The sequence below is a fragment of the Ornithorhynchus anatinus genome, chromosome 3, assembly GCF_004115215.2.
Source record: "Ornithorhynchus anatinus isolate Pmale09 chromosome 3, mOrnAna1.pri.v4, whole genome shotgun sequence".
Lineage (NCBI taxonomy): Eukaryota > Metazoa > Chordata > Mammalia > Monotremata > Ornithorhynchidae > Ornithorhynchus > Ornithorhynchus anatinus.
The window spans coordinates 96,345,158-96,489,336 of NC_041730.1; the positions used below are offsets into that span (position 1 = coordinate 96,345,158).

The 144,179-nt window shown below is 45.0% G+C and overlaps 1 protein-coding gene and 3 non-coding genes across 7 annotated transcripts; 1 reads left to right on the top strand and 3 right to left on the bottom strand.

The window, feature by feature from the left end:
- Positions 1-25,811: 25,811 nt before the first annotated feature.
- Positions 25,812-25,949, bottom strand: LOC114810561. Its single transcript, XR_003758257.1, has one exon. It is a non-coding gene; the product is annotated as a small nucleolar RNA SNORA7 (small nucleolar RNA).
- An 8,830-nt stretch (positions 25,950-34,779) lies between these two features.
- Positions 34,780-93,361, bottom strand: SLC16A9 (solute carrier family 16 member 9). Of its 4 annotated transcripts, none has more exons than XM_029060239.2 (7): positions 93,238-93,361; positions 84,663-84,773; positions 76,991-77,221; positions 54,858-55,001; positions 51,799-51,894; positions 39,586-40,500; positions 34,780-37,584 (listed from the first exon to the last, which is right to left on the bottom strand). In XM_029060239.2, exons 3-7 carry the CDS (start codon positions 77,184-77,186, stop codon positions 37,406-37,408), a joined length of 1,530 nt encoding a protein of 509 aa, XP_028916072.1. In that variant the 5' UTR covers positions 77,187-77,221; positions 84,663-84,773; positions 93,238-93,361; the 3' UTR covers positions 34,780-37,405. The 4 variants fall into 4 exon arrangements, with proteins under 4 accessions (XP_028916072.1, XP_001509038.1, XP_028916074.1 ...); XM_001508988.4 differs by lacking the exon at positions 93,238-93,361 and adding an exon at positions 90,719-90,947; XM_029060241.1 differs by lacking the exons at positions 84,663-84,773; positions 93,238-93,361 and adding an exon at positions 65,280-65,477 and having other exon boundaries at positions 76,991-77,075.
- LOC114810458 lies at positions 81,937-82,072 on the bottom strand. Its single transcript, XR_003758157.1, has one exon. It is a non-coding gene; the product is annotated as a small nucleolar RNA SNORA7 (small nucleolar RNA).
- Positions 93,362-142,927: 49,566 nt separating the features above from the next.
- On the top strand, positions 142,928-143,065 carry LOC114810631. The gene has a single exon (XR_003758326.1). It is a non-coding gene; the product is annotated as a small nucleolar RNA SNORA7 (small nucleolar RNA).
- Positions 143,066-144,179: the final 1,114 nt, after the last annotated feature.

Sequence of the window (144,179 nt, forward strand, 5' to 3'; positions counted from 1 at the left end):
ATGCACTATGAGTTCACCAATCCTCCTGAATTTTGAAGTTTAAATATCATTTGAAGGATGTCGCAGGAAATATTTGATTCAAATAGCGGCCCTGTCAGAAAAGTTATGGAGCAGGAGGTTGGGCGTGAAATATATTAATACTAAGTCATTACTGTCAGATTACAAGACTTTCTGTCCCACACCTCTGACAGGAACCCTAGAGTTTCATGTGTCATTTGTAACTGGGAGTGTAGGACACTTGCAGGGTGGTAGACTATTTCTACGATGACTCCAGTTAAAGCAGCGGAAAGACCGTCAGCTTCATCTCATCTGAGAATTGACACATAGTGAATGACTCACGCTAAAAGTGCTGGAAAATTACAACCTTTCAGAACCACATTAAGTCTTTGTTTCCAAGTTATTGGCAGCATTTTAAAGCCTCAGGACATTTTGCAGTACAAATAGATTACTGGAGTTATAGAAAAGTCATAGAAACAGAAGATGGATTCCTGCAAAATAAGGCTCGCAAACATAATTTATAATAGAAATTAGATGTTAGGGGATACCTACCTTATCTCATCTACTACAACTCAACCTGCATCTGCTTCAACATTGAAGTAGTGTGACCTAATGGAAAAAGCATGGAACCGAGAGTCAGGGGACCTGGGTTCTAATACTAATATTACCACTTGCCTGCTGGGTCACCTTGGCAAGTCACTTAACTTCTCTTGCCTCAGTTTCTGCATCTGTAAAGTGGGGATTCAATACCTCCTCTCTCTCCTGTTTAGATGGTGCGGCTCATATGGGACAAGCACTGTGTCCAGACCACTTACCTTGAATCTACCCTAGCACTAAGTATAATGCTTAGTACAGAGTAATTGCTTAACAAATATCACAATTAATGTGATTATTATTGCTTTGTGCTTTTTAATCAAGCTCTACTCTTCAGAAATAATGAGATAAAACAGCCATTCTTTTTCCCAGCTAAAAGTTGAAGAACCAATAGTACAGGCATTCTAGACAGGTAAAACACACCCAGAAAAACTTACCAAGTCACTTGATTTGCATCCAAATGAACCAGCTAAGGAGGAGAATTTTAAAATTACTTCATTAGCATATCTAATAGATCGTGTTTGATTGCAACAGGTGCATGATCAGGGTTAATTTCTAGGAGCCTCCCCAAATTTCTAAGAAAGATCTTAGGTTCAAAATATGCTGGGAGAGATCCCAGGTTGCAGGGTTTAAACTCCATTCTTTCCTTTCTAATACGATTTCTTACCCATTCCCTGTAAGACAGCTTGGTCTCAGCAGCCTCTCTCCCTCTCTCTCAACAAGAACCTTTAACGGACTTCCTGGCTCAGCTCAACATCCAGCTGGGCATAGGGCAAACAATTAGCCCACTGCTCTTGATCATGACCCCCAGCCTCTCTCATGAGGGTTGCCTTAAGGGCACAGTTCCCTTCACTTGAGGCTGAGCTGAACCCCGAGATGACATCTGGCTATGCCTTAGTCACAGGATCAACGTGGCATCTTTAAACATTTGTAATTTACCCCTTGGCATTTTCAAATATTTCCTGCTTAGGCATCCAGCTCTGGTCTGGTCAGCCTCTAAAGGCATCTTTGTCACATTGTTGACACCACTAACACAAACAGGTTGGAGGGGTGCTCTTTTTCAGTTACCTCTCCCACGCAAACACCCTATGCAAACATCCTAGCAAGACACTCAGCCTTGCAATTACAGAAAACCTTGATTAACATGGAAGTTGTCTGTTTATTGTTACATTGTCCTCTCCCAAGGACTTAGTACAGTGCTTTGCACATAGTAAGTGGTCAATAAATATGATTGAGTGAATGAAGGAATGAATGAGTTAGCACGCTTCCTTGCAAATTTTTTTAAATGGGATTTAATGACGATAATGATGGTATTTGTTAAGCGCTTACTATGTGCCAAGCACTGATTTAAGTGATTATTATATGTCAGGCACTGTACTATGTGCATTTACTGTTTGCAGAGCACTAAACTAAACACTTAGGAGAGTGTGATATAACAGTTTGTAGATATGTTCCATAACCACATTGAAGCACCCAGATCTTGGAATCAAATGACCTGGGTTTCTAATCCAGGCTCTTCCCGTTGTCTGCTGGGTGAACTGCTCTGTGCCTCAGTTTCCTCATCTGTAAAATGGAGATTAAATGCCTGTTCTGCCTCCTACTTAGACTGTGATCCCCAAGTGGGACAGGCACTGTGTCGGATCTGAGTAACTTGTATCTACCCCAGCGCTTAGAACAATGCCTGACACATAGTAAGTGCTTAACAAAAACCACAATAATAACAATAATGCTAATAACATAGTCCTTAATATAGTGCTTAGCAGTGAGAAGCAGCATGGGCAAATGGAAAGAGCCCAGGCTTGGTAATCAGGGGACCTGGGTTTTAATCTCAGTTCCACCAGTTCCCCGTTGGGTGACCTTGGGCAAGTCACTTAATTTAGCTATATTTCATTTTCCACATTTGTAAAATAAGGATTAAAAACCTGTCCTCCCTACCCCTTAGACTGTGAACCCCACATAGGACAGCAACTTTATTCCACCTGATTATCTTCTGTACGCTTAGTACAGTGCTTGGCCCGTATGGTCTAGTGGATAGAGCATGGGTCTGAGGGTCATGGGTTCTCTTCCCGGCACTGCCTCTTGTCAGCTGTGTGACTTCAGGCAAGTCACTTAACTTCTCTGTGCCTCAGTTCTCTCATCTGTAAAATGGGGTTTCAGATTATGTGCCCTATGTGGGGCGGGGACTACATCCAAACCAAATAACTTGTATCTACCCCAGAGCTTAGAACGGTGCCTGGCACAAAGTAAGCACTTAACGAATACCATCATCATCACACAGTAAGTGTTTAACAAATACTATTATTAATTAATACGTAGTGTAGTATTCTGCACTCAGTAAACAATTAATAAAAGCAAAAGGTCAGTACATAAAAATAAATGCTGCACAACTAAGTCTACCATATAATGTGATTCTATTTGCCAAAGCATTTCATTGAATAAAATGCATTTGGTAAAGGGGACTCCAAGGGTAATTAAAAGAGCAAAGTTTCGTTCAAGCTACAAGAATGATAATCTTCCTATCTGGGATGAATTTGCTTTGAATCTAAACAAACTCTACTAGGAAATGGTAATGCTTATGGAGAAGAGATGCACAAAGACGATGTTAGGAAAATGCTGCTTTATTCTAATGCGTTGCTGTAGTATTTGGAAAAACTGTCTCTGTGGACTATTGTAAACAGTCAAAAGGATCTAACAAGAACAACGCAGAATACTAAAAGAAATTTCCCACCTTCCTGGCAGACCACATATTGATGGCAGAGCTGAGAAGACTTTAAAGCAGACGCTAGTCCACGGTAGGGGAAATGAGTTTCAAATCCATAACCAGAGATAGTGAAGTGTTAGTGAGAAGACGATGAAGGAGGAAATTTTGCCAGCTGATAGCTCTGGGGACCCTCTGGAGAAATAGCTGAAGAAGTGAGGGAAGGAAATAATGTTTGCTATCCAGGACTTAAAGCCATAGCAATAAATTAGCTAATCAGTGTCAAATAAAGTACTCAGCAACTGACTTAAGGATCAGCAGGTGGAACCTGATGGTTAAAGAACAAAAACATCAGATGGAAGATTGATTGGGCTTTACTTTCACTTTTTTTTAATTGGGGTAAATGAGTTTAAATAAAAACCACAATTTCACGGAATTAACTTTGGGTTTGCCTAGATAGATGCTTTTATTTTATATTTGAATGATTTACCAGCTCAGGGGGCACTGAGAAGCAGTGTGGCTTAGTGGAAAGAGCACACGGCTGGGAGGCAGGAGACCTGGATTCTAAAGCTGGTTCTATCACTTGCCTGCTGGGTGACCTTGAACAATTCCCTTAACTTCTCTGGTTTCCTCATCTGTAAAAAGGAAGTTAAATACCTGTTCTTCCTTCCCCTTAGGCTGTGAGCCCTATGTCAGATAGGTAACTATGTCTGTCCTGAGTATCTTGCATCTACCCCAGCACTTAGTACAATGTTTGGCATGTAAAAAGCGCTTAAATATTATAATTAACATTATTATAATTATTAAGAAGGAGGCAGATAGAATGAAAACACTTTGAGGGCCCAGATTGTGTCTACCAACTTAATTTTTTTATGGTATTTGTTAAGCGCTTATTATGTGCCAGCCACTGTACTATGTGCTGGAGCAGATGTAAGGTAAAGATGTAATATATAGATATAAGATATAATCTTAGTCCCCATTGGTTGGAGAAACAGCGCGGGCCTGGGAGCTAGAGGGACTTGGGTTCTAATCCTGGTTCCACCACTTTCTGCTGCGTGACAAGTTACCTCAGTTGCCTCATCTGTAAAATGGGGATTAAGACTGGGAGTCCCATGTAGGAGTGGGACTGTGTCCGACGTGATTACCTTATATCTACCCCAGCGTTTAAAACAGTGTTTGACACATAGTAAGTGCATAACAAATACCACAAATATTTGACAGTTGAGGAAATTAGGCACAGAGTAATTAAGTGACTTGTCTAAGGTCACCCAGCGGTCAAGTGGCATAGCTGGGATTAGAACACAGGTGCTCTGGGTTCTGTGCTCTGTATTCTTGCAAGCACTTAGTACAGTGCTCTACACACAGTAAGTGCTCAATAAATACCACTGATTGATACTACTTACCTGAAATAAGGGTTAGGGGAAAGAAGTTGGAGAGAACCAATGGAAGGGATTCTTAGTTAGCTGTAAATCCTTTTTTTTTAATGGTATTTGTTACACTCTTACTATGCGCCAGGCCCTGTACTAAGCACCAAGGTAGATATAAATTAATCGGGTTGGACACAGTCCACGTCTCATATGAGGCTCACAGTCTTAACCCCCATTTTATAGATGAGGCTCAGAGAATAATAATAATAGTGGCATTTGTTAAATGCTTACTGTGTGCCAGGCACCGTTCTAAACCCTAGGTTAGATGCAAGATAATCGGATTGGACACAGTCCCTGTCCCACAGAGGGCTCACAATCCTAATCCCCATTTTACAGATGAGGCAACTGAAGTCCAGTGAAGTGAAGTGGCTTGCCCAAGGTCACACAGCAGACAAGTGATGGAGCCAAAATTAGAACCCAGGTCCTTCCGACTCTCAGGATCGTGTTCCATCTACTAGGCCACGCTGCTTCTGGAAGAGTTCCTCTCCCCTCCACCTCGCCCCCGCGTCTTCCTGGCTTCCCTGGCCCAGTAAGACCTACTCAATCTCCCAGGTGAAAGCAAAGGAAGGGTCTGGACGGTACATATGGCAGGAAGCGAGCAAAGCTCTCCGTCTAGACTGTAAGCTCCTCGTGAGCAAGGAACACGTCTACCAACTCAGTTATATTGTAGTCTCCCAAGAGCTTAATACAGTACTCTGCACACAGCAAGCACTCAATAAATGCGATTGAATGAATGGATTAGGGAGTGAGGTGTGAAAGCAAGCAGCAGAGATGCCAGAGTTTGACAGGCAGATCGATTCATCGGTCGATAGCATTAGAGTAGTGGCATGGCTTAGTGGAAAGAGAACGGGCTTGGGAGTCAGAGGCCGTGGGTTCTAATCCCAGCTCTGCCACTTGTCAGCTGTGTGACTTTGGGCAAGTCACTAAACATCTCTGTGCTTCAGTTACCTCATCTGTAAAATGGGGATGAAGACTGTGAGCCCCACGTGGGACAACCTGATCACCTTGTATCCCCCCGGTGCTTAGAACAGTGCTTTGCACATAGTAAGCGCTTAACAAATACTATTATTAACCGAACACTAACTCTATGCAGAGCACTGTACACTACAGTGCTTAGGAGAGTACAAAGAGTTCATAGATACTCCTTCCGCTCAAGCTCCCCAGGTTCTCAAGCCCCTTTCCACACCACTGTGAGGAGTGAGAGCAGCTGAAATATTTTCCTGTCCATCCTCAACAGCAGGGGACCCGGTTGTTGAATTACTACTCCCCAGGGCAGCAGGGAAGCCACTTCTTCAGCTTTTACTCCATTTTGTCCTCATTTCTCCTCCCAGTCCTTTAATACAACTTCAGATCAAAGCCCTGTGTTAAGTGCTTACTATGTGCCAAGCATTGTTCTAAATGCTGGGGTAGATATAAGATAATCAAGTTGTCCCATGTGGGGCTCACAGTCTTAATCCCCACTTTTCAGATGAGATAACTGAGACACAGAGAAGTTAAGTGACTTGTCCAAAGTCACGCAGCTGATAGGTGGCAGAGCCGGGATTAGAACCCACAACCTTTGACACCCACACCCTTGCTCTTTTCCTAAGCCATGTCGCTTCTCTAATACCATCGACTGATGAAATGATCTGCCTGTCGAACTCTTTCCACTAAGCCCTGCTGCTTCTGTATAATCACGTCTCTCTGCAAGTGTCCACCAACTCTGTTCTATTGTACTCTACCGAGCACGTATTGCAGTGCCCTGCACACAGTAATGCTCAATAAATAATAATGATGGCCGTTATTAAGTGTTTACTATGGACCAAGTTGTCCTAAGCCTAGGGTAGATACAAGGTAATCAGGTTGTCCCACGTGGAGTTCACAGTCTTTCATCCCCATTCCCCATTTTACAGATGAGGTAACTGAGGCACAGAAAAGTCAAGCATCTTGCCCAAAGTCATACAGCTGATCAGTGGCGGAGGCGGGATTAGAACCCACGGCCTCTGACTCCCAAGCCCGTGCTCTTTCCACTAAGCCATGCCACTTCTCTATTGCCATCGACCGATGAATCGATCTGCCTGTCGAACTCTGGCATCTCTGTTGCTTGCTTTCACACCTCACTCCCTAACTCATTCATTCAATCGTATTTATCGAGTGTTTACTGTCTGCAGAGCACTGTATTAAGCTCTTGGGAGAGTACAGTATTACTGAGTTGGTAGACACATTTCCTGCCCACAGTGAGTTTACAGTCTGGAGTGTAATCCTGGCAAAGGACCTGGGATATTGAAATAAATAGGATTGAATGAATTGAATGAGTGAATTTTACAGATGAGAAAACTGAGGCATTAGCAGTTCATACAGCATATAAGTGTCAGCAAAGACAGAGAGCTGGGGAGGAAAGGGCACACAGCAGTCACTGAAACTGGAAGTTGTCTTTTGTCCTTCATCCCATCCCAGAGACAAGAGGTAAATCTCTTTTAGATAGTGGTGTGAACCCAGGGGTTTTGTGGCTGACACACGTTGCAAACCTCTCACCATTGGACCCCTCTCTGAGATTGCCTTGGGCATAATCAGTTCAAAGAACAGACTGTGAGCTACCCTGTTCAGTTTGCCAAATGCCCCGTTGGACTGGATGGTCAGCCCAAGAGCTTGGGGGAGGCCAGGGCTGACAAAACATGATCTGTGAATCACATATCCATTGGGCCATGATGAGAGAAGCCCAAGAGCTTGGGGGAGGCCAGGGCTGACAAAACATGATCTGTGAATCACATATCCATTGGGCCATGATGAGAGAAACACCACACTGCTCCTTCCAAGAAGCTGAGCTCTTTTATCCGACAATAAATAGTTTTCGTGATTGTGGAGGGAGTGGCACCAGAGCACATTCACATTATAAAAAATTCTCCAAAAAGCGAAAACCATCCTGGCCGTTTCTATAGAAATGAATGGAATGGAAAGCAGTGGAAAGAGCACGGGCCTGGGAGTCAAGGATCTGGGTTCTAATCCTGGCTCTGACACATATGCTGTATGAACTGCTAATGCCTCGGTTTCCTCATCTGTAAAATTCATTCACTCAATTCATTCAATCCTATTTATTGAGCACTTACTGGGTGTAGAGCACTGTACTAAGCACTTAGAAAGTACAATTCAGCAACAGAGACAATCCCTACCCAACAACAGGCTCACAGTCTAGAAGGGGGAGACAGACAACAAAACGAAACAAGTAGACAAGCATCAGTAACATCAAATTTGATAAATAGAATTATAGATATATACTTCAGGGAGGGAGCCAATTCGCAAAGGAGCAGAGCTTTAATTGCTAAAATGAAAGACAATGCTGAGGCCTGGGCCATATTTTTGGTCATTCTACATTTTATGTGCTCACTTAATGCGTTGTTTTAGTTGTTTTAGCTCTACCCCAATCACTCTTGGGCAACTTTTTATGGCTTCTTGTTGAATTTTGCATCTCTCTCTGAAAACTTCCCAGCTTTCCTCCTCTCTCTTAGATTGTAGCACCTAGATGTTCTAGTAAATATCTAGTATTCTAGTAAAGTGTTCTAGTAAAGCCTTAACCTGGGCTGAGGAAATTCTTCCTTCCAAAGTTTCCTCCCTTGCCCTGACGTTTTCTGAACCTTCTTCTATTTGTATCCTGTCATGATTATATTAGCCATCAATTGATTCAGTAGCAGTTGCAGGCTTTCTTGGATTCTGTCACTGTCTCCTTTAGCCTGGCCTCTCAAACCTCCTGCCTGTCTCTCTCTGTCTCTAGCTCTTCTGTTTCCATCTTTGTCTCTCAATCACCATATTGAGTCCTCCAACCTTGGTTCCTGGGAAAATGGCTAGAGCAACTGGGGAAGAAGTCTCTAGACTACAGCTCGTTGTGGGCAGGAACTATGTCTATTGTTCATTCATTCGATCATATTTGTTGAGAGCTTACTGTGTGCAGAGCACTATAATAAATGTTTGGGAGAGTACAATACAACAATGAACAGTTTGATTCCCTGCCCACAATGAGTTTACAGTCTAGGGGGCTGGGGGGGGAGACAGACATTAATATAAATCAAATGACAGATATGTCCATAAGTGCTGTGGGGCTAGGAGGGAGCAAGAGCAAAGGGAGCAAGACAGGGTGATACAGAAGGGTGTTATATTGTTATAACCTACAATGTTTTTATACTGTTCTCTCCCAAGGGATTAGTACAGAGCTTTGCACACAGTAAACACTCAATAAATACTATTAAATGAATTCATGAAGGGAGGCCAGAGGGAGCAGGAAAGGTTAGGCACAGGAGGAAACTCCTCCCCCGACCCCATGCTCAGCAGGGACCCTCACTGTCTGAGTCGCCTGAAACAAAAAGAGAGCTGCCTGTGGCCATCCTCCCCCTAAGCCTCTGTCCCGTCGCTGAGTCCAGGGACTTCTCGCCCTTGAATCTAGAGTTCCTGGCAGGAAATGCTACTCTTGACTGGGGAAGCTGGGCAGCTGAGGCCAAAGCCCCTGCCTGCAGCCGAGGATCATTGAAGTTGGGTGACAGCATGGCACAGTGGCTAGAGTCAGGAGTCAGGAGGTCATGAGTTCTAATGACTTCAAATCCCAGCTCCACCACTTGTCTGCTGTGTTGTCCAGGGCAAATCACTTCACTTCTCTGGGCCTCAGTTACCTCAACTGTAAGATCTGGATTGAGACCGTGAGTCCCAAGTGGGACAGGGATTATGTCCAACCCAACTTGCTTGTATCTACCCTAGAACTTAGTAGAGTGCCTGGCACGTGGTAAATGCTTTTAAATACCATTATTATTATTAGTGCAAGGCTTCGCACATAGTAAGAACTCAATAAATACTATGGATTGATTGACTGATTGATAATGATAATGATGATATTTGTTAAGCACCTACTATGTGTCAAGCACTATTCTGAACACTGGATAATAATCCAGTCTACACTCGCTACACGCTACTCACTATTCGCTACTCGTCTACACTCGCTGCTTAGAATTGCTTAACTCCCATTCTCTCCTGGACCCCTTCCAATCTGGCTTCCGTCCCCTCCACTCTACCGAGACTGCTCTCTCTAAGGTTACCCGTGACCTCCTTCTTGCCAAATCCAATGGCTCCTACTCCATTCTAATCCTCCTTGACTTCTCAGCTACCTTTGACACTGTCGACCATCCCCTCCTCCTCCACACCTTATCTCACCTTGGCTTCACGGACTCCGTCCTCTCCTGGTTCTCCTCTTATCTGTCTGGCCGGTCATTCTTGGTCTCCTTTGCAGGCTCCTCCTCCCCCTCCCATCCTCTAACTGTTGGAGTTCCTCAAGGGTCAGTTCTTGGCCTTCTTCTGTACTCCATTTACACTCACTCCCTCGGTGAACTCATCCACTCTCACGGCTTCAACTATCATCTCTATGCAGATGACACTCAGATCTACATCTCCGCCCTGTCCTCTCCCCCTCCCTTCAGGCTCGCATCTCCTCCTGCCTCCAGGACGTCTCTATCTGGATGTCTGCCCGCCACTAGAACTCAACATGAGCAAGACTGAACTCCTCATCTTCCCTCCCAAGCCCGGTCCTCTCCCTGACTTCCCTATCACCGTGGATGGTACGACCATCCTTCCCGTCTCTCAGGCCCGCAACCTCGGTGTCATCTTTGACTCGGCTCTCTCGTTCACCCCACACATCCGATCCGTCACCGAAACCTGCCGGTCTCACCTTTATAATATCGCCAAGATCCGCCCTTTCCTCTCCACCCAAATGGCTACCTTACTGCTACGGGCTCTCGTAATATCCCGGCTAGATTACTGTGTCAGCCTGCTCTCTGATCTCCCTTCCTCCTCTCTCACCCCACTCCAGTCTATTCTTCACTCTGCTGCCCAGCTCATCTTCCTGCAGAAACGCTCTGGGCATGTCACTCCCCTTCTTAAACACCTCCAGTGGTTGCCTATCAACCTCCGCTCCAAACAAAAACTTCTCACTCTAGGCTTCAAGGCTCTCCATCACCTTGCCCCCTCCTACCTTTCCTCCCTTCTCTCTTTCTACTGCCCACCCCGCACACTCTGCTCCTCTGCCGCCCACCTCCTCACCATGCCCCGTTCTCGCCTATCCCGCTGACGACCCCTGCCTTGGCCACGTCCTCCTGTGGTCCTGGAACGCCCTCCCACCTCACCTCCTCCAAACTGATTCTTTTCCCCTCTTCAAAACCCTACTTAAAGCTCACCTCCTCCAAGAGGCCTTCCCACACTGAGCTCCCCTTTTCCCTCTGCTCCCTCTACCCCCCCTTCACCTCTCCAAAGCTAAATCCTCTTCTCCTCCTTTTCCCTCTGCTCCTCCCCCCTCCCGTCCCATCCCCTCAGCACTGTACTCTGCCGCTCAACTTTATATATCTTCATTACCTTATTTATTTTGTTAATGAGATGTACATCACCTTGATTCTATTTATTGCCATTGTTTTTGTCTGTCTGTCCCCCCCATTAGACTGTAAGCCCATCAGTGGGCAAGGACTGTCTCTATCTGTTGCCGATTTGTACATTCCAAGCGCTTAGTACAGTGCTCTGCACATAGTAAGTGCTCAATAAATACTATTGAATGAATAAGTAATAATGGTATTTGTTAAACGCTTACTATGTGCCGAGCACTGTTCTAAGCGCTGGGGTAGATACAACATAATCAGGTTGTCCCACGTGGGGCTCACAGTCTTCATCCCCATTTTACAGATGAGGTAACTGAGGTGCTGAGACGTGAAGTGACTTGCCTATAGTCACTCAGCTGACCGTGGTGGAGCCGGGATTAGAACCCATGACCTCTGACTCACAAACCTATGCTCTTTCCACTAAGCCATGCCCACCCCTTAATCCATAGCCCTGAGGCATTGTCCTGCCATTACCCCTTGATCTAGTGGATCAAGGCTCCTATGTGAACAGTTTCTGAAAAGCAAAAAACTGGGAGCTACAAGCCATTAGCTGGGAAAGAATTCAATATTCATGTCCCTGCTGATTGCAATCATTCTTCCTGCCAACCTTTCCAGTAGAATTCTGCCGCTCTGAAATGAATCATTACAATGTCGAAGGCTGACTTAAGAAAAGAACACGTTCGGAAGCATGAAAGTTCCCTGCAAGATTTTGGAACACCCGGAGGTCAGGGACCAAGGATTTATGGGGCAAAAAGGTTTAATGACAAGGGCCTTCGGCACTCAACTGCTTTTCAGACCGTTGGACTCTCTGTCAAGGAGATGATTTCTTTCGAACAGACTGTGCTTCTCTCTTACCATTTCTCAGTCTTCACCACGTCCCTGGAATGAAGCCAGGATTCTGAATGAGATTTTTTAAAAAATGGGGCCAAGGCTTGTCGTGGTACCCTTTTCAGTGTTGGACACCCCAATCTGAAATTGTTTCCATATCAACCTCCTCAATTCCTAATTTTTTTAATGGTATTTGTTCCGAGTGCTTACTAGGTGCCAAACATTGTTCTAAGTGCTAGGGTAGATACAGAGGCAGCATGGCTTAGTGGAAAGAGCTCAGGCTTGAGAATGAGTGGTCTTGGATTCTAACCCTGACTCTGCCACTTGTCTGCCGTGTGACCTTGGGTAAGTCACTTAACTTCTCTGCCTCAGTTACCTCATCTGTAAAAATGGGGATTAAGACTGTGAGCCCCATGTGGGACAACCTTGTATCTACCCCAGCGCTTAAAACAGTGCTTGGCAAGTAGTAAGCGCTTAACAAATACCATCATTATTAAGTAAGCTAAGTCAGACACAGTTCTTGTCCCCCAGTGGGCTCACAGTCTAAGTAGGAGGGAGAAAAGGTATTTAATCCCCATTTTGCAGTTGAGGAAACTGAGGCACAGAGAAGTTAAGTGACTTGCCTAAGAGAAGCAGTGTAGCTCAGTGGAAAGAATGCGGGCCTGAGAGTCAGGGGTCATGGGTTCGAATCCCAGCTCTGCCACTTGGCAGCTGTGCGACTTTGGGCAAGTCACTTAACTTCTCTGTACCTCAGTTACCTCAACTGTAAAATGGGGATTAAGACTGTGAGTCTCATGTGGGACAACCTGATTACCCTGAATCTACCCCAGCACTTAGAATAGTGCTCTGCACATAGTAAGCATTTAACAAATACCAACATTATTATTATTATTATTATCACACAGCACACAATGGGCAGAGCCTGGATTAGTGCGTAGGTCCTCTGACTCCCAGGCCTGTACTCTTTCCACTATTCATTCATTCATTCATTCATTCATATTTATTGAGTGCTCACCATGTGCAGAACACTGTACTAAATGCTCGGGAGAGTACGATATAACAATAAACAGACACATTCCCTACCCTTAATAAGGTTACAGTCTAGGTCGAGTTGCTTCCTAAATTGCAGGGATGGCAGCCAAGCCCCTCTCCATCTTCATAGATCTCTCTTCCTTTTCTTCCTTTGTCCTTCTTCCCCATTAGACTGTAAGCTGCTAACCTTCTCACTGTGCCTTGATCTCACCTATCTTGTCACCGACCCTTAGCCCCCCTCCTGCCTCTGGCCTGGATGGCCCTCCTTCCTCAAATCTGACAGATAATTACTCTCCTGTCCCTTCAAATCCTTATTGAAGGCACATCTCTTCCAAGAGACCTTCCCAGACTAAGGCCCCCTTTTTCCTCTTCTCCCACTCCCTTCTGCACCACCCTGCCTTTCTCCCTTTGCTCTCCCCTTCTCATCCCCACAGCACTTATGTACATATCTGTAATTTTATTTTTTTGTATTGATGTCTAACTCACCTCCCTCTAGACTGTAAGCTCACTGTGGGCAGGGAATGTGTCCATTTATCATTACACTGTACTCTACCAAGCGTTTCGTACAGTGCTTGGCATGCAGTAAGTGCTCAATAAATATGATTGAATGAAAGAATGAATGAATGTCAGGGATCTTGTCTACCAACTCTATATGTATTGTGCTCTCCCAAAAACTTAATATATTCTCTGCACATAGTAAGGGCTCAATAAATACCATCGATTGATTTGATTGAATGATATCGGGTTTTAGGAGCTTGGGGGCTCCCGGCCACAGGGGCTCTCTCATGTGGTGTCAAGAACTTGTTGATGATCGAAGTCAGGGAGTCCAGAAATGTCAAGGCAGAGAGAGTTGCTGTGATGGGCCAGAGGCCACACAGGGGCAGTGGTCAGAAATAAAAACCAGATTTCCAGAGGTTTAGCGTTCTGTCTAGTATTTATTCAATCATATTTATCGAGCTCTTGGAAAGTACAATTCAGCAGTAAAGAGAGACGATCCCTGCCCACACCAGGCTTACAGTTTAGTACGGAGCCACGATCTCTTCTAATAAGTTCCTCAGCCAAAGAAGGAGCAGTAACGCAGGCCACTCTTCTGGGCTTCCTAGATCTGCTTCACGGTGAGCCTAATTGGCCTCATTAATACATGTAGTTTAATTTGCACTCTGAGCTATCACTAAAAGAAATTTATCCCTTCAACCTTCTGAAAATGTTGCACAGTTTACTGTAACTCCTACAAAAGATGCCAAGTTTTTGAGCACAGCTGAGTCATCTGTGGAAATGTGGATTGAATTCCATTCGCAGATTAAAGAGGCATCAGCTAATTTTTGAACGTTTCGGCCTGGCCATCTACTTTGTACCAATTTGGCATAGCTAAATCTTCTAATCTTCACAGCATGTAATCTAACTCGGGGAAAGGCCACATATAAAGTGTTTTAGCTTTGGAACGGAGAAAAAACAGACAGTGCTTGCAGCCACAGACCGACAGGCCGGATTTATTTTGGTATCTCTGTATCGTCAACCACTGGATGGTGCTGCAATCCTAGAAATGCCTTTTAAAGGTTGGTTTTTAGTGACTGTAGGTAATCTACTCCGTGTGGAAGCTCTCAAATGTCTGGGGACACTGCCTAGAAAACGGCAGAAATGGAAAACAAGGCTACAAGTCTGTGTTGCAAGTAATGTTTCAGTTACTCTCCTGGTAAACACAAGGGATTGCAGCATCACAAATAGAGAAGCAGCGTGGCTCAGTGGAAAGAGCACGGGCTTTGGAGTCAGAGGTCATGGGTTCTAATCCCACTCTGCCACTTGTCAGCTGCGTGACTTTGGGCAAGTCACTTAACTTCTCTGTGCCTCAGTTACCTCATCTGTAAAATGGGGATGAAGACTGTGAGCCCCACGTGGGACAACCTGATTCCCCTGTGTCTACCCCAGCGCTTAGAACAGTGCTCTGCACATAGTAAGCGCTTAACAAATACCAATATTATTATTATGAATGGAAAAATGAATAAATCAGTATCTTCAAACTAGTGAGGTATAAAGTAATCCCTGGCATTTTTTATGGGATTTGTTACTCTCTCCCCAAGCACTTGGGAAAGTTCAATACAACAGAGTTGGAAGAAATGTTCCTTCCCCATAAGGAGCTTAGAGGCTAGAGGGGGAGACAGGTAATAATATATATAAATGGCAGGTATCAATCAATCAGTAATATTTATTGAGTGCTTAATATGTGCAGAGCACTCCACTAAGCATTTGAAGAGTACAATATGACAGAGTTGGTAGACATACCATAAATGATGGTATTTGTTAAGCGCTTACTATGTGCCAAGCACTGTTCAAGGTAATCAGGTTATCCCAAGTGGGGCTTACAGTCTTAACCCCCATTTTAAAGATGAAGTAACTGAGGCATGAAGAAGTTAAATGTCTTTGCCCAAGGTCACACAGCTGACAAGTGGCAGAACTGGGATTAGAACCCATGTTCCCTGCCCACAAGCAGCTAAGAGTCTAAAGGGGGAAACAGACATTCATATAAATAAAGGTTTGTACTGAAATGCATAGGTAACCTAGAAGGGAGAGAAAGTAGGGGAAAAGAGGGCTTATTCAGAGAAGACCTCTTGGAGGAGATGTGATTGAGGAGATGTGATTTTAATAAGGCTTTGAAGGTGGGAAGAGTGGTGGTTTCATGGTCAGATGGATGGAGCACGGGCCTGGGAGTCGGAAGGACCTGAGTTCTAAACGAGCCTAGGCCACTTGTCTGCTATGTGACCTTGAAATTCTCTGTGCCTCAGTTACCTCATCTGTAAAATGGGGATTAAGACTGTAAACTCCAGGTGGGACGCTGTCCGTGTTCAAACTTATTAGCTTGTATCTACGCCAGCACTTAGTTAAGCACTTAACAAATACCATTTTAAAAAAAAGTAGGAAGGGGGAAGGAGTTACAGGCCAGAGGGAGGAAACGGGCAAGGCATCAACAGCGAGATGGACAAGACTGAGTTACAGTGAGCAAGTTGGTGTTAGAGGAGTGAGGTGGGAAGGCTGAGTCCAAGTAAGAAATCAGTGAGGTGAGGCAGGAGAGGGTGAGCTGATTTTGAGTGCTTTAAAGCCAACGGGAAGGAGTTTCTGTTTGAAGTGGAGGTGGATGGGCAACCAGGATTCTTGAGGAGTGGGGAGAAATGAACTGAAAGTTTTTTAGAAATATGATCCAAGCCATAGAGTGAAACAAGAACTGGAGTGGGGAGAGTCAGGAAGCAGGGTGGTACATGAAGAGGCTGATGTAGAAACCAAGGCTGGATAAGATAAGGGTTTGGATTAACATAGTAGCTGTACGCCTTGATTGCTGAACTCCTCGAAGACCTCCTCTCCCCACTCCAGTCCATAATGCACACTGCTGCCCACATCATTCTTCTAAAAGGTGGCGCTTTTAGACCGTGAGCCCATTATTGGGCAGAGATTGTCTCTATCTGTTGCCGAACTGTACATTCCAAGCGCTTAGTACAGTACTCTGTACACAGTAAGCGCTCAATAAATACGATCGAATGAATGAATAAAAGAAGTTCAGTCCGTGTTTCCCAACTTTGCAAAAGAACCTCCAGTTTTTCTCCTCCACCTATGCATCTAGCAGAACACTCTTACCATTGGTTTTAAAGTATTCCATCACCTTGCCCTCTCCTCTCTTACCTACTAAAACCCAACATCCTCACTAAAGCTTATCAGCAGTATTCTGAAAATAGATACAGATTTTACAGGCTTCCTGGTCTTCCACTCATCTCTCACCTCAGAAGCACTTCGTGAGAGCACAGAGAGAAGTTTTTCCTAAAGATTTTACTGCTATAATAATAATAATTATGGTATTTGTCCACCACTGAGTGTGTGCCAAGCGCTGTTCTAAGCACTGGGGTAGATACAAGGTAATCAGGTTGGACACAGTCCCTGTCCCACATGGGGCTCGCAGTCTAAATACCCATTTTACAGATGAGGGAACTGAAGTACAAAGAATTTAAGAGATTTGCCCAAGGTCACACAGCAGTCAAAATGACAAAGCCGAGATTAGAATCCACATCCTCTGAGTCCCAAGCCTATGCTCTTGCCACTGGACCACACAGCCTATATCATTTCCCCTCTCCTTTCTTTCACAGTTTAAGGGTCCTTGAAATGTTGCAGAAATATTTCAGGCTGCTGTGCTCCTTTGAGCTTCCTGTATGTTCCGTTGGTGAATGCTTCTTAAGATGTTTTGATCTTTTCAAATGTCATTAGCTATGCCCTGATCGTCACGGCACAGCCAAATGGATAGAAGTCCAGACCTATCGTGCCTAATAATAATCGTGGGAGGAGGGTGGCTGAATGTCTCCTGTCCAAAAGAGGCAGAGACTTCAACATATAGGGAGAAGGTGAAAAAAATAAACCGGTCCACATCTTCCTTTTCTGTATCACCTCTTCTTGTAGCACTAGAGGGACCTGGGTTCTAAACCCAACTCTTTCTGCTGTATCACCTTGGGCAAGTCACTTATCTTCTCTGGGCCTCAGTTACCTCATCTGTAAAAAACAGGGATTCAATACCTCTTCTCCCTCCTGCTCAGTTTGTGACTGCATCCAACCTGATTATCTTGAATCTACCTCAGAGCTTATCACAGAGCAAGCACTCTTAAATGTAATAAAATCCTGGCTATTGGTAAGGCTTCTCTATGCCTCAGTTCCCTCATCTGCAAAATGGGGAGTCAATCTGTGAGCCCCATGTGGCAGCTGATTATCTTGTAACTACCCCAGTGCTTAATGCAGTGCTAGGCACATAGTAAGTGCTTAACAAATACCACAATTATTAATTGTTGTTTTAAAATGAGACTGGTTTTTTTGGTTCTAAAATTTATTCCTGGCATGCCCTAGCCTTGGTTTTGAAGGAAAAAAGGCTTTAAGAAAAAGGTAAATGTTCATCAAGGACATTTGTTCACTTTACCCTCACACCTTACCTGATGCTTCCCCTGTCCTACCTCTCAATAAACAGTCACCAAAGTACTGCACTTGTAATAATAATGGTATTTGTTAAATGTCTACTATGTGCCAAGCACTGTACTAAGCACTGGAGTGGATACAAGCATAATGTGTTGGATGCAATCCCTAACCCACATCAGGCTCACAGCCATAAAAGCAGTGTGGCTCAATGGAAAGAGCCCGGGCTTGGGAGTCAGAGGTCCTGGGTTCGAATCCCAGCTCTGCCACTTGTCAGCGGTGTGACTGTGGGCAAGTCACTTCACCTCTCTGTGCCTGTTACCTCACCTGTAAAATGGGGATTAACTGTGAGCCTCACATGGGACAACCTGACTGCCCTGTAACTACCCCAGTGCTTAGAACAGTGATCTGCACATAGTAAGCACTTAACAAGTACCAACATTATTATCCCCATTTTACAGATGAGGTAACTGAGGCATAGAGAAGTGAAATGACTTGCCCAAGGTCACCCAGCAGACAAATGGTGGAATAAGGATTGGAACCTTCTTACTCCCAGGCCCGAGCTCCTATATTGTAAGGCAAAATTGATCAATCACACTTATTGAGCACTGTTTGCAGAGCACTCTACTAAGCACTTAGGAGAGTACAATACAACATTCATTCATTCATTCAATAGTATTTATTGAGCGCTTACTATGTGCAGAGCACTGTACTAAGCGCTTGGGATGAACAAGTCGGCAACAGATAGAGACAGTCCGTGCCATTTGACGGGCTTACGGTCTAGAGAAGCAGCGTGGCTCAGTGGAAAGAGCATGGGCTTTGGAGTCAAGGCTCATGAGTTCGAATCCCAGCTCTGCCACTTGTCGGCTGTGTGACTGTGGGCAAGTCACTTAACTTCTCTGTGCCTCAGTTCCCTCATCTGTAAAATGGGGATGAAGACTGTGAGCCCCACGTGGGACAACCTGATTCCCCTATGTCTACCCCAGCGCTTAGAACAGTGCTCGGCATTGGAGAAACAGCGTGGCTCAGTGGAAAGAGCATGGGCTTTGGAGTCAGGGCTCCCATGAGTTCGAATCCCAGCTCTGCCACTTGTCGGCTGTGTGACTGTGGGCAAGTCACTTAACTTCTCTGTGCCTCAGTTACCTCATCTGTAAAATGGGGATTAAGACTGTGAGCCCCACGTGGGACGTCCTGATTCCCCTGTGTCTACCCCAGCGCTTAGAACAGTGCTCGGCACATAGTAAGCGCTTAGCAAATACCAACATTATTATTATATAGTAAGCGCTTAACAAATACCAACATTATTATTATTATTAATCGGGGGAGACGGACAGACGAGAACAATGGCGATAAATAGAGTCAAGGGGAAGAACATCTCGTAAAAACAATGGCAACTAAATAGAATCGAGGCGATGTACAAATCATTAACAAAATAAATAGGGTAACGAAAATATATACAGTCGAGCGGACGAGTACAGTGCTGTGGGGATGGGAAGGGAGAGGTGGAGGAGCAGAGGGAAAAGGGGAAAATGAGGCTTTAGCTGCGGAGAGGTAAAGGGGGGATGGCAGAGGGAGTAGAGGGAGAAGAGGAGCTCAGTCTGGGAACGCCTCTTGGAGGAGGTGAGTTTTAAGTAGGGTTTTGAAGAGGGAAAGAGAATGAGTTTGGCGGAGGTGAGGAGGGAGGGCGTTCCGGGACCGCGGGAGGACGTGACCCAGGGGTCGACGGCGGGATAGGCGAGACCGAGGGACGGTGAGGAGGTGGGCGGCGGAGGAGCGGAGCGTGCGGGGTGGGCGGTAGAAAGAGAGAAGGGAGGAGAGGTAGGAAGGGGCAAGGTGATGGAGAGCCTTGAAGCCTAGAGTGAGGAGTTTTTACTGATCACTGACTGTGCGCAAAGCACTGTACTAAGTGCTCAAGAGAATACAACAGAGTTGGTAGACACGCTCCCTGCCCTCAAAGAGCAGTCTGGGAGATGCTGCTACAAAAGTCAATGGTTTTCTATGACAGAAAAACAAAAAGCTGTACAATGGGGATTAAGGCTGTGAGCCCCGTGTAGGACATGGACTTTGTCCAACTTGATAGTTGTTGGATACATTCCCTACCCACAACGAGCTAACCTCCTTTCATGTCTTCCTCAAAGCTTTTAAATCCATATGCCCAGGATTACTGGATCTATTCTTGGGCCTCTAAAATATGTGGTCTTCCGTTTGCAGCTGTGTCTACTTGAATTATCACTCTCTTATTGTTATCGTCCTTCATAAGTGACAGATGATCACTCTCCCCTCTTTCAAAGTCTTATTATTAATAATAATAATAATAATAATAATAATGGCATTTGTTAAGCTATGTGCTGAGCACTGTTCTAAGCACTGGGGGAGTTACAAGGTAATTGGGTTGTCCCGGGGGCGGGGGGGAGGCTCACAGTCTTAATCCCCATTTTACAGATGAGGTCACTGAGGCACAGAAGAAGTTAAGTGACTTGACCAAAGCCACACAGCTGACAAGTGATGGAGCGGGAATTAGAACCCACGACCTCTGACTCCCAAGCCCGGGCTCTTTCCACTGAGACACGCTGCTTCTACACATCTCAACAAAATCCCATTTCCTTCAAGAGATCTTCCCCAACTAAGCCCTCATTTCCCACACTCTATCTCCCTTCTGTAATGCTCTTGTATTTAGATTTGTACACTTTATTTATCCTCTACTCAGCCCCAGAGTACTTAGGCACCTTGTGGGCAGGGAACATGTCTACAAACTCTGTTATGTTGTACTCTCCCAAGTTATTAATATGGTATTCTGCACCCAGTAAGTGCTCAATAAAAATGATTGATTGATACCTCTCTTCTTCTGAAATTGAGTTTTGTTGCAGAGTTGCCTTAACCCACAACATGTATTTTTAATTACAGCCACGTTAGCATTAACTGGCTGAAAGTTATGTTTTCAGACTCCTCAAGTGGCAACAGAGCCATGATGAAAATATGCTAGATTTCTAGAAATTGGCCTTCTGAGAATGTGAGACCTGGGTGATGTGATACTAAATAGATGAAAAACCCGTGTGGGGGATAATGGCTCTTTAGGGTTAAGTCATCAATCTCTTTCAGTTTGCTCGCCAAATGCCAAGTGCTTAAATCCAAGTGAGAAGCAATATATGGCATAGCGCATAGAGCACGGGCCTCGGAGTCAGAAGGCCGTGGGTTCTAATCCGGGCTCGGCCACGTGTCTTCTGTGTGACCTTGGGCAAGTCATTTCACTTCTCTGGACCTCAGTTACCTCATCTGTAAAATGGAGATTGAGACTGTGATCCCCATGTGGGACAGGGACTGAGTCCATCCCGATTTGCTTGTAACCACCCTAGCGCTTACTACAGTTCTTGGTGCATAATAAGTGCTTAGCAAATACCATAATGATTATCCACATTTCTACACAAAGTAATACTTTGAAGTCTGTGTTTCAGCCCTTGTGGACACACAAATAGAGTGTAGGGTTGGCATGAGGTCTGTGAAGAAGGGACACATACCAGGTATTGTTTCAACAGAAATGTTTGCTGAAGGGAGTTGGGAAGGACTGCCCCTAGCAACCATGTTGGGTTTTCCCTCAGGTGAATTCTCTTGGGGCCAAGCCAACCGAGTCAGCCCATTCCACAGGCCCCTTCTCGTTAGCTTCACGAGACGCTCGCTCTGCCGACAGGGAAGTTGCATAGACAGAAGAGAAAGGATTCAGGAAAGTTTGTATCGGATTGGATAACAGGCAGACCAGCTAGCCGACACCCTCGACATCCACTTGAAGATCTCTCTACTGTGGCCCATCTCCTCCTCCGATGGGAAGAGGAAGGAAGCAGAAGGAACCAGAGGTGAGCGATACTGAGCTTGTTTTATCAGAGACTGCTGATGCTTGACTTAAGTGATGCATAATCTGTTAATTCATTCATTCAATAGTATTTATTGAGCGCTTACTATGTGCGGAGCACTGAAGTGTTCATTGAGTGGATCTTCAATGCTTTCCCATTACTTGTTAATTGGTGATGCAATTTATGGGCCATTTGAGATAGTGGCAGAAAGGTAGCAGTTGGCAGGAGAAGAGAGAGCTCCAGGTGGAGCAGTTGCTGCCTTTAATATCTAACAATAAGAAGAAGACGAACTGTGTTATTTCTTAAGTGCTTACTATGTGCCAAGCACTTTTCTAAGCGCTGTGATGGATGCAAGCAAATCAGGTTGGACCATGTGGTACTCACAGTTTCAATCCTCATTTTGCAGATGAGGTAACTGAGGCACAGAGGAAGTGAAATGACTTGCCCAAGGTCACACTGCCATGTTCCCAGGCGTGTTCTATACCCATTTTCCCTGAATCCCAGGCCTGTGCTCTTTCCACGAGGCCACGTTGCCTATCGGCAGTCATTGCTGATCAGCGTGGCTCAGTAGAAAGAGCCCGGGCTTTGGAGTCAGAGGTCATGAGTTCGAATTCCGGCTCTGCCACTTGTCAGCTGTGTGACTACGGGCCAGTCACTTAACTTCTCTGTGCCTCAGTTACCTCATCTGTAAAATGGGGATTAAGACTGTGAGCCCCACCTGGGACAACCTGATTCCCCTGTGTCTACCCCAGCGCTTAGAACAGTGCTCTGCACATAGTAAGCGCTTAACAAATCCCAACATTATTATTACTTTGGGATTGTGAGGAACCTGAAATTCTGCTCCTTCAGCCAAGCTCTCAACTGACATGGGTTTTCATTTTGTACTGTGTATTTGTCCTGGCCTCCCGTGCTATTTTATTGTTTCTATTGCTCCGTGTGTGTCGGCGTCAAGTCCTCTTCCCCACTTTTATTCATTGACTGTGAGCCCCTCAAAGTACAGGGTCCATGGCTAATTACCATTGGTATTCTCTTTCTCAGCACTTAACATAATGCTCTGCACACTGTAAGCACTTAATACCACCCAGCCTGCCCACTTCAGCGTGGCTCAGCATGGGCTTGGGAGTCAGAGGTCATGGGTTCAAATCCCGGCTCCGCCGCTTGTCAGCTGTGTGACTTTGGGCAAGTCACTTCATTCATTCATTCAATAGTATTTATTGAGCACTTACTATGTGCAGAGCACTTTACTAAGCGCGTGGAATGAACAAGTCGGCAACAGATAGAGACAGTCCAAGGCCATTTGGCGGGCTTACAGTCTAATCGGGGGAGACGGACAGACAAGAACAATGGCAATAAATAGAATCAAGGGGAAGAACATCTCGTAAAAACAATGGCAACTAAATAGAATCAAGGCGATGTACATTTCATTAACAAAATAAATAGGGTAATGAAAACATATACAGTTGAGCAGACGAGTACAGTGCTGAGGGGATGGAAAGGGAGAGGGGGAGGAGCAGAGGGAAATGGGGGGAAAAGAGGGAAACTTCACTTCTCTGTGCCTCAGTTACCTCATCTGGAAAATGGGGATTAAGACAGTGAGCCCCACGTGGGACAACATGAGCACCTTGTATCCTCCTCAGCGCTTTGAACAGTGCTTTGCACATAGTAAGCACTTACCAAATGCCATCACTATTAATACCAGCCTTTGTACTGTACCTTAATTCATTCATTTAATCGTATTTATTGAGCACTTTCTGTGAGCTGAACAATGTTGTCTATTTTGTCACTGACCTCTCACCCACGTCCTGTCTCTGGCCTGGAACGCCCTCCCTCCTCTTATCCAACGGATCCTCCTCCCTCCACCCCACCTTCAAAGCCTTATTAAAGGCACATCTCCTCTAAAAGACCTTCTCTGACTAAGCCCTCCTGTCCTATTCTCCCACACCCTTCGTTGTGCTGATTTGCCCCCTTTATTCATCCCTCTCCTTATCCCCATAGGACTTATAATAATAATAATGATAATGATGGTATTTGTTAAGCACTTACTATGTGCTAAGCACCATTCTAAGTCCTGGGGTTGATGAGATTGTCCCACGTGGGGCTCACAGTCTTAATCTCCATTTTCAGATGAGGTAATTGAGACACAGAGAAGTTAAGTGACTTGCCCAAAGTGATACAGCTGATAAATGGTGGAAGTAGGATTAGAACCCGCGACCTCTGACTCCCAAGCCCATGCTCTTTCTGCTAAGCCAACTGCTTCTCTAAGCCACACTGTTTCTCTTATTCATTCATTCATTCATTCAATCATATTTATTGAACACTTACTATGTGCAGAATACTGTACTAAGCACTTGGAATGTACAATTTGGCAACAGAGACAATCCCTGCCCCACAACGGGCTCATGATCTAAGTAAGCCTAAGTCTAAGTTATGTACATAACTGTCATTTATTTATTCCTATTAATATCAGTGTCCCCCACTCTAGAGCTCACTGTAGGCAGGGAATGTGTCTGTTTATTGTTATATTGCACTCTCCCAAACCCTTAGTCCAGTTCTCTGCCCACAGTAAGTACTCAATAAATACGACTGACTGGCTACTACTATTACAAATGAGCTTGCTGGAAATATGACTCGATTTCACATTAGGAGTTTGAGGTTGGAGGATAAATGAGGGCCAAAATATGCCAGGTTTTGTGTTCACTGTTTCTGGGTGGTAGTGAAAGAAAGGTGTTGGAAAGGGACTCCAAATCAGGGGCAGAATGTGATCTCCTTGCTTTCACTGCCGATGGGGTTGGCATCTCACTGGGTCACCCCCCAGGGTGTTAGTTCTGTCGACCCATTAAAAAGAAGCAAAGCATATGATGTGGACCCCTTTCGCTCTTGACACTGCAACTGTAGTCACCGTTTCTGGGCTCTCTCACAGTGAGTCTGGCAGCCACAGGACTGTTGTCCATCTCCTGGACAGGTGTCAGCAAAGGATAAATCAACAAATGACCTAAGGGGAGAGGTACCCTGAGGCAAAGAGAGATGAGCTGGAAATAAAACCAGGGTGACAGTCCTGAGGGACTCCGGTCACATGACTTCTGGCTTATGTGGATGTGAAAACAAGATGTGTATGCTTAGAAGCTATATGACTGCTCAGTGCTAGTGGGCAGGGGTGAGTCCAGAGGGTGTCTTACAATACTATGGTGAGCTAGAGTCTTGGAGAAATCCCCATGACAGGAACCTGCTACAGTCGGACTGGCCCCTGTCTGACCTGAGCTGATAAATTATACTGGTGGTGTGGAGCACAAAGATGGAGTGGCTCAGGGTGAAAATAATCCCAGTACACCAATATTTTCTGCAATCTGTGCATGCCCATCAGCTCCCAGAGGATAATTGCATATATATCTCTAGTCTATTACTTCCTCCTACCTGGACTTTATTTATTTTAGTGTCTGTCTCCCCTGCTAGATTGTAAATTCCTTGAGGGCAAAGGTTGTGGCCTAGTGGACAGGGCACAGGCCTGGAAGTCAGAGGACCCGGGCTATAAGTTCAACTCCACCACTTGGGGAAGTTATTTAACTTCTTCGTGCCTTTGTTCCCTCATCTCTAAAATAGGGATTAAGACTATGAGCCCTCTGTGGGTCAGGTCAATTAGCTCATCTCTATCCCAGCTTTCAGTAAAATCCCTGGCACATTGTAAGTGCTTAACAAATACCATTAAAAAACTCCATTGTATTCAGCTGTGCACTTTAAAACAGTGCAGGGCACAGAGTAGAGGCACAGTAAAATCTACTGATTGATAAATGAAGTTCCAGAGGATTGGAGTAGGGGAGGAGGAGAGCAGGGAGGGGAGAAAAATACGAAATTGTCTATTGTCTTATGCTGTCGAGTTGCCTCTGACCCATAGAGACTCCGTGAACACATCTCTTCCAGAATACCCCACCTCCATCTACAATGGTTCTAGTAATGTACCCAGAGTTTTCTTGGTAAAAATTCGGAAGTAGTTTACCATTGCCTCCTTCCGCGAAGTAAACCTGAGTCTCTGCCCTCTATTTTCTCCCATGCCTCTGCTGCTCAGCGGAAGTGAGTTTTGACTTGTAGCAGATTACCTTCCACTCGCTAGACACTGCCCAAGCTAGGAATGGAATGGATATGCCTCTGCCTGACTCTCCCTCCTGTAGCCGAGACTGGTAGAGTACTGGAAACTCTCCAGATGTGATCCTGAGAAGGGAAGGTCTGAATATCACTCAGTAAATTGGAAATTAGACCAGGGAGTTGGTAAATGACTGCAATAAGTTATTGAAGTTGGTGGTATCAATCAATCAATAATTGGTATCTATTGAGCACTTGCCATATGCAGAGCATGGTACTGTGTACTTTGAGAAACAGCGTGGCTCAGTGGAAAGAGCCCGGGCTTGGGAGTCAGAGGTCATGGGTTCGAATCCAGGATCTGCCACTTGGCAGCTGTGTGACTGTGGGCAAGTCACTTAACTTCTCTGTGTCTCAGTTACCTCATCTGTAAAATGGGGATTAAGACTGTGAGCCTCACGTGGGACAACCTGATTACCCTGTATCTACCCTAGGGCTTAGAACAGTGCTCTGCACAGAGTAAGTGCTTAACAAATACCAAAATTATTATTATTATTACTAAGCACTGTACCCAAAGACACTCTTCCTGCCCACAAGGGACTTACAGTCTAGAGGATAGAGCAGATGATGTTGGCTTCAAAGAAAAGTAGGTGATGGATGGAGGTGGTGGGAGAGTGACATTTGGGGAGGGAGAAGCAAATGAATTCCTTCTCCATTCCCCATAAATGAAGCGTAATACTGCTAGTGACACCAAAAATTTTGGATGGCAAAAACAAGTTCAGCCTCTACATTTATCCAAGACCACAAGGCTCCTCAGCCAAGGGAAGAATCTTTGAACAGTGAACCATTCATTCATTCATTCATTCATTCATTCAATCATATTTTTTGAGCACTTACTGTGTGGAGCACACTGTACTAAGCATTTGGGAGAGTACAATACAACAGTAGTTACATTCCCTGCCCACAACGAGCTTAGTCTTGAGGAGGGGAGAAAGACATCAATACAAATAAATAAAATTACAGATATGTGCATAAGTGTTGGGGGTCTGGGAGTGGGGAAGAGCAAAAGAAGCAGTTGGGGGTCTGGGAGTGGGAGATGAGGAAAAGTGGGGCTTCAACATGGTCCCTGTCCCACAAGAGATTCAGTCTAATCGGGGACAAAACAGAGAAAGGAGGAAAGAACAGCAATAGAGTCAAATGAATTCCAAAGAGGAACAGAAAGACAGTGGTTCATTGCTGTCTGGAAGGTAGCGTTCTGAGTCTACTCTGTGTACTCTTGTTCCAGGCTCAGGCCTGGTCTCTTCTGAGCTTCACCGGGTGTTAATAGGGCCTTTATTGGGTATCTTGTGCTGATTTCATTTGCCAAAGGAAACCGGCTGCCAAGTGTCTTATCCTCTGACACAAAGGATAATTCAGTTCATTTCAATCATATTTATTGAGCAGTCACCATTTGCACAGCACTGTACTAAATTCTCAGTAGAGTCCAGTATAACAGTAAGCAGACACATTCCCTGCCATAGAGAGTTTACAGTCTAGAGGGCTGTTTTCTCGCCCCTTCTACCTCCCACCCCCCAGCCCAAACACACACACACTCTCTCTCTCTCACCCAATCCCCAGTTGGAGCCACACCACAAAGCCATTTATACCCCTTTTTCACTGTATCTATCTGTCAGTCAATTGCATTTATTGAGCACTTACTGTGTGAAGAGTACTGTACTAAGCACTTGGGAGAGTACAATATAACAATAAACAGACGCATTCTCTGCCTACAATGAGCCAAAACTGAACTGGCTCTGCACACAGTAAGTGCTCAATAAATACAATTGAATGAATGAACTGGCTGTAATAAAGACTATCTTTATTGAAGTTAATGGCATATAATGATAATAATACTAATAATATTATTTAGTAAGCACTTACTGTGTGCCAAGCACTGTTCTAAGCACTGGGATAGAGACAAGATAATCAGGTTGGACAGTCTCTGTCCCTGTTAGGGCTTACAGTCTCAGTCCCCATTTTACAGATGAGGTAATTGAGGCACAGAGAAGTGAAGAGACATACCCAAGGTCACACAGCAGACAAGTGGCAGAGCTGGGATTAGAATCCAGGGCCTTCTGACTCCCAGGCCGGTGCTTTATCCACTATGCCAAGCTGTTTCCCATATCTACACTTGTATCTACACTCATGTTTGGCTTTTATCCTTTACTTTATCCTTTACTGTGCCTCAAGCCATTATCTTGATTATATCTCATCCTGGGTCTGTCACTTGTATGCTGTGAGGCCTCGGGCAAGTCACTTCACTTCTCTGTGCCTCAGTTACCTCATTTGTAAAATGGGGATTGAGACTGTGAGCCCCACGTGGGTCAGGGACTGTGTCCAACCCAATTTGCATGTAACCACCCGAGAGCTTACAGCTTAGTGCCTGGCACATAGTAAGCACTTAACTAATACCACAATTATTATTATTATTGTTATATTTTGAAAACACACCCGTGGCCCCTAAAGGACAACAAGATACAGCTGGTCTTTCAAGCTGTGGTGTGTCAGCAGGCTTGGGCCTAAATAGTCCCACTTAGAGATCGGGTAAGGAGCTAGGAAGAGGCCTAAAGGCCTTTTCTCTACTTTCACAGGTCCAGGGTGGAAAATACTCCCTCTCAATAGCAAATATATGGATGGATTCTCCCAAGAGAACCAGCATCTTTGAATAGCCCCACGTGAAATAGGGACTGTGTTCAAGTTGATTATCTTACCTCTACTCCAGTGCTTGGTATATAATAAGCTATTAATAAATCCTATAATTAATCAATAAAAATGAAGAAAACAGCTACGCTTATATAAGCACATAAAGGTCATTATATCTAAGGAGAGAATGAGCCTGAGGATGTGCAGTTATTTAAAAATATACTTATAATGAGTTAAACCAAACCCATCAGGTGAAAGCTAAAATTCCTCCTCAGAAAGAAACGTGCAAGTTAAAGACTCTTCTGGGGAGGGAATACTAAGTAGGCTTTGAATTGTGCCCTGAAAAGCAACAAATCAGAGCCTTGCAAGGCTACCAAGTGAATCTCTAAGGGCTCCAAGCCTTCATGAGAATGCTGTCTGGCTTCTTGAAAGGAAAATCTCCACGAAGCGTTGCCCAAAGCAATCAGAGCTTTTCAAAGACACCCAGCACTTTGAATTCTGCTAAAATACGGCACGTATTCATTCCCTAAAACGGAGCCCAGGGAAATTTTCCTGCAGGAAGGAATCTAACTAGCTGGAGCTGCAACCAGGGCTTGTGGAGGCAGGGGCTCTGTAGAGGCAGGAACATTGTCATTACAGAGTGGGGAAGATGTGCTGAGTCACTGATCCAGAAATACTCCAAAAAGATGCCTGTTCCAATGTGTGAAGCTCACAGGGACCTGAGGGAGACACTGAAGGACTAACAATAATAATGTTGGTATTTGTTAAGCGCTTACTATGTGCAGAGCACTGTTCTAAGCGCTGGGGTAGATACAGGGTAATCAGGTTGTCCCACGTGAGACTCACAGTTGATCCCCATTTTACAGATGAGGGAACTGAGGCACAGAGAAGTTAAGTGACTTGCCCACAGTCACACAGCTGACAAGTGGCAGACCTGGGATTCGAACCCATGAACTCTGACTCCCAAGCCCGGGCTCTTTCCACTGAGCCACGCTGCTTCTCTACGAGTGATTTCATAGCTAAAGAAAACTATCTACCCACCAGATATCCACAAACCTGATCGGTCAACAAGAGGCAAAACACCGACAGGCACTGACACTCTTGCCGAATTGCAATGAAGGGAATCCCGCTTCTGGTCCTTGTCGTTTATAGGACTGTGGTCAGACACTGTGGATTTCCCTTCTGCACAGCTTCTGTTCTAAGAAAGATTGCAGTAGACATTGACGGATTTGACCTTGAAGGCAAAGACTGTGCCTTCTTATGAGCTTGAGAGACAGAACGATGAGAAGCCGCAGTTCAATCGATCAGTCAATCGTATTTATTGAGTGCTTATGGTGTTCAGTGTAGTATACACTGCTTGGGAGAGTACAAATTAAAAGAGTTGTTGGACGTGTTCCCTGCCCACCACAAGCCTACAGTCTAGTGGGGGCTAGAGACATTAATAGAAATAAATTATGGATATATATGTAAGTGCTTTGGGGCTGAGGGAGGGGTGAATAAAGGGAGCAAATCAGGGTGATGCAGAAGGGAGTGGAAGAAAAGGAAAGGAGGGCTTAATCAGGGAAGGCCACTTGGAGGAGATTTGTCTTAAAGGTGGGAAAAGTGATCGTCAGTCAGATGTGACGAGGCAGGGCGTTCCAGGACGTGAGGGAGAGATTGGTGGCTTTCAATATCAACTGTGTTTATTGAGCTACTTCCAGGTGCCAAATCCTGTACTAAGCACTTGCATCCCTGCCCTCCAAGAGTTTCCCATCTAATAGCAAAACAAGGAAAAGCTAAAGTGCCACCTAAGAGAAACCGGATAATAATTACTAAAATGGAGGCAATTCAACAGCTTGGGGAAGAAAGATAAGATCTGTAATGAAAAGCTCATTTTGACACCAAATGGCTCATAATTTTTTTTTAATGCACAGTACTATCAAAGATTAGGGGATCGTATACTCTCATCCAGACCATAAATTCAGACTGAAAATGGATGACATAAGCTTTATTCAGTGCAGTCATAGTTCACCCACAGATATTGGCCCAACTTTCTCCATTCTGTTGGCATTTCATTCAGAGGAGTTGGCACACATCTCTCCCCCAAGATCACTTAACAGAGACACTTATTAAGGGCTTACAATGTATGAAACGCTGTAATGAGTCTTGGGAAGAAGTACAAGGGCACTGATTCAGACAGGGCCCATAGCCTACGTGGGCTCAATATGTAAAAAGGAGAACAGACACACAAGAGGAGAAAAGAAAAAAGAAAAATGGTGGCTAAGAGGAGCAAATCAATAACAAAAGTAACAGTTCATTAGAGGTTAAAGGAGGTAGTCTTCGGTGTCTTTGGGCTCCTTGCCATTTCGGTTGTAGCTTCCCTGGTTTAAATGGCCACAAACTTCCACGTGGGTTGGTAACTTTGGTCCCCAATGGCAATCCCGAATACACCCCACAGCTCTAAGTATTAGGGAGGTCTACCTCTTTGGATACCAGATTCACCTTCTTGCTATACCTGCAGGATTTCACGTGCGTAATAAGCTGCCTAAGAGCAGAAGCAAGTGTGAGAAGTAGCTTGGCTTAGTGGATCGAGCATGAGCCTGGGTTCTAATCCTGGCTCTGCTACTTGCTTGCTTTGTGACCTTGGGCAAATCACTTCACTTCCTCTGGACCTCAATTTCTTCATCTGTAAAATGGGGACTAAGCACCTGTCCTCCCTCTTACACTGTGAGTCCTATGTGGGAGAGGGACTGTGTTTAATCTGCTATTACATCTACCTTAGTGCTTTGCACATAGTAATGATACTAATAATTATGGTACTTGTTAAGCACTATGTGCCAAGAACTGTTCTAAGCGCTGGGGTAGATACAAGTTAATCAAATTGGACACAGTCCTTGTCCCGCATGGGACTCACACTTTTAATCCTCATTTTACAGTTGAGGTAACTGAGGCCCAGAGAAGTTAAGTGATTTGCCCAAGGTCACACAGCAGACATGTGGCAAAGCCAGGTTTACCACCCAGGTCCTTTTGACTCCCAGGCCCGGGCTCTATCCACTAAGCCATGCTGCTTCTCTAAACCCCAGTGCTTCGATTAACAAATACCCCAATAATTATTATCATGTCTACCTACTTTAGTGAATCTCCTAAGCGCATAGTAGAGTGCTCAATAAATTCCAGTGATTGATCTACTGAACTTCTGAGAGAGATTATGGAGCCTCCATCCTTGGCAATCTTTCACGACAGAACAATAATACACAAGGCTTGGACGGTTCAAGGGGCCCACCAAGAAAACACCTGATGAAAACACCAGGTTCAGTCTCCATTCATTCTCTTCAGCCAAGAATGATGGCTGCCATCCTCATTGTTTTATCCAACGGACTTGCTTCAGGAAATACCCAAAACCCAACAAGAGTCTGAAACTCCTAATGGATTCTAACATGAGACTATAAAGGAAAATCTCTTTGATCTTCTGCTGTTTATTATTTGGGCTACTTAGAAAAATGCCATTAAATGTAATACTTGTAGGAATCCCACATGCAAGAATGAGAGATTGGAGCCTCCCTGGGGTTTTTGTTGACTCAGGTGGTAAGGGGAATGTTTTTGTTTAGCTATTAGTCATGAAATGCCTCCAGACAGAATTATGCTTTTGGACAGGGTTTGGAGCAGGGTAGTGGATTGCCTTTCCACACCCATTCTCCCTGCTGTCCTCCTCCAGGGAGAAGTAGGATCCAGAAGGACACAGAGCCCTCAGCTGATTCTGAGAGCCCTCTGTGGATTGGTGGCATGTCAGTCTTGAAGAAGGAAGGATTGTAATGGGGAACCACTCGGTGATTTCCAGATATCCCCTCTCCATTAGGACATAAACTCCTTGATGTGAACCAGCGGTTTTACTTTTATTGTGCTCTCCCAAGTGCTTAGTACTTTACAGCACTCAATCACCTTGTCCCCTCCTACCTCACCTCACTACTCTCTTACTGCAACCCAATCTGCAGATTTCGCTCCTCTAGTGCTAATCTTCTCACTATACTTCCATCTCATCTATCTCGCCACTGAACCCTCAACCACATCCTGACTCTGGCCTGCAATGTCCTCCCTTCTTAAATCTGACAGACAATTACTCTCCCCTCCTTCAAAGCCTTATTGAGGGCACATCTCTTTCAAGAAGCCTTCTCTAAGCACCCCCTCACTGCTTTCTCCTTCCCCCACTCCCTTTTGTGTCACGCTGACTTTATTCCTTTATCACCCCTCCCAACCCCACAGCACTTGTGCACATATCTGTAATTTACTTAATTTATTTATATTAATGTCTCTCCTCCCCCCCGCATCCAGACCGTAAGCCCATTTGGGGCAGGGAATGTGTCTATCGTTGTATTGTACTCTCCCAAGCACCTCTTAGGGTCACACCTGGAGAGTTTCCAGTCCTCTACCAATCTCGGCTACGTGAGGGAGAGTCAAGCAGAGGCCTATCCATTCCATTCCTAGCTATCCATTCCATTCCTAGCTTGGGCAGTGGCTAGCCAGTGGAAAGCAATCTGCTACAAGTCAAAACTCACCCATGGTGGGCTGCAGTGGCACGGGAGAGAGTCGAGGGTGGAGATCCCAGCTCGGCCGCTTGTCAGCTGTGTGACTTTGGGCAAGTCATTTAACTTCTCGGTGCCTCAGTTACCTCAATTGTAAAATGAGGATTAAGACTGTGAGCCCCTCGTGGGACAACCTGATTCCCCTGTGTCTACCCCAGCACTTAGAACAGTGCTCGGCACATAGTAAGCGCTTAACAAATACCAACATTAACATTATTATTGACTCAGGTTTACTGCACGGAAGGAGGCAGTGATAAACCGCTTCCATATTTTTACTGAGAAAACTCTATGGGTCCACTACCAGAACGATTGCAGATGGAGGTGGGGCGTTCTGGGAGAGATCTGTCCATGGCGTCGCTATGGGTCAGACATGACTCGACAGCATAAGTCAACAACTCTCCCAAGCGCTTAGTAGGGTGCTCTGCATACAGTAAGTGCTCAGTAAATATGATTGAATGAATGCTCGATAAATAGTAGTGAATGAGTGAAAAAGCACCACCTGTTCTTTGAGCTCCTTAGCTTTTGAGGGAGAGATGCTACTGACATTGGTTATGAAACTAAGTCCTCTGCTCCCCATTACTTCTCGCCTATCCCTTGAGCTGATATAACCCACTCGACTCTGCATGTATCTCCTTCTAAATTAGCCTGCCCCACAACTCTGAGCTCCATAGGAACTGCTTCGATTGCAGGACTAACTTCCTTTTTCTTTAATGGTATTTTAAAAAGAGCTTACTTTGGGCCAAGCGCTGCACTAAGCCCTGGGGTAGGTGCAAGTTAATCGGATTGGACACAGTCCATGTCCCACATGGAGCTCGCAGCTTAACCCCCAGTTTACAGATGAGGTAACCGAGTCACGGAGAAGTGAAGTGACTTAACCAAGGTCACCCTGCAGACACGTAGCAGAGCCGGGATTAGAACCCAGGTCCTTCTGACTCCCAGGGCTGTGCTCTATCCACTAGGCCATGATCTTCCTCTCATCACATTAAACGAAGTTGGCGCTCACATTAAACGAGGTTGGCGTGTTGGTTGGCCACAGGTACTCTGAATACTGAAGGGAGATAATAAAACATATAGGGAATTCAAATTAACTGGTAAATTACATTTTTCTTGGACTGTCAGTTATCAGACTGTCACATCACTTTGACATCAATATTCCCTATCACCATGGTGATCCCAAAATTATTTCTCAAGAATTCTTTATCATCCCATAGAGTTGTCATAGACTCAGAAACAGTAATTTCATAATTGTCAGGGGACTCAAAGGTGTGCACATGAATAATGTAGAGGCAGCGAGCCTAGTGGATAGAGTATGGTCCTGGGAGTCAGAATCAGCTCTGCCACTTGTCTTCTGTGTGACCTTGGGCAAGTCACTTAACTTCACTGTGATTCACTTACTTCAGCTGTAAAAATGGGGATTAAAACTGTGAGTGCAATCTGGAAGGCCAATCTGATTACCTTGAAACACCCCAGGGCTTACAACAGTGTCTGGAACATAGTAGCACTTTACAAATATCATAAAAAAATAAAAAATGAATAAAAAGAGAAAGAGAAATTCTGGCATGATACTGGGAGGGGATTGGTGATGAGGTGTGAATAGGGCCTTCAGAGAGAGAATGGGGAGACTAAATTCTGCTACAGGTGCAAATTAAGCACCAAGAAAGACATTAGTTCTTATGTGTTTTTACCTAGCATTTCAAATACTATATTTCTGGATATACAAAGCAAGCTTCATAAAATACTGCACAATCTTTATTATGACAAAGTCAAATCTGGTAAGAAAATCCCCATCCAATTTCCTTTATTAAGATGCTGCAAGAACACAAATATAGCCATACATTACGAGCATATGGGGCATACTCTCCGGTACACCCTGGCCTCAATATAGAATTCTATTTAGTTGAATGCTTGAGAGAAGATGAGGGCAATTTACATTTTCATATTTGGACACTGCCCTCCCCATCCTCTAAACAAAGTTACATGGAAGACTGTTAATAGAACACTACTCCAAAAGAGAAACCTAGGCTGAGGCAGTATATATTTTACTGTAACTTAAAATGCTTTTCCCAAATAGTAGATAATATATAAACATAATGAAATAAAGTAAGTCACATAAGATGAATATACATTCTGATATCTAGGGTGCTGAGAGTGGTCATATTGTAAGAATTAAGTATGGATGTGCCATGAATAGTCAATGCATACCAGAGGTGGATATTTTTGCTGCACTGTCATTGGCTACAGAAGGCTTTCATTAAACACACAAAACCTTCAACATTTGGTTCTCCTAAAATGTAGGGATTGCATCCTTGCAGAATCCCGCATTAAGGAAAACACGAGGGCGAACTCACCCCATGTCTGACACTATATCGCACTGTATCCAGACAGACACGTGTTGTCAGAAGAACACTCCCTGATTTTTCAATCAGTCGATCAGTCATACTTTTGAGTGCTTTCTCTATGTAGAACACTGCACTAAGTACTTAGGACAGTACAATAAAGCAGAGTGTGTACACACATTCCCTGTCCACAGTGAGCTTACAGTCTAGAGTGGGAATTTTGCCATCATATTCTATCCAAAGTGCATTGTGAAAAAACCATGCTCTGTTAGAACAGAATATCAGTTCATTTTTAAGCCACTGTCCTTATTAACTACCACATAGGAGAACAAAAAGGAGTGCGTTATGGAAGAAATTCCAGTAGCAGCAGAAAGAATAACGAGCAGGTGATCAAGATCTTTCCTAGCTCCATTACTTCTTTGCTGAGTGTCCTTAGGCTAGTCACTTAAACCACTCTGTGCCTCAGTTTCCCCACCTATCGGAACTGCCAACTACGTACCTCACAGAGGTGTTGTGAGGATTAATGGTTGTAAAGTGCTTGAGGAGCCTCAGAAGAAAGGCAACTTATAAAGTACAAAATATTGATTTATATATTTCAAAAGAAATGAAGAGGCCATTTTGGCACAATGGGAAGGGAGTTCTCTGTTGAGAAAACCATTTTCTATTACTTGCGGCTTTCTTCTTCAGTGGCTTATCACTTCAGCTTTCCAAAATTAAGAAAACCATTTAGTCTTTAAGGATCTTGAAAGAGTGAGCTTCAACTCACTCAACATCTCTTTTTCAAAAAGGTTCTTCCCAAAGGAAGCTGGTGGAGAAAGCTACTGGGTTGGAGTAATGGGATTTCCATTTTGTTTTCCATTTCTATTTTTGCCTTGTGAATTTGAGGATTTCCAGCACACCTTAATCCATCAATGGTATTTACTGAGCATTTATTAACTTTAATGGGCAGCTCCCCCTGTGAGCACGGCACCCTCTCTGAATCATTCTTGAACCTTTCCCTAAATACCTAGTCCAGTGTTTTAGACACACTAGGGGCTCAATAAGGGCTCAATAAGTACCACTGAGGAAATGAATCAGAATTCTCGGCCCTGCAGGAGTTCACCAATACAGGCCGTCTGTTCCCACGGTGCCGAAAACAAACCATGTTTCCCATTTGTGCTACGTGGAATGGTTGAAAGAAAAAAAAACAGCGTATTTCCAATTTGGAAACAAACAAATGAAACCAACCCTTCCTGATAAAACATCTATGGAGTGGAGGCTGCCAGAAGAAAGTGGATTACATCTTATTTGGCAAATGGTGTGGACGGGGCCATGGTAGCAATAACACTGCTGAGCCTGCGTGCTCATCGTGAAGCTCCTCGAGAACAGAGATGGGGATGTTTGTATGCTCAGTGTAATACCAAGTAAACCGCTGGCATCTGGTCAATGAAATACAAGAAGATAATAACTGTCCCCTTGTTCTAGCACGAGGTGAAGTAGTGAGGATATGCACTATCGTGCCGACATTTTTGAATGCCATTTCAACCATCTTATATATTCCCTGGCTTGTTGGGTTTTTTTCGTTTACTGGCTTTTAGAACAATATTTCAAATGGTCCATAATTGAGATTTGGGATGAGCAGTGTAGTTCCCAGTGGTGTCCCCGCACTGCTTGCTTCAGAGCTTTAGAATCGACGGTTTTCTCCCTGGGAATCTTGATCCGGGGACGGATGAGAGGATCACAGCGTTTGCTGCGACTGTCCGCACAGAAGCCTCCGGATGCTATCGAGAGTTTCCACGCTTCCGATGATGACAAAACAGCAGAACCCCTCCTCTTACTGGGCCAAAAGAAAATACAGTAGGTGAAAGTTACTATACAGTACAGGATAGATAAAAGAGGATATTGCTAAGGAAATCTGCATCCTGCAAGAGTCAACAATAATGACATTTTTCAATTACGAAATAGTCTTTGCTGCTCATAAATCACGTGTCAAACCACTAAAATATGTCGCTTGCCGGTAGAAAATGCATTCCAGTGGTCATCTAAGCATTAGATGCAGCTTTGTACAGGTAAGTGTTTGGAGGCGGCTTGGAGCTCTGACTGTAACACGTGTCCAGGGAGGGCAAGGCCACCACCAGCAGAATAAGCCCACCCAGAAGAACACAAAGTCCACTGAAGTAGAATGCAATGTCATAGGTGTGTGTCCAGTCATAAAACCAGCCTGAAAAGAGAACAAGACAGGGGTGAGTACCAATGACCAAATGCACAGATCTACATTTCTACATTTCCAACTGATTCCACATGTGCGATTTAGGTTTCTAGGATTTAAAGTGATTATTTGCGTAGGTGGACCATTACTCTCCAATGCTAAGGAAAACGATATGAGATCGCTGTTTCTTCCCAGCCTAGATAGTGTGCGTTCTTGGACTGATTTGTTAGATGGGAGGGTTACTACAAAGTAAGGGGAGAATAAGGAGAAGAGGGGTTAGGCCAAAGCTATGCCATTCCATCCAGAGATAGTATATTTAAATAAGAATACAGAAAAGAGATGCAGCATGGCCTTGTGGAAAGACCACCGGCCTGGGAGTCTGAGTACCTGGGTTTTAATCCTGTCTCTGCCTCTTGTCTGCTGTGTGACCTTGGGTAAGTCATTTAACTACTCTGTGCCCTCAGTTACCTCATCTGTAAAAGGGGGATTAAGACTGGGAGCCCTATGCGGGACAGGGACTGTGTCCATCCCGATTACCTTGTATCTACCCCAGTGCTTAGAACAGTCCTGGGCACATAGTAAGCTCTAAACAAATATGATTAAAAAAATACCATTTCAACAATCATATTTTTTTTTAGCACTTACTGTGTGCAGGAATGTACTAAGCACTTGGCAGTGTATGGTATAACAAAGTTGGTAGACAAGTTCCCTTCCCCTACGACCTTAGAGTCTAGAAGGGTAGATAGACATAAAAATAAATTATGGATATGTATATAATAATAATAATAATAATAATGATGTTGGTATTTGTTAAGCGCTTACTATGTGCAGAGCACTGTTCTAAGCGCTGGGGCAGATACAAGGTAGTCAGGTTGTCCCATGTGGGGCTCACAGTCTTCATCCCCATTTTACAGATGAGGTAACTGAGGCATAGAGAAGTTAAGTGACTTATCCCACAGTCACACAGCTGACAAGTGGCAGAGAAAAGTGCTGTGAGACTGAGAGAGGGGTGGAAAAAGGGTAAAAATTCAATCGGGAAGCAGCTTGGCTCAGTGGAAAGAGCCCGGGCTTGGGAGTCAGAGGTCATGGGTTCGAATCCCGGATCCCCCCTTGTCAGCTCTGTGACTTTGGGCAAGTCGCTTAAATTCTCTGGGCCTCAGTTACCTCATCTGTAAAATGGGGATTAACTGTGAGCCTCATGTGGGACAACCCGATTACCCTGTATCTACCCCAGCGCTTAGAACAGTGCTCTGCACATAGTAAGTGCTTAACAAATACCATAATCATCTACCATAATCAAGTGTAAAGCGACACAGAAGGGAGAGGGAGATGGGAAAATAAGGGCTTAGTCGGAAAAGGTCTCTTGGAAGAGACGGGATTTTAATAAGGTTTTGAAGGTGGGAGAGCGACCATTAGTTGGACATGAAGAGGGAGGCAGTTCCAGGTCAGAAGCAGGATGTGGGCGAGGGGTCAACGGTGAGATAAATGAGATTGAGATACAGTGAGTACATTAACGTTAGAGGAGCGAAGTGAGCAGGCAGGGTTGGAGCAGGAAATCAGTGAGGCAAGATACAAGGAGGCAAGGTGATTGAGTGTTTTAAAGCCAAGGTTAAGAAGTTTCTGTTTGATATCCACTGTTTCCAAAAGTAGCAACAGAAAGTTAATGCTTAGGGATGTGCCATTTAACAACCCTCCTAGTAACTCTTTAGGTAAGCACCTTGTGGGCAGGAAGCATGTTTACCAGGTCTGTTGTGTTGTACTCTCCCAAGCACTCAGTACAGTGCTCTGCACCCGGTCACACCTCAATCAATATGACTGATTGATTACACAGTAAGTGCTGAATAAGTTCCGTTTATTGATCAATCTCTCAGTCATGAATTTATTCAAACCCACTAATATTTTCAGACTTAGGAGTTTCCTGCGGTAATGATTTGCACACGCTCACTACCGCGGCAGGCAAAGTCTATGAAGAAACAGGAAGAAATAGCCTGGCTTTAAGCCTAAATAACTTACCAACAATTGGTGGCCCAAGGCTATTCCCAAGTCCAGCAAAGAACATTAATATCCCGTAGGCGTGGGCCAGCTTCTCAATTCCCACAGTCTTGGTTGTCACATAAGGGAAGATGGACCAGTTGCCGCTGAGGAACCCTAAAATCCCAGAAAGGATTGCTAACGTGACATAATTCCTGGCCAGTGGAATGGCACACAGAGCCAAGCCAGTTGTTATTAAGGTTGCTACATATAGGTATAAAGTATTAATCCACTTAAAATCGGCCAGCACTCCTAAAAGAAGTTTGCCAACGGTCGTCATAACGCCGATTATGGATATGAGAGGCACAACAGAGTCTTCCTCCTTCACATTAGAGCTCCTCGCTACATCTTCCATAAGCAACGAAGGCGGAAAACCCCCAATGTCAAAAAGTAAAATGGCGATAAAAAGGGCCGAAAACACTTTGTTTTTAAAAAGAAGCACCGTTTCTTCCCAGTAGTTCAGATAGAGTTGCCACTTCCTCTTGGCGAGCTGTTTGCAAAAATACGTCCGCTCGGCCACTTTCTTTTTGTAAGTCTCGGCCTCCTTCGCCTGACCTGGTGTTAATCCATTCTTAGTTCCCGGGCTGTCTTGTCTGCAGTCACCATTGGACAGAGGACTCGTGCATTTCCCCTCATTGTAGCCTTTTTCAAGGATGCTAATGTTCTCCTCCAAATTCATTTCCTTTTCATGGTACAACGAATATTGGTCAGGAACATTTTCCAGGCTCGTTTTTTCCGGTAAGGGGCCGCCTGAGGACGCCAGGGGTCTCATCAGACTGCCACACGCTAATATGTTTAGAGCCAATGCACCGACAATCAGCAAGCATCCATCTAAGCCGTAGTGCTCGATTAGTTCCCTTTGCAGGGCAGCGTATATAAAAAGGCCAACGCTTGAACCTGGAAAAGGAACGCAAGCATGTTAATGTTTTTCAGAGTAACTTCGGTCTCTTGAGTCACCTCCAAATAGAGGCAGTCTAGTCTGCTTCTGATTCATTTCTTTCTATTTTAATGGTATTTCTTAAGCGCTTACTGTGTTCCAGGTGCTGGATTCACAGTCTTAATCCCCATTTTACGGATGAGAAAACCAGGGCACAGAAAAGTGAAGTGACTTGTCCAAGGTAACACGGATGAAAAGTGGCAGAGCTGGGATTAGAACCCAGGTCCTTCCTTTTCCCAGATCTGTGCTGTACCCACTAGGCCACACTGATTTTCAAACAATTGGAGCAAACAGATTTTTAGACTATAAAAGCAAATACACGCTCCATGTGGAGACATCCTAGAGGCAAGAGGATATGTGAGCCTGGAGTGGAGGTGGAGAGGCTGGGCCTAGCAAGGTTGATTTGGGAGTCATCCCCATACAGACAGTAATTGGAGCTGTAAGGGTGAATGAGTTACCCAAGGGAGGGAGTGCAAATAGAAGAAGAGAAGGGGACCCAGAACAGAACCTTGAGAGACACCCACTGTTAGGCAGTGAGAAGTAGAAAAGGAGGTTACTGTTACGGGCTCTCCTAATATCCCAGCTAGATTACTGTGTCAGCCTGCTCTCTGATCTCTCTTCCTCCTCTCTCTCCCCGCTCCAGTCTATTCTTCACTCCGCTGCCCGGCTCATCTTCCTGCAGAAACGCACTGGGCATGTCACTCCCCTTCTTAAAAACCTCCAGTGGTTGCCTATCAACCTCCAAGCAAAACAAAAACTTCTTTCATTCATTCATTCAATAGTATTTATTGAGCACTTACTATGTGCAGAGCACTGTACTAAGCGCTTGGAATGAACAAGTCGGCAACAGATAAAGACAGTCCCTGCCGTTTGACGGGCTTACGGTCTAATCGGGGGAGACGGACAGACGAGAACAATGGCAATAAATAGAGTCAAGGGGAAGAACATCTCGTAAAAACAATGGCAACTAAATAGAATCAAGGTGATGTACCCCCTTGCACCCACAGCTACTTTCAAGTGTGGCCTCTGGAACCCCCGCTCTATTACAGGCAAGCTACCTTTCATCCATGACCTTTTCCTCTCCCGCTCTCTCCTCCTCCTCGCCCTTTCGGAAACGTGGCTCTCTCCCGAAGACACGGTCTCCGCCGCCGCTCTCTCCGGCGGAGGCCTCTCCTTCTCCCACTCCCCCAGACTCACCGGTAAGGGAGGAGGCGTCGACTTCCTCCTCTCGCCCCGTTGCCGCTTCCGCACTATCCCTCCTCCCCCCTCCCTCTCCTTCCCCTCCTTCGAAGCCCATATCATTCGCCTCTACCACCCACTCCAGTTACTTGTCGCCGTCATCTACCGCCCTCCCGGTCCCACCTCCGACTTCCTCAACCACCTTGACCCCTTTCTCACCTTCCTTCTCTCCTTCTCTCTGCCCACTCTGATCCTTGGAGACTTCAACATCCATACGGATGTACCCGACGACTCCTCTGCCGCCCGCCTGCTATCCCTCCTCGACTCTGCCGACCTCCTCCTCCACCATACCGCGCCCACTCACCGACTCGGTCACACCCTCGATCTCGTCATCTCCTACCGCTGCACTATCTCCTCCCTCACCGACTCTGAAATCCCTCTCTCTGACCATAACCTTCTCACCTGCCTCATCTCTCACACTCCCTCCCCCTGCAAATCTTCGCTACTGCCCCACAGAGACCTCCGCTCTCTCGATCCCATCCGTCTTACCAATAGCATCTCTCCTCACCTTGCCGCCCTGTCCTCTCTTCCCACTCTCGACGATCAGGTCTCCGCTCTCAACTCCACCCTCTCTACTCATCTCGACTCTCTCGCCCCCCTTTCCCTCCGCCGCTCTCGCTCCACTAACCCACAGCCTGGATCACCTCCTCCGTCCGCCTCCTACGCTCCTATGCTCGAGCTGCCGAGCGCTGCTGGCGAAAGTCCAAGCACCAAGCCGACCTCACACACTTCAAATTTATCCTTTCCTGCCTTAACTCTGCCCTCTCCTCCGCCAGGCAAAGCTTCTTCTCCTCCCTCATCGACACCCATGCCCGTCAGCCCCGCCGATTGTTCCGGACCTTTAACTCTCTCCTTAGGCCCCCTGTTCCTCCCCCTCCCCCATCTCTCACCCCCAATGATCTGGCCACCTATTTCCTCACGAAAATCAACACGATCAGGTCTGAGCTCCCCAAAGTCACCCCTCCGCCTCTCCCCTCCCCTCCACCAACCCCCTCCCCTACTTTCCCATCCTTCCCTGCAGTATCCTCAGAGGAGATCTCCTCCCTCCTCGCAAGTGCCACCCCCTCCACCTGCGCCTCGGACCCCATTCCCTCTCACCTTCTTAAAACCATCGCCCCTGCCCTCCTACCTTCCTTAACTTCTATTTTTAACCACTCAATCTCCAAGGGCTCCTTCCCCTCTGCCTTCAAACATGCCCACGTCTCCCCCATCCTAAAAAAACCCACTCTTGACCCCACTTCCCCCTCCAGTTATCGTCCTATCTCCCTACTACCCTTCCTTTCCAAAATCCTAGAACGAGTCGTCTACAATCGATGCCTAGAATTCCTTAACTCCCATTCTCTCCTAGACCCCCTCCAATCTGGCTTCCGTCCCCTCCACTCTACCAAGACTGCTCTCTCTAAGGTCACCCGTGACCTCCTTCTTGCCAAATCCAACGGCTCCTACTCCATTCTAATCCTCCTTGACCTCTCTGCTGCCTTTGACACTGTCGACCATCCCCTCCTCCTCCATACCTTATCTCACCTTGGCTTCACGGACTCTGTCCTCTCCTGGTTCTCCTCTTACCTCTCTGGCCGATCATTCTCGGTCTCCTTCACTGGAACCTCCTCCCCCTCCCATCCTTTAACTGTTGGAGTTCCTCAAGGGTCACTTCTTGGCCCTCTTCTGTTCTCCATTTACACTCACTCCCTCGGTGAACTCATTCGCTCTCACGGCTTTGACTACCATCTCTACGCAGATGACACACAGATCTACATCTCCGCCCCTGTCCTCTCCCCCTCCCTTCAGGCTCGCATCTCCTCCTGCCTCCGGGATGTCTCCACCTGGATGTCGGCCCGCCACCTAAAACTCAACATGAGCAAGACTGAGCTCCTCATCTTCCCTCCCAAACCCGGTCCTCTCCCAGACTTCTCTATCACCGTGGATGGCACGACCATCCTTCCCGTCTCTCGGGCCCGCAATCTCGGTGTCATCCTTGACTCGTCCCTCTCGTTCACCCCACACATCCTATCCGTTACCAAGACCTGCCGGTTTCACCTCTACAATATCGCCAAGATCCGCCCTTTCCTCTCCGCCCAAACGGCTACCTTACTGTTACGGGCTCTCGTTATATCCCGGCTAGACTACTGTGTCAGCCTTCTCTCTGACCTCCCTTCCTCCTCTCTCGCCCCGCTCCGGTCTATTCTTCACTCCGCTGCCCGGCTCATCTTCCTGCAGAAACGATCTGGCCATGTCACTCCCCTTCTTAAACAACTCCAGTGGTTGCCTATCGACCTCCGCTCCAAACAAAAACTCCTCACTCTAGGCTTCAAGGCTCTCCATCACCTTGCCCCTTCCTACCTCTCCTCCCTTCTCTCTTTCTACCGCCCACCCCGCACGCTCCGCTCCTCTGCCGCCCACCTCCTCACCGTCCCTCGGTCTCGCCTATCCCGCCGTCGACCCCTGGGTCACGTCCTCCCGCGGTCCCGGAACGCCCTCCCTCCTCACCTCCGCCAAACTGATTCTCTTTCCCTCTTCAAAACCCTACTTAAAAATCACCTCCTCCAAGAGGAGTTCCCAGACTGAGCTCCTCTTCCCCCTCTACTCCCTCTGCCATCCCCCCTTTACCTCTCCGCAGCTAAAGCCTCATTTTCCCCTTTTCCCTCTGCTCCTCCACCTCTCCCTTCCCATCCCCACAGCACTGTACTCGTCCGCTCAACTGTATATATTTTCGTTACCCTATTTATTTTGTTAATGAATTGTACATCGCCTTGATTCTATTTAGTTGCCATTGTTTTTACGAGATGTTCTTCCCCTTGACGCTGTTTATTGCCATTGTTCTTGTCTGTCCGTCTCCCCCGATTAGACCGTAAGCCCATCAAACGGCAGGGACTGTCTCTATCTGTTGCCGACTTGTTCATCCCAAGAGCTTAGTACAGTGCTCTGCACATAGTAAGCGCTCAATAAATACTATTGAATGAATGAATGAATTCATTAACAAAATAAATAGTGTAATGGAAATATATACAGTTGAGCGGACGAGTACAGTGCTGTGGGGATGGGAAGGGAGAGGTGGAGGAGCAGAGGGAAAGGGGGAAAAGAGGGTTTAGCTGCGGAGAGGTAAGGGGGGGGTGGTAGAGGGAGTAGAGGGAGAAGAGGAGCTCAGTCTGGGAACTTCTCACTCCAGGCTTCAAGGCTGTCCATCACCTTGCCCCCTCCTACCTCTCCTCCCTTCTCTCTTTCCTCTACCCACCCCGCACGCTCAGCTCCTCTGCCGCCCTCCTCCTCACCGTCCCCTGTTCTCGCCTATCCCGTCATCGACCCCTGGGCCACGTCCTCCCGCGGTCCTGGAACGCCCTCCCTCCTCACCTCCGCCAAACTGATTCTCTTCCCCTCTTCAAAACCCTACTTAAAGCTCACCTCCTCCAAGAGGCCTTCCCAGACTGAGCTCCCCTTTTCCTTCTACTCCCTCTACTCTCCCTTCACCTCTCCGCAGCTAAACCCTCTTTTCCCCCCATTTCCCTCTGCTCCTCCCCCTCTCCCTTCCCATCCCCTCGGCACTGTACTCATTCACTCAACTGTATATATTTTCATTACCCTATTTATTTTGTTAATGAAATGTATATCGCCTTGGTTCTATTTATTTGCTATTGTTTTAATGAGATGTTCATCCCCTTGATTCTATTTATTGCTATTGTTCTTGTCTGTCCGTCTCCCCCGATTAGACTGTAAGCTCGTCAAAGGGCAGGGACTGTCTCTGTTACCGACTTGTACATTCCAAGCGCTTAGTACAGTGCTCTGCACATAGTAAGTGCTCAATAAATCAATAAATCCTATTGAATGAATGAATGAGGTTCAACCTTCACAACATTGCTAATACTCAACCTTGCCTCTCCATCTAAACTGCTACCATGTTAATCCAAGCACTTTTCCTATCCCACCTTGACTACTGCATCAACCTCCTCCTTGTTGACCTCCTGTCTCACCCCACTCCGGTCCATTCTTCACTGTGCTGCCCAGATCATTTTTCTATACTCACTCATTCCCCACTCCTCAAGTACCTCCAGTGGTTGCTCATCCACTTCCACATCAAACAGAAACACCTTCCCACAGGCTTAAAAGCTCTCAATGACTTTGCCCTCTCCTACCTTACCTCCCTGATTTCCTACTACAACCAAGCCCACACACTTCACTCCTTTAATGCCAACCTACTCACTGTGAGGTGATCTTGTCTATCTCGCCGCTGACCTCTCACCCAAATCCTGCCTCTGGTCTGGAATGTTCTCCCTCTTCATAACCAACAAATGATCATTCTCCCCATCTTCAAAGTCTTATTAAAAGCCCGCCTTCTCCAACAGCCTTCCCCGAATGAGTACTCATTTCTTCTTTTCCCACTCCTGTATCATCCTTGCACTTGGATTTGCACCCTTATTCATACCTTCCACAGTCCCACAGCACTTACCTTGTATTTAATCCAGTGCTAGAACAGTGCTTAGCATATAGTAAGCACTTAACAAATACCACAATTATTATTATGTACATATAATTTATTTACCTTAATGTCTGTCTCCCCCTCTAGGCTGTAAACTCATGGTGGGCCAGGAACATGTCTCTGTTGTATTGTGCTCTCCCAAGAACTTTAATACAGTGTTCTGCACAGAGTAAGCACTCCTTAAATATGACTGATTAATTGAGCCAAGGAGAGACTGGGAAGGAACAGCCAGAGAGGTAAGAGAAGGACCAGGAGAGAGCTATGTCAGGAAAACCAAGGTTCATGTTTCCAGGAGAAGGGAGGGATCCAAGGTGTCTAAAGTAGCTGAGAGGTCAAGAAAGATTAGGAAAGATTTCATTAGATGTAATGAGGTTCCATGTAGGGGATAATTGGTGACTTTGGAGAATGCCATCTCTGAGGAGTGAAGGGGAAAGAAACCAGATTATACTGAATCAAGGGGAATTGGAGGAGAGAAAATGGAGAAGAACTGAAGGCAGTGGGAGTAGTCACTCCATTCAAGAAATTTTCTCAGGAATAGACCCTGGAGATGGGATGGAGAAGGGCAGTGGGATACTTAGAAAAGTAGGATACTGAGTATAGAGGAGATGTGAGCAGATTTGATGGCAGAGGAAGAGGAGTGATCAAAGAGTAAGTGGAAAAAGATGGCCATCAGGGAGGGAAGAAAGGCAGGGGTAAGTATCTGCAGAAGGTGAGAGGGGATGGGGACAGAGACACAGGTTGAGGGAGCATATTTTGAAAGCATGTGGGAGATTTCTTAGACACCCGGAAGGATGAGAGAGTAAATGGGGTGTGAGAGAGAGGGGGAGGTGAAGATACCATTTGGAGCATATCATGCCAGATAGTTTCAATTTTGTCAACAAAGTAGTTGGCAAAGTAATCAGAGGTAAGAGAAGAGGGAGATGGTAGTGCTATGGGCTTAACGGACAGAATTAAAGATCTGGAATAACTGTGTAGGGCAATGGGCATGGGGGTCAGTGAGGGAAGAGAAGTAAGAGAGCAGAGTTGTAGTCAAGGGATGGTGAATTTAAAGCATCAGAAGTCCAGCTGGTAGCTGCATTTCCGCTCAAAGCACACAGCAGTGTGACCATAGGAGCAGTGAAAGTGTACTATGCAGGGGATGTAGAAATGTGGACTCAGTGAGCAAGAATTAACGGAGGAAGGGGCGAGCCAGGAGTTTGTGCAAGAAGAGAAGTGAGATTTGGTGAGGAGTCCAAGTGGGGCATGAGGTTGGAATAAGTAGAGCGAGAGCACAAGGGGAGGGAGAACAGTTTTGCAGGAAGAGGGTGTATGAGTGAAATGGCAGATTAGAAGCTAGTGATCAGAAAGTGGTATTTCAGAGTTGGTAAAAAAAAAAATTCTAGGTATTTTGGTCCTTCCATTAATATAGAGCAAGCTGATTTGAACAAGTGTAAAGTAAAAGAGAAATGAATGTACTGCATTCTCAAACCTGAACAGTCATTAAATGACCATGAAAAAATGCCATGTGCACCAGAGGCAGAAAATAATAACAACAGTATTTGTTAAATGCTTTTTAAGCATCAAGCACTGTTCTAAGCACTGGGGTACATACAAGCTAATTAGGTCAGACACAGTCCCTGTCCCACAGGGGGCTCACAGTCTTAATCCCATTGTCCAGATGGGGTAACTGAGGCTCAGAGAAGTTCATTCATTCTTTCATTCATTCAATAGTATTTATTGAGCGCTTACTATGTGCACAGCACTGTACTAAGCGCTTGGAATATACAATTCGGCAACAGATAGAGAGAATCCCTGCCTAATAACGGGTTTACAGTCTAATTGGGAGAGACAGACGGACAAAAACAAGACAACATAATCACGATAAATAGAATCAAGGGGATGTACACCTCATTAACAAAATAAATAGGGTAATAAAAGTATAGACAAATGAGCACAGTGCTGAAGGGAGGGGAAGGGAAAGGGGGAGGAGCAGAGGGAAAGGGGGCTTAGCTGAGGTGAGGTGAAGGGGGAGGGAGCAGACGGTGGAGGGGGAGCAGAGGGAAAAGGGGAAGCTCAGTCTGGGAAGGCCTCTTGGAGGAGGTGAGCTCTCAGTAGCAGGAGGTGAGGTCTCAGTAGGGTGACATACCCCAAGTGACACAGCAGACAAGTGGTGGAGCCGGGTTTAGAACCCAGGTCCTTCTGACTCCCAGGTCCGTGCTCTATCCACTAGGCCATGCTGCTTCTCACATACAAAGAAAATACACAGCTCCCTCCTCCAGAAGAGTCTCAGAAACCTTAAATAGGATAACCATTTGCTGACCAACTCAATTAAATCCCTTCTCATCCCCAAATTAAACTAGTAACTGCAGGACATACCTTAATACTTTCAACTGGAGAGTGTTATTTTTCAAAGTCCCTGTAAAGTGCAATATGACTAGAAATCCTAACACCCTTAAAAGTTTTCACTTAAGCAAAATGGAGTAGTGTTTCTGTAAACTCTGAACTATATCCTTTCAAAACAACTACATTAGCACTCATTAACTGTTGTTGAAAGTTTAACGTGTGATCACTTAACATCCTGGGATCTGTCTCCCTCAAACTGAGAAAAACAAAGGAGGCTGTCCTCAAGTTTATCATTTTGGTATATCATCCAACTAAATGCTTCATGGATAAAGTATATCTGGCTTGCCACAAAAAGGCAATTCCACTGAAAAATTGGCAGAGGCTCAGAGACTTCTTTCCCTTACACCTATGTTGTTCCAGGAGGGGAAGTTAGGTGCTGAGAAGGGAGGAAGGGATCCGTTAGTGCATTCTTTCAGAGAAGCCAGCTCTGCTACTTGTCTGCCATGTGACCTTGGGCAAATCACTTAACTTCCCTGTGCCTCAGTTCCCCATCTGCAAAATGGGGATTAAATACCAGGTTTTTGTTGTTGTTTTGCTTTTTATGGTTTGGTTAAATACTTACTATGTGACAGGCACCGTACTAAGTGTTGGGGTAGATAAAAGCTAATTAGAGAAGCAGCGTGGCTCAGTGGAAAGAGCACGGGCTTGGGAGTCAGAGGTCATGAGTTCGAATCCTAGCTCTGCTACTTGTCAGCTGTGTGACTGTGAACAAGTCACTTAACTTCTCTGTGCCTCAGTTACCTCATCTGTAAAATGGGGATTAACTATGAGCCTCACGTGGGACAACCTGATTTCCCTGTATCTACCCCAGCGCTTAGAACAGTGCTCTGCACATAGTAAGCACTTAACAAATACCAACATTATCATTATTATTATTATCTACTCCTCCACCTAACATTCCCACTAAAGTTGAGAACCACATCATCCTCCCTGTCCCAAAACAGTAGTAGTAGTAATAAGTAATAAGCTGACAAGTGGCAGATTCGGGAGTCAAACCCATGACCTCTGACACCGAAGCCCAGGCTCTTTCCACTGAGCCATGCTGCTTTAGAGAAGTAGTTCAAACTTTTTTAGAAAAATTTCAAACAATTCTCTAAATTAGCTGGGTTCTAATCCCAGCTCTGCCACTTGCCAGACATGTGACAAAGGGGCAAGTCACAACTTCTCTGTGCCTCAATTTCCTCAACTGTAAAACGAATATTCAATGCCTTGTTCTCCCTTCTATTTAAGCCTTATGTGGGACAGGGAGTGGGTCTGACCTGATTAACTTGTATCTACCCCAGTACTTAGCGCTTAACAAATTCGATAATATTAATTAGCAAGGAATAGATAGAATTAAACCAGTAAAACAATGAGCAAGAAAACAATCGATCAAATTTTCTATTAATTTTATTCAAGGAGATCTATCAGCAGATTTTTCCAAATTCATTTTCAGGATTAGAAACAAACACATTAGGACTCCTGATTTAGGTCTCCTTTTGATTACACAGTTTCCCTGATCACCTTTTGCCTTTTTGAAGAATAACCACTTCTTATATAAAAAGAAGGTGTCCCATAACTGCTGAATTGAAGAATTGGTTAGCTTGAGAAGCCACCAGAAGCACCAGACTCTGATCAGCCGCCTCATGGCATATTGTCAGAGAGTTAGACTAGGGTTAAAAATTGGAAGGTGCCCAGTCCTTTCAGCCCAAGTTAGGGTGATGCCTGTTTAACAAGGAAGTAGGAAAGGGATGCAGTGGAGCAAAAGGAGGAGACAGGGATTCCCTCAGACAAAGACCCTAGGCTCAAGAAGACGGCTGAATGATGCCATGACATTGCCTTGACTTCTGCATCTGCTTCCTCGCTGACCTTCCGACCTCCTGTCTCTCCCTACTGCAGCCCACACTTCACCCTGCTATACGGATCATTTATCAACAAAAATGTTCAGTCCACATCTTCCCACTCCTCAAGAACCTCCAATGGCTGTCCATCCACCCCCACCTCAAACAGAAACACCTTAAAGCACTCAGTTAGCCTGTCTCATCCTACTAGCCTGTCCCATCCTACCTCACCTCACTGGTTTCCTACTATATCCCAGCCAGCACACTCTAATCTTCTAGCACCAGCTTCCTCACTGTACCCTGAGCTCATCCATCTCACCACTGACCCTTTTCCCCCATCCTTCCACTAGCCTTGAACTCCCTCCCACAACAAAAAGACTATCACTCTCTCCACCTTTAAAGCATCACTAAGGTCACATCTCCTCCAACAGGCCTTTCCCAATTAAGCCCTCTTTTCCTCAGCTCGCTCTCTCTTCTTCATCATCTATGCACTTCCATCTGTGACCTTTGGAGGTTTAACATTTACCCCAACCCCAACTCCACAGCACTTATGTACATATCTTTAAATTATATGTTATAAATGACTTATTTATTCACATTAATATCTGTCTTCTCCTCTAGACTTTAAGCTTGTTATGGGCAGGGAATGTGTCTGCTAATTCTGTTGTATTACACTCTCCCAAGTGCTTAGTACAGTGCTCTGCGCATAGTAAGTGCTCAATAAATACTCCTTGTGCCATGGTAACACACGCAGCGCAAGGTAGCAATGTCATATGGAACGGAAAGATGGTGGCAAATTTTTCTCTGCCTCAAGGTGGCCAAATATTTGATTGTGACCCAGGTCAGATGTTTCATTCATTCATTCATTTATTCAGTCATATGTGTCGAGCACTTCCTATATGCAGACCACTGCACTAAGTGCTTGGGAGAGTACAATATAACAGTAAGTAGACACATTCCCTGCCACAACGAGTTTGCAGTCTAAACTGCTGAGTCGAAGCTGCTTTATTCTCCTAGGCTCGGTTGTCTCTTTCCACATTTCTACTATGTATCTTCCATGGTCCTTCCATTCCCTGTACACGGCAATGGGGCCACCAGGCTTGCCTCCACAGTCTTGGACCTTCAGCATTGGTGAGGGCAAAATTGTACCACTGACTTATCAGTAGACAGCAATCCAGGTGCTGCTTGCCCAAGAATATTGAAGTGTATCCTAGGAGGGCAGTAAATAAATACAATGATAGCAATGAACTTACTAGCTGAGCTGTAGGAATCCACTGTGGGTTGGAAATTCCTTTGAACGTACACACAGAGCCGATTCGCGGGCGCTACACATTTCAAAAACTTACCTGTTGAAATCAAGCCAAGGGCCAGGCCTCTGCGGTTGTCGAAATATTGGCATGTGATGGTCACTGTTGCAGTGTATAATAAGCCACATCCGAGGCCTAAATACAAGAAGATATTGCACTTGGTAAGAGAATTCATTAGCTCAATCGCAAATGTCTGATGTTATTATTTTGTACAGGATATTGTCGGGTCCGGATTATTTGAGTGAGAATGTTTTCCAGAACAGAAATGCCCTTTAGCATCTGAGCTCGTTGTGGGCAGGGAATGTGTCTGTTTATTGTTATGTATGTCTCTTCCAAGTTTTTAGTACAGTTGGTTTGCATATAGCAAGCACTCAATAAATACTATTGAATGAATGCCTAAAATAATCTGGATTCCCTTCCAAGTTTTGTTTGTGGGCTTCCCCGGTTTTCATCCCCCAAACCAATTCTGGTATCTTCCCAATATCTTTAGATTCGTAATTTTGCCCTGAGTCACAGAGCAAGGATTCACTTTTTGTTAAACTTGGTACCTCAGGAAAGATGATCTCAGAACTTCATTAACTCAACAGGCATCTGAAACCCAATGCACTTTGACCCAATTATAGAAAAATAATAACAAAATCTTGCAGAAATGACTTTTTAAAGCAGACTCTGACAAATTCTACATAGTCTACAAAATATGTTCCCCACATCTCAAGACAGCCAATTATCAATTACTCAACATCTCCTTGTTTCACAGACATTCCAGAAACTGGAAGACGAGAGAAAGAAAATTTCCAGTGTCAGCCCTTAGGCTCGCCTGATTTTTTTCGATTTTCAGCAGGTGGACGGGAGTCTATAGCCATGACAGCAATATATTAAATGAACTACTGGATTTAGTGTTCAAAGCCAGCAGTACTAAAGAACAATAAAAAGAACAGCACAATTAGAAAGTTCATGATGAGCCATTTAGGGAAAAGAATAATGTTTAACAATGGAAACAAGTATACAATGCCTAAAACATTACTGTGTAACTGCTGTTATTCAACCACCTCAATTTCCTTTTTCTGTCTCTATGAAAGGTAAAACCAAATTAAAAGGTTCCCACGGTAAAAGGGAAACGTAAGAGAAAACATTCATAAAGACTTGTCAAAATATGAAATATTTACTATTAAGCATGAAAAACCTCTTGAAAAAAGTTCATTTTAGTTGTTTTTTATGAAAAACTCAAAAAAATTGATGTTTTAAAATGAACATTTGAAACTGTATTTTGAAAACTGTCTTTTCCAAAGAGAGGTAGTGTAGCCTAGTAGAGTACGGGCCTAGGAGTCAGAAAGCCATCAGTTCTAATTCTGGTTCTGCCATTTGTCTGCTGTGAGACCTTGGGCAGGTCACTTGACGTCCTTTGGCCTCAGTTACCTCATCTGTAAAATGGGGATTGAAACTCTGAGCCCCAAGTGGGACAGGGACTGTGTCCAACCTGATTTGCTTGTATCCACCCCACTGCTTAGTACAGTGCCTGGCACTTAGTAAGTGGTTAAATACCATAATTATTATCATTACTATTATTATCCTTTGAGTTTTTTAAAAAAACAGTGCCACAACTGTGTTTTTTTAGCTACACTACTCATCTTTTTCATATAAACAAAGCCTATATGTTGAGCTCATTGTGGGTGGAGAATGTGTTTGTTGAACTGTAATTTCCCAAGCACTTAGTACAGTGCTTTGCACATAGTAAGCGCTCAATAAATACGATTGAATGAATACGTATTCCCCTACCTGCCCTATAATGAAAGAGAGAGTGAGAGTCAGAGACAGAGGTCGTTTTGGTGAAGGTACTTTTAGATGGATCGGATATTTCCCAACCTTTGCAATTATCCCTACTCTTCCTATCTAGGGAGGAATGGGCAGTAAGATGTTGGATGTTGACTCAGGGGTGACCATGAACCACAAGTGGCTCTTCTTCTTCACTTGCCGTGTGGCTTGCAGTGAAAGGTGAGGTAGCACAGCCTTGATTATTTAAGGTTTCATTATTCCTTCTCTTTCAGAAAGGAGTCTACTGTTCTATGTAGGGCTGGTGCACAGAGGGGTACCCACCCCACTGAAGAAAATAATCCACCACCCCCTGCCATACTCCCCGATTTTTCTCTCCCTTCTCTTAATAATAATTGTGGTATTTGTTAAGTGCTTACTAGGTGCCAGGCACTGTTCTAAGTGCTGGGGTAGATACAAGTCAATCGGGTTGGACACAGTCCCTCTCCCACATTGGGCTCACAGTCTTAATCCCCATTTTATAATAATGATAATAATGATGATAATAATGGTATTTGTAAAGTGCTTACTACATGCTAGGCACTGTTCTAAGTGCTGCGGTAGTTACAAGGCAATCAAGTTGTCCCATGTGGGGCTCCCAGCCTTAATCCCCATTTTACAGATGAGGGAACTGAGGCTCAGAGAAGTGAAGTGACTTGCCCAAATGAGGTAACTGAGGCACAGAGATGTTATGTGACTTTCCTAGCACATACTAAGTGTTTAACAAATACAATAATAATAATAAGCACTCATGGAAAGATCTATTCATCGACTTCATTTATCAATCGATCGATGATGTTTAGTGATCGCTTACCATATGCAGATACTGTACTAGCTTCTTGGAAGAATACATCTGCAAGTTGGCAGATAATTCATTTATGTTCTTGTTTTGGGTTTATTTTTATTTTTTATCAGCTGCATCTAAGCTTTTACTGTCATTTCAATTTGTCTGTCTATCTCTCTCCCATCAGATTTGGAGTTCTTTTAGGGCAGGAATGCCAATTTTTACTTTCATTATATCCTCCCCACCCCTTTCAGGTCTCTTACAGTGCTCTGTAAACACTGATGAATGGATATTCATGATTTCTGTCCTCAAGATGCTAACAATCTAAAAGGTAGGCAAGACAATCCAGTTTTAATATTAAAGCAGATATCACCCTTTCACTGATTATTCTCTTTATAAAAAGTAAGGATTGTCATGCATAAAATTCAAAGAACCGGGAAGTTGGTGGACAAACTGACACCATTTTTCAACAGTTACATGTAGACATATAAATTATGTGCCTTACCAACAACAATCCCATATGAAAAAAACAGAAAGTAGAGATTTGGTGCAAAACTGCTCAACATCAGACCTCCAGCCACCATGAAGCCACTGAATATGGTTACAGGTCTTGCTCCAAAGGAAGATACACACAGGCTACAGACAGGACCTGCAAAAGAAACAGAGATTTCATTCATCAGACTCAATTAATTCAATTCATAAACTTCTCATCCTCCACATTCTTTATTGTTATTATCATTATTATTATTGTATTTCTTAAGTGTATATCATGTGCCAAACTAAGTGCTGGGGTAGGCACAAGATAATCAGGTTGGGCATAGTACCTGTGCCTCGGGGGGCTCACAGTCTAAAAAAGAGGGAGTAGAATGTATCGTCCATTTTACAGATGAAAAATAGAGGTACAGAGAAGTTATGGGACGTGCTCAAGATGACACAGCAGACAAGTGGTGGAGCCAGAATTAGAACCCAGTTCCTCTGACTTCCAGGCCCGTGCCCTCCGGTGCTTAGAACAGTACTTGGGACATAGTAAGTGCTTAATAAATACCATAATTATTGTTTTTTCTACTAGACCATGCTGCTTCCCATTTCCATGAGATGAAATAGTTTGGATTTTCACTAGACCAAAAATCACTTTTCAATTCTTTGCACACACCCTATATACCTTACCTCCGCAGACTTCTACCCAGAGCTTCTTTTGGAGTCAATGGGAAGCAGCATGCCCTAGTGGATAGAACCCGAGGCTGGGGGTCAGAGGGACCTGAGTTCAAAATCTGGCTCTGCCACATGTCTGCTGTGTGACCTTGGGTCAGTCACTTAATTTCCCTGGGCCTCAGTTACCTCATCTATAAAATGGATATTAAGAGTGTGAGCCCCATATGGGACAGGGACTGTGTCCAACCTCATTAACTTGAATCTACCCCAGCACTTAGAACAGTAAGCGCTTAACAAGTACTACTATTATTATGTGACTTGCCCAAGGTCCCAGAGCAGACAAGTGGCAAAGCTGGGATTAGAATCCAGGTCCTTTTGAATCCCAGTTCCCTGCTCTATCCACTAGGCCATACTGCTTGATGTGGAGGTGGACAGGCAACCACTGAGAGGTTTTTGAAGAGTGGGAAGACATGGACTGGATGGGTATTTTTTTTTGTTTTGGGGGGGGGTTGTTTTTTCAGAAAAATGATCTTTGCAGCAAACGAAGTAAGGACCAGAGTGGGGAGAGACAGGAGGCAGGGAGGTCAGCAAGAAGGCTGATGCAATAGTTAAGGAGAGACAGGATAAGTGCTTGATCAGCATGGTAGCGGTTTGGATGGAAATGAAAGGATGAATATTTGTTATGAAATAAAGGCACAATTGACAGGATTTGGTGACACTGAATATGTGGATTGAATGGGAGAGATGAGTCAAAGATAATGCCAAGCTTACAGGCTTCTTAGATGATGGGGATAATGGTGTTGTATACAACGACGGAAAAGACGGGGGAAGATGATATTAACATAGATGGCAAGAAGATGATGTAATAAGGCAACAGTAATGGCAGAAATGGCCCCAATACCAAATCCCAAAATTTGAATGAGTCTGTTTAGAAATACCAAACAGATTCTATACTCTAAAATTCATCAAGGCACTACTAGGCGGCTAGCAACCTTACTTAAGAATAACAACTGTGGTATTTGTTAAGCTCTTGCTATGTTCCACACATGGTAGTGAGGGCTGGGATAGATGGAAGATAATGAAGTTGGGCACAGTTTACGGTCTCGATAAGAGAGAGGACAGGATCCGAATTCATATTTTACAGTTGAGGAAACTGAGGCCCAGTGAATAATAAATTGGTATTTGTTAAGCGCTTACTATGTGCAGAGCACTGTTCTAAGCACTGGGGTAGATACAGGGTCATCAGGTTGTCCCACGTGAGACTCACAGTTAATCCCCATTTTACAGATGAGGTAACTGAGGCACAGATAAGTGAAGTGACTTGCCCACAGTCACACAGCTGACAAGTGGCAGATCCGGGAGTCGAACTCATGACCTCTGACTCCAAAGCCCAGGCCCTTCCCAAGTGAAGTTAAATGACTTGCTCAAGGTCACACAACAGGCAAGTGGCTGAGCCAGGATTAATGTTGGTATTTGTTAAGCGCTTACTATGTGCAGAGCACTGTTCTAAGCACTGGGGGAGACACAGGGGAATCAGGTTGTCCCACGTGGGGCTCACAGTCTTCATCCCCATTTTACAGATGAGGTAACTGAGGCACAGAGAAGTTAAGTGACTTGCCCACAGTCACACAGCTGACAAGTGGCAGAGCTGGGATTCGAACTCATGACCTCTGACTCCAAAGCCCAGGCCCTTTCCAAGTGAAGTTAAATGACTTGCTCAAGGTCACACAACAGGCAAGTGGCTGAGCCAGGATTAGAATCCAGGTCCTCTGATTTCCAGATCTGTGCTTTTTCCACTAGGCCACACATGAGATAGTGTGGAGGAGGTCAGGTGGGCAGTGGATAATTGCTGGACATTATTAAAATAATAATAATAATAATGACGATACGTTTATTAAGTGCTAAATACTGGGATACATCCAAGATAATCACATCAGACACAGTCCCTCTCCCATGTGGGACTTGCAGTCTCAAGATGAACAATTATTGTATTATCACTTTACAGATGAGAAGAATATGGCTATGAGATGTTAAGGTACTTGTCCAAGGTCAAGCAGCACACAAGTGACAGAGCCAGGACTAGAATCCAGATTCTCTGATCCGGGGCCCAGGCTCTCTCTACAAAGCCATGCTGCTGGAAGGAATATAAGCCTGAGTGCTAAAGTAGCAAAGAATAGCCTAACACTCTAAACATTAAAAAAAAGGAAAAGCCCATCAATTGCAAACGTAGGAATAATTCCTGTTCTGGAAGTACAAGTCTGTAAACAATTATTCGTAAGTGGATCTAAGATGTCATTAACACCACACTGCTCTAGAGACATTATTATCAAACTGTCAAGTCTTAATGATCAAAACACTAGAAGAAAAGGGAAGTTACCACTACTTTCCGGGATTTAAAAAAAAACATATTTTCATCTGCTATTTAAACATTCATGGTAACACCGCCATCTGCTGCTTTAAGAGAGAAAAATGTCTATGTCTATGCTTTTTAATAATAATAATAATGTTGGTATTTGTTAAGCGCTTACTATGTGCCAAGCACTGTTCTAAGCACTGGGGTAGACACAGGGGAATCAGGTTGTCCCACGTGGGGCTCACAATCCCCATTTTACAGATGAGGTAACTGAGGCACCGAGAAGTGAAGTGACTTGCCCACAGCCACACAGCTGACAAGTGGCAGAGCTGGGATTCGAACCCATGACCTCTGGCTCCCAAGCCCATGCCCTTTCCACTGAGCCACGCTGCTCACGCTGCTTCTTTTTACCAAAGCGTTATTTTAAAATTTCCTCTGAAAGTATTCAAAAGTTAAACTATTCAGTAAGGGGCTTCAGTGCATTTTAAAAGCTATTATTTGCATGTAAAATTATTTTTATACTTTAAATGTGGTTTTAAAAATAAGACCTTTGATAATTTTCTAGTGGAGAGGGTTTAGTAATCACCCCATCATCGTTAGTCCTACACATTTCCCATTGCAAAACACATTACATCCCCAAGAACTGGTACTGTTATTGAGGGTGGTGATAAATTGAAAACCCCTGAAAGATACTCCAGAATGACAATCAAGAAAAATTGATCATCTACCTCACTGTAATGAAACCTACAGCCACCTAATTTGTCAGTTTACACATCCATCAGTAACCAGCTTCATTGTGAGAAATATAGTTTCACAAGGCAGATTTGGCAGAACTTAGTTTGCTTTTGTTGGTTTTCTTTCCAAGTAGCTCAGTACCATTTAGGACTCCCAGTTGGACAATGTTCCAAAGTCTGGAATCAATTAATCAATGGTATTTATTGAGTGCTTACAGTGTGCAGAGCATTATATTAAGCCCTTGGGAGAGTACGATGTAACAGAATTAGCAAATGCAATTCATGTCTGTAATGAGATTACAGTCTAGAGAAAGTTGAAGGGAGTTAGGTTAGAGAAGTCAGGTGTTGGCTGTGGAAGAGTTAACTGCCAATCTGTAGGTAGGGGAGTGTAGGGGTTACCTTTCTCAGATAATAAGGGGCAAGAAAAACAAAAATTCTAGCTGAACTTCTGAAGAGGTTTTGGAGAAAGCTGCAGGAGAGGGGAAGGTGAGAAGACCAGGTTGTTGTTGAGGAAGTGAAAAAGAGGTTTAGTATCTTCATGGAAAGGCTAAAATATCTGCCATCAGTACCTCAGGATGTTTTGAAAGGAAGGAAATGGGTTCTCTCAGGGTTAAAGTATGAGCTTCTAGTTGCTTTTAAGACACAGGAAAGCTACAAGTAGTTTTCTCCACACCACAACTGAAAAAAGAGTAATGCACTTAATACAGTCCTTTGCACCAATGGGTGCTCAGTTAATACTTTAACCATTCAGTAATTATTGTTCTACTAATTCAGAGAGCAAATATCAGACCCTGCCTGGAATATTATCAAGGCATTATTAAGGGTCGTCCATCTTTGGGTTTTAAGATACTCAATCAGATCTCCTCTGCCTACCTAACCACATTCATCTACTGTACAACCTTGCCCACACACTACTCTCATACCAATCTACTCACTTTTTCTTGATCTCATCACTGATACTTTATCCACATCCTCCCTCTGTCACATCTAACAGATATCCCTATCCATATCCACATATCCAACAGATTCCCACTCTCCCCATCAAAGCCCTACTAAAATCATATTTCTTCCAAGAAGTCTTCACTGACTAAACTCTTCTACCGCACCCTAATCGCTCTCCCTTCTGCATTGCTTTTGTTTTTTTCTCTTTTTATGGTATTTATTAAATGCTTGTTATGTGTCAAACACAGTTCTAAGCACCGGGATAAGTACTAGATAATTAGGTTGGACACAGTCCCTGCCCCAAATGGGCTCACAGACCAAGTAAGAGGGAGACCAAGTAATCCCTATTTTACAGTTGAGGATACTGAAGCCTAGAGAAGTTAAGTGGCTTACCAAAGGTCACAGAGCAAGCAACTGGCAGAGGTAGGATTAGAACCCAGGTCCTCTGACTTCCAGATCCATGTTCTTTCCACTAGGCCATTCTCCATCTCAGAACCCAATCGATCAATGGCATTGATTGAGCTGTTACTGTGAGCAGAGCACTTCTGTCACCAAATTGTACATTCCAGGTGCTTAGTACAGTGCTCTGCACATATTAAGCACTCAATAAATATGATTGAATGAATGAGTGCTTGGGAAAGTACAAAACAACGAAGTTGGTAGACCTGATTTCTGCCCTCAAGGAGCTTAGAGTCTATAAAGGGAAACTGACAATAGATTAGGGGTACGGGGGAAAGAGTAAAGTATAATAATAATAATAATGTTGGTATTTGTTAAGCGCTTACTATGTGCAGAGCACTCTTCTAAGCGCTGGGGTAGATACAGGGTAATCAGGTTGTCCCACGTGAGGCTCACAGTTAATCCCCATTTTACAGATGAGGTAACTGAGGCACAGAGAAGTGAAGTGACTTGCCCACAGTCACACAGCTGACAAGTGGCAGAGCTGGGAGTCAAACCCATGACCTCTGACTCCAAAGCCCAGGCTCTTTCCACTGAGCCACGCTGCTTCCCCTAAGTATAAGAATATTTATAAAAGTGTTGCGGAGCTGGGTTGAATATCAATGTGCTTAAAGGGTGCACAGGCAAGTGTATAGCCAATTCAGAGGCCATGGCAGTAAAGGAACTTAAGGGCTCAGTCTGGGAAGGTCTCTTGGAGGAGATGCGATTTTAGAAGGGGTTTGAAGGTGAGGAGAGTGGTGGACTAATTGGATGTGATGGGGGAAGGAGTTCAGGCCCACGGGAGAATGTGGGCAAGGGGTCAGTGGCAGGATAGATGAGATTGAGGTACGGAGAGTAGGTTAGTGCTAGAAGAGTGAAATGTGTAGGTTAGTTGTAGGAGATCAGCGAGGGTAGACAGTTTCAGTGCATTTTAAAAGCTATTATTTGCATGTAAAATTATTTTCATACTTTAAATGTGGTTGATAGAGCTGATAGTGCCTTAAGGCCGACAGTAAGGAGTTTCTGTTCAATGCAGAGGTGGACGGACAACCTTTGGAGGTTTTTGGGGAGTCGGGAGATAGGGATTGAATGTTTCTTCAGAAAAATGATCACGGCAGGAGAGGGAAATAAGGACTGGAGAGGGAAGGGAGATATCAGCGAGGAGGCTGATGCAGTAAAGGAGGGAGCAAATGATGAATGCTTGGGTCATCATGGTAACTGGCAGCATGGCACCCCTTAGGCACTTTGATACCCCACTCCCACAGCACTTTGTATACTTCCTTATTTTCTGCCACTTCCCTTATATGAGATTTATTTTAGCATTTCTCTCCCCTATTAGATGGTAAGGTCCTTGAGGGCAGGAATCATATCTACCAACTCTAATGTACTGTACTCTCCCAAGCTCATAGTTCAGTGAGCAACACACAGTAAGTGCTCAATAAATACCATTGATTGATTGATTCGGTTTGTCAGGCCTGTGCACTTTGTGAACAATTGTTCTCAAAGATCTTCAAGGAAAGCTCAATTTTGAAATTGAATGAGATTTCTGAACCATCCCGAGAGACTTTTGAACATGACTGAGATAGAAAAGCAGGAATGCAGAATAGCTCATTCACATACACATCAATTTATCCATGAGCTTCCTAGCACCTGATCCAGTAGTTTTTTTAAAAAAAAAAATCACAGGGCCTCCACAAAGAGGGAAGCAAAATAGGGATGGGACAAAATCTATTAAAAAATATGGGAACCTGTGCCTTATTTACTCACCAAGGTAAGGAAAATGTTTCCCTGACTGCTCTTTCTACAAAATTAACTCATAACACAAAAGGGTAAAAATCATTCTCTGATTCTTTCAACAGCTAGCAAAAGATAAAGAAAACTGCTCCTTCCTGTTGGCCATTGTCTTTAAATCAATCTGGCTATGAAAATTCACAGCAAGAAAAAGTCAAAGGTAAATTGATAGGAGAAAAGAAAATAATTTTTTTGGAAGGTGTTTCCTGGAAGGTTAGAATTAAAGGAACAATTCTGATGTGCTTCCCCGTCCCCGCCCCCACAAGAAAAATTACTCCCTCCACAAAAAAAAATAAATAAAAAGAGGGGGCATGGAGGGGGAGAATCCTGAGGAAACTGAATACAGTGTTGCTTACCCATAATATTCTATTTTGGTAGATCCGTGCTTGAACAAGCACACTCCAAAACCATTCAATCAGCACAGGAACAAGATGGAAGTCAGATAGAGTAATTTGGACAATAACCTGTGGCTATTGCATTACAAACCGGAGATCCTAGACTGGAAAAGGACAGGTTGCCACGTTCTGCAGTTACTTTAGTGGGACCAATAAAGAAGTCTAAAATGAGAGGGACATGGAGATAGAAACGAGTGAGGCAGAAGCTAGGGAAAAGATAAATTCCTCTATTGACAGTGTAACACACTGGTTGAGAACCATTCTCTTCTAGGATGGAGAAGGAAAGCTCTCCACCCCACCATCTATGTCTAAGAACGGGGAATTATGGGGAGTAACAACAGGGCCTTTTAGTCTTGGGACTCAAACACCAAAAGGTAGGGTCACTCGGAGCCAAACAAGTTTCTGGTGAAGTGCCCACTGGTCAATGCTCTTTTTTTCACTGTATTTGTTAAGCACTTCCTATTTGCCAGGCATTGCACTAAAAGCTTCAGTAGATACAAGATAATCAGGTTGGACACAGTCCCTGTCCCACCTAGGGTTCACAGTCTTAATCCCCATTTCACAGAGGAGGTAACCGAGGCACAATAAAGTGACTTGACCAAGGTCACAAAGCAGACAAGCAGATGAGTGATGCAGCCTGGATTAGAACTCAAATCCTCTGACTCTCAGGCCCACGCTCTTTCCACTAAGACACAACACTTCTGGGTAAATGGTAAACGTTCAATGGTAAATGCTCCTGATTCCTTGTAATCCTTTAGATTATGTAGATGTAGTCAACCCCTCCTTCCAGGTGACACATTGCCAGGTTATAAGGAGAGGTGTTGCCTTGGTTATTTTATCGCTGCACTAAACCCCAGATTAACTGGGTTTGCACAATAGACAAAGCAGTGGAGGGAGACTTTTCTTTCCTCCCATCCCTGGGGGATTCAAAGGATCCTCAGAAGACTTGAGGGTAGCATATTCAATTCACAGCACTTATGTACGTATTTGTAATTTATTTATATTCAAGTCTATCTCCCTCCCTAGACTGTAAGCTTGCTGGGGGAAGGGAATGTGTTTGTTGCTATATTGTACTCTCCCAAGCACTTAGTACAGTGCTCTGCACACAGCAAGCACTCAACAAATACGACCAAATTAATGAATGAATTCTACTCTCCCCTCTTGCCCCTGTCAGAGTAAGGAGAGAAGCATAACATTTACTGAGCACCTACTGGTGCAGATCACTGTGCTATGCTCCTAAGAGGTACAAAACAGGGAACTAAAATAGTAAACAAGCATCAAGAGCTTACACTCAAAGGGAGATGCTCGGCACATAGTAAGCACTTAAATACTATTATTATTATTATTAATAAATACTTTCAGCTGAGCTACCAAATTGTTTGGTCCTGAATGGTCTCCTCCATCAGGGGCTAGGCCTAGCCAGTGGAGAGAGAGTTTTTTTATGGTATTTGTTAAGTACTTACTATATGTCAAGCACTGAGCACTGGGGTAGGTACAAGGTAATCAGGTTGGACACAGTCCCTGTCCCACATGGGGCTCACAGTCTTAATCCCCATTTTACAGATAAGGGAACTGAGGCACAGAGAAGTTAAGGACTTGCTCAAGGTCACACAACTGACATGTGGTGGAGCCGGGATTAGAACCCACGTCCTCTGACTTCCAAGACTGTGCTCTTTCCACTAGGCTGAGCTTCTTGTACTCTTCTCAGCACTTAAAACTGTGCTCTGCATCCAGCAAGCGCGCAGTAAATACCATAGATGGATTGATCTCTAAATAGTTAACTAAGGCTCATCACTTCCTTATTTGAACTCCAATTCTTCAGGCCAGCAGTCTGGTTCATAATAATAATGTTGGTATTTGTTAAGCGCTTACTATGTGCAGAGCACTGTTCTAAGCACTGGGGTAGATACAGGGTAATCAGATTGTCCCACATGAGGCTCACAGTCTTCATCCTCATTTTACAGATGAGGGAACTGAGGCACAGAGAAGAAAGTGACTTGCCCACAGTCACACAGCTGGCAGGTGGCAGAGCCGGGATTCAAACCCATGACCTCTGGCTCCCAAGCCCGGGCTCTTTTCAGTGAGCCACGCTGCTTTCAGGGTTACCAGAGGGACTCAGACTGTCCATGGGTCCACACCAACAACACATCATCCCTTTGGCTTTAATCAACAACTAACCTTTAGCCTCCTGTTAACTAGCTCTCTCCCCTTTCCTGACCAGTCACCTCTCTAACTGGTCCTTTCTGGGTGGACCATTATGTGGAATCACAGATAATGATTAACACAGTGCTGATTAGCCTTCCCTGCAGGGAGGTGCGTGGAGGGGACATGGACGAAGACTTCTTCTGCTAATGGATTTGCCATGTGAAGGGTAGCAAGTAAAACAGTTGTCTTCCTGGGTCTACTGAAGCACCCTAGTGGATAGAGAAACAGCTTGGGAGTCAGAAGGACCTGGGTTCTAATCCCAGTTCCTCCCCTTCTCTGGGCCTCACTTCCCTCATCTGTAAAAGAAGCAGCGTGGGTCAGTGGAAAGAGCACGAGCTTTGGAGTCAGAAGTCATGGGTTCGAATGCCGGCTAGGCCACTTGTCAGCTGTGTGACATTAGGCAAGTCACTTAACTTCTCTGTGCCTCGGTGACCTCATCTGTAAAATGGGGATTAAGACTGTGAGCCCCACATGGGACAACCTGATTCCCCTGTGTCTACCCAGCGCTTAGAACAGTGCTCGGCACATAGTAAGCGCTTAACAAATAGCAACATTATTATTATTACATTATTATTAAAATGGGGATTAAGAGTGTGAGCCCCAGGTGGAACATAGATTTTGTCCAACCCAATTTGCTCGTATCCACTCCAGTGCTTAGTACACTTGCCTGGCACACAGCACTTAACAAATTCCACTATTATTATTATCATTATTTATACAAAACTAGCCTAAAATAACCATCCTAAATCCAGCTGGGACTCTCGTCTCGATTCCTCTCCATTGTACTAAAAGGAGGGTTGGCTGAATTTACCACTTGGCTAAATAAATGACTTCCATTCTCAGGAACTCTGAACTGTCTTCATTCTCTCCAGGTGTAAGGTTATCTATGTTGGCCACCACACCCCATCTCCTCTCACCTGCCTAAACAGCATTCCAATCATCTCCCTCTCTTTCTTCCTTCCCAGCACAGAATGCCATCAGTTACAGCAAATATTCAGGACTCGGAATTCCATTTCAATCCATGCACTGCTGAAGTTGCCCTTTCTGTGAGGAGACTCCATGTTTCACTCCATGTTTCCCGACTCCTCAGGAACCTACAGTGATTGCCCATCCACCTGCACATCAAACAGAAACTTCTTACCATTGGCTTTAAAGCACAAAATCAACTTACCCTCTCTTACCTTACCCCTCTGATTTCCTACTACAAACCAGCCTGCAGCTTTGCTCTTCTACTGTCAACCTACTTACTGTGCCTCAGTCTCGTCTATCTCATTTCCGACCCTTCACCCATATCCTGCCTCTGGCCTAGAACACCCTCCCTCTTCATATCAGACAATCAGTTCTCCATTTTCAAAGCCTTACATCTCTTCCAAGACTCCTTCCCTATGCTCTCATTTAATCTTCTCCCACTCCTTTCTATGTTGTCCATGCAATTGGATTTGCACCTTTTATTTTCCTCAGAACTACTGCACTTATGTATAAATCCATAATTTATTTATATTAAAGGCTAACTCCCTCTATAGACTGTAAACTCGTTGTGGGCAGGGAACATGTCTACTGACTCTTTTATACTGTACTCTCCCAAGTGCTTAGTACAGTGATCTGCACAAAGTAAGCACTCAATAAATACGATTAATTGATTGATTGAGAATGGCATGACAACAAGATACCCAAACAACTACTGTAAGGTAAGCCAGAATGGGGAAAACAAACAGCATGGACAGAATAAACGCTATGGACACAGCAAAGCAAAACCTCAAATAGTTTTGAAAGTTGGTAGACAGTGGCAGAAAATGGACTAGTCTCATATGACATATACCAATTAGAAATGAGACGGATCTCCAAGAACTAATACATCAATCAATGGTATTTATTTAATGCTTACTACAAGCACAGGACTGTACTAAGCACTACGGACGAGTTGGAAGGGGCGACCCTGCCCACAAGGAGCTTACACTCTACATTTAAGTAGATTAGAGATAGGGGAAATAGTAGAGAATAAGAATATTTATGTAAGTACTCTGGGGCTGAGGTGAGTATCAAAGTGGTTAAGGGATACACAACCAAGTGCTTAGTTGACACAGAGAGGAAGGTGGCCAGGGGAAATGAAGGGCTCATTCAGGGAAGGCATCTTGGAGGAGTTGTGAATTTGGGAGGGTTTTGAAGGTGGAGAGAGTGATGAACTGTCAGATGTGAAAAGGGAGGGAGTTCCAGGTCCAAGGAAGAACTCAGTTAAGGGGTCAGTGGTGGGATAGACGAGATTGAGAATCAGAGAGTAGGTTGGTGATGCTTCAAGACAAAGAAATGAAAATGCATTTGCAACTGTGGGAAGCGAATCAACCAATCGATCACATTTATTGAGCGCTGTGTGCACAGCACTGTACGAAGCACTTGGGAGAGTACAATATACAGAGTTGGTAGATACGTCCCTTGCTCACAGTGAGCTTATAGTCTAGAGGGGGAGACAGACAGTAATATAAATTAATAAACCGCGGATAAGTGCTGTTGTCACTCAGGGAAGGATGAATAAAGAATGCAAATCCAAGTGCAAGGGTGATGCAAAAGCGAGTGGCAAAAGAGAAAGTGAGGACCTAGTCAGGGAAGGCCTCTTGGAGGAGAAGTGCAAATCAATCAGCAGTACTGATTAAGTACCTGCACTATGAAGAGCACTGTGCTAAATGCTAGGGAGATTATCCCTGCCATCCAGGATGTGACAGACTAAGAGGGGAATCACACAAAGAACAAATCCAAGTGCAAGGGTGATGCAAAAGCGAGTGGCAAAAGAGAAAGTGAGGACCTAGTCAGGGAAGGCCTCTTGGAGGAGAAGTGCAAATCAATCAGCAGTACTGATTAAGTACCTGCACTATGAAGAGCACTGTGCTAAATGCTAGGGAGATTATCCCTGCCATCCAGGATGTGACAGACTAAGAGGGGAATCACACAAAGAATAAATTATGAAGCAAAAAAAAAAAGAAAAAATGTAAAAATATAGGTGAATAAATAAGTTCTTATAGTAAATGCTTAGTACAGTGATATGCACATAGTTACCACTGATTAACTGATAGAATTTGGAAAACAATATGTGCAGAAACATCTTGGGTGGTTGTGATCATCTTAAGATAAGCGATGATGTGGTAGTTGGATGTGGCTTGGGGAGAAGAAAATTAATTGGGGATTCCCCTTAGAAGAGGTGGGATTTTAGGAGAGCTTTGAAGACAGAGAGAGCAGAGGTCAGGCAGATTTTTAAGAACGATGGAGTCGGAGGTAGGAGAAAGGAAGTGGGTGACGAGCTGGAGGTGAGATGTACAAATCCTCGTCCCCTATTTCACCATTCTGTGGTTTAATATCTGTCTCCCTCTGTACACTGTTACGTAAGCTCCTTGTGGACAGGGATCATGTCTACAGGCTCTGTTGTATTGTACTTACTCAAGTGCTTAGTACAGTGCTCTGTGTTGATTGATTGGTGGTGAGGTTAGCTTGCCCAGAACAAAGAATGACTGAGGAATGTAATTGGAGAAGAGGCAAAAGTAAGAGACAGAGAAAGAGAGAGTTAATGAAGTGTCTGAAATCCAAAGGTCAGGAGTTTCTGCTTGAGGCAGAGAAGAATGGGTAGCAACAAATGACTGAGGAATGAAGAGGAGGTGCAGAATGACTTTTTAGGAAAACGATCCTGGTAGAAGAATGACGTGTGGTTTGGCGAGGGGAGAGGCTGGAGATAAGGAGAGCCCTATGTGGGAAAGATTGTGTCTGCTCTGATTGACTTGTCTCTACCCCAGTGCTTAGAAAAGTGTTTGAAACTAAGTGCTTAATAAACACCATAAAAAAGGAGACCATGAGGAGGTTGATATAATAGTCTAGTCAGGTTGTCCCACGTGAGGCTCATAGTTAATCCCCATTTTACAGATGGGGTAAATGAGGCACAGAGAAGTTAAGTGACTTGCCCACAGTCACACAGCTGACAAGTAGCAGAGCCGGGATTTGCTAGGGAAGATGAGAAGTTGAGGTTTAGAGATACTGAGGTAAAGGTGACGGTGGGCCATCCAATTGGAGAGGTCCTGGGGATAAGTGGAAAGGTGAGACTGCAGAAGAGAGTAAGGTAGATTTGGGATTCAACTGCATAGTGGAAGCAGTTGAAGTCGTAGGAATGGATGAGTTCCCTGAACAAATGAGTGTGAAGTGAGAAGAGAAACACAGCTTAGAGCCTTGAGGGAAATCCACGGTTTGGGGCTGAAAGGGGAGAGGCGAGGGAGCCAAAGAGATATGTAGGAGAACCAGAACAGAACTGCGTCAGTAGAACCAGGTAGAACTCCAAGAAGGAATCACTGCTTTCCTACAACTTTAAAAGAATTGATAATATGATATATGATAATAATAATGGTATTTGTTATGTGCTTACTGTGTCAAGCACTGTTCTAAATACTGGCGTACATATAAACTATTCAGCTATTCCCATCCCAGTGGCACATATGTATATATTTGTAATTTATGTATATTAACGTCTGTCTCCGTCTCTAGACTGTGAGCTCGTTATGGGTAGGGAATGTGTCTGTTTGTTACCGTTCTCTCCCAAGTACTTAGTACAGTGCTTTGCACACAGCAAGCGCTCAATAAATACGATTGAATGAATGTATGAAATTGGACACGGTCCATGTCCCACATGGGGCTCACAGTCTAAATCCCCAATTTACAGTTGAGGTAACTAAGGTCCGGAGAATTTAAGTTACTTGCCCAAGGTCACACAGCAGACAAGTGGCGGAACCGGCATTAGAACCCAGGTCCTTCTGACTCTCTGTACCATGCTCTAGCCACCAGACCATGCTGCTTCTCTGCATGCATCTGTCTTAAAAGCTACATTCACATGCATGAATATAGAAATCTCTCCACAATAGCATAATTTTCAAACCCAAAGGAGAAGATACACGTATATAGAACGAACATGCACATACAAACACACCATACTACTAATCCAGGCAAGTACTAACTTCACTTTTAGAGTGCCAATTACAACTTGGATGAAATAGAAGAGATTAATTGCAAAAAATAAAGTCAAAAGCAAAATTTAAACTTAGTGCTTTGAAGCAAAAACAATAAATCAAAAGCATTTAATTCGCTCTCTTAGTACAGCCCAGCTTTTATTTCTCCTTCCTTCCACACTCACCTTCTTACTTCATTCTTGACTCTCACTTTCAATTTCTGGCTTTTGTCTTTCCCCCAGTCCACAGCTTCCCATCTCCAAAAGTTTTCTGAAATTGCATCATCTCCAGGAGGTATTCCCAGATTAATTCTTCCCCATCCCAGACTGCATCCTCCCTAGTGTCATCTCAGTACTTTTGCACTCACTACTTCCCCTTTCACATATATATATATATGGGATATATATCACATACATACATATATGGCATATAAATATATATAATAATAATAATAGTGATGGTATTTGTTAAGCGCTCATTATGCGCCAAGCACTGGGGTAGATACAAGGTTATCAGGTTGTCCCACATGGGTCTCACTTTCTTAATCCCCATTTTACAGATGAGATAACTGAGGCACAGAGAAGTTAAATGACTTGCCTAAAGTCACACAGCTGAAAAGTAGAGGAGCGGGGATTTGAACCCACGACCTCTGACTCCCAAGCCCGTGCTCTTTCCACTAAGCCATACTGATTCTCAATATATGTGAAAGAGGAAGCAGTGAGTGCAAAAGTACTACGGTGATATGAGGGAGGATATATTCCACTCAGGGTGGCACCTGGAGAGTTTTCACTATCAGTGTCGACTATGGGAGGGAGAGTCAAGCAGAGGCAGATCCACTCCATTCCTAGCTTGGGCAGTGGCTAGTGGAAGGCAGTAGGCAGTCTGCTACAAGTCAAAACTCACCCGTGATGGGCAGCGGCAAAACGAGAGAGAGAGTCAAGGGTGGAGACTCAAGTTTACAGTGTGGAATGAGGCAGTGGTAAACCACTTCCATATTTTTACCAAGAAAACTCTATGGATACACTATCAGAAAGATTGCAGATGGAGGCGGGGTGTTCTGGGAGAGATGTGTCCACGGCGTCGCTATGGGTCAAAGGCAACTTGACAGCATAAGACAAGTGTATATATATTTATTGCTCAACATACTCTGTGAGCACTTCTCCCTCTTTTATGTAAATTAATTCATGTCTTTCCTTTCCCCTCTCCCCCACTTACTTTGTCAGCTCCTTTGTGGGCAAGGGACTGTGTTTTCTTCTTCAGGACTCTCCCACGCCTTAGTGTAGTGCTCTGCACAAAGTAGGTGCTCATTAAATACTAATGTTAGCTTGATTTATATCGGTTGTAATTTCAACTTCTTCAGTATTATATTTGGGAAAAGGCCTAAACAAACAAAAATGCCACCCTGTTTCAAATCTGCTTTAAAAGGAAAAGCTTGTTGAAATTATGCTCCCCTAGCCATAGCATAGTATTGATTTATGCACATTTACCCTTGACTTTTGTGTTATTTTAATATTTTATTGTTTCGCCACTCCCTAAGTGTTTCCAGTTTCCTCTCCCCACTTATATTCTTATATTGTGAGTCACTTGAGGGCTAAGGACTGTGTCTAATTCCCACTTCTGTATACTTTCTGAGCACTTAGTGCTCTGCATATAAGTAAGCACTTATAAATACAATCACTAGTAGTTAGGATTCCTAAATGTTGCAGCAAAAATGTACTTTAGGTCCAAATCTTATAGGAAATTGTGTTTCTGTTATGGGGACCTGGCTTAAGTTTGCTATAGTCGGTTTGAAACATCCCACTGCAGGCTATGGAGAGGCATCTAGATAGAACCACTTGGTTATATTTCAGCATCCAGTTCAATTCTGAAGTTGGAGGTTTAATAAGATATGTATATTTAAGGATATGTTTATACTACACAGAGCAAAGTCACTTGATCAAACAGGTAACTAAATTATTCAGACAAGCTCCAGTTTTCCCTCAGTTATCCAGTAATTCAAGCAAAGGTTTGGGAGGTGTTGCTTGAAATACTTGGGGAATTGAAATCAATCAATCAATGGTATTCATTGAGTATTTACTATGTCCAGAGCACTGTACAAAGCACCTGGGAGAGAGCAGAATACAACAGAATAGACACGTTCCCAACCAAAATGAGCTTACAGCCTAGTTGGGGGAGACGTACATTAATATGAATATCTAATCTAGGTATTCTTCGCCACGCTTGGTTAGGAAGTGTAAAACAATTCAACCATACAGAACTACAGAACAGAAGCAGCAGGGCATAAGGGAAGCAGCATGGTGCAGTGGATAGAGCACAGGCCTGGGAATCAGAAGATCATGGGTTCTAATTCTGGCATCGACACATATGCTGGGTGGCCTTGGGCAAGTCACTTCACTTCTCTGTGCCCTAGTTACCTCATCTGTAAAATGGGGATTAAACTGAGCCCCATGTGGGACAGAGACTGCATCCAATCCAATTTGCTTGTACCCACCCCAGTGCTTAATACAGTGCCTGGCACATAGAAAGCACTTAACCAATACCAAAATAATTATGAATTATTATTATTATAGAAATTCAAATTTAGAATAATCTGAAGGCACATTATCAAAACAACCATTATATATCAGAATAAAAACATTTCACTTGCTAAATGATGATTTCAATTTAAACTGTAAGATCGAGAGATAGTGTCGCACGGAATTAGTAACGGTGGACTCCTAACAGGACTCATCTCCTGCCTGCTAACCTCTGTAATAATTGTGGTAAGAAGTTATTAAGTGGTAAGCACTGGAGTTGATACAAGGTGATCAGGTTAAACACAGTCCCTGTCCCACGTGGGGCTTATAATATAAGTAGGAGCGAGAACCAGTATTGAATCCAATTTTAAAGATAAGGGCTGTTAAGTGACTTGCCCAAGATCACACAGCAGGGAAGCAGCGGAGCCAGGATTGAAACCCAGGTCCTTTAACAACACACCCTGGTTCTTTCCTTTAAGACCCACTGCTCTATCTCATTTGGTCTATAATCAATGGCACATTCTTCATTTTGACTGTTGATACTGGAAATACAAACTCCTCCCAAGTGCCAGGACTCTATCTTAGGTATCACCAGGGCCTCCATTACTGTTCATAATTCATATGGTGCAAAGCACGATTAACATCACCTCCAGACCAAACTGTACAGTGCTATATTTGGAAGAAGAGAAATCAAGAACCCTGACAGATGAGAACAGAAAGTATTTTTAGCCTAAACAAGGAGCTTAGCCACTGAGAAACCGGCTGCAGCAATTGGGTAATGGAAGTGGGTTACGGTCTCTCAGTTTTCTGGTTAGACTCCTTTCTACTTGTTTTGCTGGAGAAGCCGTCAATGCAGGTGCCAAATTGTTGGGTTTTCCTGGCTCAGCCAAAGCTCTTTTCTTGCTCCACATTGTTGATCATTCATGGCACAAACAAGGCCACTGGTACTTAGGCTCACCATTCACCTTCCTTGGACTGATGAAAAGGGTGAAAATTAAGAGGCATTACCACTTCAAAATTGTTCTACCATTCAAAACATTTCTTATGGTATCGTTTATGGAGACATGTCTCATCAGTACAGTTTACTTGTCCCAATAGCAGGGAAGCTCATCTGCCATTTGGTGATATCTGCCAGGTTAGCCTATGATCAATCATTCAATAGTATTTACTATACTGTAGTGTGTGTATATATACACACACACACAACACACACACACACACACAGTACTATTTACTATAATGTGTATAGAAAGAACAATACACTAAGCACTTGGGAAAGTACAAAGAGAGTTCTTGTCTTATGCTGCCGAGCCGTTTCCAACCCATAGTGACACCACGGACGCATCTCTCCCAAAACGCCCCGCTCTTCATCTGCAATCATTCTGGTAGTGTATCTTGGTAAAAATACAGAAGTGGTTTACCATTGCCGCCTTCCACACAGTAAACTCGATTCTCCACCCTCGACCCTCTCCCATGCCACTGCTGCCCAGCACGGGTGAGTTTTGACTTGCAGCAGATTGTCTTCCACTCGCTAGCCAGTGGCTAAGCTAGGAAAGGAATGGAGGCCTCTGCTTGACTCTCCCTCGCATAACCGAGACTAGTAGAGTACTGGGAGCTCCAGGTGTGACCCTGAGAGGGTGGCAAGAGAATTAGTAGACATATCTGTCCTCAAGGAGCATACATTCTAGTGGGGGAAACAGACACTAAAATAATTTACTGGCAGGAGGAAAAATAATGGAGAGATGGATATGTGGATGAGTAAGGGCTTAAAAAGAAGAGTTACACAAGTTAATATGTATAGTCGTGCTACAGGTGTTTTTTTCAGTGCACAAGGGCCAAGAAGTTACGGTTGAGAAGACGTAACCTGGGGAGAAGAAAAATTAACCGAGGAAGACCTGAAGGAGGTGGGATTTCAGGAGGGCTTTGAAGATGGGGAGAGCTGTGACTGGCTGCTTTCAAGTGGGACAGATATCCAAGCAAGAGGTCAGAGGTGAGAGAAAGGAGAAAGAGGCAATGAGCAGATTAACTTGAGAAGACCCAAGAATGTGAATTGGGGTGTAGTGGGAGAAGAGAGTGGGTGGGTAAAAGGGATACAGGGATAGAGCTACGATTTAAAACCAAGAGTTTCTGCTTTCTGCTCAGTGGGAGTTTCTGCTTAATGTGGAGAGGAATGGGTTTACTGTTGTAGGCTTTTGAGGAGTAGAGAGATGTGTGCCGAACAATGTTTTAGAGAAATGATCTGGGCTGCACAGTACAGTTCGGAATGGAAAGGAGAGAGGCTGGAGTCAGGGATAGCATTGAGAAGGCTGACATAACACTCTAGTCAGGATATGACAATCGAAGGCGACTTTTAGTGCAGTGCCTAGTCCGTAGTAAGCACTTAACAAATAGCATTATTAGTACTATCATTATTATTATTATTATTAAAAAGGTGATTGACTGGTGAGCACCACTGCTCCTGTCTCCTAAGAACCCAGGCCCAACCCCACTCTGGGCAGGTTTTTTGTTTGGTTTGGTTTTATGGTATTTGTTAAGCAGTTACTATTTGCCAGGCACTGTTTAAGCATTGGGGTTCGACACAGGCCCTGCACCACGTGGGGCTCACAATCTAAGTCAGAGTAAGGAGGACTTATTATTTGACAGATGAGTTAACTGAGGCAACAAGAAATTAAGTGACTTGCCCAAGGTTACCCAGCAGGCAAAAGGCGGAGCCAGGATTGGAACGCAGATCCATTGATTCCCAGGCCTATGCTCTTTCCACTACGACAAGCTGCTTCAGTCGGAAATTCCTTCATATTTATTGAGTGCTGACTGTGTGCAGAGCACTGTACTAACACTTGGGACAGTGAAATCTAACAATAAACGACACATTCCCTGCCCACAGAGAGAATGGGGGCAGGAAGCAAAAGAGGAGCTAAGAAGCCTGGGAAAGCCTGGACTTCCTTGATAGTCCCCACACCATACTATGTCCAGCTGGGCTTCCATAGAAAAAATCTGAAATATCTTCCCTCCTTCACCTGACCCGTGTGACCTTGGGCAAATTAATGCACTTCTCTGTGCTTCCGTTACCTCATCTGTAAAATGGGGATTAAGACTGTGAGCCCTATGTGGGACAGGGACTGTGTCCAAAGAAGCAACGTGGCTCAGTGGAAAGAGCCCGGGATTGGGAGTCAGAAGTCGTGGGCTCTAATCCCGGCTCCGCCACTTGTCAGCTGTGTGACTTTGGGCAAGTCACTTAACTTCTCTGTGCCTCAGTTACCTCATCTGTAAAATGGGGACTAAAACTCTGAGCCCTATGTGGGACAACCTGATTTCCTTGGGAGGCAGCGTGGCTCACTGGAAAGAGCGTGGGCTTGGGAGTCAGAGGTCATGGGTTCGAATCACAGCTCTGCCACTTGTCAGCTGGGTGACTGTGGGCAAGTCACTTAACTTCTCTCTACCTCAATTACCTCATCTGTAAAATGGGCATTTAGATTGTGAGCCTCACGTGGGACAACCTGATGACCCTGTATCTACCCCAGCGCTTAGAACAGTGCTCTGCACATAGTAAGCGCTTAACAAATACCAACATTATTATTATTATTGTGTCTACCCCAGCATTTAGAACAGTGTTTAGCACATAGTAAGAGCTTAACAAATACCAACATTATTTTTATCTACCCCAGTCCTCGAAACAGTACCTGGCACATAGTAAGCACTTAACAAATACCACTCTTGGGCCACCGGAGACTAAGGGCATGACAGTCTCAAGACATGGGGAGGAAAGAGAATGAAATGCAAATTTCCTCCTCACCAGCCTTGTGAAGTTGGACATGTTCTCTTTCTCCACCTGTGGATGGTGGGAAAGGTATGGTCTAGAGGTGACCGAGCTAAAGGGAGAGGAACGGAACTCTTCCCTCCCGGCACCATCAGCAATTCCAGACCCCAAATACCATGCTGTTCCCAGCAGCTTGGGAATATATTGAGCACTCACTGTGTGCAAAGCAATGTAATCAGTGCTCAGGAGAGTACAATACAATAGATTTGGTAGACACGATCCCTGCCCTCAAAGAATTTACCACCTAGCAGGGGAGATGGACACTAAAATAAAGTGAGGGAAATCTATTCCCTTGTTCTAGCTGGGAGCTGAAGGAAAGAGGCTCAAGGGGAGATCTGGTATCTGGATGCAGCAGTAGCAGGAATGGGGGACATCGGACCTGGTCAATCCTGTTCCTACCCATGTCCCACCCCCACCACGGCTCCCAACACTGCTTTGAATGGAGAGGCTAAAGGAGATTTGGAGTTTCAGGGAAGTAAGGAATAGGTCTGTCCCTCTGACCTTTCAACTTACACAGCAAGAACAGAAACAGGAAATTAATGTAGTCACTTTGCCAATCCTGAAAAAGTAACAGAGGGTTCCTGTCCCAGTAGTCAATTGCCTCTTGATATGAGGTAACTGGTTCAGAATCACCTGATCCTAAGCATCTGTCATAGCCCAACATGAACTCTTCCCAGCTTTGTAAACAGTTGGTATCTTTGTTTTTTCTAAAGAAATCCATTCCAGTATATAACCTTTTTCCCATTCTTCTAGAAGTATCATTTTTATCTATTTAGCTATAGCTAAATAACCTCTTATTATCACATATGCCCAGAGAATCCAATGGTGCAATTCCAAGTTTGTTTTTCATGAACAGAAGCTAAGCATCAACTGGAAGTCCTGAAAACAAAGTCTTCTTTAGTATCCAGGAAGGACATGCTTTGAAAAACTACATTTTCAGATCCATATCTAGTATATCATTAATTAATAATTCAAAAGTAAAATAACAAAAATATTTTTAATTCCAAATAAGCACTTAAATTATTTTGTTGAACTGGCATTACAATTCAACTTAAAAGTAGGTGAAATCTTTTCCAATCATTTTCTTTTTTTTAACATCAAGAACATCTCCAAATGCCATCTCTGGGATAGATCATTGGTCCCCTGGCAGGGGTGGAAGAATGCTTGAGAAACCAATGGGATGGATAATATTCACATGGGCATTCATATTTTACACAAATGAATGCATCTGAGGCCTATTTTGAATGTGCTGGCACATCAGTTATAACGAAGGATGCAAAAGACAGCATTAGATTGTCACGATCCATCCTTTGTCTACTTACTTGCAAGCAATCCGACTCCACTTGCGAGAGATCCAACCCAGGCTGTTTTCCCCTTTCCTTCCCCAAAAGCATCCAGCCACTCTACGTATAAGACGCCAACTGCCAATGGGGACCCGTAACACAAAAACTGAGTGAAGAAGGACACAAGGACAATCACCCAGCCCCATCCGCCATCAGGCGACTTTTTAAGTTCCATTTTCTGGTGGACTCAGGAGGTGCGTACTGCAGGTCCTATGGAGAAACAAACCACACGAGAAGAAAATAAGGTTTAGAATGTCAGGAAGCAATGCACTGGCTTTAAAATAGTGTCTCTCATATGTAAAGCAACAGATAGAAATCGTTCAATCAATGGTATTTATTGAGCACTTCCTGCATGCATAGCACTGTATTAAGTGTTTGGTAGAATACAATATAACAGCGTTGGTAGACACGTCCCTTGCCCACAACGAGCTTAGTCTAGAAGTTCATTCATTCATTCAATAGTATTTATTGAGCGCTTACTATGTGCAGAGCACTGTACTAAGCGCTTGGAATGAACAAGTCGGCAACAGATAGAGACAGTCCCTGCTGTTTGACGGGCTTACGGTCTAATCGGGGGAGACGGACAGACAAGAACAGTAGCAATAAATAGAGTCAAGGGGAAGAACATCTCGTAAAAACAATGGCAACTAAATAGAATCAAGGCGATGTACATTTCATTAACAAAATAAATAGGGTAAGGAAAATATATACAGTCGAGCGGACGAGTACAGTGCCGAGGGGATGGGAAGGGAGAGGGGGAGGAGCAGAGGGAAATGGGGGCAAAAGAGGGTTAAGCTGCGGAGAGGTGAAGGGGGGGGGGCGGTAGAGGGAGTAGAGGGAGAAGAGGAGCTCAGTCTGGGAAGGCCTCTTGGAGGAGGTGAGTTTTAAGTAGGGTTTTGAAGAGGGGAAGAGAATCAGTAGGGCGGAGGTGAGGAGGGAGGGCGTTCCGGGACCGCAGGAGGACGTGGCCTGGGGGTCGACGGCGGGATAGGCGAGACCGAGGGACGGCGAGGAGGTGGGCGGCAGAGGAGCGGAGCGTGCGGGGTGGGCGGTAGAAAGAGAGAAGGGAGGAGAGGTGCGAAGGGGCAAGGTGATGTAGAGCCTTGAAGCCTAGAGTGAGGAGTTTTTGTTTGGAGCGCAGGTTGATAGGCAACCACTGGAGTTGTTTAAGAAGGGGAGTGACATGCCCAGATCGTTTCTGCAGGAAGATGAGCCGGGCAGCGGAGTGAAGAATAGACTGGAGCGGGGCGAGATAGGAGGAAGGGAGGTCAGAGAGAAGGCTGACACAGTAGTCTAGCCGGGATATAACGAGAGCCCGTAGCAGTAAGGTAGCCGTTTGGGTGGAGAGGAAAGGGCGGATCTTGGCAATATCGTAAAGGTGAAACCGGCTGGTCTCGGTAACGGATAGGATGCGTGGGGTGAACGAGAGAGACGAGTCAAGGATGACACCGAGATCGCGGGACTGAGAGACGGGAAGGATGGTCGTGCCATCCACGGTGATAGAGAAGTCTGGGAGAGGACCGGGTTTGGGAGGGAAGATGAGGAGCTCAGTCTCGCTCACGTTGAGTTTTAGGTGGCGGGCCGACATCCAGGTGGAGACATCCTGGAGGCGGGAGGAGATGCGAGCCTGAAGGGAGGGGGAGAGGACGGGGCGGAGATGTAGATCTGCGTGTCATCTGCGTAGAGATGGTCGTCAAAGCCGTGAGAGCGAATGAGTTCACCGAGGGAGTGAGTGTAGATGGAGAACAGAAAAGGGCCAAGAACTGACCCTTGAGGAAGTCCAACAGTTAAAGGATAGAAGTGTTGTTGTGCAAGCAACAGCACAAATATTTAATTGCATGTGAAAAGCAGATTTTGGTATTTAAAATAACTAAGCCTGAGAGATGTACATAAAAGTATAGGATCACTTAAGTATACTAAGCACTTGTTTCAGAATCCTTCTGATGTAACCAAATATAGCCCTCAGTACAAATTTTAAAAATATATTGCCTACACACTCTATTGTGATCTGCACAATGGAAATAAAAAATTGGTCTCCAATTAACAATCTAAGGTCTTTTAGAGTCCCCCCACCCCTAAATAAGGTACAGTGACAGTTCACAAAAATGGAAATACAAGGGTGAAAAATATATTTATTAAAGAATGCCCATTATTTTTAAAATGAGAATTCAGTTGATAGCATTTCAGGAAATATATCCAAATACCACGGCATCTCATCAAAATGCTGAATTGACCTGATAGTGTCCTAAGGATCGGTCTCATGCTCTAAATAGGTAGTATTTCACCACTCACTGAATTCTCCCGGATGATGAGGACAAATGACTTTTCTGGTTGGAAGGTGGGGTCAGGGGTAATTCCTCTCCCAGTAAACATTTGAGCAAGGCTCCAACAGAGATCAGGCCTGTCTAGCAAAGCAAGATTTTGTAAAGAGTTGGCTAACAGGAAGAACAACTTCCAGATTACCATTGTCTCGCTGTATAAACGCTATCTTCCGGAGCATTGTTGAAATGCTCTCGCTGTCCTTTATGCTTTCTACTAACATGGAGGCTGATTCCAGCTCAGTCCTCCAGTAATTTTCATGTCAAGCACTTCCTAATATGCAGACCATAGTATCTGTTAAACACTATGTACCAAGCATTGTACTAAGCGCTGGGGCGAATACAAGGAAATTGGGTTGAACGCAATCCCTGTCCCACTTGGGGCTCACCAGCTCAATCCCTTTTACACAGATGAGGGAACTGAGGCACAGAGAAGTTACGTGACTTACCCAAGGTCACACAGCAAACAAGTGGTGGAGTTGCGATTAGAACTCAGGTCCTTCTGGCTACCAGGCCCATGCTCTAGCCACTAGGCTAAACTTAGCTCCTGATTCTCTGTCTCTACCGCCTACACTCCTGATTCCTGTTTGTTAGAATGCAAACTCCTCATTAAGAGTATAAACTCTATGTAGGCAGGCAATGTGCCTTAGGTTTCTGCTGCGCAGTCCCCTTGGGCTTCTTATAATACATTACACACTCAGTGGGCACTCGATAATCATCATAATAATAATAATGGTATTTGTTAAGCGCTTACTATGTGCCAAGCACCGTTCTAGGCACTGGGGTAGGTACAGGTAATCAGGTTGTCCCCCGTGAGGCTCACAAATACCATTACAAATACAAATATAATACAAATACCATAAACACCATTACTATGATTCTATATAGTTAGAATCTCTTCTTCTTCCGTTCTCTACCTTATCATATTTCAAACCACCATCACCAAGCTGACTCTTTTTGGACCAATCTCGCAATTCTTCCCAGGAATGAGAGAGGCACTTTGCGAAACTTCATTTAAGCTTTCAACAAAACTTTGAAGTCACATTTGTCTCAGCATTACCCTCATTTATTGTGCACTGAATGCACAGCACAGTACCAGGGCCAGTAGGAAGCTACAGAATGCAGAAAAGATGTGGCCCTCTGCCCTCAAGGAAGCAATGCGAAATCTGAGGTCAGGAATGTGCAATCTTCTCTCTTCCTTGCATGTCTCTTTTCATTTCTTTGTTTTTCACTATATAGGACTAGTACCTATACAGCTTATAACATAGAGAAGCAGCATGGCTCAGTGGAAAAAGCAGGGGTTTGGGAGTCAGAGCTCAAATCCCGGCTCCGCCGCTTGTCAGCTGTGTGACTTTGGGCAAGTCACTTAACTTCTCTGTACCTCAGTTACCTCATCTGTAAAATGGGGATGGGGATTAAGACTGTGAGCCCCACGTGGGACAACCTGATCACCTTGTATCCTCGCCAGCGCTTAGAACTGTGCTTTGCACATAGTAAGCGCTTAAATGCCATCATCATCCTAATTTGAAGAGGGTGGCTGGTACCAAATAAATATCTGGGGGCAGAGAGTGGGGCTGGCTGTACTTGACACTCAGTCACTTAACTTCTCTGTGCCTCAGTTACCTCATCTGCAAAATGGGAATTAAGACTGTGAGCCCCATGTGGACAACCTAATTACCTTGTATCTACCCCAGCGCTTAGAACAGTGCTTGGCACATAGTAAGCACTTAACAAATATCAGCATTATTATTATTGACACTCACTGGAACTTCCTTCAAGTGACAGCCTCTAAGAAGTATGATTTAGAGAAGCAGCGTGGCTCAGTGGAAAGAGCCCAGGCTTGGGAGTCAGTGGTCATGGGTTATAATCCTGGCTCTGCCACTTGCCAGCTGTATGACTTTGGGCAAGTCACTTCACTTCTCTGAGCCTCAGTTACCTCATCTGTAAAATGGGGATGAAGACTGGGAGCCCGAGGGACAACCTGATCACCTTGTATCCCCCCAGCGCTTAGAACAGTGCTCTGCACATACTAAGCACTTAACAAATACCAACATTATTATTATTATTATTATTTTGTCTGGATTTAGCACTACTATCAGTGGAACACTAAGCACAAAGAACACCAATGCAGTTCTTTGTGGCATTCTACCTCTCTCCTGTTGTTTCCACCGGACTGTCATTGTTAACTTCCTTACTACTCTCGTTGTGTAACTACGCTCTTTATTCATTCATTCAACAGTATTTATTGAGCGCTTACTATGTGCAGAGCATTGTACTAAGCGCTTGGAATGTACATTATTACCAACTCTGTTACAGTATATTCCCCCAAGCATTTAGTACACAGTACTGCTGACAGCACACAGTAAGTGCTCAATAACTCATCTTGTCTTATGCCGTCGAGTCGTTTCTGACCCATAGCGGCAACACGGACACACCTCTCCCAGAACACCCTGCTCTCCATCTGCAATCGTTCCGGTAGAGGATCCATAGAGTTTTCTTGGTAAAAATACGGAAGCGGTTTACCATGGTCACCTTCCGCACGGTAAACTCGAGTCTCCACCCTCAACTCTCTCCCGTGCCGCTGCTGCCCAGCATAGGTGAGCTTTGACTTGTAGCAGATTGTTTTCCACTCGCTAGCCACTGCCCAAGCTAGGAATGGAATGGCTAGGCCTCTGCTTGACTCCCTCCCATAGCCGAGACCGGTAGAGTACTGGTAAGTCTCCAGATGTGACCCTGAGCGGCTCAATAACTACAAATGATTTATTGAAATTGCCACATAATGCTGTGGAAAACCTATAAATATCCACTGCATGACATCACTGACAAAACTGGTTTTGGGAGGATCTGCACACAGGGACTCTAAGATCTGTCAGAAACCATTAAGAGACAGTTGTCATTATCATCAGCATTACAGTTAAAAGTAGGGTGGACAGACTGATAAGGCTCCTTGGGCTAATAAAAGAGCATGGGTCCAGGAGGGATGAGTCCTGGGTTCTATCTAAGACCAGGTAGGTGACACTGGATTAGCCATTAAACCTCTCTGGGCCTCAGTTACCTCATGGGCAATACTTTATGCTTCTCTCTTACTGAAAAGAGTATCATGAGGATAAAAGATAACTGATGTGATTTGGAAAAATTGAAAGCACCCAAGTCAAGACATTAATGCTATGGAACTACATTGTCAGTGGATAAAGAAACCTGCTTTTGAAGTTTCCAAAGATGGGCAAAGAGATGCTCAGTGGGTGCTGAGCTCTAGCCAGGCCTCTGCAATCAACAATGGTATTTACTGAGCGATTACTGTGTGTACTGTACTACGCATTTAGGAGAGTGTAACAGAGTAGGTAGTACAACCTGTATGTAGAAGAAAGCTGAGTGGGGTTTTTTTTAATTTATTGGTATTTGTTACACACTTACTATGTGTCAAACACAGTTTTCACAGCTAGGGTTAAAACAAATGAAGTAGGTTGGACACAGTCCCTGTCCTGCACGGGGCTCACAGTCGAAGTAGGAGGGAGAAATGAGGCACAGAAAAGTTAAGTAACTTGTGACCTTAGGCAACTGGCAGAGCCAGGATTAGAACCCAGGTCCTCGGAGACTTGGTCCATGCTTTTTCCATTCAGCCACGCTGCTTCTAATCCTCATTTATTAGGTTTTCTAATCTTCATTTCTACTTCAGTGATGTTATAAATAACCCTATTTACTGAATTTATTTTTAATGGAATTAGCCTCAGTTATTCATTCTGGATGAGGGAATGCTAACTGCGGAGAGTCCAAATGTTAAAACCTTCAAAAACTTATTCAAAGCACATCTCCTCCAAGAGTCCTTTCCTAAGCCCTCATTTTCCCTTCTCCCACTCCCTTCTGTGTCACCACTGCACTCGGGTTTGCACCCATAACTCACCCCCCCTCGACTCCACAGCATTTATGTATCTATTAATAATATAATATATAATATTATATTATATATAATATATAATATAATTGATGTATTTCTATTAATGTTCATCTCCCCCACTAGACTGTAAACTCACTGTGGGCAGGGAATATGTCTACCAACTCTGCTATACTTTACTCTCCCAAGCACTTGGTACAATGCACTGCACACAGTAAGTGTTCAATAAAAATGAATGATATTTAGCATTTGCCACTTTACTATGGATTTTTAATACCACCCCTAGAAGAATAAGTATTGTGTTTTTGACATAATGAACAATCCAGTATTATTCATAATGATTTAGATTGACAGATATTCAAGCACTTTTCTTGTTGCTTTCCAGTACCCTACTTCATTAAAATTTTGCAACTGCATTTGAACTCCATTTGGCTATCAGAACCAGCATGTTCTGACTTGCTGCAGTAGCCAGGGTAACTTATGCTGGAGCAATCCAGTTTAATAGTAGAGGATGATATGATTCCAACCAAGCACTGCTCCCCCAGAAAGCAAGCCAGCATTAGACTTTCAAAGGATGAGCCCACATCGTTGCAATATTTCTGCCGGTCACTGTTTCACCCCAGTGTCAGAGAGAACTGGGAGAATCAGTGGCATGAAATACCTCATTACTGATCCATGCCTTGCTAGCCTGGTCCATTTGGGCGTGTGCCAGATGGCAGCACGTCAACACTGCAGACAGCGATGTCTGCTCCCAAAGCTTCTAACGAATCGCTCGCTGATGGTATCCAAGATGGAACTTATTGAGTGTGAGTGATTGTTTCCACTGCAAATGGAGAGAACAGGCTGTCGGAAATGCCCGGGAGGAGACCCCTCCCCCCCCCCCCACCGGCAGGGGTCCACGGAGAAGAGGAAGATCTGACCAGACTGTTTCCCGGGTTCCCCCCTGCCCGGTTTGGGGTCAGCTGAAGGATGGAGAAGAGAGAGGGAAATGGGGAAGCGGGGAGTAGTCGGAGCAATTCGCCATGAGGCACTCCGGTTTACCCATACTCCCCAAGGCCCACACTAAAACCTTCAGATTTTCAGCTTGTAAAAAAGGGCCTTTCTTGGCTGCCACACAGCTTGGAGCATGGCTGCAGCAATGCTGACTTTGTGTTTTGTGCAGGAAGCTGGGCATGAGCCCAACTCCCTTGTGGTACACAGGAGAGGAGCAGAAGGAGGTTTTCGCCCCTCTATGCTTGGGAGATCAACTTACTTGATCAATTAGATCACCTCGGGGCAAAAACTACAGTAGCATTTCTGAAGACTGTCTGGGTGATCAACTATTGGATCAATTAGATCATCCCAGGACAAAAACTACAGTAACTTTTCTGAAAGTTGTCTGGGTTCTTTCAGGCCCCTAGGGAACTTCTTAGTACGTGGACATACAAGTGCACCGAGTTACCTTGTGACGGGTAAGAGTTAACGCAGCTTCAAAGGCGACTCATTTCCAACCGGCGAGTCGACGGTGTTCCATGGCGGCCCTGCTGTGCACAGAGCCCCAGCGCCATTAAACCTGAAGAGGAGCAAACAAATATAAATTGGCAGACATCATCAGGATCTCCAATGTGCAAGTAGATAGCAATGTTGGCAAATATTGGGCTAAGTACTGGAGGATCAGGATGAAGTGTACTAAGGTTAAAAATGGATCCGAACATTAAAAAACCCAAGGGGAAGTAGAGAATGTGAATAGAGAGCCAGAAAGACATGTTCCCTGCCCTCAGGGATTGTGCTGGAAGACACAGCTGCCAAAAAAAAATAAAAATCAAAGAATCGATTGACAATGCTTCAATTTACTGAAGAACACCATTTTTTAAAGGTGATTCCAGAGAACCCTCCCACTTCAACTAAAAATTGGAACCTTGGAAAAAAGTGTGATCCTCTTACACCTTGGGGAAGGTTTTGGGGGGTTTGGGTTGGTTGGTGTTTTTTTTAGTGGTATTTGTTAAGTGCTTATTATATGCCAGGCACTGTACTAAGTGCTGGGGTAGATACAACCTAATCAGTTTGGATGTAGACCATGTCCCACATGGGGCTTACAAGCAGCCGCATGGCATAGTGGATGGAGCACGGGCCTGGGAGTCAGAAGGTCATGGGTTTTAATCCCAGCTCTGTCACTTGTCTGCTGTGTGACCTTGGGCAAGTCACTTCATTTCTCTGGGACTCAGTTACCTCATCTGTAAAATGGGGATCGAGACTGTGAGCCCCAAGTGGGACAGAGACTGTGTCCAACATGATTTGCCTGTATCCACCCCAGTGCTTAGAATGATGCCTGGCACCCAGTAAGCACTTAACAATCGTTATTATTATTTACAGATGAGGTAACTGGGATACAGAACAATTAAGTGACTTGCCCAAGGTCACACAGCAGGCAAGTGGCAGAGCCTGGATTAGAACCCAGGTCCTTCTGAACTCACAGGCCTGTATTCTACCCACTAAACCACACTGCTTGAGTTTATAATAAGCTTTCCATGGACATTCATCAAAATGATTGCACTTCCCAGTCACCATTCAGTGACAAGTTCAAAATTATCAGAAATGAGGAACTATATTTTGTCTCTCTTTTTCACCCTGTATTTTTCCTCTAATGTTTTGTTGGGATTTAAAGCAACAGACTTGCTGCGGTCATTTCAGGCCAATGTATCTAAGATACTACTACTTTAACTAAAAACCCACTCTAGTGAACATAAATAATTTAAAATTGCATGCCTTAGTCTCTTAATAAATAACTGATCCTACAGGCCTCTCACTTTTTCCATATTGCGAAGGACATTTGATTTCAACTATCTGACACTGCGTATGGCAGAAGTGTGGTAGACACATCCCAAATCACCACTACACTCTGGTATCAGACGCATTTACCCCACACAACCTCCTGAACTTGAGTTACCCGCCTGCATAATATAGAAGCAGCATGAGCGAAGGGAGCTGGGCATTGCAAAAGCCCAAAGGACTTCCTGTCACTCAGAAGAACTTATTGATGTCAGAGTTCCCAGATAAGAGTCAGACGCTCTATGGGCTCCAGAATTGTTGGCCCCTTCCTGCACAATGCAATCCCCACTGACAGGAAGCTGATCTTTAACGTTAGATTTGTCCCCTGTGGAGTTGGACCAAAATGGAATTTTCTAGAGGAAAATCATCTTTTAAAAATCTCTTCAGACTTGGCCACTGCCTGTTCAGGTTAAAGCTGGTATTCTTGTCCACTATTATTTTAGGTCAACGTTGACTGATTTCACAGTTATTCAGCACACTACAATGGGCTGGACGGCTTTCTTTGTTGCTGGAGAAAAACACAGTGACAATTTGCAAACAGGATCGGTGCCCTCAAGGAGGTCACCATCTTAACAGGGGAAGACAATCCCCATACGAAGAGTTCAATTATAAAATATTAACCAATAAAGACCATGAGAAACAGTTCATTGCAAGCAGTCGATAATTCCTCCAGGGCCAACTACCCTTTAAGAGGGTATAATTTTTTCACAACATTTCAAAAAGATTGTTAACACATGGCCCTCTACCCTCCTGCAGGGAGCTCAGACTGTTTCTTTCCCCATCTGGAATAAGGCGGACATCCGGGTAGACTGACAGCTCTTGGCCTCAGAACCTCTGATGTCTGGGAGATCCTGGGACTTTATAACCAGCAGTGCCAGCTCCGTCCACGCTAGAGAAGCAGAGAGGCTTAGTGGAAAGAACATGGGCTTGGGAGTCAGAGGACACGGGTTCTAATCCCAGCTCTGCCACTTGTCTGCTGTGTGATCTTGGGCAAACCACTTAACTTCTCTGGGCCTCAGTGACCTCATCCATAAATGGGGGATTAAGACTGTGAGCCCCATGTGGGACAACCTGATTACCTTGTATCTACCCCAGTGCTTAGAACAGTGCTTGGCACATAGTAAGCGCTTAACACATGCCATTATTATTATTATTACTTCTCTATGCCTCTGTTTCAATCAATCACATTTATTGAGTACTTCTGTGTGCAGAGCACTGTAATAAGCACTTGGGAAAATACCATATAACAGAGCTAGTAGACATGTCCCCTGCCCACAATGAGTTTACAGTTTCCTCATCTGTATGGGGATTAAATACCCGTTCTCCTTCCCCAGTGATCTGTGATCCCCACGAGGGGCAGTGACTGTGTCTGACCAGATTATGCTGTATTACTTCTGTGCTCAGTAAGTCTTAGCAAGTACAAGTATTATTATTATCAGTATTATTATTATTAGCCACAGGGGATCTATAACACCATTTATAGAACAGACTCACTGCTTACTGAAAAACGTTTTGATTACAATAATAAACGTAAAGAATGCATTGGCATATGATTACTTTAATGAAAAACCGAAGCACAACTGAACTCACTAATGGATTATACACAGTCACACTTGCACAAGTGAAGTTTCTTTGTCATAAAGGTCTAGCAATGAAAAAGGGAAAATCTGCTTAATTTCCTGATTTCAAAGTGGGAACAGAGATGGTCACAACGTTCCCAGTTTATATTAGGGAAGGTTCAGCTGTCACTTCAATTCCTAGACTTATTATAGTCATTAGAAAGAGTAACAACACTTCACTGCCAGTATGAGGACCACTCGTCAAGTTCTCTTTTGCTAGCAATCAACTGGCTTACAATAAAATGTGCCATTGGCTTAGAATGTTATTCATTTTTCTATTTATTCAGATGTTTCCTTCCTAGTGCCATTTCCATTCTTAGTCTTTGGGCCAAGGTGAAATCAGACAAACTTGTTTTTAAGACATCAGCTTGGCTTTTGATGAAGCCCATATCCTGAACGGTCGAATCCACCAAATGGTGCCATAAAAATACAGTGACTTTAAAAGCTCTTCTTCTCAGAAAAGGCTCTTCAGTAAAAGAAAAAGCCAACTCCTCAACTCTCCTCAAGAGAACCAAAGCCATGTTTATATAAGCTTAGCCTTGTGTGCCAAGAACTTGGCAGGACAGATCTTGCCATCACGCTAATGTTGCACACTCTAAGTTTACTTGAATTGATTTGTTTGCAAAGGACATCTAAATTCCTAGCTGCAGACACAGCCCAAACTACTTTCATCTACCTGAAATACAAGCTTGTCCTAGATGGTTCACACATAGACACATAGCCTAATAGCCGGGTTCATTATTCATTTACGCTATGGTATGATGGCAAAACTATATGAAAATGAGATAGGGGAATGGAAAATTTAGTCAGGTGCAAAGGGTGACTTCTTCCCCAGGAAAAATCTGGGAATTAACTAGCTAGTCTCAAATGACATTTCCTTTCCAACGGTCACTGTACCCAATTCTTCCCTTTAAAAAAAAAACATCATATTTATTGTGTGCTTACCGAGTGCACACCATTGCACTAAGCGCTTGGAAAAGTACAATATAACAGAGTTGGTAGACATGTTCCCTGCCCGCGACACGCATACTGTCTACAGCGGGAGACGGACGATAATATAAACTGGGAAGATGCGAAGGAGGGAAAAAACCCTCCCTTGGCTTCCTTCCTCAAACGCTAATGCTTATGCTAATCTCGCTGTTCCCTGAGAATCCATCACCACTACCAGCTACAATGCCAGGTATAAGAGGCAAAAGAAAAGCCTTGTCTAAACCCGGAAAAACAATTTAAAAGATTCAGGTTTTGGTAGAGGTGGATAAGGAAGCCCAATCCCGCAGCATCTACAGAAGTGGAGACACACTTTTCTTCCCAACTGAAAACCAAAAGGATACTATACCATCTCACCAGTAAAGGTATGGCCCTTTGGTTCTACATATATATCCATTTGGAAGCAATGAGGCCTAGTGGAAAGAGCCCAGGCCTAGGAGTCAGAGGACCTGGATTCTTATCCCGATTCCTCTACCTGTCTGCTGTGTAACCTTGGGCCAGTCATTTAACTTTTCTCTCTGCCTCAATTTTCTCATCTGTAAAATGGGGATTCAAGACCCGTTCTCCCTCCGACTTAGATTTGGGAACCCCATAAGGGATAGGGACTGTGCCCAACCTGATTAACTCGTATCTATTCCGGCGCTTTGAACTGTGCTGCACACATAGCAAACACTTATCAAATATCACAATTTTAATAACAAGTCCTCCCAGTATACAAGGGGGTGCAATCTTGCAGAACCCCACATTAAGGAAAATCCCCATTGTAGTTCTCAAATCATGTCCAATCCTGCATTCAGACAGGCCATATATCTTCTTCTGAAACATGTCTGTCTGGATATCGTACAGCATGGGATTGGAAGGACATGTCCCAATTCTGCCATCTTGCCCTACCCCAAACATGTATTGAAACCATTAGTTTTGGCAGAACTGAGTGGGATCAAAACATTTACTTAAAATGGCATTTTTCCACAGGGAATAAAATTATTCTTTATTCAGTTATCACTACAGATTACCCATTATATTTAGTGACTAATTTGGAGCCTTCGGATTCTCAGTCAAATACTGTGGAAGAACTTTTCAAAATCCATTTTTAAGAGAATATTTTCCAATTTTATTGAGCTTTAAAGAAATCTAGTTTCAGAATCTGCAAAACACCACAATAAAACTCTACTTTCAAACCGGAGCACATCTCTTTTGTGTTTTAAAGTGACTTAATTAAACTCACTTGGCTTTAATTTAGGAAAACAACTACTATCCCCAAGGAATCCAATTTCCTTCTATGCCGTTCGGCAGACACTTCACATTCATTCTATCAATTTCAATTGAACTTTATATAAGAAATTATCACTTACAGTTTAATAGGTTCAATTTCAAAGTCAAGATTATAGTCCATAAAATATAACAAATCTACTTAAATTGATTGCAATTAATCTGAAAATGCCATTCAATTGCTTATTTTCCCAACTTGCACATATTTGCTTTAATACTCAACCACGAAAGTTATTTTACCATTTTACTTGTTGGCTATCATTCCGATCTGATGGCAAATCAGATCAGTCAGATGGCAAGCCTTACTGTGTGTGGTTTACTTAGAATGACAATTAAACGCAATGTACTTTAATTTTAGGAAAACCACTCTACCTGAGAAATATAATAAATTTTTATATCCTTGCACACACCTCACATTTCTGATAGGTATTCATTCTATGAATCAATTCTAATTGAGCTTTATATAAGGCATTGTAACTTAGAGCTCAATAGTTTCAACTTCAGAATCTAATAGAGGCGATAGACCCAAAAAAGAATAAGAAAGCAAGAATTCATGTTAAGTTTAATATCACAATTACATCTGAAAATGTCATTCGACCGCTTATTTTCCCACCTGCTTTTCAAAAACGTGTTTTCATACTTAAACAGGTATGCATTTGAGCATTTCATCTGCTTGCTGTCAGTCTAACCTGAAGACAAGGCCCTTGTCTTTCCTATACTATGTACACCCTCAGAGGTCTGAGAACCAATAAATGGGAAATAAAATGCAAATTTAAAATGGTGTTAGTTTCCTCCCTCAATTTTAGATCCTTACCTTTACTCTGTTAGTCATCATTCCTCGTCTCCCCCAGGAACTCTTTCTATAAGAAAGACCAACGCTGTGCAATGACTGAGTAGAACTCTAATTCTTCATTTTAGGGGCAGGAAGGAAGGAGGGAACAAATGAAGGCTCGAGACTCTCAAACAATGATGGCAAAGAACTGAGATGAAAGAAGTGGTGAGGAAAGCTTCCAACATAAATGTGACATTTCTAATTCTTACCTCAAATTTGAGGAGAGGCAAAAAGAAAATATTACATAGGGCAGTGGACTTTAGAATGGATAGTAAATATTCTCCCACTCTCTCTACTATAATGCTCTACTGTGTTGTACATTAAGTCTTATGTGCCATTTGTTAAAGATTAGCAAAAGGTTTTCTTTGAAAAACACTGGGAGAGCAACTAAAGAATTATGTAATCATACAGATTTTTCAAGACCTACTAGCCTGCCAAAAAAATTATCTAGTCTTCCAAAAATATACACTTTAATATGTCATCCCACACATCTTTTCTCATACCTATCCCCTCCCGCCCACCTAAGCGCTTCTCACGCCATCCGAGTTACACCGACTGCTTTTGATGTCCCCCAAGTCCAGCAGACAGAAACATATAAACCCCTTCCTCCGGTCACCGGTCACAAAGCCACTCGCTCCCAAAACTCATTGCATTCAACGCCTCAAACCCGCCATCCCTCACTTGGACTCACCCCTTCCTCCACCTGTCAGACTCAAAGTTTGCAGGCACAGGATGGTCGTTAGCATCACCGGCAAACATTCCACAGAACAACGGGGCCAGAGAGTCCAGAAAAAGGTTTACTCACCTGTCACCTAATTTTTCACTGGCCTAATGCTCACCTGCCTATCTGCAGGACTGACCATCTGAACAAACACTTCACTAACTTCTTTAAATCATGGGTTAACAGCGTGTGTCTCTCTCTGTCCTTGCCCTACATTATCTGAGATCACCCTTTCTTAGTCTTGGGGAACTAGTGAATCAAACAGTTGATCTGAACTTTTTTTTTTTTTTTAACACGGCCTTCCTTCACCATACATTTACCAAAGCCCTCTTACAGACACACCCCCTTGCAAACACACACCCCACCCTGACATAACCTGAACTTAGTCTACAAAACTGCCAATATCTCATTTTTCCCCCCGCTTTCCTAAAATGTCTTAGAGGTGACCGGGGCGGGGGAAACAACCTTTTTTAAGCAAATCTGCTCTGTCCCGATTTCCCAGCTCCAATTCTGGCCAGGCAGACCACATGCACATTTTAAGTGACAGCTGCAGCCTCCAGGTTCAGCTCTTCCCCGATGTTCTCTGCCCGTGCCAGGGCTCCCAGGGGCAAGCCAGGGATGAGGTAGGATGGCAGAGTCCCTCCTTTGCCCAAGGACCCTCGGAAGGGGTTAGGAACACACCTGCATGACCCTTTAAATACGGCCCCTGTCTTGGATGGCCCAGGTGGTGCTGAAGGCGACTGCCATTCCAAGGTGGTCCCTCCCTCATCCGAAGGGCTTCTGCTCTCCTATCCTGCCATCCCTCTCCGGTGCCCACGGGTGGGATGCCAACCCGGCCCCGCTCCCTGCAGGGCTATTGGGTCCGACCACTGGCTCTCTCAGAGAGGACCCCCCAAGGACCACCCCATCCCACCGGCCACGTCCAAGCCCTGGGCTTTGCCCCTAAAGACTGGGCAAGGCGGGGGGCGGGAAGGGCAGGAATCGGGGCGAGGGGAGGAGGTGGGCGGACAGTTGGGAGAGGGATGGGAAGGGGAGAAGGGAGGGAGCCAGGGGACGGGGTTATTCATTCACTCATTCATTCAATAGTATTCACTGAGCGCTTACTAGGTGCAGAGCACTGTACTAAGCGCTCGGAATGGACAATTAGGGCTCGTGGAGATGGGGAGCGGGGGGAGGAGGGTGGCACCGGTCCCCCTAGGGCCAACCAGAGGGGGGTGGCACTGGGATGAGTGGAGAGGGACTGGGAAAGGGGAGGGTGGCATCATGGACATTCATTCGATCGTATTTATTGTGCGCTTACTATGTGCGGAGCACTGTACTAAGCGCTTGGAATGGACAAGTCGAGTTAGGGTTGATGGGGAGCGAGGGGAGGAGGGTGGCACAGGTCCCCCTAGGGCCAACCAGAGAGGGGTGGCACTGGGACGAGCGGAGAGGGAAGAGACGGACCGGGAGAGGGGAAGGTGGGATCAGAGACATTCATTCAATCGTCTTTACCGTGTGCGGAGCACCGTACTAAGCGCTCGGAATGGATAATTCGGGTTAGGGTTGATGGAGATGGGGAGCGGGCGGAGGAGGGTGGCACAGGTCCCCCTAGGGCCAACCAGAGGGGGGTGGCACTGGGATGAGTGGAGAGGGACCGGGAAAGGGGAAGGTGGGATCAGAGACACAGACACACACGCTCCGTCCCAAGCTTGGTGTTTCAGCCCCCTGCTGCCCCCCGTCCTCCTCCTCCTCCTCCTCCTCCTCCTCCTTCCCCCGGGCGGGGGTGGCAGTCCTTTACCTGGCGGCGTCCGGGGCAGGGTCCGGGCCCGGGAGGGCAGGAAGGGGCAGAAGGGGAGGAGGTAGAGGAGGGGGAGCCGGGGTCCGGGGGGCGGCCGCGCTGTCGGCCTCGGCCGGCCGAGCCGCTATTTATGCGGTCGGACACCCCCGGCCCCGGCCCCGGCCCCGGCCCCGGCCCCCGCCCCGGCCCCCGGCGTTGGGCCACCCCGACCCCGCGTCCCGAGGCCGACACATGCAGCGGGCCGAGGCTGCCCCCGGACCCCCGCACCCCCGCACCCCCGCGGCCCCGCAGCCCCGGCCCGGGCCCCGCTCCGCCCCCGCTCCGCCCCCGCGCCCGCGCCCGCTCCGCCCCGACCCAACCCGCCCGCTCGGCCGGTCTCAACCGGTTGTAACTGCGCCAGCCGCTGGCTGGGGGAGCGGGAGGGGGGGATCCCGCACCCAAAACCCGCAACCCGGCCCACGCCGCCCCACGCCGGGCCACGGGGCGCAGCAAGCGGGGGGGGGGGGGAGGGGCAGGGCAGACGAGAGCGCATGGGAAAGCGGGGGGGGACGGAGAGCGGGGCAAGGGAAAGGATGGGGGAGAGGAGGGGGCAAGGGAAAGGGGGGTAGGGGAGAGAAGGGGGCAGAGGAAAGGGTGGGGAGAAGAGGGGGTAGGGGAGAGAAGGGGGCAAGGGAAAGAATGGGGAGAGGAGAGGATGGGGGAGAAGGGGGGTAGGAGAGAGAAGGGGGCAGAGGAAAGGGTGGGGAGAAGAGGGGGTAGGGGAGAGAAGGGGCAAGGGAAAGAATGGGGGAGAGGAGGGGGCAGAGGAGAGGATGGGGAGAAGGGGGCAAGGGAAAGAATGAGGGAGAAGAGGGGGTTAAGGGAAAGGGTGGGGAGAAGAGGGGGTAGGGGAGAGAAGGGGGTAGGGGAGAGAAGGGGCAAGGGAAAGAATGGGGGAGAGGAGGGGCAGAGGAAAGGGTGGGGAGAAGGGGACAAGGGAAAGAATGGGGGAGAGGAAGGGGCAGATGAAAGGGTGGGGAAAAGAGGGGGTAGGGAAGAGAAGGGGGCAAGGGAAAGGGTGGGGAAAAGGGGGTAGGGGAGAGAAGGGGGCAAGGGAAAGGGTGACGAAAAGGGGGTAGGGGAAAGAAGGGGGCAAGAGAAAAGGTGGGGAAAAGGGGGTAGGGGAGAGAAGGGAGCAAGGGAAAGAATGGCTAAAGGAGGGGGCAGAGGAAAGGGTGGGGAGAAGAGGGAGTAGGGGAGAGATGGGGCAACGGAAAGAATGGGGGAGAGGAGGGGTAGGGGAGAGAACGGGGCAAGGGAAAGAATGGGGGGAGAAGAAGGGGCAGCGGGTGGGGGGCAGGGAGAGGATGGGGAGTGGGGGACAGGGGAGGGCAAGGGAAATGAGGTGGAGGCAGCAGGTGGGGGGCAGGGGAGAGGAGGGGGCAGAGGAAAGGATGGAGAGAGGAGGGGGCAAGGGAAAGAGCCAGAGGATGGGGAGCGGGGGAGAAGAGGGGGCAAGGGAAAGGAGGTGGAGGAGGCAGGAGAGAGTGTGGATGGGTTCAGGGATGAGGGACAAGGGAGAGGGAAATGGGGGTGGGGACCTGGAGAAGTGGGAGAGGAGGGAGGGCCGCTGCCCCCACCCCCTGCCAGGGTGTGAGAGACTGAGCAGGGCAGTGATGGAGGTGGGGGTAGGATGTGGACATAGGTGGGCCCAGGGACATGGGACCGGGGCAGTGCCGGAACTGGTCAGACCAGTGGGCCAGCCAGTCAGGGTTCATTCGATCCTTCATTCAGTTGTATTTATCAAGCGATTACTGTGTGCACAGCAGTGTACTGAGCGCTTGGGAAAGGACAGTACAGCAATAAACAGTGACAATCCCCGCCCACAGTCTAGAGCTGGGGAGGCAGACATCAGTACAAATAAACAGACATGGCTATAAATAAATAAAATGACAGATATATACATAAGTGCTATGGGGTGGGGAGATGAGGGAAGAGCAAAGGGAGCGAGTCAGGGTGATGGCAGAAGGGAGTGGGAGATGAGGCAAAGCGGGGCTTAGTCTGGGAAGGCCTCTTGGCAGGGTTCTGCTCTGGGACCCAAGGACGCTACCGTGATTGGTGTCGGAGCCGCCTCCGGGACGTCCATCCTCAAGCTTAGGGATGTGACTTCTAACCACCCTAACTTTTCCCTCCAATGCTCCCTCGTGGACCTGCACCCAAGCTTCTGGTTATTCCTCCTAGACCTTCAGTTTTCCAAAATCTTTCTGAGAAATGGAAACACTTTTTAAAAAATGTTTTTTTAAAAATGAGATTTTTTTAAACTATTTTTATCATTATATTTCTGAAAAAAAAAACTACAAATGTGTAAGCCAGAGAGACAGGAAGGCCCAAGGGAAAACTCAACTTGGGGGCCTGGGAAAGCTAGCCCAGGCAACTCGTTGCGGGTGCCATCCGTGCACGTGTTCAGTTAGAACTGCGTCTCATGATTGGCAAATAGACCCCGTGGCACTGAAACACTTTCAGAATGTTTATGACGCACAGATTGACGGCTTCGATACCACCGTCTCCATTGAACTCAGCTCCCTCGTTCCCCCACCCCTCTACTGATCTCCTACCCCTGACCCTCAGCCCTGGATCCCTCCTCAGTTCACTTCCTCTGCTCCTGCCCTCGAGCTGCTGGCAGAAATCCAGATACCAGACTGACCTCATCCATCTCAAATCCAACTTCAGCTTTAACTCCGTCCTCTCCTCTGTCTCGCAACATTACGTCTTCATCCTCATTGATGCTTTCTGCCTGTGCCAGCTGTTCCCGATGTTTAACTCCTTCCTAACCTCCCCTCCATCTTTTACCCTAATGACCTGGCCTTTGTACTTTGCTGATAAAATTGAAAACATCAAGTGTGATCTCTCTAAAGTTTCTCTTGATCCTCTCTGGTCCCTGACTCCTTCTGCCCCTTCTTTGACTCTCCCATTTTTCCTAGCAGTATCTCAATAAAAAAAAATCTCCTGCCTCCTCTCAAAATCTACTCCACCCACCTGCACCTCCGACCCTATCCTTGTGCACCTTATCAAAACACTGGCCCTCTCCCTTCTTCCCTCCCTGACCAATGGCTTCTCCCCCACTGATTTTCAACAGGCTCATGTACCCCCATCCTAAAAAAATCCCTCCCTTGACCCCAAGGCTCTCTCCAGACATTGCCCCATTTCGTTCCTATCATTCCAATTCAAACTCCTTGAGGGAGTTGTCTACACCCGATGCCTCCACTTCCTCTCCAATTCTCCCCTTGACCCCCTACAATCTGGTTTCTACCCCCTCCACTTCACGGATACTATCCTCTCTAAGGTCACCAATAACCTCTTACTCCTCTGTCAGCTGCCTTTGATACTGTGGACCATCCCCTTCTCCTGAAAACATAACCTTGTCTTTTCTGACACTGTCCTCTCCTGGTTCTCCTCCTATCTCTCTGGCTGCTCCTTCTCAGTCTCTTGCACAGGCTTCCTCTCTGCTTCCCAGTTTCTAATTAATCACTGGTATTTATTGAGTGCTTACCATGTGCAGATTACCGGACATAGCCCTTGGGAGAGTATAGTACAACAGAGTTGGTAGATATATTCCCCGCCCACAGGAGCTTATTACACCCGCTCACTTTGAGAACTCATTTGCTCTCACGGCTTCAACTCTCATATCTAAGCAGATAATTCCCAAATCTACTCTCCAGCTCTGACCTCTTGGCTTTTCTGCAGTTTCACATTTCCTCCTGCCTTCAGGACATCTCTACTTGTATATCCCGGTGACACTTTAAACTTGGCTTTTCCAAAACATAATTCTTCATCTTCCCACCTCAATCCTGTCCACCCACTAGCTTTCCCATCACTGAAGAAAACACCACCTTCCTCCCTGTCAGTCAATTGTATTTATGGAGTACTTACTATAGAGCACTGTACTAAGCACTTGGAGAGAGAACAATATAAGACACAATCCATGCCCACAACAGTCTAGTGGGGAAAGCTCTGCTATACTCTCCCACGCATTTAGTACAGTGCTCAGCACAGGTAAAGCACTCATCAAATACCACTGATGATGCTGATGCCCTTCCAGATGCCCCTAAGGGGCTCATTTCTAACATGAGAGTCACAGAGAAGAGAGGGTGGCAAAGGGCACCCATCATTCTGTGTCACAAGCCCGTAAACTTGCCATTACCTTCAACTCATTTATCTCATTCAACCCGCTTATTCAATCTGTCATGAAATCCTCTTGTTTCTATCTACATCTCCTCCCATTCTCTCCTCCTCCCTCCAGGCTCGTATCTCCTCCTGCCTGCAGGACGTCTCCACCTGGATGTCTGCTCGCCACCTAAAACTCAACATGTCTAAAACTGAGCTCCTTATCTTCCCTCCCAAAGCCTGTCCTCTCCCTGACTTCCCTATCACTGTGGATCGCCCGACCATCCTTCCCGTCTCACAGGCCCGCAACCTTGGTTTCATCCTTGACTCAGCTCTCTCATTCACCCCACAAATCCAATCTGTCACCAACACCTGCCGGTCTCACCTTTACAATATCGCCAAGATCTGCCCTTTCCTCTCCATCCAAATGGCTATCGTGCTGATAAAAGCTCTCATAATATCCCGACTGGATTATTTTGTCAGCTTTCTCTCTGATCTCCCTTCCTCCTGTCTCTCCCCACTCCAGTCTATTCTTCATTCCACTGCCCGGATCATCTTCCTACAGAAACGCTCTGGGCATGTCACTCCCCTCCTCAAAAACCGCCAGTGGTTGCCTATCAACCGCAAGAAACAAAAACTTCTCACTCTTGGCTTCAAAGCTCTCCATCATCTTGCCCCCTCCTATCTCATCTCTCTTCTCTCCTCCTACATCCCAGCCTGCACATTCCGCTCCTCTGCCGCTCCTCACTGTGGCTCGTTCTCGCCTGTCCCGCCGTCGACCCCTGGCCCACATCCTTCTGCTGTCCTGGAATGCCCTCCCTCCCAAACTACCTCTCTTCCCCTCTTCAAAGCCCTACTAAGAGCTCACCTCCTCCAAGAGGCCTTCCCAGACTGAGCCCCCCTTCCCTCTGCTCCTCCCTTCCCCTTTCCCCCACTTCCGCCTTCTGCTCTTTCCCCTTCCCCTCCCCTCAGCTGAGCCCCCTTTCCCTCTGCTCCTCCTCCGCTCCCCCCCACCCTCTGCTCCTCCCCCTTCCCCCTTTCCCTCAGCACTGCACTCATTTGTATATATTATTTATTACCCTATTTATTTTGTTAAAAAGGTGTACCCTTGATTCTATTTATCTTGATAATTTATCTTGTCTTGTTTTTATTTTGTTCTGTTTTGCTCTGCTGCCCGTCTCCCCCGATTAGACTGTGAGCCCATCACTGGGCAGGGATTGTCTCTATCTGTTGCCGAATTGTAAATTCCAAGCACTTAGTACAGTGCCCTGTCCATAGTAAACTCTCAATAAATATGATTGATTAATTGATTTAAGCTGTTACCATGCTGATCCAAGCACTTACCATATCCCACCTTGACCACTGCACCAGACCCCTTGCTGACCTCCCTGCCTCCTGTCTCTCCCCATTCATCCTCACTTCACAATGCTGCCAGGATCGTTTTTCCTAAAAAACATTCAGTTCACATCTCCCCACTCCTCCAAAACTTCCAGTGGTTGTTGATCCATCTCCACATCAAACTCCTTGCTATTAGTTTTAAAGCACTCGATCAACTCATCCCCTCATATCTTACCTCGCAAATTGTTTTTTAAGGTATTTGTTAAGGACTTACTATGTGTCATACACTGTTCTAAGCAATTAAGTCAGACACAGTCCCTGTCCCACAAGGGGCTTACAGGAAAGTGAGGAACAGAGAAGCTAAGTGACTTGCCCAAGGTCACACACAAGCAAGCAATTGGCAAAGCCGAGATTACAACCTAGGTTCTTCTGACTCCTGGGCTGGTGCTCTCTCCACTGGACCACCCTGCTTCTCAATTTCCTACTACAGCATAGCCCACACTCTTTGCTCCTCCAATGCCAACCTACTCACTGTACTTGGATCTCATCTATCTTGCTCCCTACCCCTCACCCACATCCTCCCACTGGCAGGGAACTCTCTAGCCTTTCTTAGCTGACAATCACTCTCCACCTTGAAAGCCTAATTAAATATCCCATCTCCTCCAAGAGGCCTTCCCCAACTAAGCCCTCATTTCCCCTACTCCCTCTCCCTTCTGCATCTCGCTTGCACTTGTATTTTACCCTATATTCTCTCCACTCTCATCCCCACAACACTTAAACACATATCCAAAATGTATTTTACCACCTGTCTCCCCCCTAGATCCTTGTGGGCAGGAAATAAATCTATCAAATGCTATGCTATATTCTCCCATGTCCCTTCTCACATACGCCAAACTAACTCTCTTCCCCTCTTTAAAGCCCTACTGAGAGCTCACCTCCTCCAGGGGGCCTTCCCAGACTGAGCCACCCCTTTCCCTCTGCTCCTCCTCTCCTCCCCATCCCTCCTTCCCCCACCCTCTGCTCTTCCCCCTTCCCTTCCCCACAGCACTGTGCATATTTGTACATATTATTTATTACTCTATTTATTTTGTTAATGATGTGTATATATATCTATGATTCTATTTATCTTGATGATATCTATGCCGGACTACTTGTTTTGTTTTGTTTTGCTTGCTGTCTCCCCTGTTTAGACTGTGAGCCCGTTTTGGGGCAGGGATTGTCTCTATCTGTTGCCAAATTGTACATTCCAGGCGCTTAGTACAGTGCTGTGCACATAGTAAGCACTCAATAAATACAATTGAATGAGTGAATTGAATGAATAGTACAGTGCTCTGCACACAGTAAGTGCTTAGTAAATACAATCGGTTGATTGATTGATTATCCCCTCCTTGATGATGTCCAGCATTCCGTTGCTTATTTTGACCGCTTCCACACACTGGAAAGTTCCTCAAAGCTTAGTTCTAAGTCCTCCTCTATTCTCCAACTACACTCACTTCCTCGGGGAGCTCATTCGCTCCCATAGCTTCATCTACCATCTCTCCATGGATGATTCCCAAATCTACCTCTCCGGCCCTGACGGCTCTCCTTCTCTGCAGTTGTGCATTTCCTCTTGCCTTCAGTACATCCCTACTTGGATATCTTGCCGACATCTCAAACTTAACATGTCCAAAACAGAACCCTTCATCTTTCTTCCCAAACCCTGTTCTCTTCACTACTTTCCCATCATTGTAAACAACACCATAATCTTCTCATCTCACAAGCCTGCAATCCCTGGCATTATTCTAGACTCATCTTTCTTATTCAACGCACCAAATCTTCTCGTTTCCATCTTTCTAGCCATCCACACTGCTACCACAGTGCTCCAAGCACTTGTCAAATCCCCCCACCCTTGGCTACTGCATCAACCTCCTAGCTGACCTCCCTGCCTCCAGCCTCTCCCCTCTCCAGGTCATGTTTCATTCTGCTGCCTGAGTCATTTTTCTAAAAAAAAAAAAAAATGGTCTGTGCACATCCCCACACTCCTCTAAAACCTCCAATAGTTGCCCATCCATCTCCACATCAAGCAGAAACTTGTCACAGTCTGGTTTAAAGAACTGACTCAAGTCTCTCGCTCCTGCATAGCCTCACTCCTCTCCCACTAAAAACCAGCAACATACTTTGCTGCTCTAATTCCAATCTACTTGTTGTGCTTCCACCTCATCCCCTTCATTATTGAACTGTTGTTTATGCCCTCCCTCTGGCTTGGAACTCCATTCCCCTCCCCTTCATATCTGACAGACCACCACCCTTCCCACCTTCTGAACCTCATAAAAGTCCTTCAGTAAACCATCCTTAACTAACCTCTCCTCTCTCTACCCTATTCTCCTCCTCTTCTGTATGACTTCTGCATGTGGGACTCCAAATGGGAGCTCCAAACTGAGCTCCTTATCTTCCCTCTCAAACCCTATCCTCTCCCTGACTTCTCCGTCACTGAGGACGGCACGACCATCCTTCCCATCTCACAGACCCGCAACCTCGGTGTCATCCTTGACTCAGCTCTCTCATTCACCCCACACAACCAATCCGTCACCAATACCTGCCGGTCTCACCTTCGCAATATCGCCAAGATCTGCCCTTTCCTCTCCATTTAAATGGCTATCGTGCTGGTACATGCTCTTGTAATATCCCGACTGGATTACTGTGTCAGCCTCCTCTCTGATCTCCCTTCCTCTGTCTCTCCCCACTCCAGTCTATTCTTCATTCCGCTGCCCAGATCATCTTCCTACAGAAACACTCTGGGCATGTCACTTCCACTTCTCTCCTTAAAAACCTCCAGTGGTTGCCTATCAACCTCTGCATGAAACAAAAACTCCTCACTCTTGGCTTCAAAGCTCTCCATCACCTTGCCCCCTCCTACCTCATCTCTCTTCTCTCCTTCTACATCCCAGCCTGCACATTCCACTCCTCTGCCGCCGCTCACCTTCTAACTGTGGCTCGTTCTCGCCTGTCCCGCCGTCGAGCCCTGGCCCACGTCCTACTGCTGATGTGGAATGTTCTCCCTCCTCACATCCGCCAAACTACCTCTCTTCCCCTCTTCAAAGCCCTACTGAGAGCTCACCTCCTCCAGGAGGCCTTCCCAGACTGAAACCCCCCTTTCCCTCTGCTCCGCCTCCCTTTCCCTTCCCCCCACTTCCGCCTTCTGCTCTTCCCCCTTCCCCTCCCCTCAGCACTGAGCTTACTTGTATATATTATTTATTACCCTATTTATTTTGTTAATGGGTATATATCTCCATGATTCTATTTATCTTGATGTCTTGTTTTCTTTTGTTCTGTTTTGCTTTGCTGTCCATCTCCCCCGTTTAGCCTGTGAGCCCATTATTGGGCAGGGATTGTCTCTACTGCTGAATTGTACATTCCAAGCACTTAGTACAGTGTTCTGCACATAGTAAGCGCTCAATAAATACTATTGAATGAATGAGTGACTCCACACCCTAAGGATTTTGATATTCATCCCTCCCCCACACCACAGCAGTTATGTACATATCCTTAAACTCTGTTGCTTCTCCTACCTATAATTTGTTTCATTGTCTGTCTCCCACACTAAACTCCTTGTGGGCAAGAATCATGTCCACCAACTCCATCCTATTCTCCCAAGTGCTTAGTACAGTACTCTGCACACAGAAAGGGCTCAATAAATACCTGTGATTGATTGACTAATTGATCAAAATGATGACTGAGGGAACTGTTGAGAAGCTTTCTTTCCTGATCATGCCTGGAAGTGCAAAGCTAATTCAGAAGCAATACTATGCACATGCTCAGCTAATGGTCTTGCTGCCTCCAGGCTGTCCCCTCTTCATTCTGTTCTCCACTCTGCTGTCTGGATCATCAAAACCCTTCTCTGTTCCCACTGTAGCCCCAACCTTCACCTCTCTGCAATTCCTTATTTTCTCTTGCTTCTTCCCAGATGTCTCCTACTGACTGTCCTTCCAGCATCTCAAACAATTCTATCTCAGTATTTCACCACTTGCAGTTCACCACCTCTGCCTGCTACATGCAAACTTGGAGATTTCAGTAGTTTCCAAATGATTTATGAAAATATTAAATTAAATTGAGCCTGGCAACAATACTTGGCAATCCCACTGTGCTACTATGCTTTAGCGAGAAAAAAAATGGCCGTTTATCCCTTATAATCAAATAATAATAATAATAGATTGTTAAGCAATTATTATGTGCCATGCACTGTACTAAGTGCTGGGGTAGATTCAAGAATATCAGGTTGGACACAGTCCCTGTCTCTGTCTGCACTGGATGGAGAACTGGTATTTAATCCCTATTCTACAGATGAGGTAACTGAGGCACGGAGAAGTTTGACTTGCCCGAGGTTACACACAGGCAAGTGGCAGAGCTGTGATTTAGAACCCAAGTCCCCTGACTCCCATGCCTGTGCTTTAGCCTTCTCTTTTTCTCTAATCTTTATGTCAGCTTATTTCCACAGTAGAACATTTCCTCCAAATCAGTACTATCTCAGGGCTTTAAAAAAAAGTGTGGGTTTTTTTTTCTATGTGAAGAAATGTAATATGCCCTGGGGTAGATATAAGGAAGTATAAGGTAGGTATAAGGAGATTGCACACAATCAATCTCCCACATGCGGCTCACAGTCTGAGAGGGAGAATAGGTATTTAATTCCCATTTCATAGATGAGGAAACTGAGACACAGAGGTTACACAGCAGTCCAAGATGAGGAAACTGAGACACAGAGGTTACACGGCAGTCAAAGACAGAGCCAGGATTGGTAAAGAAACTTGTTCAGAAACCTTTAAAATCTCTAAATATATCCTTTCATCGGTTTTCCTCTATCCACATCATTACTGACCCTGCAAAGAATTCCACCCAATTAGTGAAGCGCGACATCTCCCTGTAGAAACCCTCTGGAGGTTACATTTTTATCAGTGCTCACTGATCCTCACCTTGATTATAGAGTCTGTCAGTTTGCCTTGTATAGAAAAAAGATTCACCAGGCTCTAATTCTCAGAATCATTTTTAGAACCCTTCGTGTATATGGGGATTATGAGGGTAATCTACTCTCTCCATCTTCAAAACCCTCTTAAAATCACATCTCCTCCAAGTGGCCTTCCCCAGCTAAGGCTTCATTTCCCCTAAGCACCCTCCCCTCTGCATCGACTAGCATTTGGGTGTATGCCCCTTAAACATCTTGATACTCCAGTCCCACAACACTTAATGTACCTATCCTTACACTCAACTATTTCCCTTATCTATATTTCATTTTAATGTCTGCCTCCCCTCTGTAAACTCCTTCAGGGCTGTATTGAACTCTGCCGAGTGTTTAGTACGGTGCACTAAACACAGCAAGCATCCAAATACCATTGATTTGATTGACTGATTGAGCCAACATTCCCTGGTTAAATGATCATTCATAATTATGATCATAATGATGTCATCATTTGTTTATATCTAGACCAGTCAATTTGGTCTAAACCTCTAGACTGTAAGCTTTCTCCTCTAGACTGTAAGCATTGTAGGCATTATCCAGTTCCTCCACTGGATCAAATTCATCCAGTTCCTTGCCTATGCACTTGGGGCTGTTCTCCTTAAGCCCCAGTCAGCCCTCCCACAGTCCTATAGCACTTATGCCCTTATCCATCTGTATTTTATTTTAATGGATTAGGGTTAGGGTTAGGATGGAGCCAGGACTAGAACTCAGGTTTTCTGTCTCCTCCTCTAGAATATGAACGTGTTATGAGCAGGAATCATATCTACCTACTCTTTTGTATCGTATTCTTCCAAGCATTTAGTCCTGGGCTTTGCACATAGTAAGCACTTGATAAATAACAGTGCTTGATAGATACCGGTTATTGTTATTATTATTATTATATATGTTAAGTGCTTAAATATGTGCCAAGCACTCTTCTAAACTCTATGGCAGATTCAAGTTAATCAGGTCAGACACAGTTCCTGTCCAACATGGAGCTCCCACTTTAAGTGGGAGGGAGAACAGGTATTGAATCCCCCCCTTTACATATTAAGAAATTGATGCACAGAGAAATTTAGTGATTTGGCCAAGGCAACTGATCGAGCAAGGATTTGATCCCAGGTCCTCCGCCTTCCCGGCCCATGCCCTTTCCATTGTGTCACACTGCGCATTGGATATGGGAATAATAATAATAAAGAAGGTATTTGTTAAGCACTTACTAGATGCCAAGCACTAAACTTGCCTAACATATTCCTCAGAAAAGACTGACCTGGAGAATTGACTGAGCTTCTCTGCTAACTCTTTTTAGTGCTTATAGACTGTGCCCCACTAGTTAATACCTAGCCAGCTTCCCGCTTAGATACTTTTCTTCTTCAATTGAGTGCTCCTCAGAAGGTGCTCTTCAAATTCCTTTTTGGCTTAATTTCCTGTTTGTATTTGCCCGTGCCCTGCTTCTGCCACTATGATGGGAGAGTGTTAAGGGGCAGGGCACGGCAGGGCCATGTATAAGAATGAAAACAGCTTCGACACAATTCTCAACTCTGCTGACCCCCTCCTCTTCCTCTTCACTTTAACTACACTCCAACTTGGACCCACCCCGAATTTCATTATTACCAGACACTGCACAGTTTCTGACTCCACCAACTCAAAGTGATCACTTTCTAACTGCATCACCCTACTCACCTCACTGACCTCAGCTATGAACTTTCCCAAGGGTCACCCTGCTGCTTTAGGACTCTCCTGCCCCATCGTCCTCATTCTCCTCCTTCGTTGCTTTCTTTCAAGAGGAAAATCTCCTGCCTGTTCTCATGTTATAACCCCTCTACTTGTGTCATGGACCCCATCCCCTCATGGCCTAGTGGAAAAGCATGGGTTTAGGAGCCAGAGGACCATGGTTCTAATGCCAGCTCCATCACTTCAATCAATCACTGGTACTTACTGAGTGCTAACTATTTGCAGGACACTATACTAAGCCCTTGGGAGAGTACAGTACAATCGAATTAATGGACGTGTTCCCTGCCCACAGTGAGCTTTCATTCATTCAGTCATATTTATTGAGCTCTTATGGTGTGCAGAACACTGTACTAAGCACTTGGGAAGTACAATTTGGCGACAGACATAGACAATCCCTACCCAACAATGGGTTCACAGTCTAGAAGGGGGAGACAGACAACAAAACAAGTAGACAGCTTACAGTCTTGAGGACAATTTGCCTGCTGTGTGATCCTGGATGTCACTTAATTTATCTGTGCCTCAGTTTCCTCAATGGCATTGGGGATTGGAGAATAGGTATTCATTACCTATTCTCCCTCCTACTTAGACTGTGAGCCCCAAGTGGGACATGGACTATGTCTGACCTGATTAACCTGCATCCTCCCCAACACTTGGAACACTGCTTGATACATAGTAAGCACTTATCATGTACCATAAATAGCACTTGCTTGCAACCCTCCTCCCTTCCATTACAGTAATCTTCAATCTCTCACTTTTCTGCTCCTCCACTTTCATATTTGCTCAAGTCTCTCCAATTCAGAACAGGTCTTCCCTCTGCATTCCCCATTTAGCAGCTCATTTCCCTGGTATTATTTTTTTTAAATTGTAATTGATTATGTGCTTATTTTGAACTAAATATAAGGGTAGATGTCAAACAATCAGATGGGATACAATTTCTGCCCCACACGAGGGAGATTTGACATTTTATCGCTATCTTACAGTTGAGGAATTTGAGGTACAAAGAAGTTAAGTGACTTACCCAAGGTGACAGAGCAGGCCAGTGATGGAGCCAGGACTAGAACTCAGGTTTTCTGTCTTCCGATGCCATGATCATTCCACTAGGTCATGCTGCATTTCTGCATAATCTCTGTGAATGGGCAGTATACTCTACATCCCCTGCCTCTCGACCAACTCTCTTCTTGACCCACTGTAACCTGGTTTTGCCACCTTCACTTCTTTGAGACTGTGCTCACCAAGGACCCCAAAGACTTCTAGCTAAACTTAATGGTACTTATTCTGTCGTAATCCTCAAATGCTTTCAATACTTTTGCCCACTGAGTCTTAAAGGAAACACTCTCTCTCCTTGGATTTGTCCCTGTGGAACTCTCCAGGTTTTCTTCCTACCTCACTGACTGCTTATTCTCCTATTCCTCCTAATTTAGGTGCATTTTATCAGGGAATTAATCCACTCGCTTGACTTCGGTTTCTATCTTGATGAGACAAACCTCGGACTGTGAGCCCCACATGGAACAGGGAGTGTGTCCAACCTGGTTATCTTGCATCTACCCTAGTATTTACTACAGTGCTTGACACATGATGTGTGCTTAACAAATTCCACAATTAATTACTGTTAATAATCTCACTCACCATCCTTACCTTCTCATCTATTCTAAAATCTCATTTTTTCTTTTGCCTCTAAGACAAAGCCACGTAGCTGAACCTTCAGCACGTTAAACTCAATATAGTCATACTTCAGATTACAACCTCCCCACAAGATTTACACCCCCAAGGATATGTCCTATACTTGTGGCTCAGTGAAAAGAGCACGGGCTTGGGAGTCAGAGGTCATGGGTTCTAATTCTGAATTTGCTGCTTGTTAGTTGTGTGACTTTGGGCAAGTCACTTAACTTCTCTAGGCCTCAGTTCCCTCATCTGTTAAATGGGGATTAAGACTGTGAGCCCCATGTGGGACAACCTGATCACCCTGTATCCCCCCAGCGCTTAGAACAGTGCTTTGCACATAGTAAGTGCTTAACAAATACTATTATTAGAGAAGCAGCATGGCTCAGTGGAAAGATCCCGGGCTTGGGAGTCACACGTCATGGATTCTAATCCCGGCTCCGCCGCTTGCCAGCTGTATGACTTTGGGCAAGTCACTTAACTTCTCTGGGCCTCAGTTACCTCATCTGTAAAATGGGGATGAAAACTTTGATCCCCACGTGGGACAACCTGATCACCTTGTATCCCCCCAAGCGCTTAGAACAGTGCTTTGTATATAGTAAGCGCTTAACAAATACCAACATTATTATTAGCCCAGTATAAGTAAAGTCAGCCCTCAGTGTTATATCCAATCAGATGAGTCACCTGCCCCTCCTGCCTCTGTCCTACCACAGAACCACTCTCCCTTAGAGTCCAGCTCTTCTAATTCTGTTCTTTGATTCCCTTTTAATTCTTACCTCAGTGACAGCCATGACAGCTGCCACTAATGCCTCTCCCACCCAACCCAATGTACTCCTTCACCTTCACTGTCTCCCCAAAACAAGTCCCAGTGATGGCCAAAGTCATGGGGCAGCGTCAGAGATGGATAGGGAGATGGAGGTAGTGGAGGCTTGTGGAGGGACAGCTATGGTTAGAATTAAAGGTGAAAAGAAGAACCAAAAAATTGGTATTTGTGAAGTGCTTACTCTGTGCCAAGCACTGTTCTAAGTGCTGGTACAAGGTTATCAGGTCAGACACAGTCCCTGCCCCACATAGGGCTCTCGGTCTTAATTCCCATTTTACAGATGAGAGAAATGAGGCACAGAGAAGTTAAAAGTGACTTCCCCAAGTCACAGAGCAGACGAGTGGCAGAGCTGGGATTAGAATCCATGTCCTCTGACTTCCAGGCCTGTGCTCCTTCCACTAGGCCATGCTTCTAGTACAAAGGGAGAGTGACTGGGGGTGGAAGGGTGGGAGGGCATGGGGAGGGCACTAGAGAAGCTCCTGGAAACAGGGAGGAAGGGGAGGAGAAGAGAGGAAGAGGGAGGAGGGGAAGGTGAGAGATGGTAGCTGGTACTCATCTGTTCTGGAAGCACATCCTGATCAGAGAATGAGTTACTCAACAGCACAGGAAGAGTCACCCAGGTGTTGACTAACTGCATCATCTCAGTGTTAGTGCCTTGGTTAGGGAAAAAGAGAGGGGAAAATAATAATAATAATAATAATGTCAGTATTTGTTAAGCGCTTACTATGTGCCGAGCACTGTTCTAAGCCCTGGGGGAGATACAGGGCAATCAGGTTGTCCCACAAGAGGCTCACAGTCTTAATCCCCTTTTACAGATGAGGTAACTGAGGCACCTAGAAGTTAAGTGACTTGCCCAAAGTCACACAGCTGACAGGTGGCAGAGCCAGGATTAAAACCCATGACCTCTGACTCCTAAGCCTGTGCTCTTCCCACTAAGCCACGCTGCTCCTCATAATAATGGTAATAATGGTATTTGTCAAGCACTTACTACGTAAAAGCCCTGTTCTAAGCACTGGGGTAGATACAGTCAGGTCCCGTATGGAGCTAAAAGACTAAGTAGGAGGGAGAACAGGTATTGAGTCCCCATTTTGCAAATGTGGGAACTGAGGCCCAGAGAAATGAAGAAGCTTGCGGAAGTTCATACAGCAGACCTGTGGCGGAACGGGGCTTAGAACCCATTTCAGTCAGTCAATCAGTCGTATTTACTGATCACTTACTGTGTGCAGAGCACTGTATTCAGTGCTTGGGAGAGTATGATAAGAATAGAATTGACACATTCCCTGCCCACAACAAGCTTACAGTCTAGAGAGGGAGACACATATTAATATAAATAAATTACCAATATATATGTAAATGCTGTGGGGCTGGGAGGGAGCAAGGGAGCAGGTCAGGGTGACACAGAAGGGAGTTGAAGAAAAGGAAAGGAGGAACTAGTCAAGGGAGGACTCTTGGAGGAGATGTGCCTTCAGTAAGACTTTGAAGGCGGGAAGAGTAATTTTCTGTCAGGTATGAGGAGGGAAGGCAATCCAGGCTAGAGGCACGACATGTCTTCTAACCCTCAGGCCCATTCTCTTTCCACTAGGAATCTTAATACTTTGTCCTGTGTCCTGTGGGCACTCAACTATGAGTTGATGATATTGCTTAGACAACTGCAAAAGTTCCACCTCATCTTTTGTCATTTCTACAAAATAAAGTGAGCAGGAAAGACTGGACCTAGGAAAGCTAGTTGAAGCAGTTTTGCTAATAGGTAAGAAGTTTTGGTAATAACAATAGTATTTGTTAGGTGCTTACTATGTGCCAAGCACTGTTCTAAGCACTTGGGTAGATACAAGGCAATCAGGTTGTCCCGAGTGGGGCTCTTTATCCCCTTTTTAATAATAATAATAATGTTGGTATTTGTTAAGCACTTACTATGTGCAGAGCACTGTTCTAAGTGCTGGAGTAGATACAGGGTAATCAGGTTGTCCCACGTGAGGCTCACAGTCTTAATCCCCATTTTACAGATGAGGTAACTGAGGCCCAGAGAAGTGAAGTAACTTGCCCACAGTCACACAGCTGACAAGTGGCATAGCCGGGATTCGAACCCATGACCTCTGACTCCCAAGTCCGTGCTCTTTCCACTGAGCCACGCTGCTTCTCTACATTCTTTACAGATGAGGTAACTGAGGCACAGAGAAGTTAAGTGACTGGCCCAAAGTCACACAGCTGGTAAGTGGCAGAGTCAGAATTAGAACCCATGACTTCTGATTCCCAAGCCCATGCTCTTTCCCCTAAACCACACTGCTTTTGCAGCGAAATACAGGATTATCAATGAAAGGATTATTTAGTAGCACTTACCATATTTAGTAATTTGAAATCATTCTTCATACACCCTCAAAGCATACTGATGGTAGACTGACAGTGAGATCTTAACTGTGCAGGCATTGCAGGTATGGTTGGAGAGGCAGACCGATGCATAACTTCTCCATTCCACTGAAAGCACTTACAGTCCTTGCATAGCACTCTAATGTGCCTCCAAAATGTCTCTTCAAAGACAGTAACTCCTCTCCTGGTGACTTTATGCTTTTCTGGCCGCTGCTGTGGCCTCCCGCAGTTTGCTATATCCCACATTGTTGAGATCCTGTCCTCACTGTTTCATCTTCTAAGATTTGTTCTACTGTCCCCGCTTACCCTGAAGACACATCTCCTCCAAGAAGCCTTCTGTGATTAAGCCCCTTTTCCTTTTCTTCCACTCCCTTCCACTTCACCCTGATTTGCTCCCTTTATTCATTCCCCCCTCCCAGCCCCACAGCACTTATGTACATATTTGTAATCTATTTATATTAATGCCTGTCTCCCCTTCTAGACTCTAAGCTCATTGTGGGCAGGGAATATATCTGCTCTATTGTTACATTGTACTCTCCCAAGTGCTTAGTTCAGTGCTCTGCACACAGTAAGTGCTCAATAAATATGATTGATCCATTTCAGGTTAATGTATATCAATGTATAGCAGCTGGTTGGGTATCATGATACCATTCATCCAATGATGCTGAGCTGCAATGAACGCTGTCACAGTGCCAGTGATTGTGATCTATTCCATCACGGTATTTATTGTTTTCTGTATGCAGAGCTTGGGAGAGTGCATTAGAATAAGCAGACAAGATTCCTGCCCTTTTAGAGCTTACAATCTAGGCTGGGAGATGGAGAGCAAAACAAATTACAGTTAAGGAAGTAATCAATCAATCAATGATACTTATTGAGCACTGATTGTGAGCAGAATACTGTACTACGTGCTTGGGAGAGTACAATACAACATAGTTGGTAGACATGTTCTCTGCCCACAAGGAAGTAGCTGAGTATAAGATTACGAGCATGAGTTCTGGGAACTGGAGATGGTGGTAATGGGGTAGAGGTAATGCAATAGGGAGGGGGAAAAGTGTGCAGAGATGAGAGGATAGTAATAATAATAATAATTACGGCATTTGTTAAGCACTTACACTGGGCCACAATACTAAACTCTTCGGTGGATACAAGCAAATCTGGTTGGATACAGTCCCCTGTCCCACATGGGGCTCACAGTCACGATCCCCATCTTACAGATAAGGTCACTGAGGCACAAAGAAGGCACTGAGGTTAGTCAGGGAAGGCTTTCTGGAGTAGATGTGATGTTAGTAGGGCTTTGAAGATTGCTATTGTTCTTGTCTGTCCGTCTCCCCCGATTAGACTGTAAGCCGGTCAAAGGGCAGAGACTGTCTCTATCTGTTACCGATTTGTAAATTCCAAGCACTTAGTATAGTGCTCTGCACATAGTAAGCGCTCAATAAATACTACAGAACGAATGAATGAATGAATGGTAAATTGGATAGGGAGAGAGGGAGTTCCAAGCAGGAAAGAGTGGAGAGCGAGATGCCTGTGAGTGGAGCAAACTGTGTGGGCTGGGTGGGGCTGGGAGAGGTGCAAACTTTCTTGTAGAGTCCTTTGTGAAATTAGATGGTGAATGTGACTTGAAGGCGATCAATGGAACATTTTAAGATACATGATATGCTTCCTGTGCTAAGTCCAGATCTCAGAGCCCTACAGACCTTCAGCTGGGTCTAAAGCTGAGTCTGTTGCAGCTGTGCTTTATCCATCTCCCCGAGGCCATGCTGACCTCCTTAATTTCATTTTCTTCTTACTTCTTACAGTAAGTGTGGTTTTCCCCCTATTTTACTATTACATGGTGTTTATAGAGAACTTCACTCTGTGTCATCCCTATTAGCTATTGCAGGGCACCAATCTTCAGGGAAGACTAAAAACAGCACAGATTAATATCAAGCCAGAGACTAAAGAGTTGCCTTTGTTCGACTCCGGAGGGTCTTGGGAGTCTCAGAGGAGTGCTGAAAGCTAAGAAATGGAGCTAAAACCTTGCCTGTTTGAGCAGGTTATTGTTCATCTGCCTCTAGTTGCATTAGGAGATGAGCAGTGTGGTCCTATTGAATAGGTCACCAGGGAATTTAAAGTCCACATGGAAGACGGATTCCCTGAAAAGTGGTGGAACTGCAGAAAAAACTGCTGAAGAACTGGTGGAAAAATAGAGGAAAGTGCCTCCAGGCAGGTGACTGAACCTACAAACGCTTCAGAAACCAAAGCTTGGAAGCTTCTTGGTGACTGGCACATCACCTTGGAATTTGTAATCATTTTCTTGATTCCAAAGCATTTTCACAACAATAATGATCTCACTGAGAACCCAGCAGGTGAAAAGCCACTGTGCCAACCATAGGAAACAACTAACCCTTAGTATTAGAAGTAAAGAACGAATCAGAGAAAGAAGCATGTTCCCAAGGCCTGCTGGGAGCGAGAAGAAACCTGCTAACCCAGTCTAAAACTGGTAGGGACCAGTGCATGCCTCCACTTCAATCAATCGTGCACACCTCCACTTCAATCAATCATATTTATTGAGAGCTTACTGTGTTTAGAGCACTGTACTAAGTGCTTAGGAGAGTAAAATAGAACAAGTTGGCAGACACATTCCCTGCTCGTAATGAGTTTATAGTCTAGGGAAACTCAACCTATTTCTGTTCTAGGCAAATCCAGACAAGACTATAAAATGTTTCCCAGTCCTGTCATGCAAACAACCAAAATCCTGGTCAAGTGGTTTATGTTTGAAACTGTCACCCACCACCACTCTCTAGCCTCACACAGGCTTTTCCACCATTCCCACCCACCCACCCCCACCCCCAATCAATCAGTGCTATTTATTGAGCATTTACTGTGTGCAGAGCACTTAATACTAAGCAATTAGGAAAGCACAATTCAACAGAGTGGGAAGACACGATACCTGTCCTTAAGGAGCTTACAGTCTAGAGTGCTCTGTCTATAGGAGGTTCACTCAATCAGTAAATTGAATTTATTGCATGCTTACTATGGGCAGAGCACTGTACTAAGTGCTTGGGAGAGTACAACACAGCAGGCATGTTTCCTGCCCATAACCAGTTAGCACAATGAATGCTAATGATATTGATACTTCTGCACCCATTTGGTCATTTATAATCAGACATCATTAGTTACAGGTCACAGCCCTCTTGCCAGGATTAGAACACACGTACTCTGATTCCCAGGCTTGTGCTCTTTCCACTAGGCCACGATGTTTCCCTGTGCCTCAGTTTTCTCATCTGTAAATAGGGATTAAATACCCATTCTCACTCCACTTAATAATGTTAATAATAATAATGGTATTTGTTAAGTGTTTACTATGTGTCAAGCACTGTACTAAGCACTAGAGTAGATACAAGATCATCAGGTTTGACACAGCCCACAAGGAGCTCACAGTCTTAATCCCCATTTTACAGATAAGGTAACTGAGGCACAGAGAAATGAAGTGACTCACCCAAAAACACACAGCAGACAAGAGGCAGAGCCAGAATTAGAACCCAGGTCCTTCTGTCTCCCAGATCCAGTCTATCTACTAGCTAAGCTGTTTCAGACTATGGGTTCTAAATGGGACAGGGATTGGGTCCATTCTGCATAGATTATGTCCACCCCAGTGCTCGGTGCATAGTAAGCACTTGACAAATATCCCAGTTTCTATTATTATGAAGTCATTCACATTATCACTTCCCCACATAACTTCCCTGAAAAGGATGCCTGAGCCCTGAGCACAACAGCTGCCCTGTTTGCAAAATCAGTTACACCGCTTCTCACAGCCCTGAAGGAAGTTAGAAACAACTGCTCCCTTGCACTGTTTGATCTGTTCTCTCCCCTCTGAGCCCTGATGCCTCATTGGTTGACAGTCCCCTGACCAAAATTATTGTAAATGCCTTTGCATCTGCTTTCCCATATTAAGTGGTATCTGTTAAGTGCTTAGTCCACACCAAGGACTGTTCCTAAGGGCTGGAGTAGACACGAGATCAAGTCAGTTGCAGTTCCTGCCTCACAGTAGGAGGGAGCCCACTTTTGAATCCCCATTTTATAAATGAGGAAATTGAGGCACAGAGGTCATACAGCAGGAAAGGGGCAGAGCCAGGATTAGAACCCAGGTCCTAGGACTCCCAAGCCTCTGCTTTTTCTACTAACCATGCTCCTTCCTTGGGCTGATTAAGTCCTGCTTTTCTGTGAGTAATTCCTGCAAGCAATGCTCCAAATCCCATTGGGTTTGTCATGAAACAACTGTTGATGGTTGTGGAGGCAGGTTTGAAGATACAGAACAAGAGATGGCATGACTACTGAAATGCCACCCTATTACTGAAGATTTGCTGGAGGTTGATGAAGCAGTGGAAACCTCGGGAGAAAAACCCTTCTGAATCAGGGGGACCCAAAGCAGCTGTGATTGTCAATTACCAAGAGCTGCGCATGTGTAGAGCAAGAAAGACATGCACAGATGCCCTCTTCAAACCAGTTTGCTTTTTCCAGAATCAAAAGCAGTCTTGTCATCTGTTTTGGTGCTGTATACACGACAGAAGCCCAAGAAATTAAATCTGAAGCTGGCAATTCAAAATCTTGTTTTCATATACTCCTCTCACACATCTCAGCATTGCACCAAGCTTAGGTTCTAAAAGTGTGTCTGATACTTTTTTTAGCTATCCATTAACTAGTCCAAGTTTCTCTGGGGGAAAGTACATGAGGAATTTTTACCCCCTTGGATTTGTTGAACTGCAAGGATAGTGGAGATGACCATTTGTATTAAACTGTTTTCCCAGCAGCAGGAAAATAAGAAGTTCAGTAAAAATGAGAAGTAGTGTTGCCTAGTAGTTAAAGCACAGGCCTAGGAGTCAGAAGGACTTGGATTCCAATCAGAGCTCCATCATTTACCTGTTTCGTGACTTTGGGCAAGTCATTTAACTTCACTGTGCCTCAGTTACCTAATCTGTAAAATGGGGATTAAGACTGTGAACTCCATTTTGGGACATAGATTGTATCCAACCTGATTATCTTATATCAACCATAGTGCTTAGCATATAGTATGTGCTTCACAAATGCCACTTAAAAAAATACTAAGAATAAAACAAGTTTGAGTGCTTAGAAATTATGAAGGGTTGATATTTTTGCTTATAATAAGAATAACAACAATGATAATAATAATAATAATAATAATAATAATATCTGTTAGGGCTTACTATCTCCCAAGAACTTTGCTAAGATCTGGGTAGATAAATTACCATCAGATGAGACACACTCCCTGTCTAACATAGGGCTCACAGTCTAAGGCCTTAACTATCCACACAAATTCTGAAACTTCTCAAAGCTCCAGAAAATTGCTTTTATTAACAGATCTGAAAGATCAGACATAGGAACCAAGAAAAAGATGTTAATGGTATTTGCTAAGCTCTTACCGTGGGCCAGACACCGTCCTAAGCAGTGGGGTAGATTTGTGATACCTGGGTTGGACACAGTCCCTGTCCCAAATCCCCATTTTACACATTAGGGAACTAACACACTGAGACATTAAGTGACTTCCCAAAAGGACACACAGCAGACACATGATGGAGCTGGGATTAGAACCCAGCTCCGCTGACTCCCAGGCGGGTGCTTTTTCCACTTTTTCAAAAAGGCCATTTTTCAAAAAAGTTAAAAATCCAGTTTTTCTTGTTGCAAATTCGGCAGCTTGAATTTCATCCAATTGGTTACAGAACAAGAACCCCCTAAAATATTGAGTTTGTGCTCCTGGAAGGGTGCGGCTGTCTTGAGTTGAAAGGACTCCTCTTATGGCCAGAAAATATTCTAGACCATCTGAAAGGATTATAGCCCCAGTCCCCAGAGATAGTGTTTACTTTTTACCTTTTAGTGGAAGAAGCCCGTTTTTCCAAGGTGACACCAGCACACTCAGACTTGGAAAGTTCCTTCCTGATCCCTGGACTAGGGTGTGGTTGGTTACCTGTTCTCTGTCATTCTTCATTGGAAGGTGAATTTGCCAGAGGGGAGGGAAGACAGGAGAGACCAAAGATTTTTGTGGTTTGTTTCCAAAAATTAACGTGACTTTTGGGGTTTTCCCACTGAATAGCTAATCTCCAATTGATTGCTTCCAACTCCTTGGAAGCAAAGAGGGGTTCCGTTCTTCTGTTGTAATTTCCAGAGATTTAGCACCGTAGATGCAGTTAATGATGGTAAGGAGGAGAGAGTTCATGAACCTATGGTAAAAATTTCCAAACAATTGTTTAAAAAAAGAAAAAGAAGCCACAGCCCGCTTTCCCCTCTTTCTTACTCTCTCTCCTCCTCCCCCAATCAATTTGCATAGACCTCTTGCTCGCACCCTGTTTCCTGCCTGATACTCCCTTCCCCTTCACACCCGGCACTTCACTGTTCTCCCCGCTTCAAAATCCTATTAAAATCTCATCTCCTTCAAGAAGCCTTTTATATATGATATTTGTAAAGCACTTACTATGTGCCAGGCATTGTTCTAAGCTCTGGGATAGATACAGGATAAGGGGTTGGACACAGTCGCTGCCGCACATGGGGCTCGCTGTCAATCTCCATTTTACAGATGAGGTAAATGAGGCAGAGGGAAGTGAAATGATTTTCCCAAGGTCGCATAGGAGGCAAGTGGCAGAGGTGGAACTGGAACCAGAGTCCTCTGACTCCCAGGCCCCTGCTCTTTCCACTAGGCCATGCTGCTTCTCGGGCTTTTCTTCCCAGCTTGCCCTTCATTTCTATTCCCATTACTGCCCCTTCAGCATCACTTACACATGAAGGTACTCACCCCCCGAAGCACTTGGATAAGAATAATAATTATGATATTTGTTAAGCGCTTATTATGTGCCAGACACTGTAACTAAGCGCTGGGGCTGATAGAAGCAAATCGGATTGGACACAGTTCCTGTCCCACGTTAGGACTCACAGTCTCAATCCCCATTTTACAGATAAGGTAACTGAGGCAAAGAAAAGTGAAGTGACTTGCCCAACGTCACCCAGCAGACAAGTGGCGGAGGCGGGATTAGAATCCATGAATTTCTGACTCCCAGGTCCGTGCGCAATCCACACCATGCTGCTTCTCATATAATTAATAACTATGGTTTTTGTTTAGCGCTTACTATGTGCCAAGTACCATACTAAACACTGGTGTAGATACAAACAAATCAACTTGGACACACTCCCTGTCCCGAAGGGGCTCACAGTCTCAATCGCCTTTTTACAGATGAGGTAACTGAGTCCCAGAGAATTGAGGTGACTTGCCCAAGGTCACACGGCAGACAAGTGGTGGAGCTGGGATTTGAACCCCTGACTTTCTGACTCCCAAACCTGTGCTCTTACCACAGGCCGGGTATTTCCTCGCCCCGACCCATCACACTTTAAAATCAACTGCATCCTCCCTATTTAGTGTCTGTCTCCCCTGCTAGATTATAAACTCTTTAAAGATGAGGGTCAAGTCTACTAAATCTGTTGTACTTTCCCAAGCCCTTTGGACAGTGCTTGGTACAGAGTATTGATTGATTGATTGAGAAGAACCAATCACTGCTACTTATTGAGTGTTTTTTTTATGTGTGGAGCACTATACTAAACTCTTAGTTAAGTACAATAGAGTACAGAGAGTTTAAATGAAAATTACCTCAGCCTTGGGCAATGATCTACTGCAGCCCCAACTTGGATTACTGAGCCTAATCTTTGGGATTTTTCATTTTTTGGGATTTTGTTTATTTGTTTTTCATGGCACTTGTTAAGCACTTACTGTGTGCCAGGCACTGTAAAAAACTCTGGATTAGATACAAGATAATCAAGTTGGACACAGTTTCTGTACCACATGGGACTCGAGAGAGAACTGGCATTGAATAGCCATTTTACAGATGAGGAAACTGAGGCACAGAAAAGTGGAGTGACTTACCCAAGGTCACACAGTCAACGAGTGGCAGAGCCAGGTCCACTGAGTCCCAGGCCCAAGTTCTTTCTGCTAGGCCATGCTACTTTCCAGTTTATTTTCCCTTATGACAACAAAATCAGTAGGATAATCCTATCTCAGTTGCCTGCAACCCCAAGTGATTATGCTGCAAGTATTTTAGGAAACCAGCTCTAGGCTCTAATTGGTCATGGGTGTATTATACCCACACATCAATTTGAGACCATCTCTCATCCCTTCAATTTGCCACCAGAATTCACGACTATTATGCAGGTCTCAGAGCAATTCCTCCTTATTTTGAACTCTTTCTGGTACATTTTTTCTCAAGGAAAAAGACCTACTCCTTAAAGGAAAGGGCCCAGAACTGTGCTTGGCACATAGTAAGCGCTTAACAAATACCATCATCAACATTTCTGGTAATATTTGCCAGAAATCCATTATCCATGTGGATTCTCCTGGAAACCCACTTATCCAAAGAGCCCTGAAGCAGATGCCCCTCTGAGAATCATCATTAGTAACCTCCACAACTAATGGAGGGTTTGTGATCATTGTCTCTGGGGACTGACATATTTGATCATTAAAACCCAAGGTGTCTAAGTGCCTTTCAATCAATCAGTGGTATTTATTGACCGCTTACTAAGTGCAGAGCACTGTTCTAAGAACTTGGGAGAGTACCAAACAACAGAATTAGCAGACACATTCCTTGCTCAAAATGAGTTTACAGTCGAGAGGGGGAGAACTATGAAGCTGAGTCAATTTCAGTGGCAGGGAATGATATTCCTCCCACTCACACATAAAAATGTGCCAATAAGTTGACCCATTTCCATGGGAAACATCAGAACAATGATGCCTTGAGAAGTACAGTCCTCTAAGATGCAGGAGGTTGGACTCAGTTGACTTCTGAAGCCTCCCTAATAGTCATGGTTGGAGAGATACTGGCATCCATTTTAGTCTTCCATGATTGCAAGCACATTACCACATACATCCTCAAGTCTTGTTAGGGCACAAACTTAACTCCTGCCAGAGGCTGCCGAATTATAAATCGACACAGGACCACGCTAAGAGTGAATCATTGACATGTAGAGACCTGTGTTCAGGAATGATAAAAAAAGTTCATAGAGAAAAGCAACCTCCAAGTTTAGAGATAGTTTAGTTTTCCAACTTGGTGATGGACCCAAAGCTTTCTGAACTTCCAAAGGTCTCCACCCTACAGACTCTTCAGGAGGAAATTATGAGAAGCATCAAGTTAGAGCCATTATGTAGCTTGTTTTGTTTTGCTGTCTGTCTGCCCCTTTTATACTATGAGCCCGTTCTTGGGCAGGGATTGTCTCTATCTGTTGCTGAATTGTACATTCCAAGTGCTTAGTAGAGTGCTCTGCACACAGTAAGCTCTAAATAAATAGGATTGAATGAATTGAATGAATGAATGTAGCTCCTACACCCCCCACCTCCCCAACACACAAACCCCCCCCCACCCCACCACACACACACACTCTTTCTCTCTCTCTCACTCTATTCTTGGCTCTGCTAATCTTCAGGACCGAGCGCTGACAGAAGCAGTTTGTGAAAATAGCCCCTTTCAAATCCTCACAGAAACAGGCTTTCATGCCAAATACCCTTTGAACCTCAGTTCCACATTCATCAGTAGGTTAGGATCGTTTATAGGGAGAATGAACTTGAACTCACAATAAAGAATTTCTGAACCCACTTTAGGAAAACATTAAGTTTAGCCCTTCCTTTTAAACACTAAACTATTCTACTTTCCAAAGGGGGTGTCAAGATAACATTTGAACTCTTGTTTCTTATAGTTGCTAGACACTGAAATTCTCCTTTCTATACCATAGAAAGAAAGCCATTTTGAAATGGACCCTCATACACAGAATGCTTTGGGTTCAATAACACAGTCAAAGTATTAGGACAGATTTCAGAGGTCAACTAGTCCAACCTCCTGAGTCTTGGAGGGCTGCACCTCTCAAGGCACCATTATTCTGATGCTTCCTGTGGCCCCAGAGACCAGTGGATCAGTATAATGGCACCTTTTTATGGAGTGGGAGAGGAATATCATTCTCTGCCACATGATTCCAATGGGACCAGGGGTACCTCAGGAGTTGGATTGTTGAGCCACTGGTTAGAGGGATGGGCCAGTCGCCCTACCACTATCTGGTGACTCTGCAGGTTTTTGTTTGTTTGTTTTTGTTTTATGATATTTGTTAAATATTTACTCTGTGCCAGGCATTGTACTAAGCGCTGGAGTAGACGCAAGGTAATCAGGTTGGACATAGTCCATGTCCAACAAGGTGCTCACAGTCTTAATCCTCATTTTACAGATGAGGTAACTGAGGTAAGGAGAAGTTAAGTGACTTGCCCAAAGTCACGCAGCAGACAAGTGGCAGAGCCAGGATTAGCACCTGGGTCCTTTTGACACTCAGGCCCATACTCTATACACTAGACCATGATGCTTCTCAAGAAAAGGATTAATTCATTCATTGACTCCATTTATTCAGTCGTATTTATTGAGTGATTACTATGTGCAGAACACTATACTAAGCACTTGGGAGAATACAGTATAGGAATTAACAGTCACATTCTCTTCCCACAATGGACTTACAGTCTAGAATGGGAGAGGCAGGCATCAATACAAATAAATAAAATGAGAGATATGTACATAAGGGCTGTGGGACTGGGAAGGGGGAAGAGTAAAGGGAGCAAGTCAGGGGGATGCAGAAGGGAGGGTTGCTGTTTGTTTCTCAAGCGAAGCTTGAGGAAAGGTTTCCCATTCTCCTCTCCATTTACCTATGGCTCGGGCTGGAAGGTAGAATGTATCAAGGGGATTCTTGTTGCCATTTATGGGGGCAGAAAATTTAACTGGTATTCCACCACTGGTCTGACCCGAAAGTGGTGTTCTTCTAGCCTTATGTTCTTCAAGGAGACAATTCCTCCACCGTATCCTGGAGGATCTATACTCAGAGCTCTCCTGATTCTGAAGGGAAATTTCTGACAAAACAATAAATAGATCTTTGGCCAAATTAAAATGCTTTCAAAATTTCAATTATTTTTTGCTATAGTGTTAAATGTTCAATATTAATGGACCCAATATAATTGAACTAAAAGAACCAGAGACGTTTACTTGTTCAAAGGTCACTGATTCCTTCAGTAGCACATTACTTCTCTTAGGAAGGTATTCATTAATGACTGGTACCCAATCAGGGAGACCATTACAAGACACCATTACATCTAGAGAAAGTACAAGACTATTTAGTCAGTGTGTTAAATACCAATGCTAAAGAAGTCTAAAGGGCACAGAGACCTTTGGTTTTCAACAGCTTAATAAGCAGACATCCAGTAGTTACATTTTAACCCTTTCCCAAATAAAAGGAAAGTTAGTGAAAGAACGAAGATGAAGAAAGCCTACCAATTATTGTCCCTCAGTGGAAAAGGCATCTCCATGCGGGACAAGAATGTCGAACATGGTTCATTCATTCATTCATTCAATCGAATTTCTTGAGCGCTTACATGTGCAGAGCACTGTACTAAGCACTTGGAAAGTACAATTCGACAACAAATAGAGACAATCCCTACCCAACAACGTGGTGATGCCTTCCTCAACCCAAAGGCAATGAAGAACAGAACTCTGGTCAAGTGCTATTCTGTGGCTCTGTTAAGGCAGCCAAGTAAATTTATGCAGGGGATATGAGACCCCGGATTAGATGGGATGGATTTTGGTGTGATTGTATAAGCATCAAATAAAGTGCTTCTGTACAGTCAAGCTGAGTCTTATTGATTAGCTTTAACTTCACTTTCATTATTAAAACATCGTATTTATAATCCCACTTTAGGAGCCTGAAGTGTTCTTTGGAAAATACCCGTATATGTAAATATCAGCATGGAGGTTTTCAAACCACTAAGTATTTTTATCCATCTTTAAAAAATTCAGTTTGCCTGTTGAAATATGCAGATAGATGCTTCTTGCTCAGGGAAGCATTGACTGAAGTCTGTCGGGGCCCGGGGCCGGACTGCTTAGTGTGGATGTCTCTTTCCAGTCACCCTCCATGTTGCCATTACAGCACCACCAGACAGTGTAGCAGCACAGATGGAAGAGAGATGGGAGGGTATCGTATAGTTGGGTTCGGAGGCGGGGGGAGGGCTGAAGGGGGGAGTAGGAAACAGGAAGACCCCTCCCGCCTCACAACAACTGTGACTAAGTGGCATTTCCTGAGTTGCCTCTCCTCCCAGTTCACTCTCCACCCTTTGCCCTGTTGCTTGCATTTCTGAAAGCAAAAGCAAAAGCAGCTATGTGGGGGAGGTGGGGTGACATAGGCCTAGTGGGGAGTCTCCCTCAGAGGGACACCTCCATCCACAGGGCAAATCGTTTATACTGTGAGCCCGATATTGGGCAGGGATTGTCTCTATCTGTTGCCGAATTGTACATTCCAAGCGCTTAATTCAGTGCTCTGCACATAGTAAGCGCTCAATAAATACTATTGAATGAATGAATTACTGACTTTCCATTTACCTAATCCCCAAACTACCTCTTAAACAACAAGCCTACTTCTCCCCTCCCCACATGATTCCTTATCTCTTTAGTGACCTCCCTTAAATCAAGAAATAAACCTAATTCCTCCTGAGGTGAAGAGCTGGGCTGGAGTGGGTATGGGGGCCAAGCAATTAGCACCTATTTGGGTTAATTAACACCCTCCAAGGATGGGGGAGGCTGAGGAGGAAGAGGAGAAAGGAAGAAGAGGAGGAGAAGGAAGAAGAGGAAAAGGAGGAGGAGGAAAGAAGGAGGAGACAACAAGGAATTTTAAGGAATAATCTCAGAACCTGAAGTCTCCCCTCCCTCGCTGTGTATTCTCTGGCATTAGCTGCATTGCCCTTTGGGAGAAGAACGTTATCTTCATAATGTCCATGAAATGGCTATGATAGTAAATTCAATGAGGAGGGCTTAACTCTGGGGGTTGGTTGAAGCCCCTCAAACTGGAGTTCCCAGTCTAAAGCCCAGTTAACCGCTGTTTTACACTGCCCAGTTCTTGGCATATAAAACATTGGTGATTTTTATTGGAAGATTTTGTACCTATCATTTCCTGTGCATATAAATATGCCACATTTTTAAAATTCTTATATAATCCATCTACACTATGTTCAGATAAAAAATCCTATTTTAAATTAATAATCTAAATGGATCACATGTAAAATATGAAGGAACTTCATAGATTTAATAAGAGAAAAAATAAAATTTTTCTCCTCTAGAAAGACATGAACTGTATCATGTTAAATTTCGTTTGAACCCTCCAGTGAACTTGGAGAACACTTCTGGTAAAAAGAGTACAGTGTTCCTATGAAGCCTTTATTAACAGAGTCTTCAAAATATATTAGCCATTTGCTAATGAAAGAAGGAAAGCCAATTCCTTCAAAGGCCTGGTTACTCTTAGAGATTATAAAAACATTCATGACAGACAACAGGTCTGCAGAGAGAACGAGCAATATTTGCACAGTTCTCCCCAGAGTGTCATTTGCCAAAATCTTGGGTGGAAAGGAGGAAACCAGAATCCAAGTTCTCCCAAATGTTCTCCAAAACAGAGGATCATTTCCTCCTCCACCCTGAAAGGAAGAAGGAACAAAAAACAGTGAGAATTTCTCTCAAGCAACATTGGAGAAAAGTCTCCAAAATCTAGCCCACCCATTATCCTGGAAACATTAGCAGGTTACTCCTTCAAATGGAGTAATCCAATATTACCAATGTCCTGCAGAGATGCACTGAAGAAAAACACAGAACCCCAAAGAAGGAATCTGAAACTCAAATAACCTAACTCAAACTGAGTTGCTTTCCCAACCCATTTCTCAACTTGCTATTCAGACCCTTCATTCTCCTGGGTGCTGGACCCAATTTCCTGTCTCAAGAAAAGACCATAATTACCATTTTGCTTTCCAGGATCAGCAATGATCATTTGCTAACATATGATGAATGACAGTAGGCCATTCCCTACTATCATCTTTAATCTTATAAATCCAAAAGTTATTATCAATTAGTGATACTTATTTAGTATTCACTGGGTCCAGGGCACTGAACTAAGTGCTTGGGAGAGTACAATCCAGTTGGTAGACCCATTCCCTGCCCTCAAGAAGTTTATATTACTATTATTATTATTGTACTTAAGTGCTTACTATGTGCCAAGCACTATTCTAAGTGCTGGAACAGATATAAGTTAATCAGGTTGGAGACAGTCCCTGCCCCACATGGGTCTCACACTCTTAATCCCCATTTTACAGATGAGGTAACTGAGGCATGGAGAAGTTAAGTGACTTGCTCAAGGTTCCACAGTAGACATGTGGCAGAGCCGGGATTAGAACCCAGGTCCTTCTGACTCCCAGGCCCATGGTCTATCCATTAAGCCACGCTGCTTACAGTCTAGACAGACATTAAGATAAATTATGGGTAGGGGAAGCAAGCAAGTGAAACTAGATGTTTAAGATTCAGTCCTAGAGTTCTAGGTCCCCTTCTCTTTTCCATCTATGCCTACTCCCTTGGAAAACTCAGTCATATCCATGGCTTCAACTACCACCTTTATGCAGGCAATTCCCAAATCTACATCTCCTGCCCTGCCCTCTCTCCCTTTCGGCAGTTCCACATTTCCTCCTGCCTTCAGGACATCTCTTCCTCGATTCTGAGAAGCAGCATAGCGTAAGCAGCAGGAAGAAGTATGGCACAAGCCACAGCAAGAAGCAGCAAGTGCTTAGTACAGTGTTCTGCACAAAGTAAAGCACTCAATAAATACAACTGAATTCATTCATTCATTCAATAGTATTTATTGAGCACTTACTATGTGCAGAGCACTGTACTAAGCGCTTGGAATGTACAGTTCGGCAACAGATAGAGACAATCCCTGACCAATGATGGGCTCACAGTCTAATGGGGGAGACAGACGGCAGAGCAAAACAGAATGAAACAAAAACAAGACAACATTATCACAATAAATAGAATCAGGGGATGTACACCTCATTAACAAAATAAATAGGGTAATAAATAATGTATACAAATGAGCACAGCACTGAGGGGAGGGGAAGAAGGGAGGGGGAGGAGCAGAGGGTGGGGTGGAGAGGGGAGCAGAGGGAAAGAGGGCTCTGCTAGAGGAGGGGAAGGGGGGCGGGGGAGGAGCAGAGAGTGGAGGGGGAGCAGAGGGAAAAGGGGGGAGCTCAGTCTGGGCAGGCATCTTGGAGGAGGTGAGCCCTCAGTAGGGCTCTGAAGAGGGGAAGAGAGTTAGTTTGGCAGAGGTGAGGAGGAAGGGCATTCCAGGACAGCGGGAGGATGTGGCCCAAGGGTCTACGGCGGGATAGGCAAGAACGGCACACATGGAGGAGGTGGGCGGCAGAGGAGCGGAGTGTACAGGTTGGACAGTAGAAAGGGAGAAGGGAGGTGAGGTAGGAGGCGGCAAGGGGATGGAGAGCTTTGAAGCCAAGAGTGTGGAGTTTTTGTTTCGTGCAGAGGCTGATAGATAACCACTGGAGGCTTTTAAGGAGGGGAGTGACATGCCCAGAGTGTTTCTGTAGGAAGATGATCCGGGCAGCGGGGAGAGACAGGAGGAAGGGAGATCAGAGAGAAGGCTGACACAATAATCCAGCCGGGATATTATGAGAGCTTGTACCAGCACAATAGCCATTTGGATTGAGAAGAAAGGGTGGATCTTGGCGATATTGCACAGGTGAGACCGGCAGGCGTTGGTGACAGATTGGATGTGTGAGGTGAATGAGACAGCTGAGTCAAGGATGACATCAAGTTTGCGGGTTTGTGAGACAGGAAGGATAAGTCATGCCATCCACAGTGATAGGGAAGTCAGGGAGAGGACAGGGTTTGGGAGGGAAGATAAGGAGCTCAGTTTTAGGTGGCGGGCAGACATCCAGGTGGAGACATCCTGGAGGCAGGAGGAGATACGAGCCTGGAGAGAGGAGGAGAGAATGGGGAGGAGATGTAGATCTTGGTGTCATCTGCATAGAGATGACAGTTGAAGACATGGGAGCGAATGAGTTCACCAAGGAAGTGAGTATAGATGGAGAACAGAAGAGGGCCAAGAACTGACCCTTGAGGAACCCCTACAGTTAGTGGATGGGAGGGGGAGGAGACCGAGAATGAATGGCCAGAAAGATAAAAGGAGAATCAGGAGAGGACGGAGTCCGTGAAGCCAAGTGAGATAAGGTGTGGAGGAGAAGGGGATGGTCGATAGTGTCAAAGGCAGCTGAGAGGTCAAGGAGGATTAAGATGGAGTTGGATTTGGATTTGGTGAGAAGGAGGTCATGAGTGACCTTTGAGAGAGCAGTCTCGGTGGAGTGAAGGGGATGGAAGCCAGAATGGAGGGGGTCCAGGAGAGAGTTGGAGTTGAGGAATTTGAGGCAGAGAGTGTAGCTAACTCATTCTAGGAGTTTGGAAAGGAAAGGTAGGAGGGAGATAGGATGATAACTGGAAGGGAAGTGAGGTTGAGAGAGGGTTTTTTTAGGATGGGGGAGACATGGGCATGTTTGAGGGCAGAGAGGAAGAAGCCACTGGAGAGTGAGTGGTTAAAGATAGAAGGGGACGATAGTTTTTATAAGGTGAGCGGGAATGGGGTCCGAAGTACAAGTGGAGGGGCTGGCACTTGCTAGGAGGGAGGAGATCTCCTCTGAGGATACCACAGGGAAGGATGGGAAAGTAGGGGAGAGGGTTGGGCGGGGGGAAGGTGAAGGGGGAGGGGTGACTTTGGGGAGCTCAGACCTGATTGTGTTAATTTTAGTGATGAAGTAGGTGGCCAGATCGTTGGGGGTGAGGGATGGGGGAGGGGGAGGAACAGGGGGCCTGAGGAGAGAGTTAGAAGTCCGGAACAATTGGCGGGGGTGATGGGCATGGATGTCAATGAGGGAAGAAAAGTAGTTTTTCCTGGCAGAGGAGAGGGCAGAGTTAAAACAGGAAAAGATAAATTTGAAGTGAATAAGGTTGGCTTGAAAGAATGAACGTAGTGGAAAGAGCAAGGACCGGGGTGTTAGAAGGTCATGGGTTCTAATCCTGACTTCCCTGTTTGTCTGCTGTATGACCTCGGGCAAGTCAATTCACCTCTCTGTGCCTCAGTTACCTCATCTGTAAAATGGGGATTGAGTCTGAACCCCATGTGTGTCCTTGGGCAGGTCACAACCTCTATGGGCTTCAGTTTCCTTCCCTGCAAAATGGGGACAGTAATACCTGCTTCTTTCTACCTCAAAGGGGTGTTAAGAGGATAAATGTGATAATGGGTATGAAAGCACCTTGGAAAAATAAAAATGCTATGCAATAACAGAGTATTAGTCCTCAATTATAGGAGAGGACATGTGCTGGCAATGCTACATCCTAAATCTGCCTGGTTCTAATCTGTGGGACCTGATTATCTTTGTATCTACCCCAGATCAGTGTACAGTGCTCGGTACATAGTAAGCACTTAATAAATGCCACAGTTATTATTACTAGTGGGAGCCATTTGGGTTGGAGCGTGACATAGTATCAAAAGAAATTGCCTGGACTCAGACATACAACATGGGAACAAGGGAGTGTTGCCAAACCAGTTTTCCTGAATGTAGGCTTTCACAGGTATGCAACCCCTGCAGCAGAGGAGAACTGGTGTGTGTGTGTGTGTGTGTGTTCATATTGTGTCCTGAGATTTTATTCTGGGGATTTGGGATGAGACGACTGAGGCAATAAAGCACTTACTTTCAAAAGTACGACTTAGCCTGTGAGCCCTGTGTGGGACAGGGCCTGTGTCTGACTTACATCATTTGTACCTGCCCCAGTGATTAGTATAGAGTTTGGCACATAGTAAGCACTTAACAAATACTATAATTCCTATTATTGATATTAAAAGTGGAACCATCCGTACTGAACAGGAGAGTGTAAGTACGGACAGATCTGGACTGCAATCCCAAGTGTGTTGACTATGAACTTGGATCTGTGCCCTTTAGGTATTTGGTATCTGTCCCCCCCTCAGGCCCGTACACCTTTGTACACATCCATAAATTATTCATTTATATTATTGTCTGTCTTTCCCTCTAGGCTGTAAACTCATTGTGGGCAGGGAACACATCTAGCAACTCTATACTCTCCCAAACACTTAGTACAATGCTCTGCAGGTGTCACACTTAATAAACACTTAATAAGTACTTAATAAACACAAATAATTGATTTATTATTTAGCAGTTGGCCATCCCATGATAGGCCTGGTTTGAGGACACTGCTCGCTCAGCAATTCCTCTCCTGTAGCTTCGAGGGGCTTGTGCTGTTTTCAGGAAATAGAGGAACTTTAGGGAAGCCCCTGGGGGTTAATCTGCTCTCTTTGAAATATGACATGACAGTTTTGGCTTCCCCTTGGCTGGTCGCCTGAAAAGCCAGCTGGTCCAGACAGCTAAGTTTCACTCCGGGACAACACCGGCCTTCTTGGTGCTGGAGCCTCAGCATTCGGAGGAAGTCTGTGGCTTTGTAAGACGCTGGGCAAAAACCACAGCCAACTGGCTCCAAGACAAGAGAACTGTCAACGGAACCACCCCAGCTTACTTGGAAAAACAGCAAGATTTTGAAGCCTCCAGAGACCTGGGAGCTGGTTTCCCACAATTAAAGGGGATTAAGCAGCAGGAAAGCCAACATTCTTCAAGGTCTACCACCAGTGAACAGCGTAATAAATGAAAGAATAAATACATAAAAGAATGGAAGTCTTATCAGACTCATCTCCTGTTCCAGGATCAGAGTGGATCAGTCTCATCTAAAACAAAATGAGGAATTGGTGACTGGATTCATTTTTGGCTCCAGCTGAGTCTGGTTGGCTTCAGAGAAACCAGCATTGGCTAGTGGAGATCCGGTGACAGGCCTGGGTTTGGATTTCTTGTGTGTCACCTCCTGAGTGGCTCACAATAGGCCGCTGGCATCTGCCTATCCCCGCCCAACAACTTTGGCCTGCTTTCAGGCTCCCTGGATTGGCAACATGAGAAGAAAAAACCATTAGCGTCAATCCTGAGACACTATGAGGTGAGTGAATGGATATGCTGCAAAAATAATCTCTGGGTTAGGTTTTCAGGTGGCATGTGCCTCTGAGAATGCCGTGTCTATACAACCAACCTATCCATGAATGACATCCTAAGCATCAGATGCTCTCCATGTAGCATTGCTGCCCAACAGCATTTGACCTAAGAGTCCTTAGTTTGTGAGTCTTTTCTTCCTTCTCAGCATCTAGGAGAGAGATGAAAGTCGCCCAGTTTTCTGGAATGGCTGCACAACAAATCTCAGAATGCTGTGGGACTTAAACTGTGCAGTCCTGAGTTAGTTCCAGCCCAAAATGAATAGGAGCAGCTAGGGGGATGATTCAAGGTAGCCTCATTTATTTTGCCCCATTCCAAGGTATTTGAAAATTTTTCTAAAATTGCCAAGACTGCCTACAAAAATCGAGGACTGTTCCCATAAACCTAACTATGTAGTCAGGTCAGCACGCCATGATGGCGATGACGACAATGATGATGAAGACTGTATCCCACGAGAAGATGGCAATGATGGCAGCAGAACTCTGAGAGGCAGTAGCAACAGTGCCAACTCTTAAGGGAAGAGTTGCTGATCATCCCCCTGCCCCCTCCCCGCCTCATAAGGTCGTGACAGAAAGAAGGGACGTGGAGCCCCTTGCCCCACACCAGAAGCCTAAGGTCATGCCAGAGAGAAGGGCTGCAGTCCACCTAAGCTCCCACTTGGCTAACCAGGTGTCAAAAACTGAGTCAAGGGGAGGGTCTCCGCCACCCTCCTCCACTCCCCCAACTATGGAGGGCCTGAGATCTCCCCAAAGGGAAGGGATGTTGAGCCCTCTCTGGCCCCTTCTTTCACCCAGGAGGCCTAGGATCACGTCTGAAGAAAGGGTCACACTCTGAGCAAAGGGGAGTGATGTCATCCCGCCCTGCCCCACCCACCGGAGGACTGGGAAGATTGTTGTTTTTGTTTTAGGTATTTTTTAAGTGCTTACTCTGTGCCAAGTACTGTTCTAAGCTCTGGGGTAGATGAAGGTAATCAAGTTGTCCCACTTGGGGCTCACAGTCTTAATCCCCATTTTACAGATGAGGTAACTGAGGCACAGAGGAGTTAAGTGACTTGCCCAAAGTCACACAGCTGACTAGGGGCAGAGACGAAATTAGAACGCACGACCCCTGACTCCCAAGCCCATGCTTTTTCCACTAAGCCACACTGTTTCTCTGAAGAGAACCTGGACCCTTTCCTACTTTCTCCTCCCTCCCCTTCCATGTATAGGAGGCCTTGAACTTCCCTGAGGGAACTGACCCGCCACCCTCATCCCCCACCTGTCCCTCTAGTAATGCACCAGGGATTTGGGACTGCACAAGGAAGGTATTGCCAATCCCCCCTGCTCACTGTCAGCAGAGAATGTGTCTGTTTATTGTTGTATTGTACTCTCCCAAGCATCTAGTACAGTACTCTGCACACAGTAAGCGTTCAGCAAGTACAATTGACTGATTGACCTACTACCTCTACCTCCTTGCACCCTGGGACCTGGATGCTCACCAGAGTAGCAGGACTGTGACTCACCAATGAGATAACATGTCAGTCACCCATCAACAGCTAATGACTTCCTAGTGCTGTTCGCCCATTCACTCTGGACAGACACTTTAATGACTTGCTAATCATTCATTCATTCAGTAGTATTTATTGAGCACTTACTATGTACAGAACACTGTACTAAGCGCTTGGAATGAACAATTCGGCAACAGATAGAGACAATCCCTGCCCAACGATGGGCTCACAGTCTAATCGGAGGAGACAGATGGCAGAGCAAGACAGAACGAAACAAAAACAAGACAACATTATCACGATAAATAGAATCAAGGGGATGTACACCTCATTAACAAAATAAATAGGGTAATAAAAAATATATATATACATATATATAAAATTGTAGCTGAGAATCTGTGGGTTCCCCTTGTCCCCTCCACCCTCCCCCCCACACCAACACACACACACACACACACAACTGGGAGCTGCTGAGTTGCCCCCGACTAGAGGAAACTGCATTGGCCACTGGGTCTACAGATGAGCTGCTGCAGCTCCCGACTATCTTTCACTTATTCTCTAGTCACCCTGCCTGCCATCTGCCTCAGTCCCCTCCCTCTGATCTTCCCACCTCTGTCCCCCATGCCCAGAACCCCTCCCCTTCCCCCTCCTCACAGGCCGGCCCTCTTCAGCTCACTCCCATTCCTGTCATCCTGCACCAGCACCCACCCCACATCCCTCTCCCCCCTCACTGGCCACCACCAGCTCTCTCCCATTGAGCCTTTTGCTACCCCTTGCAACAACCCCACCCCACGTATCCCCCACAAAGCCTCAGCCAAATGCTGCCTGTGGAACCCTCACTCCATCATGGGGAAACTTCCCTTCATCCTTGACCATTCTTGACCCAATCAATGCTCCTCCTCACCATCACTGAAACCGGCCTCTCCCCAGATGACATGGTCTCCCCTGAAGCTCTCTCTTTGGGGACTCTTATCTTCTCCCACTTCCCCAGAGTCACTGGGAAAGAGGAAGGAATGGGCTTCCTTCTTGCTCCCCAATGCTGCCTTCATACCATCCTATCACCCCCATCCCTCGCTTTCCCTCCTGTGAAGTCCATATCATTCACCTTTACCACACATTCCAGTTATTATTCATGGCCATCTATTGCCCCCCAGGTCTCTCCTCCAACTTTAGGAACCATTTTGATCCCTTTCTTACATTCCTTCTCTCATTCTCCATCTCTGCATTAATAATGATTATGGTATTTGTTAAGCGTTTACTATTGCCAAGCACTGTTCTAAGTGTGGGGATTGATATAAGGTAATCAGGTTGCCCCATGTGGGTCTCATAGTTTTAATCCCCATTTTACCAATGAGGTAACTGAGGCACAGGGAACTTAAGTGGCTTGCCCAGAGTCACACAGCAGGCAAGTGGTGGAGCCGGGATTAGAACCCATGACCTGACCTTCTGACTCCTAGGCTCGTGCTCTATCCACTACACCATGCTGCATTGATCCTTGGAGACTTTAATAACCATGTGGATGTCTCCAGTGATCCTTCCACTATCCAACTCCTCTAACTTCTCTGCTCTAATGACCTCCTGTTCCATCCCACCTCACATACCTGATCTTATAACCTCTAGTAATGGTGCAGTCTCTACTTCACCAATTTGGAAATTCTTCTTTTGGATCACAACTTCATCTGTTCTTTTTCCCATATCCCCATGCCCCTCCCCCCGGGACAAGTCTGTCCTTTCCTCCTGCATAGAGACCTCCATTCTTTTGACCCCCTTCCACTTCTCTGCAGCCATTCTACTCCATTTCGTGTCTATATCCAAACTACCTTCTTCTGACAGCCAAATCAACGCACTCAACATCACACTCTCCACTGAACTCAACTCCCTTGCTTCTCGTCCTTCAGCTGTTCTCAATCCACCAACCCTCAACTCTGGATCACCTCCGCAGTACGCTTCCTCCATTCCTGTTCCTGATCTGTGGAGTGCTGTTGGAGGAAATACAGACATCTCTCTGATCTCGTCCACCTTAAATTCATTCTAATTTGCTTCAATTCAGATCGCTCTACTGCCTGACACAATAATCCTTCCTAATTCACTCCTGTACCCACTACCCCCATCAGCTGTTTCAGATTTTTAACTCCCTCCTCAAGCCTCCTGTCCTTCCACTTCCACAATCTCTCTCCTCTAATGATCTAGCCACATTCCTCATCAACAAAATTGAAACTGTCAAGTGTGATCTCCGTAAAATCTCTCCTGCACCTCTCCAATCCACCCGCTCCTCCACTTTCTTTGATTCTCCCTGAATTCCTGCAGTAACTCAAGAAGAGATCTCTCTCTACCTCTTTAAAATTACCCCCTCCACCTATACTTCTGACCTTAACCTTTCATACCTTTTTAAAACACTCTCCCCCTCCCTTCCTTTCTCCTTGATTGCCAATATTCAACTGGCTACTTTCCAACAGCTTCTTCCCCCCTGGTTTCAAACATGTTTATGTATCCCCATCCTAAAAAAACCTTCCCTTACCCCACACCTCCCTCCAGTTATCACCCCATCTTCCTCCTACCATTTCTCCCCAAACTTCTCGAGAGAGAGCTGTTTACACCCGCTGTCTCCACTTCCTTTCCTTCATTCCTTTCAATCTGGCTTCTGTCCCCTTCCTTCCACAGAAACAAACTGCTCTAAGGTAACCAATGGCCTTCTTCTAGCCAAATCTGATGGCTTCTACTCTGTCCTAATCATCCTAGACCTCTCAACTGACCTTGACACTGTAGAACACCCCACTTCTCCTTGAAACTTAAACCAACCTTGTCCTCTCTTGTTTCTCCTACTATCTCTGTGGCCCGCTGCTTCTCAGTTTCTTTTCCTGGCTCCTCCTCTGTCTTCCACCCTCTGACAGTAGGGGTCCCTCCCGGATCAGTTCTAGGTCCCCTTCTATTCATCTACACCCACTCCCATGAGGAACTCCTTCGTTCCCATAGCTTCAACTACCATCTCTCTGCAGATGATTCCCGACCTTGGGGTTGTCTTTTCCCATACCACACACATATTCATTGTCGCCAAATCCTGTCGGCTCTATTTTCACAACACTGTTAAAATCCACCCTTTCCTCTCCATCCAAACTGCTACTATGCTGATCCAAGCACTTATCCTATCCTGCCTTGACTACTGCATCTGCCTCCGCAGACTACCTCCCTGCCTCCTGTCTCAGCTTTAAAGCACTCAATCGCCTTGCTCCATCTTACCTCACCTCACTGATTTCTTCAGTCCAGCTGGCACACTCTGCTCCTCTAGTGCCAGCTCACTCTCTGTGCCCTGATCTTGTCTGTCTCGCCACCAACCCCTTTGCCACACCCTCTCCCTAGCCCGGAACTCCATCCCCCTCCATATACGGCAGACCACCGTTCTTTCCACTTTCAAGCATTATTAAGGTCACATCTCCTTCAAGAGGCCATCCCCGCTTAAGCCCTCTTTTCCCTGGCTAACTCTTCCTTCTGTGTCATCTATGCACTTGCATCTGTTTCCTTTGTACATTTGATATTCACCCCACCCTCAACTCCATGGCATTTGTGTACATATCTTTAGATTATATTTTATAGATTATTTATTTATACTGTGTCTCCCCCTCTAGACTGTAAGCTAATGTAGGTCGGGAAAGTGTCCACAAATTCTGTTGTACTCTCCCAAGCACTTAATACAGTAAACTCAATAAATATCACTGATTGCTTGATTGACTATAAGTTCCTTGTGGGCAGGGATTATACCTACTAACTGTTTTATTGTATTTTTATGGTATCCGTTACATATTTTGCTATGTGCCAGGCATTATACTAAGTGCTGGGGTAAATACAAGCTAATCATCTCGGACACGTTCCGTGTCCTTGATGGTGCTTATATTATTAATCCCCATTTTACAGATGAGGTAACTGAGACACAGTGCAGTTAAGTGATTTGCTCAAGGTCACACAGCAGTCAAGTGGTGGAGCCGGAATTAGAACCCCGATCCTTCTCACTCCTAGTTCCATGCTCTCTCCACTAGGCCATTCTGTTTCTCAAGTGTCCTCTCCCAATCCCTTTTTACAGTGCTCTACACACAGTAACCCCTCAATAAATACCACTGATAGATTGATGAAGTAGAAGAATCCCAGAATTTAGAGATGGAGAAGAGCTTCTGACTCTTCCTCCTGCAGAATGGAGAGTGATGATACAACAATCCCAGGGAGTCTCTCTGCAATTTCGGACTCAAACTTTGAATATCCCGGCTCCTCCACTTGTCAGCTCTATGACTTTGGGCAAGTCACCTAACTTCTCTGTGCCTCAGTTACTTCATCTGTAAAATGGGAATTAAGACTGTGAGCTCCAAGTGGGACAACATGATTATCTTGTATCTACCCCAACACTTAGAACAGTGCTCAGCACATAATACGCACTTAACAAATACTATTATTATTATTACTTGTTGAGTGCTTACTATGTGCCGAGCACTGTTCTAAGCACCAGGATAGATACAAGTTAATGGGCACAGTCCTTGTCCCTCCTCCACAATATCGCCAAGATCCATCCTTTCCTCTCCATCCAAACTGCTACCTTGCTGGTACAAGCTCTCATAATATTCTGAGTGGATTATTGTGTTAGCCTCCTCTCTGATCTCCCTTCCTCCTGTATCACCCCACTCCAGTCTATTCTTCATTCCTCTGCCCAGATCATCTTCCTACAGAAACACTCTGGGAATGTCAGTCCCCTCCTCAAAAACCTCCAGTGACTGCCTATCAACCTTCGCACGAAACAAAAACTCCTCACTCTTAGCTTCAGAGCTCTCCATCACCTTGCCCCCTCCTACCTCTCCTGCCTTTTCTCCTTCTACAGCCCACCCCTGTACACTCCGCTCCTCGGCCGCTCACCTCCTCACGGCCCCTCCTTCGCGCTTGTCCCGCCCACGTCCAACACTGACCTGGAATGCCCTCCTTCCTCACATCTGCCAAACTAACTCTCTTCCCCTCTTTAAAGCCCTACTGAGAGCTCACCTCCTCCAGGAGTTCTTCCCAAACTCCTCCTCCCCTCCCCATCCCCCTTTCTCCCGCCCTCTGCTCTTCCTCCTTCCCCTCCCCACAGACACAGTCCATATTTGTATATATTATTTATTTCTGTATTTATTTTGTTAATGATGTGTATATATATCTATGATTCTATTTATCTTGGTGGTATTTATGCCAGACTACTTGTTTTGTTTTGTTTTGTTCTGTTTTGTTTTGTTGTCTACCTCCCCCGTTAAGACTGTGAGCCCGTTGTTGGGCAGGGACTGTCTCCCTCTGTTGCTGAATTGTACATTCCAAGCACTTAGTCCAGTGTTCTGCACATGGTAAGCGCTCAATAAATACTATCGAATGAATGAATGAACATGGGGCTCACACTTTTAATCCCCTTTTACAGATAAGGTAACCAATGCCCAGAGAAGTGAAGTGACTTGCCCAAGGTGATACAGCAGACAAGTGGCAGAGTCGGCTTTAAAACCCAGCTGCTTCTGACTCCCAGATCCGTGCTCTATCCGTGTTTGACTTTATGATAGGTTCTTTCTTCTGAGTTGTCAGCTTAGTAATAGTGAGTAAACTGGCCTAGTGCCATTTGTAGGTGGGAGGGTCACTAGAGCACTGAAATCATTCCTCACTTGCTGGTTGTCCATCCTCCTTTACAGTCTCCAGTGGGCCCTGGGGAAGGTGCCATGGGGTGGAGTGGAGGCAGCTGCAGAATAGACAGCCACTCCCTATTCACCCTCCGCAGGGTGTCATTTCCATGTCTGTCCTGAGTCTCACTGTATTTTCTCTGGGGCAGCTTCAGGTCACAAAAGAAGATCAACGTCGTGTAGTGGATAGAGCTCGGGCCTAGGAGTCAGAAGGTCGTGGGTTCTAATCCCAGGTCCGACACTTGTCTGATGTGTGACCTTGGGCAAGTCACTTCTCTGGGCCTCAGTTACCTCATCTATAAAATGGGGATTGTGACTGTGAGCCCCTTTGGGAGAGGGAATGTAACCAGCCCTAGATTCTATTTATTGCTATTGTTCTTGTCTGTCCGTCTCCCCCGATTAGACTGTAAGCCCGTCAAAGGGCAGGGACTGTCTCTGTTACCGATTTGCACATTCCAAGCACTTACTACAGTGCTCTGCACATAGTAAGCGCTCAATAAATACTATTGAATGAATGAATGAATGAACCCTATTTGTTTCTACACCAGAGATTAGTATGGTTCTTGGCACATAGTAAGCGCTTAACAAATACCACAATTATTAATTATTTATGTGAGAAGCAGCAAGGTGTAGTAGATTGCACACGAACCTGGGAGTAAGAAGGTCATGGATTCTAATCCCACCCCCGCCACTTGTCTGTTGAGTGACCTTGGGCAAGTCACTTCACTTCTCCGTGCCTCAGTCACCTCATCTATAGATTGGGGACTGAGACAGTGAGCCCTACATGAGACAGGGACTATCCCCAACCCGATTTGCTTGTTTGCCACCCAGCACTTAGTACAGTGCCTGGCAAATAATAAGCACTTAACACATTTTATAATTATTATTACTACCCAAGTGCTTAGAGAGGTGAGTAGAGAAGCAGCGTGGCTCAGTGGAAAGAGCCCGGGCTTGGGAATCAGAGGTCATGGGTTCGAATCCCGGATCTGCCACTTGTCAGCAGTGTGACTGTGGGCAAGTCACTTAACTTCTCTGGGCCTCAGTTACCTCATCTGTAAAATGGGGATGAAGACTGTGAGCCTCACGTGGGACAACCTGATTACCTTGTATCTACCCCAGCGCTTAGAACAGTGCTCTAAGCACATAGTAAACGCTTAACAAATACCAACATTATTATTAAGCAGACATTCATATAAACTAGTCTAAGGTTAACTGTGAGCCTCAAGTGGGACAACCTGATTACCCTGTATCTACCCCAGCGCTTAGAACAGTGCTCTAAGCACATAGTAAACGCTTAACAAATACCAACATTATTATTAAGCAGACATTCATATAAACTAGTCTAAGGTTAACTGTGAGCCTCAAGTGGGACAACCTGATTACCCTGTATCTACCCCAGCGCTTAGAACAGTGCTCTGCACACAGTAAACGCTTAACAAATACCAACATTATTATCGGAGAAGCAGCGTGGCTCAGTGGAAAGAGTCTGGGCTTGGGAGTCAGAGGTCATGGGTTTGAATCCCGGCTCTGCCACTTGGCAGCTGTGTGACTGTGGGCAAGTCACTTAACTTCTCGGTGCCTCAGTTACCTCATCTGTAAAATGGGAATTAACTGCGAGCCTCACGTGGGACAACCTGATTACCCTGTATCTACCCCAGCGCTTAGAACAGTGCTCTGCACATAGTAAACGCTTAACAAATACCAACATTATTACCTTCATGCGTAGGTGATGCAGAAGTGGCAATAGTGGGAAGGGGAATGAAGAGTAATCTGGGAAGGAAGGCCCAAGAAGCAGCACGGCCTATTGGAAAAAGCAAGGGCCTGGGAGTCAGAGGACTCTGGGACGGGGACTGTCTAACTCGATTTGCTTGTAATCACCCCAGTATATATATATATATATATATGTTGGTATTTGTTAAGCGCTTACTATGTGCCGAGCACTGTTCTAAGCGCTGGGGTAGACACAAGGGAATCAGGTTGTCCCACGTGGGGCTCACAGTCTTAATCCCCATTTTACAGATGAGGGAACTGAGGCACAGAGAAGTTAAGTGACTTGCCCACAGTCACACAGCTGACAAGTGGCAGAGCTGGGATTCGAACTCATGAGCCCTGACTCCAAAGCCCGTGCTCTTTCCACTGCGCCACGCTGCTTCAGTACTTAGTACAGTACTTGGCACACAGCAAGAGCTTAACAAATAACACAATTATTAATACTCAAAAGGAAAAAAATGGCTTCCTGACATGCCTGAACACCTTCATCCAGTGCGGGGGAGGGGGAGTGGTTCATATGAGGAACTTAGGGTGTTCCTTCAATTTGATGTGGGGGCGAGTTAGGGGTGGAAGTAGTGACAGGGAAGGCAGGACCCGGAGTTTCTGTTAGGCCTGGCATGGGATCTGGGGCTCAACTGCCACCTCTTCAGGAGGCCTCACTGCTGCCCAAAACCCAGCAGGGAGCAGCCATTGGCCAGAGCGTCATAGTGCAATCAGGGCTCCCTAGTCCAACTGGCGCCATATAGCCTCTGTCACCCAGAACCCAGCTGTGGGGCTGCTGCGATGGCCCAGGACAGCAGACAACAGGGCCTTGCAGGCAAGCTGTCAGTCAGGCAGTTGTAGCCTCAGTTACCTGATGTGTAAAATGGGGATTAAGACTGGAAGCCTCACGTGGGACAACCTGATGACCCTGTATCTACCCCAGCGCTTAGAACGGTGCTCGGCACATAGTAAGCGCTTAACAAATACCAACATTATTATTATTGAACATTTACTGTGTGCAGAGCACTGTACTAAGCGCTTGGGAGAGTACAATACAAAAATAAACAGACACAGTCCCTGCCCACAACGAGTTTACAGTCTAGAAGAGGGGAGACAGACATTTAAGTAAATAAATAAATTACAGATATGTACATTAGTGCTGTGGGGCTGGGAGTGGGGCTGTAAGCTCATCGTGGGCAGGGAATGTGTCTGTTTATTCTTGTATTATACTCTCCCAAGTGCTTAGTACAGAGCTCTGCACGCAGTAAGCGCTCAATATATACATCTGAATGAATGAACAAAGGGAGCAAGTCAGAGAGACTCAGAAGGGAGTGGGAGAAGAGGAAAGGGGGGCTTAGTTAGGGAAGGCTTCTTGGAGGAGATATACCTTCAATAAGGCACTGAAGAGAGGGAGAGTAATTTGTCAAATTTGAGGAAGGAGGGGTTCCAGGCCAGAGGCTGAATGTGGGCAAGAGGTCGGAGGCGAGATGGACAAGATCCAAGTACAGTAAGAAGTTTAGCGTTAGAAGAGCGAAGTATGTGGACTGGGTCGTAGTAGGAGAGAAGCCACGTGAGGTGGGAGGTGACAAGGTGATTGTCTGCTTTAAAGACAATGGTGAAGAGTTTCTGATTAATACAGAGGTGGATCCCTGCAGGAACTTTGCTCAGCTAGCACATGTGATTTCTCACCCTTAGGAAACAACTCTTATGGCAACACTGAGAGATTTCCGTTTCCTACACTGGCCGTTCTCCTCTTGGCTGCCTTGGGTTGGGAGAAAGGAGGGAGGGAGAGGAAAGGGAGAGGAAAGGGAAAGGAGAGATGCAGGATATTTCCTATTTCTTCACTTGGCCTGCATGGAATTGCAACCAAGATCACGTTGTTTCCTTTTGGAGGCTGGAACACAATCAGAACCCTCAAAGAGGAGTAAAAAATTATTCCAAAGGAATTCATCAATTGTTCCACAAGGATGGCAGTAAGTATGATTTTTATCCAGATCCCGGTCTTTCCTTGAATTTAATAGTTGGAAATTGAAACAGCATGGCCTAGAGGAAAGAGCACAAGCCTGCAGTCAGAGGACCTGGGTTCTAACCCCGGCTCCACCATTTATCTACTATGTGCCTCAGTTCCCTCATCTGCAGAATGGGGATTCAGTATGTGTCCTCTATCCTTCTTAGGCTACAAGCCCAATGTGGGAGCTGATTACCTTGTACCTACCTCAGCACTTAGTACAGTGCTTGGCACATAGTAAGTACTCAGCAAATATCACAATTGTTATTGTGATTAGTGAAGCTGGGATAGACGCTCTCTTATAGATGGCCAGGGCTATTTTTGAAAATATTCTTGAATTTGACATTTTGGTTGACCAAATATTGCCCTCTCATCTAGTTAGTGATAGTAATAATAAAAAATGAGACATTTATTAAATGCCTTCTATGCCCCAAACAGTGCATAAGTGTTGGGGTTGATACAACATCATCAAATACCATCCCCATCCCACATGGTCTCGTACCTTCCTCCCCTTTCCCCTCAGTCCTATGAAAGTCAATTCTTTATTTTAATAAAATAGAAAATTCATTCTTGCTTCTCATTTAAGCTAGCCCATTGTTGGGTAGGGATGGTCTCTATTTGTTGCCAAGTTGTACTTTTCAAGCGCTTAGTAGAGTGCTCTGCACACAGTAAGTGCTCAATAAATACGATTGAATGAATAATTCTATTAAAGCTTTTCAAAGAGTGCATTGATATAAAGTTGATAAAACATCACCAGGCCAGAGTAATAAACATCACCAGACCAGAGTAATGCTCCTTGGACATTAAATAATCCCATTAATCAATTGTTGACATTTATTGAGATTCTATTGAGGGCTAAACTCTTAGAGGTGAGAGCTAAAGCTACATGAGTGGAAGAGCTTGCAGAGAGAAAGAGACAGATTCAGAGAGAAAGACAGACAGAGTGCAAACATCAATCAGTCAAACAATGGTATTTATTGAACACAGTGTGCAAAGCACTGTAATAAGCACTTGGGAGAGTGCGATTCATCAGAGTTGATAAACCTGTTCCCTGCCCACAAAGAGATTACATTCTAGAGGGGAGACAAATATTAATATAAATAAACAATTGAGGAAATATAATTTGTAGACATGCACATAAAGCAAAATGGGTAGAAGACCCAGAACAGAGTCCTGCAGGACCCCTACAGTTAGGAGATGAGAGGTGGAAAAGGAGTTAGGAGATGAGACTGAGAAGAAGTCGGAAAGGTTGGAGGAGAACCGGATGAATATTTGGTCAAACCAAAGTCTGAAAATGCTTCAGTGGGGAGGGAGTTAAAGGAGCAGAGAGGCTAAAGAGGATCAGGCAAAGTAGAATCTGTCAGCCTTGGCTATGATGTGGTCAGTGGTGTCCTTAAAGAGTGTTTTCCTGTGACTGTAGTCAGGCAAGAAGTAGTTTGTGAAGAGGAAGTGAAGGCAGCAGTTGTGTAAACCGGTCAAGGAATTTGTCCAGGAATGCCCTCTTAACCTTAGACAATTTAGACAGCTATTAACTCTTTCAGGTTATCGATTACCAACAAAAACGCAGGCAGCTAACTGGGCTCCAGTGGGAATAGTTTCTTGACTATTCAAGTCTTCAAGTCCCTAAACTGAAGTAGTTTAAGAAACTTTTTTTTACCCCAGGAATTAAAGGGCTGTGAGGATTAATGATGATGCTAATGGCATTTGTTAAGCACTTATTATGTACCAAACACTATACTAAACGCTGAGGTGGATACAAGCAAATCATAGGGGTCACAGACACTGGCCCACGTGGGATTCACAGTCTTAATCCTCATTTTACAGATGAGGGAACTAAGGCACAGGGAAGTGTAATGACTTGCCCAAGGTCACACAGCAGACACATGGCAGAGTCAGGATTAGAACTCAGGTCCTTCTGACTCCCAGGCCTTTGCTCTATCCACTAGACAAGACTGCTTCTCTAGTCTCTGTGAAGATTAATGCCTAAATGCTTGTCTCCAGAGTTAGATCAGAATTCACCTCCTGGAAATGATGATGATCTCTACTACTTTGTTCTGTTTTAGTTGCTTCACTCACTATAATTTCCTCTTTCTAGTGACATGAGGACTCTTAGTCCTGTATCCATTGTTCTTTAAAATTGAGAAAAAAGAACACTCCTAGGAATGTTTGATTTTTTAAAAGAAGGTCATTTTTTCTTGTAAGGCGATTCCATCGTAGAGCCTTCCAAGCCCTCAAAAAATATTTTCTTTCTCAAAGCTTGAGTTTTCTCACCACAGTCTGCCTCCATCTCATCCAAATTCTAAGCTCCACATAAAGAAACTATTTGAATTGCCCCAAGTTCTCGTTAGTCTGTGAGTGACAATTCTTACTCTTAAGAATCATGTATATCTAGTGGAGGAAGAACTGCAGTTTAAGGAATCACTTAGATGCAAAGTCAAAAAAAGATCAGAAGACCAAAAGTCAACTGTGCAACACCTAAAACAGAGTTAATTTGTGTATCAATCTAAATGATGCTAATTTTTGGTTCGATTTACCAAAATTCAATAGTGGGGTTTAATGGAAAGAGCGCAGGCCTGGGAGTCAGCTCCACCACTTATCTGCTGTGTGACCATGGACAAGACCATGGACACCACTTGTCTGCTGTGTTTCAATTTCCTCATCTGTAAAATGGGGATTCAATACCTGTCTTCATGCCTACTTAGATTGTTAGCCCCATATGGTTCAGAAACTTTGTTCAGACTGATTATTTTGTACCTACCCCAGGGCATCCCCCTCTCAGGTTCACACCTGGAGAGTTCTCAGTACTCTACCAGTCTCGGCTACAGGAGGGAGAGCCAGGCAGAGACATTCCCATTCCATTCCTAGTTTGGGCAGTGGCTAGCGAGTGGAACGCAATCTGCTACAAGTCAAAATTCACCTGTGCTGGCCAGCAGCGGCATGGGAGAGAATCAAGGGTGAAAACTCAAGTTTACTGCATGGAAGGAGACAGTGGTGAACCAGTTCCATATTTTTACCAAGACAACTCTATGGATACACTACCTGAATGATTGCAGGTGGAAGTGGGGTGTTCTGGGAGAGATACATCCATGGCGTCGCTATGGGTCGAAGATGACCCGATGGCATAAGACAAGACAAGACCCCAGGACTTAGTACACTGTTTACCCCATGGTAAGTGCTAATAAATATTATGATGATGATTATGATGAATTACCTGAAAGAGAAAATCATTTTACCACCTGTTTAACCATAAGAAATTAATTAGAGACAGATGTATGGCAGTTAGAGCTAGGTATTCCCCAACTTAGAAGCATGTCTTTATGCTAATGAGATTTTCATTACTATCTTCAGCTTTTCAATTTGTACCATTTTAACGCTCTTCCTCCCCCAGATTTGGGAGCAGGGCAAGAGTGTGGTGGTGGAGCAGGAAAGCTAGATTGGGCATGGGGTGAGGGAATAAGGAGAAGGTGACAGAAGCAGAATGGGGAAAAGAAGACAATGTGAAAGTTCCATCCTCTCCTTCCCATTGAGATTTTGAGTACTGTACTTCTATAATAAAAATATTTTGATACCACTCATGACTAAGCTGGGTTCTTGGGAACCTAACCTATTTCCCATTGATTCAGAAGAAGTAACTTCATTAGACATGATCTTTTCCAGGAATGCAACTCCACTGCTGGGTGCAGTCTTACTTTACAAAGTTGCAGAATGAACACTTCTGACCCATGGTCTAGCTACTTTATTAATGAGAGAAAATGGGAATAAGGCCTTTTTATTATCTGTTCGTTGACCACACTAGACACGTATTAAGATGACAAATACTTACTCTAAAGTCTCAAGGATGCTATTAAATAGACAAACAGCAGATCTGAGGTGATTTGATCTGAGTGATTCAAACGGTCAGTTTTTTATGTACACCTTACTTTATTCTTTTTCTTTCTTCTGCAGTTGCTTAGATCCCTTCAATCTTAATCTCTTTTTATCTCTTAGGGCTTTTGAAGAAAAGCCACTGAAAGGGCTCAAG

Excerpts from the sequence above, each read along its gene's own strand:
- SLC16A9 (XM_029060239.2), bottom strand. The coding sequence starts at position 77,186 with ATGGAACTTAAAAAGTCGCCTGATGGCGGATGGGGCTGGGTGATTGTC. Across the intron at positions 55,002-76,990 it reads TGGAGTCGGATTGCTTGCAA|GTCCTGTCTGTAGCCTGTGT; the intron begins GTAAGTAGACAA and ends TTTCTTTTGCAG. Across the intron at positions 40,501-51,798 it reads CCTTGGCTTGATTTCAACAG|GTTCAAGCGTTGGCCTTTTT; the intron begins GTAAGTTTTTGA and ends TTCCTTTTCCAG.